We start from the raw sequence: 144,179 nt of genomic DNA on the forward strand, positions 1-144,179 counted from the left end.
CCGAATAACTCTCCCAAATATAATGAAGTTGTTGAAGGAGTATGGTGAATTATCAAATTTAAAAATTAATCCAACGAAAACAGAGATCCTGAATATTAATATACCAAAGAATGAAAAAGAAAAACTACAAAAAGAATTCCCCTTTATATGGAGAGAAAAAGAGATAAAATACCTAGGAATAAAACTCACTGCCTCATCTAAGCATTTGTATAGATTAAACTATATCTCCTTGATAAATGAGATCAGGGAAGATTTAAAAAGACTAGAAGGAGGAAATCCATCCTGGATAGGACGTATAAACCTAGTCAAAATGGTAATAATGCCTAAAATACTGTATAGATTTCAAATGGTACCAATTAAAATTCCAGAAGCCTTCTTTAAGATAATGAAAAAAATGTTAACAAGATATATTTGGAAGAATAAAAAACCTAGAATAGCATATGAAACATTGAGCAGGACTAAAGAGAAAGGGGGATTGGGCCTACCAGATGTCAAGAGATACTATAAGGCAGTGGTTTTAGCAAGAATATATGACTGGACATTTAATCATAAGGGGAAAAGTTGGGTAACAATTGAAAATGATCTTAGTGGTAAAAGATTGAGTCAGATGATATGGGTTCCACCACAGTTTAGGGGAATTAAAGAAAGCACGAGTATATACACTTTAAATGTCTTTAGGGTATGGGATAATTTACATAAGAACATGAAATGGGAATTTAATTCTATATTAATGCCTCTCACAAATACTGAGTACTTCCCCCCGGGTCAGAATAAGATATCAGGGAGATGGTTTAGAAAGGAGGATACCCAATTGAGAGATGTTTTGGTGGAGGGAGAATTGAGATCACTTAAAGAGTTAATAGAGAAGAAGGGTGATATTTTTATTAGAATAGATGAGTGGAAACACCATCAATTGAAAAGTTTCATTGGAAATTTACCGAAACCCCTAAGAATAAAACAGGAGTGGAATATGTTTGAAAGGTTGTTAGAGACAAGAAGGGATGGTAAGCACGGTATCTCAAAGGTGTATAGAATACTCACAGAATTAGACACAAACACAAATTTAATTTTTATGACAAAATGGGAAAGGGATATGGGAGTTGGGTTTGATGAAGATAGACAGAGAAAGATGTTTAGATTGATACACGATAATGTTAGTATGAGAGAGGTTGAGGTTAATTATAAGTGTGTGACACGATGGCATATTACACCGAGTGTAGAGCACAAGATAAATGGGGAAAACTCAAATAAGTGTTGGAGAGGATGTGGAGAGATAGGCACGGTGTTTCACATATGGTGGGAATGTCCGAAAATCCAGGCCTTTTGGAAGATAATAGTTAAATTAATTGAAGAAATAACTGAAATTGACATAGGATTAGACCCAACGACGTGCCTCCTACACAATGTGGAGACATCTGTAAATAAATATAAAGATTCAGGTATTTGGTACTTCTTGAATGCGGCGAAAGGGTTGATACCCAAGTTTTGGTGGAAAGCTGAAGTACCGAAGGAGATAGACTGGATTAATAGAGTAAATCAGATAGGTAAAATGGAAAGATCATACCATATGCAAGAAGATAAGATGGGAGTTTATTCCAGGAGATGGGAAAAGTGGGAAAGAGCAGGATTGAAAGAGAAATATAGAAAAATATGAACTAGGTTGTTAACAAAAAATTAATAAGCCTCAAAAGAATAGAATGGGCCAGAGTCTGCAGAGGGGGAGGAGGGGGGAAGAGGGGTGGGAGGGGGGGGGGTAGTGGGAGGGGAAAGAAAAGAATTTTTAGTAAGGGAAAGGTAGAAATGTTATAAATGTCTATTTATATGAGAATTACTTCCCTTTTTTTGGGTTTTTGTATTAACATGAAAAATTTAATAAATATTTAAATTTAAAAAAAAAAAAAAAAAAAAAAGCACTATACCAGCGGTCACATTAGTATAGCATCCCCAAAAACGCAGCGTTAGCGGGATCAGCCCCGGCACCTGCCAACACCTGCATTTAGCCCCTACGCTTACCCCCCCCTTCTCCCCCAACAAGTGCAGTATCAGTAGGTCACTGTCACTTGATACATTGCACACAAAACCGCAGTGTTCGCAGAATCAGGCCTGATCTCTGTTAGCACTTGCCGGTAAATTTTGATGACTCTCATATGCAGCAAAGTGCCAGTACTAGTGCCGCGCTACCTTTTGGTGAACTGGCGAGTACCAGCGGTCTAGTACATCTTGGTCTTTCACATACCTCCTTGATTTTTGGAGCTGTTTTTCACGGAATATCTGTATGTGTTGATTGTGGATCAAAGCAATTTATATGCAGAACAATTTATCGTCGCAAACCCAAATTCAAACCTTGCCAGACCAGTCGCATGGAAACTCATTACAGTTTTCGAATTTACATTTTTTTTGGGCATAACCCTCAACATGGGCATCACTGAAAAAAATGAATTGCGGTTGTATTGGTCCGCAGACCCGATTCATCATATGCCCGTGTTCTCTGCTGCCATGGCCAGGCATAGATATGAAAGTATAATGTGTTTTATGCATTTCAACGACAATACACTCTGTCATCCTCGGGGTGACCCTCCACAAAATTCAGCCCCTCACAAATCACCTTAACCAAAAATTTGCAGATGTCTATACTCCCCAGCAAAACATCTGCATTGATGAGTCCCTCATTAATTTTTCTGGCCGCCTTGCATTCAAACAATTTCTCCCCAGCAAGCGTGCCAGATATGGAGTCAAGATGTAGAAGACCTGTGAGAGGACAACAGGCTATACTTATAAGTTTTGGATTTACGAGGGAAAAGATAGTCACGTGGAGCCCCCCGGATGCCCAGACTACATGCGGAGCAATGGCAAGATAGTTTGGGACTTGGCGTCATCCTTTTTCTATGTGGGGTACCACTTGTATGTGGACAATTTTTATTCAAGCGTGTCACTATTTAGACATTTGTTCAATCTTGGAACTGGCACTTTTGGCAAAGTGTGACCTAATGTGTGCCCACCATTAGAAGTGGGTGGATGCAGGGCGGTATATTCTAATGGTGGGCATACCACACACTTTTTCTGGCAGAGATTTCTTCTCATTTTTGTCATTCAGTCCACAGGCTCCCTACAAAAAAAAAGAACATAGCATATATACCCAACAAGGACCAGCGACGTACTGGTACATCACTGGAATTTGAATGGTTATACCAGGATGATGCCTACAGCTGCAGGCATCATCCTGGTATCGTTTTTTCAGCCGGCGATCAGCTTTCATGTAAAAGCAATCCTAGTGGCTAATTAGCTGCAGGATTGCTTTTACAATCAGCGGGATATGATGCCCCCCTCCCTCGCTTCCTTCCACGGCCTTCTTGGGCAGTCTCGTGCCATCGGGGGAACCTGAGAATGCAGCCAGTGTTTCTGCCAGCTGACCATAGAACTGATTGGAGACCAGAGTGGTGCCAATCATCTCTATAGCCTAAGAATTCAGAAGCTACAAGCATTTCATCACTTCAGTTTCGCAGGATATAAACAGTACCATTTGTAAATTGGGAAAGCATCTGATCACACCGATTTTGGTTTGATTAGATAATGTAAGGGCAGAGGAGATATCTAGAACCTGATAGACCCCAGATTTCTCAAAAAAGAATATATGACAATGCCCATTAAAGTTATAGGGGATATTTGCATTCCCTGTTATAGCATTAAAAGTGATAAAAAAAAATGAAAGGTACAAATGTAAAAATAATAAAAAAGAATCAAAATAACTAAAAAAAAAAAAAATCGCCCCTCCCATGCGCGCACACCTGTGTGCACTTCCAGACTACCTATCACAGTTTCGGAGGCCCTGAAATGCCAGGATAGCACCTAACCCCCCAAATGACCCCTTTTTGGAAAGTAGACACCCCAAGGAATTTGATAAAAAGCACGGAAAGTATTTTGCAGATCTCATTTGTTGCCACAAGTTTTTGGAAAATAAAGAAAAAACACAAAAACATTTTTTTCTACTCTTTTTCATATTTTAAAACCTTGTGAGAAAAAATGAGATCTGCAAAATACTCACCATGCCTCTTTTTAAATTCCCTGGGGTGTCTACTTTCCAGAAAGGGGTCATTTGGGGGGGTTTTGTGCTATCCTGGCATGTCAGGGCCTTCGAAACTGTGATAGGTAGTGAGGAAGTGTAATGAGGAAGTTACGCACCTTCAGGCTTTCAAAGTGGTCATTGGATTTCAGGCTCCTGTATGTGGCTAGGCTACCAAAAAGTCCCACACACGTGGTATCCCCATACTCGGTAGAAGTAGCAGAATGTATTTTGGGGTGTAATTCCACATATACCCATGGCTTGTGCGAGAAATAAATCATTTATATGACAACTTCGTGTAAAAAAAAAATTTTTTTGTCATTTTCCAGAAACTTGTGAAAAAAAAAAAAATCTTCCATGGACTCAATATGCCTCTCAGCAGATAGCTTAGGGTGTCTACTTTCCGAAAAGGGGTCATTTGAGGGTGTTTGTACTATTCTGGTATTTTAGCACCTGAAGAAATGTGATAAGCAGTCAGAAAGTAAAAGCTATGTAAATTCCATTATCTATACAATATTTTGTAGACGCTATAACTTTCACACAAAGCAATCAATATACACTTATTGGGAATTTTTTAACCAAAAACATGTAGCAGAATACTTTTTGGCCTAAATTTATGATGACATTTTAGTTTTTTTGGATATTTTTATGACCTAATTGAGAAAAAATTGTTTTTTTCAAAAAATCTTTTTTCTTCAAAATCTTTTCTGGTTATAGCACCAAAAATAAAAAGTGCACAGGTGATCCAATACCACCAAAAGAATTCTCTATTTGTGTGAAAAAAAGGACATAACTTTCATTTTTGTACCGTATTGCATGACCGCGCAATTGTCCGTTAAACTAGCGCAGCGCTGTATAGCAAACAAATGGTGTAAATTGCAGTATCTATACCATAGTTTGTAGACGCTATAACTTTCACACAAAGCAATCAATATACACTTATTGGGATTTTTTTACCAAAAACATGGAGCAGAATACATTTTGACCTAAATTTATAACTAACTTTGAGTTTACTATATATTTTTCATAGCTGAAAGTAAAAAATATCGTTTTTCTTCAAAAATTTTTGGTCTTTTTTTGTTTATAGCATGAAAAATAAAAAGCGCACAGGTGTTCAAATACCACAGAAAGAAAGCTCTATTTGTGTGAAAAAAAGGACGTAAATTTCGTTAGGGTGCAGCATTGCATGACCGTGCAATTATCAGTTGAATTAGTGCAGCGCCAAGTAGCAAAAAGAGGCCTGGTCATTAAGGGGGGTAAATCCTCAGGAGGGCAAGTGGTTAAGTGGGGAAGATATCTGTATAGTGGATATGTCCTCACGTATTGCATCAATCATGTCTGTGAAGTGATTGGCAATCTCTTGGGCAGTGAATGAGTTAGTAGTTAAAGGAGGCAGGTGATAAAGCAGAGAATTAAAGGTAGTGAAGAGCTGACGTGGACTGGATGACAAGGTATTAACAGTTGTAGACAGAGGTGGCCAGGTTAGGACAGGAAAGGGGAGAGATTTTGTTATAGAGGTGATCTGTAGCAGAATAGAGAAGGGTTAAAGTGGCAAAGGTTTCTACAAGTAATCATTGGAGGGATAGGTGGTTGAAGACAAGGATACTGTGAAAGTGATGAGGTTGTGATCAGAGTGAGGAAAGCGGGTTTTGGCAAGGTTGCCAGGAGTACAGAGATGAGAGAATACAAGGTCAAGGGTATTACCATTGGAGTGAGTGCAAGTGTGTGTCCATTGTGTTAGGTCAAAAGATGAGGTTGAGAAGCTGAGCTGCAGCTGGGCTGTTAACATTAACAGGGATGTTAAAGTCACCAAGAATAATAGTGGGTATTTCAGTGGAGAGAAAGTAGGGTAGCCAGGCAGAGAAGTCATCAAAAAAGTGTGATACTAGTTCAGGAGGCCAATAAATCACTGCAATCCTCAGAGAAATTGGAGAAAAAAGACTAATACAGTGCATCTCCAAAGAAAGTAGGGTTAGAAAGGGAAGGGTATGAAGGACTTGGGAGGTGCTCTGTGGGGATAGAAGGAATCCAACTCCGCCTCCTTTCCATCCACTAGGCCTGGGTGAGTGAGTCCAGTAAAGGCCACCATGGGAGAGGGCAGCAGGAGAAGCTGAGTCAGAATCTGGAAGCCAGGTTTCAGTTATGGCACGTATGATAAAGCAATGGGGAAAAAAAGGTCATGCACAGATGTTAGCTTGTTACAGACTGACCTGGCATTCCAGAGGGCTAATGAGATTGGGGGGCTGCTTTTTGGGAGCAGGGTGTTAGAAATTAAACTGAGTAGATTGTGGCTATTGCCAGAGGAGGAAGGGTGCCAGACATGGGGTTTGCAGTTAGAAAATGGTGGGCCAGAATTGGTGGAAATTTCTCCAGAGATTAGGAGAAGAAGGAGAGCGGGGAAAGTAAGATGGGAGCGGGATGTATGTGAACGCACATATTTCACTGCCCTGGTGTTTGTGTCAGCATGTGGGTTCAATATTTGAATGAGGTGATGGGTGCCGTAAAATGGAGATGGCAGGAATGAGGGTGATATGTATAAGCTGTGGGGTGGAGATGAGGAGTAAAGTAATTACAATTTGAGGACAGAGAACACTAATGTGACAAGGAAGAGTAAAGGGAGCATATTAGTGGGAATCAGACGTCATAGGAAAGGAAATATCAAATGTTGATTTGTTTGTCATCCTCCCAGAGTGGAGCAGAGTTTTTATCATGCAGCTGTCGTTAAACTGCGGCGGTAAAACAGTGATGACGCTCAGGAAAGAAACATGTTGTCCACGACTAACCCCTGTCTGTGACTTCCCCATAAGCTGAACTAAATTTATAGGGAGATGGGGCTGGCGAACATTTGTCATTTGATGAGATTAGGATCTGATTACAGGGCAAGTGGTTAATATTAACAGGGATTATAAGAATACCTATTAAAGTGACAACAAAGTGCCCCCTCATTGGTATTAGTGCAGAGACTAGTGTCCGATCATTAGTATCACTGGAAGGAATAGTGCCCCCTCATTGGTATTAGTGGGAGGAATAATGTCCCATCATTGGTATTAGTGGGAGGAATAGTGCCTCATTATTGGTATTAGTGGGAGGAATAGTGCCTCATCATTGGTATTAGTGAGAGGAATAGTACCTCATCATCGGTATTAGTGAGAGGAACAGTACCCCATCATTGGTATTGGTGGGAGGAATAGTGCCCCATCATTGGTAAGAGTGTAGGGAATAGTTCCCCATCATTGGTATTAGTGGAGAGAATAGTGCCCCATCATTGGTATCAGTGGGAGGAATAGTAACCCATCATTGGTATCAGTGAGAGGAATAGTGCCCCATCATTGGTATTAGTGGGAGGTATAGTGCCCCATCATTTGTATTAGTGGAGGGAATAGTTCCCCATCATTGGTATCAGTGGGAGGAATAGTAACCCATCATTGGTATCAGTGAGAGGAATAGTGCCCCATCATTGGTATTAGTGGGAGGTATAGTGCCCAATCATTGGTATTAGTGGAGGGAATAGTTCCCCATCATTGGTATCAGTGGGAGGAATAGTGCCCCATCATTGGTGTCTGTAGGAGGAATAGTGCCCCATCATTGGTATTAGTGGAGGGAATAGTGCCTCATCATTGGTATCAGTGGGAGGAATAGTGCCCAATAATTGGTATCAGTGGGGGGAATAGTGCCCCATCATTGTTATTAGGGGGAGGTATAGTGCTTCATCATTGGTATTAGTGGAGGGAATAGTGCCCCATCATTGGTATCAGTGGGAGGAATAGTGCCCAATAATTGGTATCAGTGGGGGGAATAGTGCCCCATCATTGGTATTAGTGGAAGGAATAGTGCCCCATCATCGGTATCAGAGGGAGGCATAGTTCCCCATCATTGGTATCAGTGGGAGGAATAGTGCCCCATCATTGGTGTCTGTAGGAGGAATAGTGCCCCATCATTGGTATTAGTGGAGGGAATAGTGCCTCATCATTGGTATCAGTGGGAGGAATAGTGCCCAATAATTGGTATCAGTGGGGGGAATAGTGCCCCATCATTGTTATTAGAGGGAGGTATAGTGCTTCATCATTGGTATTAGTGGAGGGAATAGTGCCCCATCATTGGTATCAGTGGGAGGAATAGTGCCCAATAATTGGTATCAGTGGGGGGAATAGTGCCCCATCATTGGTATTAGTGGAAGGAATAGTGCCCCATCATTGGTATTAGTGGGAGGAATAGTGCCCCATCATTGATATCAGTGGGAGGAATAGTGCCCCATCATTGGTATCAGTGGGAGGAATAGTGCCCCATCATTGGTATCAGTGGGAGGAATAGTGCCCCATCATCGGTATCAGAGGGAGGAATAGTGCCCCATCATTGGTATCAGTGGGAGGACTAGTGCCCCATCATTGGTATCAGTGGGAGGAATAGTGCCCCATCATCGGTATCAGAGGGAGGGATAGTGCCCCATCATTGGTATTTGTGGGAGGAATGGTGCCCTTTCATTGGTATCAGTGGGAGGAATAGTGCCCCATCATCGGTATCAGTGGGAGGAATAGTGTTCCATTATTGGTATCAGTGGGAGGAAGAGTGTCCCATCATTACTATCAATGGGAGGAATAGTGCCCCATCATTGGTATTAGTGGGAGGAATAGTAACCCATCATTGGTATCAGTGGGAGGAATAGTGCCCCAATCTTTGATGTCAGTGAGAGGAATAGTGTCCAATAATTGGTATCAGTGGGAGGAATAGTGCCCCATCATCGGTATCAGTGGGAGGAATAGTTCCCCATCATCGGTATCAGTGGGAAGATTAGTTCCCCATCATCGGTATCAGAGGGAGGAATAGTGCCCCATCATTACTATCAATGGGAGGAATAGTATCCCATAATTGATGTCAGTGGGAGGAATAATGCCCCGTCATTGGTATTAGTGGGAGTTATAACATCTTATCCTTGGTGTCACTGGCAGAACTTAGGCCCATTGTTGGTGTCATTGGGAAGAAAAGTGAAAAGTTAGCAAAAGACCACTGAAGCTGGCCATAGATGGATTGAAAGTTGTTCGGTTCAGCAAAGGCTATCTTTGCTGGTTATGCAGGTTATCCATCAATCAACTTCGGTACAACCAGCCTGTTGGGTTTTTTTTTTTGTTCGAACACTGAAGGCGGCTATAGTGATCATTGTATTCTGATGACTGGGAAACGTCCCGCTGTCAGAATAGAAAGGCTCCATGGGAGGGATTCCCCCATTGACAAATGTGAAAGAAAATTGCTTAATGTATGTCTGGCTTTATTTAGAGCTCTGCAAAAGGAGAATTTGTAAGCTTGTCAAACATTTATTGTTTAAGTTGGTTGGTAAAGATGAGATGAATAAACCTGATGATGGGTTTGCCAGTGTATGTTATGATGAGAGTTGACATCCAAAGCTAAGTGCATTGCTGCATGCAACAACGCACATTAATGCACGCCAACACGTTAATATGTATTTTGAGTTGCTTCCATTAATTTCAATGGAAAATGCATTAAAGTGGAACTTCACTCTCTCAATCAACATGGACAATTTTTAATCCTTATGCTGCTAGCATTAGTAAATGGATAGGAAAGTATGTCATATTTACTTGCTTTAAACTTTTTTTTTTTAATTTCTTCAGTTACTTCCTAGTTTCCATGCCTATGAAATTTATGTCTTACATCCCAGGAGTCTTCATTAGGGGAGGAAGGGTTCTCAGCTCAGCCAATGCCTGAGCTAAGGGCAGATAGATTCCAGGAAGTAAATGCTGCATGTATCATCTGCCCTTACTCAAAGTGGCTAGTGCCAGAAATGCCATGCGGTGTTTTTCAAAATGATTTCTCAGCAAAATAAAGCACGGAGACATGGATGGATGGGGGAGTTTGCTTTGAATATTAACAATGAATTAACCATTTGCCCACCAGAGGATTTACCCCCCTTCCTGACCAGGCCATGTTTTGCGATAAAGCGCTGCATTACTTTAACTGACAATTGCGTGGTCATGCAACGCTGCACCCAAATGAAATTCACTTTGTTTTTTCCCCCACAAATAGAGCATTCTTTCTGTGGTATTTGTTCTCCTGTGCGTTTTTGTATTTTTCACGCTATAAAAAAAAGACTGCCAATTTTAAGAAAAAAACAATATTTTTGACTTGTTTCTATTAACCCCCCTGGCGGTTTTCCCGAGTGTAGCTCGGGGTAAAGTTTCAGTACCACAAGTGGTAACCCCGAGCTACACTCGGGCTTACCATGCGGCGCTGCTCTGCGATCCCTTCTTCACTTACCTTGTCCTGCGGTCCCGCGATGTCCCCCCTGCAGTGTCCCCGGCAATGTCCTCCAGCGGAAGCCGGCATCTGTCATCTGGGTTCCGTTCCCTGTGACGTTGGGACGTACGGGGGAAAGAACGGTGGGAAATTTGAAAGTTGTAAAAGTGACATTCACTAAATACACTGAAATCACATAGTAAAACATTACTGAATCAAACCATTTCACATACATTTTGTCCCGAGTGCTTTGTCCTGCGCCCTGCCTGCATTTTTACTGTTCTTTCTGCCTGGAAACTGGGAAACGTCCATGGCATCCAAAAAGTGTCCCTTTAGGTCAAAAGAGGTTTTAGACCGGCTAGAGAACAGCGATAGTAAATCAGAACCACTTGCAGAATTGAGTGATAATGATTCGTGGGGGAAATTCCTCATCAGACACTGAAAACGATTCTGCGACATTGCTCAGCGATGTGCGAACTTGGCGCTATATTTCAAATTTCAGTGTTTTTGGTTTGATTACATTATTAAATTAAATGTATTATTATTATATTATTTATGATTATTTAATAAATTCTAATTTATGATTTTGGGTTTCAAATTTTAACATACGCGGGATGCTTACTAGACTCTTGTTCGGACAGATTTCAGTGAGTTATTCCTAAAAATTACAGGCCTACAATAAAAAAAATACATATTTTCATGCAAAAAAATGTACCTCTTTCAGGACAAAAATATAGACATAATCAGACCGCTAGGGAGGTTAAACATGTCCAGTAGAAAAATTTTAAAAATCAAATTTCATCATAATTTTAGGCCAAAATGTATTCTGAGACATGTCTTTGCTAAAAAAAACTCCCAATACATGTAAATGAATTGGATTACTTGAAAGTTATAGTGTCTACAAATGTCGGTATATATACTGAAATTTTTATTTTTTTATACAAGTAATGGCAGCGATCAGCGACTTTTAGCGGGACTGCGTCGGGCATTCTGACACTGGGGGGGAAATGACTAACTGTCACTGACATCCCCAGTGACACCAATACAGTGATCAGTGCTAATAAAAAGCACTAACACTGTACTAATGACACTGGGCAGGAAGGGGTTAAAATCTGGGGCGATCAAAGGGTTAACTGTGTGCCGTTTTACTGTGCGCTGTGTGTGTGCTTTACACTGTAACCACACTGCTTTGTATGGCTGTGCTATGCAGAATCATACAAAGCAGTGTGCAGGAGCTGACAAGGGATAGATCTGTATTGATTACATACAGACCTCTACCCCGTCGGTGATAAACGGCGATCGCTGGGTGCCGACGGGGAAGCACCAGCGCGATGATCGACAGGTGATGCCGCCAATGGCGGTGCGGGTAGGGCGCACACAAGGCCTGCGTGTGTCCCCTACTCGGGAATGCAAAATCACACACACACACACATATATGTGTGTGTGTGTGTGTGTGTATATATGTGTGTGTGTGTGTGTGTGTGTATATATATATATGTATGTATGTGTGTATATGTGTATGTGTGTGTGTATATATATTGTGACAGTATGAACGGCAAAGTGATGGATGGACGATATGTGTCACCTCGCATGAGGTCATATTGTGAGGTGTAAGGTGGAGTCCACTCCGGGTTTTCGGGGCCACAATGGCAGAGGTGGTTCCGGACCAGAGTTTGGGCTCCACTGAGGTCCACCAACAGGTGATATAAAAAGGGCAGGGCTGGAGCAAGGAGTCGCTCGTGGCCTGGGACTCAGAGAGGTATTCTGAGAGAGCTGTGTGTATGGACTATACCTACAAGAAAAGGTTTGCTGTTATTTTGTTTTGGTGACAGGGAGAAGCCCTTCACCTATGAGAGAGGAATCATCTGCTGTTTAGTTAGTGCCTGGATGGCGAGGGTTTATTTTGATGTTTTGTTTATTTTGATATTTCTTGCAAACCTTTTTAATAAAACTGACATCCAGTCAGATTTTGACGAAAGCCTGCTGTGCGGTCTACCTTTGTCCCAGGGAAGGAGATCCCCCACCTGAGCTAACCCCCACATATGGTGGAGGATGCGGGCAACTTCCTGAGCAAGTGGGAAGATGGAGGAAGTTATAAGAGCCTTGCTGCAGGCCAACGCAGCACAACGGGAGACGAATCGCCAGTTGGCGGAAGCCCAACAGGCACAACATGAAGCCCAACAGGCACAACATGAAGCCCAACAGGCACAACATGAAGCCCAACAAGCAGACCGAGAGCTCCTTAAGCAGGTGGCCCAACACCTATTAGAATTAAAGAAGGAATCTGCAGATCCGCTGCCAGTGGAGCAGAAAATGGCGCGGGCCAGCTATGTTTTGCAGAAGATGACACCTGCGGATGATGTGGAGGCCTACCTCACCACTTTTGAAAGGGTTGCTGTTCGTGAAGGATGGAAAAAGGAGCAATGGGCAGGACTGCTTGCACCATTTTTGACAGCTGAATCCCAAAAAGCCTATTATGACCTGGAACCAGGGGATGCCCAGGACTATGAGAAACTGAAGGCTGAGGTCCTTGCACGCCTGGGTGTCACCATTGCAGTCCGGGCTCAGCGGGTGCATCAGTGGCATTTCAGGGCTGATAAACCACCCAGATCTCAGATGTTCGATTTGATACATCTCTCCAAAAAGTGGCTCCAGCCAGAGGTATTGTCAGGCCCTCAGATTGTGGAGCGTGTGGTCATGGACCAATATTTGCGTGCACTCCCTGCCACTTTGAGGAAGTGGGTCGGCCGTGGAGACCCTAAATCTGCAAACGAGCTGGTGGACCTGGTGGAGAGATATGCAGCCGCTGAGGACTTTTTTCATGCACCTGGGCCATACCCCAATGTCACTAGGGGTGGAAAACTATCCGGAGGATCCGGTAAGACTGTTCCATGGGCCAAAGGCTCAGGAAAAAACGATAAGACTATTGTGTCAGATCATGAGACTGTAGGCTTAGGACCTAGAGACTGGCCAAATAGGTCAGGAAGGTCCCCAAAGCCGTTTAGAGGTTTAGGTACTGAACATATCAAATGTTATCGGTGTCATGCGTTAGGTCATATTGCTGCAAACTGTCCTTTAAATGATGAACCTATGCAATGTGAAAATGCTTATTTAGGAAAACGCATGTCTCTTTTTGCACAGGTGGCATGTACTGCAGCATGTCAGAAACGCATGGAAAAGCAAATGTGTGTGATTGCCATTGATGAAAAGCCAGTAACTGCTCTGCTAGACTCGGGTAGTGTTGTGACCTTAGTTAAAAGTGATTTGGTAAACCCTGCAAGGTTACACCCTAGCACGATTGGGGTTATCTGTATTCATGGTGATACACGGAATTACCAGACTGCTCTGGTGGAGATTGGTACTCCCTGGGGCCCTGTGACCCATTCAGTGGGGGTGGTGCCCTCTCTGCTTCATGAAGCCATAGTGGGGAGAGATTTTCCCCATTTCTGGAGGTTATGGGACAAGGAGAGGTATCAGGAGGACCGAGCTCCCCCTGCGGGGGAAACGCCGGAAACTCCTGAACTCACTCCTGACCCCTTTGACTGCCGAGTGGAAGTGGAAACTGTGGGTGTGTCCGAGGAAGGCGTAGATCTTTTCCCTTTTTCTGTAATGGCTGGGGAGCAGGAGGAGTTGGATCCAACCCCAGACATTGAGGATATAGAACAAGAGATGATCGCTGGCTCTAGTGAGAGTGGACAGAATGTGGTGCCTGACCTAGAGGTCAGAAAAGAGGATTTTTGTACGGAACAACTGAAAGATTCCACACTTAATAGAGCCCGAGACAACATTAAAATGATTGATGGGGAACCAGTTGAAAATGATGTAGCGGTGTCTTTTCCCTACATGGCTCTCAACAATAACTTGCTGTATCAAGTGGTAAAGCAAGGGGAGGAGGTGGTAGAACAGTTAGTGGTCCCCAAACCCTTTCGCCGGATGGTACTGGATTTAGCCCATGGGCATATAATGGGTGGACACCTGGGCGTAGAGAAAACAAAGGAGAGAATAACCCAGAGATTCTTCTGGCCAGGCTTACATGGAGATGTCAAAGCGCATTGTGAGTCATGCCCGGAATGTCAATATTCTGCGCCCTCACCCCATTTTCGCAGTCCGCTGGTACCTCTACCCATAATTGAAGTACCGTTTGAAAGAGTGGGCATGGACCTAGTGGGTCCAGTAGTAAAGTCTGCCCGGGGCCATCAGCACATACTGGTTATACTTGACTATGCCACCCGGTATCCTGAAGCCATCCCCTTGCGTAATACCTCTGCTAAAAATATCGCCAAAGAGCTTGTCCGGGTGTTTAGTCGTGTAGGTATTCCAAAGGAGATATTAACGGATCAGGGCACGCCATTTATGTCTAGAGTTATGAAAGAGTTATGCAAATTGTTCAAAATCTCCCATCTCCGTACCTCGGTCTACCACCCCCAAACCGATGGGCTTGTGGAAAGGTTTAACAAGACCCTTAAGAATATGTTAAAAAAGGTGGTGGACAAAGATGGGAGAAATTGGGATTTTTTGCTACCATATCTCATGTTTGCTATACGGGAAGTACCTCAGGCATCTACAGGATATTCACCTTTTGAATTACTGTATGGTAGACATCCCAGGGGATTGCTAGATGTGGCCAAAGAAACCTGGGAGACAGAGTCCACGCCCTATAGAAGTGTCATCGAGCATATCTCACAGATGCAGGATAGAATCGCAGCTGTCATGCCACTTGTTCGGGAACACATGGAGCGAGCCCAGGAGGTCCAGAGAAGGGTTTATAACCGGGGTGCCAGGATCCGTACCTTCAACCCTGGGGATAGAGTGCTGGTGCTAGTCCCCACCGTGGAAAGTAAATTCCTGGCAAAGTGGCAAGGTCCCTTTGAAATTAGGGAGAAAGTGGGGGAAGTAAATTATAAAGTTTACCAGCCAGGAAAAAGGAAACCTGAACAAATCTATCATGTTAATCTCTTAAAACCTTGGAAAGACAGGAAAGACAGAAAGACAGAAAGAAAGTTTGTTGGCAGTACCAAGCCATCAAAAGGACGTGGTTCCCGTGGCCCCTCAGGTACCTATAACGGAAACCTTGTCAGTAGCCCAACAAAATGATGTTAAGGAGTTTGTGAGGAAAAATGGAGATTTCTTCTCCCCCCTACCTGGACTGACGACGGTCATACAGCATGACATAGTTACCCAGCCTGGGGTCTGCGTAAATGTCAAGCCCTATAGAATACCCGAGGCCAGGCGGGAGGCGGTGGCAAAGGAAATAAAGGACATGTTAGAGTTGGGAGTGATTGAGGAATCTCACAGTGAGTGGTTGAGTCCCATAGTGTTGGTCCCAAAACCAGATGGAACCATTCGTTTCTGTAATGATTTCAGAAAACTGAACAGTGTGTCTAAATTTGATGCGTACCCGATGCCTCGGGTGGATGAGCTCATTGACAGGTTGGGAACTGCTCGGTACATAACCACCTTAGATTTAACCAAAGGCTATTGGCAGATTCCTTTAACGGAAGCTGCAAAAGAAAAGACGGCATTCTCCACCCCCGAGGGGTCCTTTCAGTATAAGCGGATGCCGTTTGGTTTGCATGGGGCTCCTGCATCATTCCAAAGGATGATGGACAAGACGTTGAGACCACATCGCCAATATGCAGCTGCCTATTTGGACGATGTCGTCATCCACAGTCCAGACTGGGAATCTCATTTGTTCCACTTGCAAGCGGTCGTAGATTCGCTGCGGGAAGCAGGTCTTACCGCCAACCCCAGAAAGTGTGCCATAGGCTTAGAGGAGGCCAGATATCTTGGCTACATCATTGGTCGAGGTCTCATTAGGCCTCAGATCAATAAAATTGAGGCAATTCAAAAGTGGCCCCAACCTGTAAATAAAAAGCAAGTCCGGGCATTTCTTGGGATCACAGGATACTACAGGCGGTTTATCCCCAATTTTGCCACCATTGCAGCCCCACTGACAGACCTGACGAAAGGTAGGGGGTCGGTCATGATTAAGTGGAATCCCGAGGCGGAGACCGCATTTCAAAGGCTGAAACAAGCTCTCTGTGCCCAACCTGTGCTTGTGACTCCAGATTTCACAACAGAGTTTGTGGTACAGACTGATGCCTCTGATGTGGGACTAGGTGCGGTACTGTCCCAAATCAGAGAAGGGGAGGATCACCCTGTGGTCTACCTAAGTAGAAAACTCAACAAACATGAGAGAAACTATGCCATTGTGGAGAAGGAATGTTTGGCCATCAAATGGGCCTTGGAGGCCCTGAAATATTACCTGTTAGGAAGACCGTTCAAGTTGGTTACTGATCATGCCCCGCTCAAATGGATGTGTGATAATAAGGAGAAAAACAGTCGAGTGACAAGGTGGTTTCTCGCGCTACAAGTGTTCAAATTCACAGTGGAACACAGAGCGGGGAAACTGCAAAGTAATGTAGATGCCCTTTCCCGGGTCCATTGCCTGGTTGGGACAGTTGCTCAGCCGCAGGGGCTTGAGCAGAGGGGGGGGATATGTGACAGTATGAACGGCAAAGTGATGGATGGACGATATGTGTCACCTCGCATGAGGTCATATTGTGAGGTGTAAGGTGGAGTCCACTCCGGGTTTTCGGGGCCACAATGGCAGAGGTGGTTCCGGACCAGAGTTTGGGCTCCACTGAGGTCCACCAACAGGTGATATAAAAAGGGCAGGGCTGGAGCAAGGAGTCGCTCGTGGCCTGGGACTCAGAGAGGTATTCTGAGAGAGCTGTGTGTATGGACTATACCTACAAGAAAAGGTTTGCTGTTATTTTGTTTTGGTGACAGGGAGAAGCCCTTCACCTCTGAGAGAGGAATCATCTGCTGTTTAGTTAGTGCCTGGATGGCGAGGGTTTATTTTGATGTTTTGTTTATTTTGATATTTCTTGCAAACCTTTTTAATAAAACTGACATCCAGTCAGATTTTGACGAAAGCCTGCTGTGCGGTCTACCTTTGTCCCAGGGAAGGAGATCCCCCACCTGAGCTAACCCCCACAATATACACACACACACACACACACACACACACACATATATATATGTATGTATGTGTGTGTGTGTGTGTGTGTGTGTGTGTGTATATATACATATATATATATATATAATGTGATTTTGCACATCCCTGCTGTCCCATAGCAGTATTTCTGCTATAGGGTGGCTGGAAAGCGGTTAAATAGCATTTTGGGTTTGTGGTGCTCAGATGCAGTGCAGTTCCACTTTAAGGGGAAAAGGCATACGTATAATTCCAGCCAAAAAGTCAGTTTTGAGTGGACTGACCCTTTAATAGCTTGTTCTGCCATACTTGCACAGGTTCTTGAAGGATGTAAATACTGGCTCGTCATCTTGTGGGAACTACTGTATACACACATGGATAACTTTGTCTATGTCAGAACATTTGCGCGGGTAGGGCGCACACAAGGCCTGCGTGTGTGTCCTACTCGGGAATGCAAAATCACACACACACACACACACACACACACATATATATAATGTGTGTGTGTATATATAATATATGTGTGTGTGTGTATATGTGTGTGTGTGTGTATATATATATATATGTGATTTTGCACACCCCTGCTGTCCCATAGCAGTATTTCTGCTATAGGGTGGCTGGAAAGCGGTTAAATAGCATTTTGGGTTTGTGGTGCTCAGATGCAGTGTAGTTCCACTTTAAGGGGAAAAGGCATACGTATAATTCCAGCCAAAAAGTCCGTTTTGAGTGGACTGACCCTTTAATAGCTTGTTCTGCCATACTTGCACAGGTTCTTGAAGGATGTAAATACTGGCTCGTCATCTCGTGGGAACTACTGTATACACACATGGATAACTTTGTCTATGTCAGAACATTCTTTTGTCAGCTGTAGATAACTCTAGACAGCTGCAGGCAGATAATGTGACAAAAAAAACCAAACTTCCACCTTTCCCATTAAACACAATACATACAAATGGCTGTAGAAACCTAACAGAGAAAAACACAGTTTGCAGAAAAAAAGTTGTAGAAAAATGGAGCTCCCCTTTAAGCCCCGTGTCATAACACAATGCCCTGTTCTCTGCAGTATGACAGCAAAAAGTTGTATTTGTTGTGTTTTTCAGTCACTTAGTGTTTTTCCTCTAACCACGGCTTTTATGAGTGAATTACAGCATACGAAATCAATTGCATGCTGCAAGGACATTCTGATTGGTGTATTATTTTACCTTTCCTTGTACGGACTGGGGGCCAACCTAACCTGCTTTGATGCAGTTGCTAGTCTGCGCACAACAGATGCCCTGCGAGAGCCAATCAGTCCCAAAATATCCCAGAGCCAATGATTAGGTTGCAACGTACAGGGAGCAGTGAGAGCTGGTTAGGGTTACACACAGTGCTCGGGGATTCTGGCTGGCAGTCACACTCTCGGGGTCCTTGTTACGTTTTAACAGGGTTCTCTCGATCCTGCAGGCAAAATGGTCATCAAGGTCTTTGTCGCCACCGTGGCAGGATCCACTGCGGTAAGTCTAAGTTCAGTTTTTATATTTTTTTGTCAATTTTTTTATTATACCAAAACTTTCAAAAGATTGCAGAAAACTACTGTATGTACATCACAGCAAAATCAGAAACTTTTTAAGGTCACTCTACTGCTGAGATGGTGGATTGAACCTCATGGTAAGTTTATGGCAACTGCTGAACCAGCTATAATGTATCTTCCAGACGACATTTACTTTTTATCAGCTGCTTATTCAATGCTTAGTTGTCATTTTTTTTAAATTTGTATTTCTGCCATCTGACATTCTATGGGAATTTCTGATTTCTGAACTCGGCAAATAATTTTGTTCTCATTACGTATACAGTATATGTGTACAGGGGCGGACTGACCATTTGGAAACTCGGGCACTGCCCGAGGGCCCGGGGTCAGTAGGGGGCCCCATGAGATGCACCTGGTACCTTTTTCATAGGCTTTTTTGAGTTTGGGCAAGGACACAGGGGCCCCATGATCCCCTATTGCCCGGGGGCCCCATGAGTTGTCAGTCCGCCCCTGTATGTGTATAATGGACAAGATAGGAGAATCTTCCAGATTGTTGGTTCACTTTTGATGACATTTGTTGGACAATTAATGCCGGGAATGTTCCTGGAGCGCGCTGTCAAATGTGCTGCGAATCTGGTTGAAACCAGACTGATGAATATGGGAATATACTTTTGTAGCACACCCCCTAAAGAGCCGCTGGTGAAACTGATGGTTTACCCCCAGTTAGAGCACACACAGCCAGGCACGTGCCATTTTCTGCACTTTCACTGGTTGAATGGAACAGTCTAGGGATGTCTTTTGGAATGATGAACTCGGATGAGGTGAAGGGAGCATGGGATACCCCAAGAACAAAAATGGTGAACCATAGACTTTAAAGGGCTCCTTCTCTATTTTGCTTAGCTGTAAAAATATCCCACAGAATCTCTAATGCTGACAGGTGACTAGGACTTTTACCAAAGGACCAAAAGCTACGCACAATCACTAACTTCCAGCTCCAGGGTCATCTACTCACATGGTCACGGGATTATTGCTTGCCTCCTTCCCAAAGGACTTTTCCCAAAGGACCAAAAGCTACACACAATCATTAACTTCCAGCTCCAGGGTCATCTACTCACATGGTCACAGGATCATTGCTTGCCTCCTTCCTATCCACCAGGCTCTTCTTAGTGAGGGAAATACAGAGTCACACCACCATAGGACATCTGGACACTTTTCTCCCGACTTCCTACTGGTACTCTCCAGTGAGCTTCTCCAGACTCAAACCTACTCCAAGACAAGGCTTTGTGAACAGGTGCCCCAGCTAAAGCCTCAGCTGGGATCTCAATGTCTTCCAGATGTCATTCCAGTAATCCTGCCCCAGAGGCAGAGCCCCTGCACAGAGGTCTCCTCCAGCCAAACTGGACCCAGGAACTCTCTCTCCCTATGCTCCAGGCTCCTAACTATTTATGGACTCTCCAGCCACCTACTGGGCACACCTCCCCAAGCATTGGCTGGGTCACCATAAATATTCAGGCTGCTCTTCCATTCTTCCTCCCACTGTAACTGTAGAACCTTCTAGAATGCAGAAGGAAGCAACCAGATCAGGAGTCTGTGAAACACTGAGCAGGCTAGAACAATCAATCCCTGCTCCACTGATTACAGAGAAGCTGAAGCAAATTTACCTAGAAACCTACACTAACTGGGAGGGGGCTACACCATATTCAAAACAGTAGAGCTTGGCAACTGGATCCCAGCAAATGGTATCTTGGTCAAGAGGATTCCAGCACTGGATACGTGAGAATACAAACAAGGGATTACACTTATGTAAGGGAAAGGGGTTAGTGTAAGAGGGAGAGTAAGTATTAGTTAGGCTTAAAGGAAGGGTTAGTTGGGGGGTTAAAGGGAGGATTAGTTGGGGGGGGTTAAAGGAAGGGTTAGTTGGGGGGGTTAAAGGAAGGGTTAGTTGGGGGGTTAAAGGGAGGGTTAGTTGGGGGGTTAAAGGGAGGGTTAGTTGGGGGGTTAAAGGGAGGGTTAGTTGGGGGGGTTAAAGGGAGGGTTAGTTGGGGGGGTTAAAGGGAGGGTTAGTTGGGGAGTTAAAGGGAGGATTAGTTGGGGGGTTAAAGGGAGGGTTAGTGCTATGGACACAGAGAGGGTTAGTGTGATGGTTAGTGTTAATATTACAGGGAGGGTGCATTTCGAGGTTACAGGAAATGTTAGGGATACTGGGAATGTAAGTGTGAGGATTACAGGGAAGGTTAACGTGGTATTAAATTCAAAATCCACATATGTGATATTGCATCTTACCAATCATTAGATGTGGTGGCTGCATTAGTTTTCTATTTTTAGGCTTTTTTTCCCATATGTTTTCACCTGGTGATCTGGCCAGTAACAGACCTCCAGTATTAGAGTTCCTCCTCTCTGCATGAAGGAGCACAGGGGACACTTTTAGACAGCAGAATTGTTAGTCCGGGAAGGAGGGGGGGGGGGCTAGTGTGAATTGAACTAGCAGATTTAAATACACTAACAGATGAAAGCCAAACTCCAGCTCACACTTTATAATCAGTTGTAGCAGTTTCCTTTTGGTGTAAAGGTTTTACATAAATAAATAAAAAGTGGTTAAATGGTTTGTCTCATCCCTGCAAACTGATACATCAGGAAGAGAGCTTGTGCTTTTGAAAAACAACAGATGTACTGGCTGGACCACCACATGAAAATAGAAGAACGCCTAAAAAAGAAAACTAATGCGGCCATCACATCTAAGAATTGTTAAGCTGCAATATCATAAATGTTGGATTTTGGGTTTAATACCGCTTTAATTTGGGGCTACCTTAGTGTTAAGTAAGGTAAGGGTTAGATGAAGAGTTAAAGTGTTACTAAACTCCGGACCCTGCATTCACTATATCCGGTCTCCCCAGACCCTGCATTCACTATATCTGGTCTCCCCGGACCCTGCATTCACTATATCTGGTCTCCCCGGACCCTGCATTCACTATATCTGGTCTCCCCGGACCCTGCATTCACTATATCCGCTCTCCCCGGACCCTGCATTCACTATATCTGGTCTCCCCGGACCCTGCATTCACTATATCTGGTCTCCCCGGACCCTGCATTCACTATATCCGGTCTCCCCGGACCCTGCATTCACTATATCTGGTCTCCTCGGACCCTGCATTCACTATATCTGGTCTCCCCGAACCCTGCATTCACTATATCTGGCCTTCCCGTACCCCGCATTCACTATATCTGGTCTCCACGGACCCTGCATTCACTATATCTGGTCTCCCCGGACCCCGCATTCACTATATCTGGTCTCCCCAGACCCCGCATTCACTATATCCGGTCTCCCCGGTCTCCCCGGTCCCTGTATTCACTAGATCTGGTCTCCCAGGACCCTGCATTCACTATATCTGGTCCCCCCGGACCCTGCATTCACTATATCCGCTCTCCCCGGACCCTGCATTCACTATATCTGGTCTCCCCGGACCCCGCATTCACTAGATCTGGTCTCCCCGGACCCTGCATTCACTATATCTGGTCTCCCTGGACCCTGCATTCACTATATCTGTTCTCCCAGGACCCTGCATTCACTATATCTGGTCTCCCTGGACCCTGCATTCACTATATCTGTTCTCCCAGGACCCTGCATTCACTATATCTGGTCTCACACAGTACACAGAACATGGAAATGCAATTATTTTAGTAAATATAAGCTGCTAAATACCTTTTCTCAACAGCAGTTAGAGCAGTCTTGTGACTTCTATCAGTGTCCAGCAGAGCACTGGTTAAAGCTTGTAGGAGGAGTTTTATTTTTGTTATAGGAGGATGAAGAACCCCTGACCTCTGTCTGGACCAGGGGCGGACTGACCATTTGGAAACTCGGGCACTGCCCGAGGGCCCGGGATCAGTAGGGGGCCCCACGGGATGCCTTGGTACCTTTTTCATAGGCTTTTTTGAGTTTGGGCAAGGACACAGGGGCCCCATGATCCCCTATTTCCCGGTTGCCCCATGAGTTGTCAGTCCGCCCCTGGTCTGGACAGTGCTGATTGGCCCTGTGCTGATCGCATGCACTCTCCCAAGAAGAAAAAAAAACCCCTCTAGCAATACACAATAAACTGATCATGTGTATGTGGCTGCGGGTTCAGTCAGTCTTATCAAGAGATAAGCCATGGACATTTGAACAAGAGGAGGAACAGAAAAGACATAATTAAACAGCCTTTTTACACAATGCAGAGGATTAACCCCTTAGGTCCCACAGTGAGTATAACAAGCATGCTTTACTGCATATACAGACCAGGGGCGGACTGACAACTCATGGGGCCCCCGGGCAATAGGGGATCATGGGGTCCCTGTGTCCTTGCCCAAACTCAAGAAAGCCTATGAAAAAGGTACCAGGAGCATCTCATGGGGCCCCCTACTGACCCCGGGCCCTCGAGCAGTGCCCAAGTTTCCAAATGGTCAGTCCGCCCCTGATACAGACTGATTTTACTGTTTAAAAGAGAAGTATGGGATTGTTTTTTTTTAAATCGTACTCACCTAGGTGGATACAGCATCGCTCTGATGGCTCTAAGAGTGAGAATTGAGTGATCAGACACAGCTGATTGGTCAGTTCTCCCTGGCACTCTGAGCAGAGAGTGGTGACTGTCAGTTTTTGGCACTCTGCCCCCCCCCCAATGCTCCCTGGAGTGCTGGGCTGTGGTGGGGGCAGTAGCTGCTGGCTCAGGCTCTCAGCAAGCCAAGAAGTTGAGCCAGGTGCTGGTCCAGAATCCTGGGTGGATCCTAACCATTTGCTCGTGATCTATCCTCAGCCTTGACCGGCTCTGTGACGTCAGCTGACAGTGGGCTTTAGGCTGCTGACGGCTGAGAATGGCTCTACTGTGATTCACAGGAGAAATACAGCCAAACAAGATTCACCTGCAGTGAATGCTTGGTAAATTTACTGTTTATAAATATATCCCCCTGTGTCACGGGAAAAGGAAATGATGAAAAATGGGGTCATAGTGGGGTCTAAGTGGAGTCACAGATAATAAAAATTTATAATAAATTCTAACTCTTCCATGTGTAGCTCTTCCCACTGGAGAGCCGCTGAATTTTGGGTCCCCCTATTTTCCTGCACAGCCAGGCAGTGCGCATTTTCCACTCTTGCATCCATAGTCAGTAAACAGTCCATGAGCTTGGTTTTGTTGTTTTGTTAGGGGTTAAACAACTTAGATTGGGTCTAGGGGTATATGGGATGCCCAATGGAACTGAAATAACTTGGAGGACAAACTTCTTATGTAAAAAAAGCAGATCAGCGCACAGTCTTTTCTAGGAGCACTCAGTCCCCTTTAAATTAATTTTCTTCAGACCCCAAATGAAAATCTCCTTATCCACCTGGCTGCCGTGAAGAGTATCCAAGACACATAAGTATAAAGTCTCAGGTAGAACTAGCTGGGTGTTGCACCTAACCTCCCTCTCTCTTGTAGGCCTAGGGGGTGTAGAGGTACTCACACTGTCCTATTCCTGTAGCTTTAAAAGTTGAAACTGCTTTCAGGCCTTACGCTGAACTGGCTTCTTTCCTTGCTGACAGGCTGTCCTTCCCTGACATACTGTAGAACAGTGGAGGCCCCTCTTTCCAGTTCCCAGCCTGCAGGTAGACCCCTTCCCCCTCCTCAGGTGCCCCAGCACCAGCAGAACTTCCTCACTCCATCTTCCACCCGCCTCCCCTGCTGGCCAGGCACTCTCATATTTATGGGTTGATGTGCCACACTGCCAGGCCTCCTGCCTGGGATTGGTCATATTCCCATAAATGTGCAGATCAGACCCTCCACACCTCCGCCCACTGGCTTCTAGAAACTTCTCTAAGTCTCTAGAGCAGGAGGAGGTACCAGATGATTGACCTGTAGAGCCCTCCAGCTCTAACTTGAAGTAACCTTGCTGGCTCACACCCAGGCTTCTAGCAAGCTTCTAACTATACACAAAAAAAAGAAACTGCTCTAGGGGGCATTACCCTTGTATTTAAAACTTAAATAGTGCATTGGAGATTTAAGACCCTGTATTGTAAAAACTGAATATGAGTTTAACACTCTTTTATCATTTTTATATTATATTATTATTGTTATTATTAATATTATTATCATCATCAACTGTGTATACAGTATCATAATAATCCATAGGACATTACAGAGAAAACTGGCCGATCCTCAGCCCTCAAAATGGGTGTGCCATCTAAGATTCTTATTACTGATTATACAAAAGCAGTCACGTTCATTTAATAGTGAAAAATATGGTTTTGTATCCTATAACTAATGCTTTGCGTGGCCCTAAGTGACCCAACATTACTCACATCCCAAGGCCCAGTGTCATATTTGTAGAGGATTCATCCCTTCAGGCTAAAGATTTTGGAGTAGCTCAATCATGCTAGTGGTTATTCTGTAGGAGTAGCAACTGATCACCAGGAAGATGGAACAGATTGTTCTTTATGGAATAAGTTACACAACTCACATTCAGTAGTAGCATATAGTAATAATCAAATGCATATGATTGGGCGATCATGTGAGATTAAGGTCCCGTGCAGGGGCGGACTGACAACTCATGGGGCCCCCGGCAATAGGGGATCATGGGGCCCCTGTGTCCTTGCCCACACTCAAAAAAGCCTACAAAAAAGGTACCAGGGGCATTTCATGGGGCCCCCTACTGACCCCGGGCCCTCGGGCAATGCCCGAGTGCTCGAATGGTCAGTCCAACCCTGGTCCCATGCATATTGGGGCGTTTAGGCTAGGTTCACATCTATGCAGGCTGTGGTTGATGTATTTTGCTGTGTTTTTGATGCTCTTTTAATGGTTTTTTATCTAATAGGAAAGTATGACATTTCTGCTCATGTAGTGTGCCTTTGATCAGGGGCGGACTGACCATTCGAGCACTCTGGCACTGCCCGAGGGCCCGGGGTCAGTAGGGGGCCCCGTGAAATGCCCCTCAGACAAGCTTTATAAATTCTTGATGTTGAACAGATGTAGAGAAGACAGCAAATAAACAGGTACAACGTATGTAAGAGGATTTGATTTATCTCTGTGTATCACCTGAGGCCAGTCACTTCACTGGGTATATGTAAGGGTTTACAACCACTTTAAAAACTAAGTTGCTATAGCTAGCCATACTAGGGTTGCTGCCTCATCCTTTTAAACCCGAACACATATTGATTACACAGTTTCTGAGGCTAACTGAATGCAGATAAGTCACTAGGTGAGTTTAACTACCACCCTAATCAGCCACAGAACCTGTGTAATTAATCTGTGTTCAGTTATAAAGGGATGAGGTTTCATCCCTAAGCCCAGGGGTGGACTGACAACTCATGGGGCCCCCGGGCAATGGGGGATCATGGGGCCACTGTGTCATCACCCACACCCAAAAAAGCCTATGAAAAAGCCAATGAAAGGTACCAGGGGCATCTCATGGGGCCCCCTACTGACCCCGGGCCCTCGGTCGGTGCCCGAGTGCTCGAATGGTCAGTCCACCCCTGCCTAAGCCATACATAATTACATTTCCCTGTGTAGACTCTTCCATCCATGCTAAACAGTGTGGATGAAGGAATCTCCCTTGGCTTAGGCACCCGCAGCTGTCAGAATACTCAAACAGTGGGTGCAACTGATTTGATGCTGTCACTGTTTGGTCAACAGTTTTCCACCTGGCTCCTTCAACAGAGATCGACTGAAAAATGGACTTTTGCCAAGCCAGGTGATGCCAATTGGAGCACCCACAGCTTGAATATAGGCAGATTCTGCAGAAATCATTCTCATCTGAGCCATGCATAGCAGGCATAAGGCTTCAATTAAATCAAACGTCCCACAGTTAATGTGACAGACCAACATTGGCCTGAGATATTTTCCCTCAATACTGGACTCCAGGAAAACCGACAACTACAAGGTTGTAATACATACTGTATATGATAAAATTCCTAGTAATTAAATGATTTGTAAATTTGCTTAGTCTTGTGATCTAGGCACCCCTGACAGATAGTACAGACAGGTTGGTGACCTGATTACATTTTAGCACCACAGCTTAGTCACCAATCCATCTCCAGCATGCTGGTTGGATAATGTAGGAACATCACTTTGTGTCTTAATAAAGGGGAGGGGGGCTTGTATGCCAAGAAACACTGCATGTCTTTAATGTTCCTCCAGTGAACATTTTGGTGTGCTTGTGACATATTATCTGTTTCTGTTGGAGATGGTTCCATGTTTTTGTCACTTCAGCACCTATTTTACTACCCAAGTCAGAATACCAAATAGACTGCATCTGGAACAAATTATTTATTCTCACTTCCATTTTTCTATTGTGTTCTGTTATCCACGGCACAAAAATCTTAGGTGCTGTCTAAGGCTAGCTGTGTGGTTAGACAGGGCGCCCCTCCTCCCTCCACAGCCATCCGACAAAGGCATGGCTGCTCTGATAGATGCCACTTTTCTCCATTCCCAGGCATTTGCCTGCTTGCCTAGAGCAGGGGTCTCCAAACTTTCTAAACAAAGAGCCACTTTATTGTCCTGCAGACTTTAGATGGGCCAGACTGTAGCCAGCGGCAGTGGAACGTTTCCTGGCATCAGTGATAGTAAACATTGCCGCATTTGGTATAAGGGAGAGGAATAGTGCCCCATCATTGGTATCATTGGGACGAAGAGTGCCCCATCATTGGTGTCAGTGGGAGGAATAATGCCCCATCATTGGTATCATTGGGACGAAGAGTGCCCCATCATTGGTGTCAGTGGGAGTACTAGTGCACCATAATTGGTGACAGTGGAAAAACTAGTTCTCCATAATTGGTATCATTGAGAGGACTAGTGCCTCATCTTTGGTGTCAGTGGGAGGAATAGTGCCCCATCATTGGTGTCAGTGGGAGGAATAGTGCCCCATCATTGGTGTCAGTGGGAGGAATAGTGCCCCATCATTGGTGTCAGTGGGAGGAATAGTGCCCCATCATTGGTGTCAGTAGGACGAATAGTGCCCCATCATTGGTATCAGTGGGAGGAATAGTGCCCCATCATTGGTATCATTGAGAGGACTAGTGCCCCATCATTGGTGTCAGTGGGAGGAATAGTGCCCCATCATTGGTGTCATTGTGAGGACTAGTGCCCCATCATTGGTGTCAGTGGGAGGAATAGTGCCCCATCATTGGTGTCAGTGGGAGGAATAGTGCCCCATCATTGGTATCAGTGGTTGGACTAGTTCCCCATAATTGGTGACAGTAGAAGGACTAGTGCCCCATCATTGGTATCATTGAGAGGAATAGTGCCCCATCATTGGTATCATTGAGAGGAATAGTGCCCCATCATTAGTGTCAGTGGGAGGAATAGTGCCCCATCATTGGTGTCAGTGGGAGGAATAGTGCCCCATCATTTGTATCAGCGGTTGGACTAGTTCCCCATAATTGGTGACAGTGGAAGGAATAGTGCCCCATCATTGGTATCATTGAGAGGACTAGTGCCCCATCATTGGTATCATTGAGAGGACTAGTGCCCCATCATTGGTGTCAGTGGGAGGAATAGTACCCCATCAGTACCCCATCATTGGTGTCAGTGGGAGGAATAGTACCCCATCATTGGTGTCAGTGGGAGGAATAGTGCCCCATCATTGGAATCAGTGGTAGGAATGATGTGCTGTCGATTAAAGCAGCAATCCTTGCTAACAGCATTGTCGGACGGCTATGAAGGGAGGAGGGGTGCCCTGCGTGACAGCTAGCCTTAGACAGCACCTAGGAAGATGGGACAAAGTTCTGCATGGACTTGTCCCCTGAAGAACAGAACACAATAATAAGAGACTTCATTTTTAAAGAGAAATTTGCCCCAAGGCAAATTTGTTTCAACCTATGCAGTGATATCACTTGCCAGGAAACCATTATGCAGTCCAGTAGATATAGAAAGGCAGCTTCCATATAAGGCTTCTCACACAGCTATTTTGCCCTGAAACAAAAATTGTCTTTAGACCTTCAATGCACATTTCATGGCAACTTGTTCAGTCTGTTCCGGTGCCACTTATTTACACACACAAGCATATAATTACAATAGCTGCCAATGCACCCATCTTACAGGGCATTTAACATTTAATGTGTTGCACCGTGTATATTTTTTTTCCCATAGAGGTGAACGGGCTGCCTTAACGCAACGCATTCATGACTGCTCACATCTGAGACGCCTTAATGTGGGACTTCATTCTCTCAGTCAACAATGACTATTTTTAATTGTTATGCTGCTAGCCTTAGTAAATAGATTGGAAAGTATGTTATCATTTTTTTCTTTACATTTCTTCAGTTACTTTCTGGTTTTCTGGCCTAGGCAAATGATGTCATACATCCCAGGAGTCTTCAGGAGGGGAGGAGGGGCTTTCTCAGCTAAGCACACCTTCCTGCCTGCATGCTTGAGCTAAGGGCAGATGGACTGCAGGAATAAATGCTGCATGAATTATCTGCCTTTATTCAAGATGGCCATGGCCACAAATGCAAGGGGGTGTTTTTTAAAATGATTTCTCAACAATGTAAAGCATGGAGACATGGATGGATGGGGGCGTTTGCTTTGAATATTGAAAATGAATCAAATGGTGTTTTTGGTTTGTGGCGGTCAGTTGCAATGTAGTTTTGCTTTAAAGTGATAGTAAAGTCAACCACCTTTTTTTTTTAATTGGTCCTCTGCAATGTTTTGCCATAATATGCCATAGTTATGGCAGACGTACAATGGAGCTCTCTAGTGCTGTGCTGTCACTGCTGCTGCTCCCATCCTCACTTGGACTTCCTCCCAGGTTCAAGCTCTCCAGCCGTTTGATTTACCGGGCCATGGCGACATCATCATGACATGGTGCTCTTGACTAAAAGCACACTCACTGTGAAAATCCCCTAAACCAGTGGTCAATAAATGGCGGACCGCGGTCCGGAACCGGATCGAGGTACAGTCCCGTCTGGACCGCAGCCACGCCACCACCAATGCCACCGCCAGGTGCCCTTCCTCGGGCCCCCCACCCAGCCACCGCGAGGACCACATCAGCGGCCGGGCGGGAGCCCTGGGAGAGGACACCCAGCAGCGGTCTGGATAGGACCGCCCCTCGGTCACCGGGGTGTGAAGAGCTACAGATCGGGACCAAGGAGCAGTAGCCGGCAACCACCCAGCCAGTCAACATGCAAAGACCTCCGTTCTCTGCAGCTTGAGACAGAAAGCGGGAGCCCCCCACACCAGCAAGCCAGGCAATCGCCCAACTGCCAACACAACAACCTAGGCAGCTCCTGCACCCCACTTCCCGCTTACCATGAGGAAGACACTGGTGGCTGGCCAGAAGCCCAGGAGAGGACACCCCAGAAAGATTCGCATCTCTGCCTTGCCTAAATACCAGGGGAAGGCTTGCATTAAAAGGGGCTCTGTGTTGTGTTAAAGGGTGTTGTGTTGTTAGGGGCGCTGTGTTGTGTTAGGGGCACTGTGTGTTTTAGGGGCGCTGTGTTGTGTTAGGGGTGCTGTGTTATGTTAGGGGCCCTGTGTTGTGTTAGGGGCATTGTGCTGTGTTAGGGGCACTGTGTTTGGGGTGCTGTGTGTTTTAGGGCTGCTGTGTTATGTTAGGGGTGCTGTGTGTTATGTTAGGGGTGCTGTGTTATGTTAGGGGTGCTGTGTGTTATGTTAGGGGTGCTGTGTTATGTTAGAGGTGCTGTGTTATGTTAGAGGTGCTGTGTGTTTTAGGGGTGCTGTGTTATGTTAGGGGTGCTGTGTTATGTTAGGGGTGCTGTGTTATGTTAGAGGTGCTGTGTGTTTTAGGGGTGCTGTGTTATGTTAGGGGTGCTGTGTTAGGGGCGCTGTGTTGTGTTAGGTGTTCTGTGTGTTTTAGGGGTGCTGTGTTGTGTTAGGGGTGCTGTGTTAGGGGCGCTGTGTTGTGTTAGGTGTTCTGTGTGTTTTAGTGGTGCTGTGTTGTGTTAGGGGTGCTGTGTTATTTTAGGGGTCCTGTGTTGTGTTAGGGGCATTGTGCTGTGTTAGGGGTCCTGTGTTGTGTTAGGGCATTGTGCTGTGTTAGGGACACTGTGTTGTTTGGGGTGCTGTGTTATGTTAGGGGTGCTGTGTGTTTTAGGGATGCTGTGTTATGTTAGGGGTGCTGTGTTAGGGGCGCTGTGTTGTGTTAGGTGTTCTGTGTGTTTTAGGGGTGCTGTGTTGTGTTAGGGGTGCTGTGTTATGTTAGGGGCCCTGTGTTGTGTTAGGGGCATTGTGCTGTGTTAGGGACGCTGTGTTGTTTGGGGTTCTGTGTGTTTTAGGGGTTCTGTGGTATGTTAGAAGCCGCTGTGTTGTGTTAAAGGGCACTGTGTTGTCAGGGGTGCTGTGTGTTTTAGGGGCACTGTGTTGTATTAAGGGGCGCTGTTTGGTGTTTAGGGGTGCTGTGTTGCATTAGGACATGCTGTGTTTTGTTAAGGCGCGCTGTGATGTAAAGGGGGGCAGTGATGTGAAGGGAAATGATGACACTGTGGGACTTCTTTAAAGAGGGGACTGTGATCTATAGGGGACTACAGTGTAAAAGGTACGCTAAAGATCATAATGTACCTGGGAACTGATGTATTATATCGCTATTGAGTTTCGGACCTCTGCTGGAAGGAAATTTTGCTGACCGGACCTCCGTAAATTTTAATTCAAGACCCCTGCCCTAAATAGAGCACATTTAGGAGACACTGACTGTACCTACATGTAAGACTTACTATATGCTTAGCTCTAGGTACAAATTCTATATATACAATTTTGCTACCACTGTAAATATTTCTCTGTTTTAAAAGTCTGCTTTAACCGTCTCCCGCCCCCCATATAAGATAATGATGGACAAGCGGTTGTTCTCTCATTCTGGGAGGACGTCATATGACATCCTCCCCCTCTAACCGCACGTGCGCTCCCCCGGGTGCGAGCAGCGTGGCGATCAGTGGTGTGCTGTGTCTCTGGGACACAGTGGATCACCAATCAGCGGAAAGAGCCAATGACTTTGGCTCTATCATGTGATCAGCTGTATCCAATCACAGCTGATCATATATAAATAAGGAAATGCTGGTTATTGGCATTCCTCTCCTCACGAGCTGTCACGCTGACAGCTCGAGAGGAGAGGAGAGCCAGTAATTGGCATTACTCAGAGGGGACATCTACACTGATCATCAGGGCACTGATGATCAGTGCCCTGATGATCAGTGTAGCCCCATCAGTGCCACCTGTCAGTGCTCATCAATTCCACCTGTCAGTGCCCATCAATGCCACCTGTCAGTGCCCATCAATGCCACCTGTCAGTGCCACATCAATGCCACATATCAGTGCCTACCAGTGCACATCATTGCCACATATCAGTGCCCATCTGAGTTGCCTTTCAGTGCCAACTATCAGTGCCAGTCAGTGCCACCTATCAATGCCCGTCAGTGCCACCTAACAGTTCCAGTCAGTGCCACCTAACAGTGTCAGTCAGTGCTGCCTATCAGTACCGCCTATCAGTGCCTCGTATCAGTGCCATATGAGTACTGTCTTTCAGTGCCCATCAGTGATGTATGTTAATGTCCACCAGTGATGCCTGTCAATGCCCATCAGTGCCACCTACCAGTGCCTCCTCATCTGTGCCCATCAGTGCAGCCTATCAGTGCTCATCACTGCAGCCTCATTAGCACACATCAGTGAAGGAGAAACATAATTCATTTACAACATTTTATAACAGAAACTAAGAAAAAAACAATTTTTTTCAAAAATTTCAGTTGTTTTTAGTTTCTTTAGCAAAAAATAAAACACCCAGTGGTGATTAAATATCACCAAAATAAAGCTCTATCTGTCTCAAAAAAATGATAAAAATGTCATATGGGTACAGTGCTGCATGACAGCGCAATTGTCATTCAAAGTGCAACAGCGCTGAAAGCTGAAAATTGGCCTGGGCAGGAAGGGGGTGAAAGTGCCCGGTAGGCAAGTGGCTAAAGAGAAAATAAAGGAAGTGCATGGGGGTGCCGTATTCCAAAGGCACATTGTTCAGAGAGCAAATAATTTCCTTCATTTGTATGACATCACAGATAAAAAAGAAACACCAAAGCTTTATAGAAAAAAATACAAAATTCTTGCTTGTAGTTGGGGTAACTCTCTATAGGTGGCCATATATTTTATTACATGGTACATACGTTGTAACTCTTCTTTTGCACGGAAAAATGGAGGAAGTGATATCTTTGGATTTCAAATTGAATATTGTATTCTTTATGTTTCCTATTAGATTAGGTTGAAATATTAAATTGCTGGTTGCCCTAGACAGAGATCAGAATTATTTGCTGTATGTCTAGTAGTTGTCTGGAAGTTTCTGAGCATTCCTTGGCTATCTCTATTAGAAGAACTGTCTTTGAGTAGTTGCTGCATACTAGGCTTGAATTCATCAGAGATCAGCTGTCAAGCGGGGATATATAAGGAAACAGCGTCCCTTCCCCCCATGCTCCTAGTCCCGTCATGGATCCCTGCTCGGTCTTCCCTCAGACCACCTATCAAATATCTACTTCCAGGGTCTTTATAGTAATGATGCTTACCAATAGCCATGTCCCTTCATACGGGACAAATTCACTGGGAACAGCAAAATGGAACTGATTGCAGAGATTCACATTAAGGCTCAGTTCACACTATGAACTGCATATAAATCGTGCAGGAACCGCACCATATTCCTGTATTCCTGTGCAATTCATTGCGGTGTGATTTTAGCCCACTCATTTTGAATGGGCTCAAATTGCACTGCATTGCACCAAAAGTTGTTCATGCACCAATTTTGGAACTGCACTGTAATCGAATCGTTTTGTCGTCTTGTACCATGTGATCCGATACAGGAAAACAACCCGAGCAGGGGCGGACTGACCATTTGGAAACTCGGGCACTGCCCGAGGACCCGGGGTCAGTAGGGGGCCCCATGAGATGCCCCTAGTACCTTTTTCATAGGCTTTTTTGAGTTTGGGCAAGGACACAGGAACCCCATGATCCCCTATTGCCCGAGGGCCCCATGAGTTGTCAGTCCGCCCCTGAACCAGAGTTTGTTACCTGCAAATGGGGTGTCACTAAGATTGTACTGATACCTGCTGCAGATGGGTAGGGCAGTGCAATTTGAATGCGGTGTGGGAAATGCACATGGATCGCGGGTTTCCCGCACCACATTCTAGTGGGAACCTAGGAGCAAAATCTTGGTGCACGTGTGTTCAGATACATAGGGGAGACCACAAACAACTACCAAGTAGGGATGGAAGAGATTGAAAATTTTTCATGTAATTTCAGCAAAACACAGGAGATTTTGGCAAAATGCATTGGAGTCAAAGGGAAAAGCAGAATTAAAGAAGTATGGCCTAAAATGTTTTGGTCATACTTTTCTTGGGGGGCGATGGAGTGTACTTACTATTGTCTGCTGTCAGATCCCAAAAATATTGTCAAGATCCGCCCAGCTGCCTGACTGAAAGCATGAGGCTGTTCATAACACTGCCCCAAACTACATCACCGATCTGATATCCAAATACCACCCAAAACGTTCTCTCCGCTCATCACAAGACCCTCTACTCTCTAGTTCCCTGGTCTCCTCCTCCCATGCCTGTCTCCAGGACTTCTCCAGGGCTTCCCCCATCCTCTGGAACTCCCTACCCCAATCCATCAGACTATCACCTACTCTCCTTACCTTTAGGCGCACCCTGAAAACTCATCTCTTCAGGGAAGCCTACCCCACCCTCAGCTAATTGCCGACCTCCTCCACCCTTCCTACTACTCCATCCCCCACAGCTATTTTCTCCTGTACCACTATCCCCTCCCTCATAGATTGTAAGCTTCAAGTAGCAGGGCCCTCGAACCCCTCGTGTATCGAATTGTATTGTTACTGTACTGTCTCGTGTATTGTCTTCCATTATAATGTACAGCGCTGAGCAAACTGTTGGCGCTATATAAATACTGTATATTAATAATAATAGTGAGGCTGAGTGCTGAAGCCAGCTGTGGCCTTCCACTCTCAAAACCCAGCATTTCAGTGAGCGTTGGTGGAGCAGAGCAGAGAGCATTCTCTGACAGTCTCTTCTCTGAGCAGACCGAGAACTGAGCGATCATGTGACCGCTCAGTTCTTTTTGCTAGGCTGAAAGCCGATGTGGGATGCTGCAGCACGGTGTTGAGTATGTGTGTTTATTTTTATTATAAACCCTATACATCTCATTTAAAGTGTATCTAAACCCAAGAGCACAAATTTAATATAATGCAGCTTAACAGTCCCTAGGTGTGGTGGCTCCATTTGTTTTATTTTTTTGTAGGCTAATTACATTGCAGGTTCAATGCAAAAATGACCTGATCCTGATAAAAATCCATTGTCTTTACTAAATTTGTAAGTAGGCACTTCGAAAAGGTTCTGTGTGCTAAAAGTCTTCTTCTGCTAAGTTCATGCTCTGAGGTTAATCAGAATAATTATGTTTTTGTGTCAAAGCTATTTTTTAGAATGTAATTAACGAACAAAAGGAAGCAAATAAAGGGGACTTTAAAGGCATCAGTAGCAAAAGAGGACCAATTTTAAAATGTATTAAGGTTTTATATTATTCAATAAAAACACTGTACATACAATTACCGACATTTGGTCCATAACACAATTCCTACAACCACCAAGATGCATATGAATACATAATAATATATGAGAACCCCGACACAGTTCAATTCTTAGTATGAATCTTCCTCAGGGGGTAATAACAAGGTGGCTAGATTGGACCAACATAGGCAACATTCGACAGGGGATTAAAGATCCACACCCTATGGGTACGTTTTAGACTGCTAGATGCAAAGGACACCCTTGACTATCACATTCAGTTGCAAGGCTTTCAAGACCAGGCTGTATAGACATCCTCTACAATATTGGGAGGGATGCCACCAAATTTTTGTAATTGTATGCGCTGTGTTTTTATCGAATCATTTTGTAATAAAACCTTATTCATTTTTAAATTTGTGTCTTTTTCGCTACTGGTTCCTTTAAAATCCGTTTTATTTGTTTCCTTTTGTTTGTTAATTTTTTTTGGGGATGTGGTACCTTCTTTTGACCAGAATGGGCTTTCTTTAAAATATTGACAAAATGTAGCTGTTATGGTGATGGTCTGAAACACCCCTTGGGGGAGCCCAGTCAGGATTCCCAGTGGAGTCTGGAGCCCATTATTATTTATTTCAGGTACTTGTATAGCACCATCAATTTACACAGCACTTTACATTTATATATTCACATCAGTCGCTAACCCTCAAGGAGTGTACAATCTAAGGTCCCTAACTCACATTCATACATACACATACTAGGGCCAATTTAGACAGGAGCCAATTAACCTACCAGCATGTCTTTGGAGAGTGGGAGGAAACCCATGCAGGCACAGGGAGGACATGCAAATTCCTGGCAGGTGGTGCCGTGGTTGGGATTTGAACCAGTGACCTTAGTACTGCCAGTTGGAAGTGCTAACCATTTATCCACTGTGCTGCCCGTATGGACTTGTGCTACCTCAAGCTGGACCCTGTTAGGCATTATTGCTACCTCTTGTGGATTTACTGCCTTTTATGGACGCTTGCTTAAAGTGAAATCTCCCTATGGACTTCGCCATCTGCCTAAGGTATGACTACTTCATGGGGCACTACCTAGGGGCACTAAAGAACAGGAAAGCACTTTGTACAGGAAAGTATGTGGAAGAAGTCTTTGAGAACAGTTTGTTACCTTCAACTAAGTTAGTAAAAGATCTTTATTTTTACATTATTTTTAAATTGCCTGGTCTGAAGTCTTTCAAGGGGTGCATTTAAGGCATATCAAAAGAACAGGGCTTACAACAGGGAATTGAAAAGGTTAGAGAAGATACAGTACAGAAGTCTAATTAGTAGAAAGCTGTCCAAAGGAGGATATTGCCACTGCTAATGACTACTGTATTTGTGTCACTTGCTAAAGCAGCCAATCAGTCAGGAGATGGGTGATGTGACAGGGGTGATGGATACTCCGATAGTGAAGGGGTGGTATGCTTGGCACCTTTACTAGTGACAGGTTCCCCACGTACTGGGACTGACCTTGCAGCAAAAGAAACACATTTCCTGTGTCCAATAGCAACATACTGACATTGTCAATGGCAGCGAGGTGATGGGACCATTGAGTGGGAGGAGCCTAGTACACGCTCTGCAACACTGGCTCAGAAATACACCTGGATGAAGAGATACAGGAGTTGTGTCCGGAGTGCTTTAGTGTCAACAGTGTGAGAAGCTTGGCCACGGATTATAAAGTGTTAACTATGCAAGTTCTCTCCCTGCTTCTAAGTCTGGAGTATTGCCTTAAAGTGTTACTAAACCCACAACAGTGCAATCAGTCTGTAGATGCAGTAAAGCATGCTTGTTATACTCACTGTGGCACCTAAGGGGTTAATCCTCTGCATTGGGTAAAAAGGCTGTTTGCTCCTGACTTCTCTGATCCTCCCCTTCTTCCAGTGTCCCCCTCTTATCCCCTGATAAGACATATGGTGAGGAGACACTCTGCACATGCTCAGTTTAGTGTGTATTGCTAGAGAGATTTTTTTTTTCTTGGGAGGGTGCATGTGATAACCACATCAGCACTGTCCAGACAGAGTTCAGGGGTTTTGCATCCTGCTAGAGTAGAATGAAAACAGGGTCTTGGGTTTTGTAACATTTTAATGTTGATTTCACATGACCGTGATTCCTGCCTGTGATTCAGGCATTAGCAAATGCAGTTTCACAGTGTCTCCACTTGTTCACACCTTAAAATAGCAATAAAGTTAGAAGATGAGTTCAACTTTTAAAAAAATGCAGGTATTATTATTTTTATTAGGAGCTTGTGAAGCATTGCACCCATGATCAGCAGACTGTGGGTGCAATGCAGGACTCCTGCTGACTGTTAGTGTAAGCTGTCTGCTCGCATCTCATATGGGCAGGCAGTTACACACTGACAGGAAGCATCAATGAACTATCAGAGAATTCAACAGCACCCTGGTAGTTCATTGAGAACTACAAGCCGGCAGCCGAAAAGGCTGTTGGTACTTGTAGTTCATTCAGTCACAGAACTCTGTGAATGAATGACACAGCCATGTGGACGGAGCTCCGCACGGCTGCTCTCTTTACAAATAGTGACAGAAGGTACGGGGAGAAGATCCCTGACCTGCTGTCACAGGGAGTGCGGAGATCGGAGAGCTGCTGCAGGAAATATGGGTGTCACATGTTCCTAAGGGTGAGCTTATCCTTTAACCTCTTGGCGCCGGCCGAACGCAAATGTGCGGCCTCCCGGCATCTGGGCCTAGACGCTGAATGGCTGCACATTTGCATTCTATTAAAAAAAACATATGTGCTGAGAGCACACGCCCTGCGTGCTCCCAGCACACACGTTCGGTACTCACGGAAAGGTCCCGATCTCTTTCGATAGGGACCTTTCCCGATCATGTGACTGCTGTGACAGCGAATCACGGCGGTCACATGACCCTAAAACCCCGCCCCGCCTCCCAGCTTCTGGAACCCTTAAAGGGGCGGGAGGTGCTGGCGCCAAGGGGTTAAATGAAAAGTGTAACATGTACTGTATACATGTGTAGGTAACCAAATACACAAACATAAGTGCTGCACTTACTGATAACTCTACCAAACAATGCATTAACCACTAATCAAATTTAGTCATAAATTTCTGCCAAAATGCATTCTGCGACATGTCTTTGCTAAAAAAAAAAACCAATACGTGTAAATTAATTGGTTTACGTGAAAGTTATAGCGTTTACAAATGGCGGGAAAGATACTGGGATTTTTAGGTTTTTTTTTATACTAATAATGGCGGCGATCAGCAAATTATGGCGGCGATCAGTGACTTATGGCAGCAACCAGCAACTTATGGCAGGACTGCGGGACTGCCGCGAACATTCTGACATTGGGGGGTACTGACTTGGGGTCACTGACATCCCCAAAAACACTAATACAGTGATCAGTGCAAAAAAAAAAAACACTGACACTGTACTAATGGCACTGGGGAGGAAGGGGTTAACTTTATTTTGCAGGGAAGGGTTATCTGTGTGAGGGGGAGTGTTTTACTAGGGGGCGGGGGTGTGTGCTGCACGGGACACCGCCGATCGGGAGAGAGAAACTCTTCTTTCTCGATCAGCTCGTCCTGGAGCTGTCAGGGAAGTGACAGACAGCACAGCTACTGCAGCTGTGCTCTCTGTCACTGTTTGCCGCCGATCACCGGGAAACAGCCGGTAAGGACCGGCTGTGACCCGGAGACTGACATCCGCGGCGTTGATCGGCGGGATAGATAAGGCGGCGGCGCGCCTCGCGCGTGCCCCCTATCTGTTTACAAAACACACGTTTTAAAACGTGGTTTTGCCTGCCTGTGCCGCCCTGCCGCCGTATTTCTACAGTGGCAGGGAGGCAAGTGGTTAATTAATCAATATTTATATCAACAGTCTCTTCAATTATTCCTTGCTTCTCATGTAAAGCTTCTTTATAGTAATTCACCAATCCGCGCTGCTAAATAAACCTGTATTTTCAGTGCCACCACCGCATGTGCTCTTACCTGGAGCCCATGACCTTACATATTATGTAGGGTCATACAGCACTTGTGTCCCCTTATGTAAACTTTATACTGTTAGATATGCTCTTAACAATTGCTGGATTTTCCCTTTAAGACCCAGTTCACATATATGTGAATTGAATGCATTTTGAACTGCATCCGATTCGCATGATGTGTGAAAAAAATCCTTTTCTATGGAGCCTGTTCACATATGTGCAGGCCAGCCACAATGCGATTAAAAAAAAGAGTCCAGTACGATTTTCAGCCCCATTCAGGTGCAACTTCCAATGTCATACACTTTAACAATTCGCATTGGAATTGCACCTGAACTGCTGAAGAAAATCGCACTGGACTCTTTTACAAATCGCACTGCAAACTGGCTACGCACATATATTCCAATCCTTCTTCACTTACCTCCTTTTATGCATTAACTGGGGATGTCCCTCCTAAACCTTCATTCTGTGGTGTACTCTTTTGAACGATCTTAATATAGACTTGTTACTAAAGAATCCTGTCTCTTGCATTATTATTTCATACTGTTGAAATATGTGTGAACCCAGAGTGTCACAGGTGTTGGGAGGTCAGGGCAACCACTAGGGACAAGCAATATCAAGCGGTCCCTTCGGGGGGTAGCGATACATCCTTAAAACAATTTATTTCTTCATACAGTTGCAGAAACACACTCATTTCTAAAAGGTGCTAGACCAGATATTGCCAGCATAAATATACAATGTAGTAACATGCAACAGCGTTCTCCAATCTATCTACTGCACTTCCGCATATTCTGAGCGTCTTGATATCATCCAACAAGCCCCTTCCCTACATGTTAAGTCACAGGGACATGTGACTTTCTCAGGGGAAAAAGATAGGACTGCAGTATATTGGGATGCCTTGACATGTACCTGAAGCTTACACATATACAGCGCTGGTAATTTTGTGTTCAAAATAATAGCAGTCAGACATCACTAACCTGATCAATCACTGTTTTTGGTAGAAATGATATTTCTACATGGCAAATAATTTACTAGCAGGTGTAGTAGAGTAATAGAAATCCAACAGACCCAACAGTCATGACATGCATGCTGCTGATTCTGTGTAATTGAATCACTCATTGAAAGGGGCATGTTCAACATAATAGCAGTGTGGAATTCTATTAGTGAGGTCATTCATTCTTTGAAAAACAGGTGGCAATTATTGCCCTTATTTAAGGAAGGAAGGCAGCAAATGTTGTACATGCTGGTTACAGTGCATTTCACTCTGAAATTCTGAAGAAAGTGGGTCGTTCCAGACATTGTTCAGAAGAACAGCGTACCTTGATTAAAAAGTTGATCGGAGAGGGGAAAACATATAAAGAAGTGCAGAAAATTATAGGCTGCTCAGCTAAAATGATCGCAAATGCTTTAAAATGGCAACCAAAACCTGAAAGACGTGGAAGAAAGCGAAAAACTACCATCCGAATGGATAGAAGAATAGCCAAAATGGCGCGGACTCAGCCAACAATCAGCTCCAGGAAGATGAAAGAAGGTGTAAAGTTCCCTGTGAGTTCTGTTACAATTAGAAGACGCCTATGTGAAGCCAAGCTATCTGCAAGAAGTCCCCGCAGTCCCACTGTTGAAAAAAAGACGTGCTGAAGAGGTTACAATTTGCCAAAGAGCACATTGACTGGCCTAAAGAGAAATGGTGCAACATTTTGTGGACTGATGAAAGTAAGATTGTTCTTTTTGGGTCTAGTGGCCGAAGACAGTTTGTCAGACGACCCCCAAACACTGAATTCAAGCCACAGTACACTGTGAAGACAGTGAAGCATGGTGGTGCAAGCATCATGATATGGGGATGTTTCTCATACTACGGTGTTGGGCCTATTTATTGCATAACAGGGATCATGGATCAGTTTGAATACATCAGAATACTTGAAGATGTCATGCTGCCTTATGCTGAAGAGGAAATGCCCTTGAAATGGGTGTTCCAACAAGACAACTACCCCAAACACACCAGTAAACGTGCAACATCTTGGTTCCAGACCAACAAGATTGACGTTATGGAGTGGCCAGCCCAATCCCCAGATCTTAATCCAATAGAAAACTTGTGGGGTGACACCAAAAATGCCGTTTCTGAGGCAAAACTAAGAAATAGAGAAGAACTGTGGAATGTGGTCCAATCATCCTGGGCTGGAATACCTGATCACAGGGGCCAGAAGTTGGGTGACTCCATGCAACACAGATGTACAGCAGTTCTCAGAAACAGTGCGACTACAACCAAATATTCATGAAGTGATTCAAAGGAAAGCAAAATCTTCAAACATTTTTCAGTTTATATAGTGAATGTTTGAGTTTGTAAAGAAGAATACAAACACTGCTATTTTTTTGAACAGTCTAATATTCACTTTTCTTCCATTTTATTAGAGGAACAACACAAATTTGATCTATTTTTTCTTCATGTTTTGATTTGGAATAGAATGTGTCGTGTTCCCAATGCATTTGTGTGTATGGAAATAAAAGCTATTAGAAGGATTTTGAGCTATATTCACTTTTTTCAACACACTGCTATTATTTTGAACACAACTGTATTTGCAAATATGTGCAAACTAACTTTCTTGTTTTTAACAAACTTTTAGACAGGGTAAGTTCACTTTTGTTGCAGGCTAGTTGGTAAGTGAGCTGGGAATTTTTGTTTGTTTTTGACATGCGTTGCCCTTCCATGTGTTCCTTGCTGCAAAGGCTTGTTATAGGTTGGGGTGGTTTCCATTTGTTTTTATAGTTGATGAATTGGTGAGGGGATGCACTAGATACCTTCAGCTGCCATTGCGCCCTTGCGGGATGTCCCATGAATCCCTGTACCTTTAGGAAGGAGTGGTTTTTAACGTGAACTGTTACACTGGGTCAATTCAGTTCTGTTGCAGGCTAGCTGGTAAGTGAGCTGGGAATTTTTGTTTGTTTTTGACAAAGTGTGAACATGCCCTAAAGGAGACATAGCAATGTGAACACGAGGGGTGGTATGACCGGCATCGGAGCATCATTAGGACGAGTATTTGCCCAATATGTAGCAAGACTAGTCTTGTTCAAACCAGGAGAGGGAGTCTCCTGTGCAGAAATTCTGTCAACTCAGACTACTGTAAATATCTGGATGCCAGTATGCTGATTTGCTGTTTGAGGGAACACTGTTCACTAATCCGGTACATTTGTTCTTGGCATTGGGAGACCAGCGCTGGTAGTTTTTGGCCCAAGCTCCTTGACACAGAGAGCTAGTGTGAATACTGCAGCTGTCCTAAACTACGCTAATTAATAAAGTATCACCTATACAAAAAACACCACATAACACTAAACCATCCTCTAGGTAAAGTATATCTAAAGATTAATTCTTGTTTAGTTTTGAAGTGTAGAAATGGATGTCTGTGTGCATATATATTTATATGAGCAAAAGCAACAAGCAGTACATCTCTGCAATATTTTATTTATTTCAGGGACTTGTATAGCGCAGTCCATTTACACAGCGCTTTACATATATATTGTACATTCACATCAGTCCCTAACCCTCAAGGGGTGAACAATCTAAAGTCCCTAACTCACATTCATATACAAGGGTCAATTTAGACAGGATCCAATTAACCTACCAACATGTCTTTGGAGGGTAGAGGAAACCAGAGTACCAGGGGCAGACTGACCATTTGGAAACTCGGGCACTGCCCAAGGGCCCAGGGTCAGTAGGGGGCCCCATGAGATGCCCCTGGTACCTTTTACATAGGCTTTTTTGAGTTTGGGCAAGGACCCCATGATCCCCTATTGCCCAGTTGTCAGTCCACCCCTGCAGAGTACCCGGAGGAAACCCACGCAGCCACAGGGAGAACATGCAAACTCCAGGCAGGAGGTGCCGTGGCTGGAATTCAAACCAACAACCCTAGTACTGCTAGGCGGAAGTGCTAACCATTTAGCCACTGTGCTGCACATGCCCATGCTGCCATGCTTTATTCCTTTAAAGACCCTGCTAGTACAGAATACTACCCATTGATCTACAGAAAATGCACTCAGCTACCAAGCCCTGTTGTGGGCTAACAACACTCAACTCTTTTGTGGACTGAGTGGTGTCAGACTTACCTGGTGTCTTTTGCTAAACTACTCAATGGCTTCCACTCTCATATCTCTACATCATAAAAGCTAATTGTTGTATTGTCCAAGATAAGAACCAAGAAGTGTGCAGAGCAGGGAAAGATCTAGAGGGGTGCTGGGGTACTCTGTACCCTCCCAGATTTTAGTTGTGTCCCCATGGGTATCTGAGAGTTCATGCACTGACCTATGAGCCAGTCTGTTGCAGACAGTTGGTGTAAAGAGGCACTCTGATGGGAACACCTGATGTAAAGGGGCAATTTGAGTGGATAACTGATCATATACAGTATAAGGGGGCACTCTGATAGGGACAATTGATGTAAGGGGGGACACTATTAGGGACACTGATATAAGGGGATACTCTGATGGGGACACTGAAGATAAGGGGGCACACTGATCGAGACACCGGATGTAATGGGACACTCTGATGGGGCCAATTGATGTAAGGGTGACACTATTAAGGACGCTGATGTAAGGGGGCACAGTGATTGATGGGGACACCTGACTTAAGGGGGCACTTTGAGAGGGACCCTGATGTAAGATGGCACTATGATGTGGACCCTGATGTAAGGGAGCACTCTGATGGGGATATCTGATAAAAGGGTGCACTGATGTAAAGGGGGACTCTCATGAGTAGTCATGATGTAAAGATGGCAGCTTCCTCAGATGTAAAGCATTAGAGGGTTTAGTTCCACTTTAAAACTACCCCACTCTAACATATTTCCCCCTTACAGGCTTAACAGTAGACAGTGTGTTAGGCAAGCACCTGATACACCTGGGATGGAGCAGAAGTTATTAGCACTTAGAGCCAGGGGCGGACTGACAACTCATGGGGCCCCCGGGCAATAGGGGATCATGGGGCCCCTGTGTCCTTGCCCAAACTCAAAAAAGCCTATGAAAAAGGTACCAGGGGCATCTCATGGGACCACCTACTGACCCCGGGCCCTCGGGCAGTGCCCGAGTTTCCAAATGGTCAGTCCGCCCCTGCTTAGAGCAGTGTTACTCATAATGCTTTCCACTAAATACAGTATAACAAAATACTTAAAACAATATTTTTACCAAACCAACAATGAACAAATAAGAGCAGTTCATTAGGGATTACATACTGTATACTTTAGCCTATTATGAACCTTAGTAGGACCTAATTAACTCCTTCCACCCTTTTTCCCCATAGCTAATATTTGTTGCTTATTTTGTTTTATTTATATTTTTACCATTAATATTTAAACTTTTTTTATTTTTATTCCTTTTGTTTCTTTTTTTGTGGATTTAAAAAAGCACAAAATGCCTTTGCTTTGCAGATAAAAATCATTTTAGTGTCATTATAAAGAGGAGAATAAAGCTAGAGAATAAAATGTCAACATCTACAGGAACACTTGTAAGACTAATACCTGTCAAACCAGACACAAAGACCAATTTATTTTGTTTTGTTTTATGTTCTATGAAAAATAAAATTATTTTTGCAAGACAATCTTACCTAGAAAATAAGTCTTGTTTGTATCAAGAAAGAAACTACAGTCGACCCCCACGAAATCGCAGTTCAGAGTTCGCGGTCTCAGTTGTTCGCGGATTTTTCCTCTCCGGCAGATCAGCCCAGCATTCCCACAGCAAAACAGTTTACCGAGTGTAGCTATCTCAAGTGTTTTGCTGATTTGTTTTGTTCTTCTTAAAGCCCTAGAATGCTGCCCAAGTGCGATGCACTTTCTAAGGCTTTTGGCAATGAACCTAAGTGCCAGAAGTTTAAGACGCTCCAGGAGAAGGTTAAACTACTGGATTTGCTCTGGGAACTAAAAAGTTATCCTGCAGTAGCGTGCCATTATTGCATCAATGAAAGTACCGTACGCTACATAAAGAAGAACGAGGCAGCGATCAGGAGTACCATATAAGAAAGTCTCTGTGATAGTGCCAAAAAGGTAACGACTGTAAGAAATAAAAATATCGTCAGGATGGAATCTGCCATGGCATTGTCGATCACTGACTGCAGGAAGAAGAACTTCCCCTTGGATGGTAACATCATCCGTGAGAAAGCACGGAAATTGTACCAGCAGTTCGCTACAGGAGACAATGCAGAAGGGAGCGAAGAACCTTAACCAGCACCATCAACAGCACCGGAGCCTGAAGATTTTTAAGCCAGTAAGGGATGGTTTGATCATTTCAGATCATGGAGAGGCAGCATCTGCCGATAAAGAAGCCACGGAGAAGTACCCCGAGACTTTCAGGCACATCATAGAGGAGAAGGGATACAAGCCCGATCAAGTTTTCAACATGCGTGAGACTGGGTTATTCTGGAAGAAGATGCCATGCAGAACTTACATCATGAAGGACAAAGCCAAAGCTCCAGGGATTAAGGCTCAGAAGGACAGAGTGACACTCATTATGTGCTGCTGGTTACATGATCAAACCAGGCCTCATCTAAAATGCAGCAAACACTAGGGCCCTCAAAAACAAAAATAAAAACCTGCTGCCTCTCTACTGGATGCACAACCCTAAGGCCTGGATGACCAAAGTCCTAGCTTCAAACTGATTTCACCAGTGCTTTATCCCTGAAGCCAAGGAATACCTCCACGACTTAGGTATGAACTTCAAGCTGTTGCTCATTATGGATAATGCTTGCAGCCACCCTTTGTATTTGTATCACAAGGGAGTCCAGATTGTATTCCTCCGTGCCAACACCACTTCCCTCATCCAACCTGTGGACCAAGGTGTGATCCATGCCTTCATGGCTCTTTATACCCGGAATTCTTTCCAACATCTTGTGGATGCAATGGACATGGATGAGAATTTTACATTACATGGTTACTGGCATAACTTTAATATCGCAACGTGCCTGTCAGTCATCCAAGCTGCTCTTAAGGAGATGAAAAAGGAAACCCTAAAAGCATGCTGGAAGAAGCTGTGGCCAGAGTGTGTCCATGACTACAATGGCTTCTCACCTGAAGAAATTCAACATGAGGCTGTAGACAAGGTTGAGAGACTGGCAAAGATACTTAGTGATGAAGGTTTTGACGATATCACTCAAGATGAGGTCAACAACCTCATCAATGCCCACTCTGAACCCCTGACGGATGAGGATTTGTTGGAGTTGACAAAGTCTGCTAGCGAAGAGGAGGAGGAAGCGACAGATCAAGAGGTGGACCACATCCAAAATTTGTGATTTTTCACAATTCATGGGTGCTCTACAAACATAACCCCCGTGAATTTTGGGATTCGACTGTATATATGTATTCATTTGTTATTTTAAGTAATTACAAAGGTATTGCTGAATCATTAAAGTATTACTAAAGCCAGGACCCTGCAATCACTATATCTGGTTTCCCACAGTACACACAACATGTAAATGCAATTTTTTAGTAACGATAAACTGCTAAATATCTTTTCTCATCAGCAGTATATAGCAGTCTTGTGACTTCTATCAGTGTCCAGCTGAGCACTGGTTAAAGCTTGTAGGAGTTTCCATTCTCCTCTGACTGTCCTATGAGGCTGCATAACCCCTGACCCTCTGTCTTGTCAGTGCCGATTGGCCCTGTGCTGATCACATGCACCCTCCCAAAGAAAAAAAAAACTCTCTAGCCATACACACTAAACTGAGCATGGACAGAATGTCTTCTAGAGCTCTGTTCTATCAGCAGATGGATTGGGGACAGTAGAAGAAATGGAGAATCAGAAAAGACAGGATCAAACAGCCTTTTTACACAATGTGGAGGATTAACCCCCTAGGTTACACAGTGAGTATACCAATCATACTTTACCGCATAGGAAAATAATAGTACAAATAAATAAAAAATAGGTGCAAACAATGGTATGTTACCACATATGAGTGGTTAAAGTCAATAAATACAGATTGTAGACTCTTAAGTCCTATCAGGTCTAAGTTCGAGGACTGCAGTTCCTTCTAATCGATGGTATGATAAAATCATCAGAGATAAATGAATTGCGCACTCACTAGAAGTGCGCTATCAAAAGGTATTTGAAATCATAATCGTCTCATCGGGTCAGCCAGGAGAATCACTTCCAGGTATGGTCAGGTTCCTGCACCTTTGTCTTTGAGGACCCCTCCAATGGTATCACGATCTCAGGACACCTCTAAACTGGCCTCAGCGAGTGGTGAGACTCGCAGACAACCAAAGAATAATGCCACATAGCGTAATACTGCATTCAGTGGGGTAATTTTATTCCGACAAAGATCTTAGAGTAAGGGGTTACAGCATCCTGACGTCCCTGCTGCTGTTGGCAGCCATCTTTACACACATGGTCCGTTCTTTTATTTATTCTTTCCTTGTATGATTTGTACCTTTGTCGGAATAAAATTACCACATTTATGTGTTCTGACTCATCCTTTTACATTCTTTACAATATAAAATTAATAAATATCATTGCAAATAGGAGGCCTTTATAATGCCCACAGCAAGACAAAAGAGCCCCAAGAGATAGAAGGGACTGCCGGGTGGTTTACCTCTCCAGGACCTACCAACAAGAAAAATATCAAATTCACTATGTAGTTCACATATTCTTCTAGGAACCTTCTAAATAAGAGTTAATCTGGATTTCTTTTTGGTAACTTTTTTTTCCCTTACAGATAAAAAAGAAACAGCAAGACGTGGTCGGTTTTTTGGAGGCAAACAGGATTGCCTTTGAAGCTAAAGATATCGCATGTAATGATGACAACAGGAAGTGGATGAGAGAAAATGTGCCCGGTGAGAAAAAGCCAGAAAACGGAATCCCTCTCCCTCCCCAGATCTTCAACGAGGAGCAGTACTGTGGAGTAAGTCTGCAACTTATGTATAAAGTAGCCTTTTCACCTCCTGTCAGATTGATGGTTTGCACATTTTCACCTGGTAGATATCATGTTGAGGCACCTTTTTTTTTAACAGCCATAGTGACACTTCAGCGGAAAAGTGAGTTCTGTGGTAGGTCAGGTAACTGTGGGAAAGACAGGGGGTTAGGGGACATAAGAATACCTCATGGGCCGGGTGCTAGTGTAAGAGAAACTGAATTCCTAGCACCAGAGAACCAGTAAAAACATATGCTCCTATTTGTATGCATTGCTCACGTGCTCATATTTATGAGCGAAGAAGCAAAAGAGGTGCTGTTCCAGTTCATCGTGCGCACATTTGTGCATGCATGCACACATGCAAACGGACCCACGCGCATTCCAGTTAGCATGTCCCTGGGGTATTGCAGAGTGCCCATCGGGTAATAATCCTCAAGTCCCTGGGGTATTGCAGAGCGCCCAGCGGGTAATAATCCCCAATTCCCTGGTGGATTGCAGAGTGCTTAGCGGGCAATAAGTCTCTATTCCCGTGAGTATTGCAGAGTGGCTGCGGGGGTCTCCCCTCAACGTAGACCTCCCAGCAGCGGGGGGGCCACGTGGCGTCAAGCCGGCGACCCTGTCCTGGAACCTCCCTGCGGGAGGTCACCCCTCTCCAGGCCGTATGGCCAGGAGAGGCGTGAATCTCGCCGCAGGGGGTCATCTTCCTCCCATAGGCTCCACTGGGTGGGAGGAAGATGACCTAGGCAGGGTGAGGAAAGTAACACTTCTCATTCTGTGCGGCCTGGCTTCAAAGGGCCGTGACAGGATGAGAAGGGGGGAAGGAAGGTGCCACACAGGACACAGGCACTAGGAGGGGTGGGGGCAGCTCTGCAGGTACACTGTGACAATACGATAATGCTTGACCAGCAATGAAACCAGCCCTTTCAAGACTTGAAAGTTTGTATCAGTACCTGCACCTGAACCTGCAACCTATGCTGCGTCTGGCAGTATCACTTCTTGCTCAACCACCTGAGATGCTGGAGAGCTCCCTGGACAACTCCTTGTACAATCTTTCCTAGTACCTTGTTTCTGGTGAACCTTGAAATCTTTGCTAATCCCATGAACTTCCTATTATTCTGCTCTCTTCAGCAAATATCTGAGTCTTGTCACTCCTGCTACCATCTGTATCTTCACTACCACTCGTTACCAATCTTTGACTTGTTCCTCAGCTATACTTCCGCTTGATAGAAACCTGCAACCGCTTGCTACTCGCCTTTGGATTGTACTTCGAGTGCGCTTTAGCTTGATCCCAACCTACAACCACTTGTTACCGATCTTTGCCTTGTTTACTGACTACACTTCTGTTTGGTCCCTACCTGATATATCTGCCCCTGGATCCCAGTTTGTCACCGCCTGGTGTGGCAATCCTGAGGCCTGCGACCTGATACTAACATGCAGTTCAACCCATCCCCACCATCAGGAGCTCTGGTGAATATTGGTTAGTGCTTAGACCCTGCACCTCGGTGTGTACCTCCACATTCAGTGCCCAGACTATGGACATTAAAGTATTTATATATTCTTGAAGTGGAAATAAACCCACTGACTTCATGGTTTCCCCAAACAGTTACTTTCCATAATTTTCCTCCTCCTGTTGAAGAACTGGACATATTTTTATTCATATGAAAAAAAAACCTAGGTAAAATGACAATCACAGATGCCCACAGCCTCCTGGGATACCATGTTATGCATCCCAGGAGGCTATAGGGCAATCTACAGCATAGGCACTGCAGTACCTTCTCACATGCATGTTATCAGAAGGTCAGCTGCAAGAACCAAGTAGAGACAGCCAGTCCCCTGGTGACAAAAGAAAGGAAGATTGCTTTGTGGAATTGGGTGAGCAGCAGTGAAACAAGGGATACTACAGAGCAATGAGGTATCTTTGTTTTTACAAATAAATATTTAATACATGACTGAAGGTTCCCCAAAACACCACGGGTTAGCTAAAGAGACAAAACACAGAGATGCAGCCTACAAACACAGTAGTACAACACAGATATGCTATCTATGTGGAGGTTCCATTCAACTGAAAAACATTGGACTGAGCCTGAACCAACCAGTAAGAGATGAGCCACTGGGATGAGTCATTCACTTATGTGTATACATTTCTGTTGTAGCTGCTGAGGTCTGTAAACAGCAGGCTGTAAAGAAAGAAACAAAAAATTTACAAAAGGAGATGAAGAGTAAATGTTTTTAAATATTTTTCTTTAATACTGATTTAAGTAAGTGAAGTGGGAATATTTGTACAAAACCATTATACAATCTCTTTAACATCAACATGACAGCAGATTTTAACTCTGTTGTATGATACCGTTTCCCCGAAAATAAGACAGTGTCTTATATTAATTTTTGCTCCCAAAGATGCACTAGGTCTTATTTTCAAGGGATGTCTTATTTTTCCATGAAGAATACGGTACACATTTATTGTTAAATGAAAATAAAGGAAATGACCATTTTAGTAACCCCTTTTGATCCTCCTGTGTCATTTTGATCGCCCCCTCTGATCCTCCTGTGTCATTTTGATTGCCCCCTCTGATCCTCCTGTGTCATTTTGATCGCCCCCTCTGATCCTCCTGTGTCATTTTGATCGCCCTCTCTGATCCTCCTGTGTCATTTTGATCGCCCCCTCTGATCCTCCTGTGTCATTTTAAGTGATCCCCCTCCCCCCACCCCTGTGCCACTGGACACCTTCACCAGACATCCCCCCCACCCCTTTATCAGACATTTCCCCACTGGGGCCTGCTTGGGGACTGTCACTGGGCTGGCTGGGGCCTGGACCTGGGCTGGAGCAGGGTCTGCAGCTGACTGAGAACCTTCAGTCATCATGAGGGTGGCCGCGAGCATCAGGCAGTGTCACCAGAGACAGACCAGCACTCACCACCTTTGCCGCATCCCGTCCGCTCTGATCCTCCTGTTCTTCTACACGCATCTGCGAAAGTCTCCTCCTCTCTCCCGCCCCGCGTTCACCGCTCACTCCGACCTCCACTCCGCCTCCACACAGCAGTGACGTCAGGACTCCGCGTAACGTCACTGGTTGCTAGACCCCAGTCGGGGCAGCCCTAGCAACCAGTTTACGGTAAATTAATTTTCATTCTGAGACAGAGCCTAGGGGGGCCTTATTTTCGGGGAAATGTCTTATATTTCACCCAGAAGGAAACCTGTAAGTAGCTCTTATTTTCGGAGGATGTTTTATTTTCGGGAAACACGGTAGCAGTATTTTCTAGTAGTGTCCTGTAACTTGATGGGCATCTTTAACTTTGTCTTTTGTAACACAGCAGCATTTTCTGACACATAATAGCTATCATGTACCTGATGGAGACCAAGATGGCTTGGGCAGATTCTCTTGCACCTCTATTCCAAGTGTCCCAGGTAGTGGTGACTTGAGACAAAAGGGCAGCGGAGTGTCATGACTGCAAATTAGTTGGTAGTAGCAGCATAGTCATAGACAGGCCAGGGACATCAATGGGCAGGAAGCAGCAGTGCCAGGCAGGAGACAGGTGCAGGAACAAACCAACATTATCAGCAAATTGCAGTAGCAATACTAGGCAGGAGACAGGTGCAGGGTCAAGAACATTCCAAGGTTGTCAACTATTAATAGGTATCAAGGTACAGAGTCGGCAGGCAGACACAGTTGAGAATGTGCCAGAGCCAATAACCAAAGGACACAAGGCCAAGCAGAATAGCAGAAGGGTAAAAGTTGAACTCCATTCACCAATTAAAAAATGATATAGTTACCCTGAACTGCACAACGAGTGCCATTTACTAAAACTGATGCACTCAGAATGGTGTAGCTATGCATGGTAGCTAATCAGCTTCTAACTTCAGATTGTTCAATTAAGCTTCGGCAATAAAACCTGGAAGCTGATTTCTGTGCAGAGCTGCACGAGATTTTGCACTCTCCAGTCCCACAAAGCCACTCCTCTTCAAGATCATCTAGTGGTGAAAGGAGGACTTTCCATGTCTCTATTCCATAAAAATCCTGTTTGCAGTTTTTCAAAGTGGGACTTAAAATGGGGCTTAAATTGGACCTTCCTTCACCCTCTTCAGTCACTTTCCATAATCTTTCTCCTCCACCCCTCCTGTTACACAATTGGACATGTATTTATTTATCTATAATTTTTTTTTAAATAGCTAGGTGAAATGACAAGTAAAACAGAGTGCAGCGCTAAAAAATATATAAAGTGCAAAAGAAGATAGTCCATGGTTAATAAATTGATTCATATGAATAAGTCACAAAAAGATAGCTGATGAAACCAGGAAACAATGGAAAGAATGCACACTCACCGGACGCGCATGGAAAATGCGCATATAATGAATATCCACTGGAATCTTTATAGTAGATGAAGAGGGTAAACTTCAATCTGTAGGTCAAACAGCCTGGGAAAATATATGGGAAGTCCGGTGGTCCCCTTAAGGATGGTATGGTGCTCAGCCAGAATCCAAAGCTCCGTCCCTCTGGTGGTAGTAGGTTAAAACTACAGGGATCCTGCAAGTTGATTTAGCTCCCAATAGGAGCCAAAAAGACAGGTGTCCATAGTGTAGTATTTTAAACAAGTTTATTAGACCAAATATAGTGGTGAATACAGGGTAGTAATGGCTGTGTGAAGTATATGATATACAGCAGAGTATGCAGCGATGATACTGACCCTAAGTTAAAATGGCCGCCGGGCTATCTCGTTGCTCCGGGTGGGAAATGACGTCATGCTCTGTCGGTTCCTCCTAAGGCCTTTCGTGCCAAAGCACATCATCAGAGGGGATACCAACCCCTCTGGAGCACTTTCCATGTCTCTATTCCATAAAAATCTTGTTTGCAGTTTTTCAAAGTGGGACTTAAAATGGGGCTTAAATTGGACCTTCCTTCACCCTCTTCTGTCACTTTCCATAATTTTTCTCCTCCACCCCTCCTGTTACACAATTGGACATGTATTTATTTATCTATAATTTTTTTTTAAATAGCTAGGTGAAATGCCAGGCACAGATGCCCGCAGCCTCCTGGGATACCATGTCACACATTCCAGGAGGCTTCAGGACAATCTACAGCACATGAGCGCAGTGTCTTCTCACATGGATATCCTCAGGAGACCGGCTGTAAGAACCAGAAAGAGGCAGCCAATCCCCTGGTGACAGCAGGGAGGAAGATGGCTTTGTAGTTCTGGGAGAGGGGCAGCAAAGCAGGGAATGCTGGCTACTGGAAATGCTGGATTTGCTGGGCATAGCAGTATAATAAAGGACTATCCATCAAGCAAGCTAAAATTGGATTATAAAAAAAGGAGAAAAAGGGGAAAGTTCCTCTTTAAGTTTGTGCAGCTACCAAGGTCAATGAGAGATTGTTGTACAGTTGATTTACTGCATGCTAAAGCAGAACTAAAGTTCAGCTGTCAAAAAACATGAGCAGGCAGGCTTTTTATTGCAGAAGAGAAATAAAATGCAATAAAAGAAACGTACCTGCCTATTCACAGGTTTAAAGTGAGCTGTGCAAGCACAGCTCAGTTTCCATTCCAGCACAGCACCTGTGTGCCAGGTAGGCTGCACTCCTGCGCATGCACACAGGGCTGTGGATAAGGGGGTAATACCAGTCCTCCTGTACGGGGCCCAAGCCAGCAGGGGGGCCCAGGTAGCTGGGTGAATCAGATGTAGGCAAGGAGGGTGATTGGCACAGTGGAGGGGTAATTACTGGAACTAATCCCCTGTATGGCTCTCTCTGCAGCAGATGAGAGCTGACTTTTTCTCTTCTCCCTCCCGCTGGCTTTCAGCTGCTGCAGAGAGAGACGTACAGGGGATTGTTTCCAGTAATTGATTCCCCCCCGCCTCACCCATCACCCTCCCTGTACACCATGCATTTCGCCCTGATGCCCAGGCCTCCCTGTTTGTCCCCACCCCCGCAGTGCTGCCGGCTTCCCTCCTCTCATTTACCAGCTCCTCCCTTTCCTGAATGAACACAATGAGTGATAGGTACCAATCACTCACTGTGTTTATTCATAACTGAAACTTTGTTGTCTTTGGGGGGCCCTGCCATGTTGGCATGATGGGGCCCCATAGTTTCTAATAGCAGCCCTGCATGCACAGGAGGGATGTTATCATGAGCCAGCCAATGAAGATGCTGAAGACCAGCACCAAGCAGAAAATGCTGGTGCCAGCGAAGGGAAAGAGAGGAGTTAATTTACTAAACTTGGAGAGTGCAAAATCTGTTGTAACTTTACCTAGAAACCAATCAGTTCCCAGATCTTATTGTTAAAGCTTAATTGAAAAAGCTGAAGTGAGAAGCCGATTGGCTACCATGCACAGCGGCACCAGATTTGCACCAGTTTTAGTAAATCAGCCCCAAAGTTTAGTAAATACTTGAACTTTCATATCCTGGCCACAGGCCCATGTTAACTGCTAACCCCTACCCCCCAATTCAAGTATTATACTTCCCTGTCCTCAAAAACAGCAAGATATCACCCATGATGCCACTGAGCCAATTGTCATAATGATCAGCAGAGCCATCTTATCCTTTCTAGTGTTCCTTGTACTTGTTAATATTCCAGGACATCAACCTGAAAACCAAAACAGGGAGAAAAAAAATTGAAAGTAAAAGCAGAACATGTTACACACATTACACTTGTTAGGCACACAGGTAACCCTTTGATTGCTACTTGATGTTATCCCCTTCCCAGCCAGTGTCATTAATACAATGTACAAAACTGTCTGTTAGCGCCAGATTGCCCAGTACAATATCATAGTCCCATTATAAGTTTCTGATAACCGCCATTACCAGTATAGCGACTATAGCCGCATAATTTTCCAGTATATATACCATAGTTTGTAGGCACTATAACTTTCACACAAACCAATTAATATACACATTTTGATTTTATTAAATGGTATATGTTTTATAACAAAAAGTACAGAAAATGTTTTCAATATTTTCTTTCAATAAAATGTTTACTTTTTATGAAAATGTTTTTTCAACATTCTTTTTCAATAAAATGTCTTTTTTTTGCTTATATTGTAAAAAAATAAAAGAAAACCCCAGTGGTAATCAAATATGACCAAAAGAAAGCTCTCTTTGTGCAAAAAAAAATTATATAAATTTAATTTGGGTACAGTGTCGCATGACCGAGCAATTGCCAGATAATGTAGCATAGTGCTAAATAGTAAAAAAAAAATGCCCTGGTCGTTGAAGGGAGTATAACTTTCTGGAGGTCAAGTGGTTAAATTATCTTGGAGTTTTGGATGTTTGTTAGACACTCTAATAGGATTATAAATACTGAATGTGGCAGAACCAAAATAAACTAAATAAAAAGTTATAAAACATAGCGTCTAGATCAGCAATGGGCAAACTACGGCCCGCGGGCCGTATACGGCGAGAGGAACGCGCGGAGCAAAGGTAAGTGAATTGACACAGGGGGGACTTGGGGACTTAATATGGGGGATGAATTAATATGGGGAATGAATTACTATATGGGGGATGAATTACTATATGGGGGATGAATTACTATATGGGGGATGAATTACTATGGGGGATGAATTACTATATGGGGGATGAATTACTATGGGGGATGAATTACTATGGGGGATGAATTACTATATGGGGGATGAATTACTATATGGGGGATGAATTACTATGGGGGATGAATTACTATATGGGGGATGAATTACAATATGGGGGATGAATTACTATAGGGGGGATGAATTACTATGGGGGATGAATTACTATGGGGGATGAATTACTATAGGGGGGATGAATTACTATGGGGGATGAATTACTATGGGGGATGAATTACTATATGGGGGGTGAATTACTATATGGGGGATGAATTACTATATGGGGGATGAATTACTATGGGGGATGAATTACTATATGGGGGATGAATTACTATGCTTACTATGGGGGAATGTTACTATACTTACTATGGATGACACATACACATCATTCATCTACTCTTGGTCCGGTCCCCGGGTCCAATATATGAACCCATTGCGGCCCTCGAGTCAAAAAGTTTGCCCACCCCTGGTCTAGATCTAAAAGTTATGGCAATGTATGCTTTGACAAAAACAAAGCAAGCTGATAATTATCAAACATTACAGTCTATCATTCTGTTAGAAGCCATGTTGGCCAAATGGTTACAGAATTCCTAAATTCCACTTGGTAGTTTACTTACAGTATGTTGGATTATATTTGGGGAAATAAAACCGTTCTTCAACTTTATTTTCTTAATTTTTCTATGAAATGTTTTCATGAATTTTATTACAATAACATATATGTAATTTGTCTATTTTATACCCATTGATCTTTGATATTGTTTTTTTTTTAAGGATTTTGAGTCTTTCTTTGATGCAAAAGAAGGAAATGAAATCTACGTGTTCCTAGGCCTGGCTCCACCTAAACCTGCAAAGGTAAATAAGTGATATGCAGCTAGGTGTGTTTTGTATTAATCTGAGATATCTTTCTGCTTTTTATATTATTTATGCCAACTAATTTATACTGTACGTACGTTTCCCATCTACTTACCTCTTAACTTCTGTGATGGGAATGGGAAAGAGGGATGGGAAAAAATGTATTTAGGCAAACAACGCACTACCTCCTTATCCCTTCCCTATTTTGGGGGAAAATGACTTCATTGGGGGCACGGAGTAGCAAATGAAGTCATTTGTGACGAAACGCGGTGGGCGGAGCCGGAACACATTCCACCACGCATGCACAAATCGCTGTGGTCATCTTTGATCCTTGCATTGGGAAGTTGTTTGCTATGTTTAAGTGCTGTTTTATCTCTTTTCAACTCTAAGTTCATACACCAAATACATCTTTGTACCCTACTGATCGGCACTATGGAGAGTCTTTCCTTTCTTTTATGATGCTTGTTTACTGAACCAACTCACATTTACAAGTGGGATCTATTGTGAGAGTGACAGGTGCTGGAAAACAATGCACCTGCAAGGTTCAATAACGTCACAGTGATATGATTGCCCTGTGTGGATTATACCAAGCACAATTTGACCACTCTTGATTGAGGGTATTTCCATTCTGGTAAGGCCCCTGCTCGCTGCACTGGGTTGGCATGCTGTGCTGGTTTGCTTTGATCTGAAGCCTTTTGGGACTCACTTGCATTCTGCTATTCTTTGGGAAGATCACCTTTTCTTTCAACTCTTAATGCATAATTTATTATTAAAGGTTTAGTTTAGTTTAACATTTTTGGGAGTTACATAATGTACTTTTACAGACCATTTGAGAGCTATACCCAACCATTGGCCCTTTGGAATGGGGTCCCTGCAGGCAATAGTCTGTATTTTCCTTATCTAGGCTCTTACTAAAATATTCTCTAGACTGGATCTCACTATCTTACTTTTTTGTGTGCTGCCCATCCTTTTTCATGTTTTTTCCTTCAGAGCTTTAATGAAATGTGGCACAAGTAATTTTTTTAGGAGGGCTATAGGGTCAGGGCTTTTTTTCAGCAGGGATGTGGAGGAGCACAGTTCCAGCACCTCCAGCAATGAATATATGTAATGGCAAGGGGATCTATCGTTTATGTGTGGGGATCTATTGTTGCTAGGGAGGTCTATTGCTGCTGGTGGGGAATCTATTGTTGCTGGGAGGGATCTATTGTTGAGGGAGAGGTTTGTTGATGCGGGCAGCTGGAATATCTGTTGTTGCTGCAGGGGGTCTATTGCTGCTGGGGAAGGTCTATTGTTGTGGGGGGATCTGTTTTTGTTGGGGGGGGGGCATCTGTTGTTGTTGGCTGCTTTTCCTGTTATCATTAACAAATTACATACAAATTACTTCGCATCACAAAATGATACTTGGTTCTATATTCTCTAAGGGGCGGTACTGGGCAGTGAGTAGGGGATGGAAACAAGGGACTATGCTTGGAGGTGGGTAGGGGATGGAACCAAGGCATGGTGCTTGGAGGTGGGTAGAGATGGAACCAAGGGAAGGTGATCGGAGGTGGGTAGGGGATGGAACAAGGGACTATGCTTGGAGGCCGGTAGGGGATGGAACCAAGGGACGATGCTTGGAGGCGGGTAGGGGATGGAACCAAGGGACGATGCTTGGAGGTGGGTAGTGGATGGAACCAAGAGACGGTGCTTGGAGGTGGGTAGGGAATGGAACCAAGGGACTATGCTTGGAGGTGGGTAGGGGATGGAAACAAGGGACGGTGCTTGGAGGTGGGTAGCAGGTGCAGACAAGGGGTGACTCAGAAGGAGGGAGTTCCTGCACCTATTCTCTGAGAAAAAAGCCCCGTATTGGGTGAATAAAAAACTATTTAAAGTCGAAGATGAATTGTATTGTTGTTATCCAGTAGAAGAGTAATCCACCTGTCCTTCTGTCTTACAGCCTTTGATTTATTAAGGGGCTGTAATAGCAGTGATCACTGACAGTCTGCTGTAATGTGTCTCCAGCCTTTGACTGTCTCTTGAAAGATGTCTGCAGTCTTTGACCATCTCCTCTAGAATGCCTATAATCCTTGAACCATCTTCTGTTGCATGTCTTCAGTCTCTGACAGCTCTTTTGTAGCATTACGTTCACTGAATATTACATGTGGCCCCATAATGATGTCTGGGGCTGGTCTGATATGTCATGAAAGTTGACCTCAACTGACTTAGAGGGATAACTGAGAAGCAAAGAGAGACTGAAAGACAGTTGACATATACGCATCTGTGTTTTTTTCAATCTATACCCAATTTGTCTGACTTGTTGGCATGCTATGTATTCATTGAGCAAAATGCAGCCTTCTCACTCCTTTTTCTGTTAAATTAAACTATAGGCAAAACTTTTTTTTAATTCCACTTTGGTTAGAGTAAGTGAGGGATATAACCCTTTGTCAGGTTGATGTTTGCCCTCTTTGTCCCATTGGGGTGATAAACTTTCACTTTTTGTCCCATAACCAAAACAAGAAGTGAGAATAAATCCCTGCACATAAAGGAATCTCTTGCGGACCCCCAGGTCACCAGAGCAAATGCCCCCATTGGAAGATTTCTCCTCTATTACTTTTCGGGGGACAACCAAAAATTTGGGATTTTCTTTTACTTTCACACTCAATTATAATGGTAGCCAGAACAAATAGAGAGGGTGTATCTCCCTATTGGGGGCACAGACAGCAATAAAGACTGACAGGGTTTCTAATCTCTCTGCTCTCTATAAAAAAAAAAAATTTGCATTTAGTTATACTTTAAACCAAGGTTTCTCAACCAGGGTTCCATGGAACCCAAGGGATCCCTAAGAAGTTGCTAGGGGTTCCTTGAGCAATATCTGCCTCTCAGATAAGTTCCCACTGACACTATTGATCTTTTTATCTATCTATAAGGGAGAAATTCTTCCCAATGACCACAAGTGTAAGGAGCATTCTTCCCACTGACTATCATACAACGTATTATGAGTTATAGATATAGTAATTTTTAGCAGGGGTTCTCTGGGACCAGAAAATTATTTCAAGGATTCCTCTGTGTTGCAAAGGCTGCTTTAAACGATATCATATGTTTCTACCATGTTGGTTAAAGTGATGTAATAGTTTTGGTAATTTGGATTTATAGCACAACTCTAAGCTCCCCCCCTCCTTCTGCAAATGCTTCCCAGGCAGTATTTTATTTCTATACATTGCAGGGCACTGACAGGATTGTGGATACTGTATATGTGTAATCTAAGTTTTGTCACCTACACATGGCGAGGGTCTCAGAGGTTTGTGTCTGATATGGATAAAACACACATTTCTGCTCTGGGTCCCGGAGGCTGCAGGCTTTGGAGCTTTGGGTGGGATAAAGCCTTCATCCTTAGGTCCACATCTTAGATAGAGAGAAAACAGGTGGCGCACACACCTAGTGCATTATCCAAGGTTTATTGTAGGAATGAAATAATAAAAACATACTCACAGACAAAGCATGTATCTAAAAAGCATAGAAAAATGACAATGGCCACAACGGCGGGCAAGGTGTTCTCACTGTCAGTGCCTGAGGCATCAGCAGCGAGGCTCTTTCTGTCCATACATCATACATCAGCATCAGAGGTTGGTCATCAGCTCTGAGGAAAGGGATTCGTCCCCGAAACGCGTTAGACGAGGCGCGCGTCCGCCCTACCTGTCCCGCGGGTGTCAGCAGCGGGTGTCATCCACCGGGTCACGGACGGTTTTTACCGGCCGTTTTCCCGCGATTGACGGTGATCGCTGACACAGAACAGGGCTGCATTGTTTACACACAGCCCTGTTCTGTGTCAGTTCTCTGACAGCTTGTGAGAAGCTGCAGAGTTTCTCTCCCTCGATCAGATCCCCCCTCCCTCCCCCCCCCCCCGTCCAGTACACACCCCCGCCCCCTAGTAAAACACTCCCCTTACACAGCAAATTCTAAAAATGTTAACCCCTTCCTCCCCAGTGACATTAGTACAGTTTCAGTGGTTTTTTTTCACTGATCACTGTATTGGTGTCACTGGGGATGTCAGTGGCCCCAAGTCAGTTCCCCCTCCAGTGTCAAAATGACCGCCGCAGTCCTGCCATAAGTCGCTGGTCACCGCCATATGTCGCTGATTGCCGCCATATGTCGCTGATCGGTGCCATTATTAGTATAAATAAAAAATAAAAATCCCAGTATCTTTCCTGCCATTTGTAAACGCTATAACGTTCACGTAAACCAATTAATTTACACGTATTGGGATTTTTTTTAGCAAAGACATGTCGCAGAATGCATTTTGGCAGAAATTTATGACTAAATTTGATTTTTGCAATTTTTTTTACTGGACATGTTTTATAGCAAAAAGTCCAAAATATTGTTTTTTTTTCCTCAAAATTGTCAGCCTTTTTTTTTAAAGCGCAAAAAATAAAAACCGCACAGGTGATCAAATACCATCGAAAGAAAGCTCAATTTGTGGGGAAAAAAGGATGTAAATTTCATTTATGTACCGTATTGCATGACCGCGCAATTGTCCGTTAAACTAGCGCAGCGCTGTATAGCAGAAAAATGGCGTAAATTGCAGTATTTATACCATAGTTTGTAGACGCTATAACTTCCACACAAAGCAATCAATATACACTTATTGGGAACTTTTTTACCAAAAACATGAAGCAGAATACATTTTGGCCTAAATTTATAACCAACTTTGAGTTTACTATATATTTTTTATAGCTGAATGTAAAAAATATTGTTTTTCTTCAAAAATTTTGGCCTTTTTTTTGTTTATAGCGTGAAAAATAAAAAGCGCACAGGTGATCAAATTACACCAAAAGAAAGCTCTATTTGTGTGAAAAAAAGGACGTAAATTTCGTTTGGGTGCAGTATTGCATGACCGCGCAATTATCAGTTGAATTAGTGCAGCGCCGAGTAGCAAAAAGAGGCCTGGTCATTAAGGGGGGTAAATCCTCAGGAGCTCAAGTGGTTAATAGAGGGGAGAAAAAAAAGCTAGAAAAAAGCTGTTAGGAGCGTTTAAAGTTTTTTTTCAGCTGGAAAAACACTCCATAAAACTCTACAAAAATGTTTTTATTTCTGGTCCTCAACGCTAAAGTTCAAAAAATGATATTAGCTGAAAGAAGTGTGCATGGACACATAGGGGTGATTTACTAAAGGTGATTATACTGTGCATTGTAATTGCAGTTGCTTTATATCCGAGGAGAAGCTGTGAAATGAGGCGAAGCTCAGCTGATTTCTTTCATCCAATCATGTCTAAGCAAAAATGCTGTATTTTTATTTTCCTTGCATGTTCCCCTCAGATCTAGGACAACTGCGCTTGCAGTGCACAGCCTATTTGCTTTTAGTAAATCAACCCCATAGGATAACACTTGACTGGGGTATTGCCTATAGCTCAGCTGCTATGACACCAACCACCACTTCTAAAAACCACCCCCCACACCTACCATTAACATAATAAAACACAAAACACTAAACTTTGGAATTTATATGGCCATAGCAGCTAGTTTATTTAAATAAAATCAATACCAATAAAATAAAATCAATAAAAAAAAACTAAAATCAATAAAATCTCCTAGATTGTAAGCTCGAAAGAGCAGGGAGCTTGAACCCCTCGTGTATTGTTTTGTTGCTGTATTGTCTCATGTTCTGTCCCCCACTATAATGTACAGCGCTGAGCAGGGGCGGACTGACCATTCGAGCACTCAGGCACTGCCCGAGGGCCCGGGGTCAGTAGGGGGCCCCATGAAATGCCCCTGGTACCTTTTTATAGGCTTTTTTGAGTGTGGGCAAGGACACAGGGGCCCCATGATCCCCTATGAGTTGTCAGTCCGCCCCTGGCGCTGAGCAAACCTTTTGGCGCTATATAAATACTGTATAATAATAATACCAAATACATACATACATTTTTTATCGTATGTAAAACCATAACAAATGATAGATTTTTGAAGGCACTGAAAACTAATACCCGGCTGTATCTGACACCATCTTAGAAATGAAGGCCCCAGACGCACATACATGGGCTCGGGGACAACTCCTTCCTGAATCATCAACCGATACAGCCCCACCAATCCAAGAACCCATTCCTGCTGCGCTTAGTATGGAAGGTACACCCATACCTAAGATGGGGCCCAACCCTAATTATTTGAAACTGTTTACCATCCCCGCCTACAAAAACCTTGATACCTCTGCCCCCTGCTATGACAATACTCAAACCCCCCCCCCAAAGCAAAGCGCCCAATGTCAGCATCCTGAACTGCCGCCCCATGCTGACCCCAAAACCAACGCAACCCAAAAAAAAAAAAATACCAGAGCAGAGCAGAGCAACGAAAACCAGAAAAAAAGTAGAGGGTGGGTGGGAGAAGGTCCTCCAACGCTGCCCGTGCTGGGAATGGTGATACAAGGAAGACAACCTCCCACAAAACCCCTCTGCAGCCTAGTTTGACCCCCTCCCCACCACACCCCATGAGCCTCCAATAAGGTAAGGCTGTCAATATTTAAACACGACCCCACTTAACCCTTTCTCTCCCACAGACCTGCATTAGAAAACCCAGCCATGTAGGCCTTTCACTAATGCTGCACATAAGTTACTGGCCTGATACTATTTAGCTTCTAGGAGCAGAATAAAATATGCTGATAAAAGCTTCTAGGAGCTTAAAAAAAAGCCAGTGTGCATGGAGCTAAAGCGCATGCACAACAAGAACCTTTTCTTTTTAAGTCCCTATCCCACTTGCAATCCAGAGAAAATAAAACAAGAACACGCCGGCCTAACGCATGATTCCAGATAAACGTTTATTGAAAAATTTATAAGATTATACTGACAAACGACTGAAGACAAATTGCATAGCAAGCAACAGTCACTGAATGTACTGCATACTGCACAGAGAGCCAAAGGCCCCGACATCAAAGAAGTGCCATCCGAGGGCCAAATAGAAGCTGACATGTTTCGAGGGAAACCCTCTTCCTCAGCAATCCAGTTGGGTCTGCCTGCCTGCTTTTCAGGTGTACCTGATCGGACCCTTCATTCTCCTCTATGGGCAGTTGTATGTAAACAGACTTGTGTCCGCTTATACCTCTGATCCAATCCAGCAAAAACAAACAAAAGGGGATCCATTCCCTTCTGTCAGGCTGGATTGGATCTTATCTATTTATCCATCCATTCAGCTGTATCTGACCCTTGGCGATTGCATGGACCGTCACTTGTAAGCAACTTTTTCCATGAATTCTCTTAGCAATTATTTTACAGGGTAGGTTGCCAGGTCTTTCCCCAACCCCTACCATGCAGGATATTCTGCATGGCCAGGGATGAAACTAGGACAATTTAGACAATTAACATACCAGCATGTCTTTGGAGTGTGGAAGGAAACCAGAGTACCCAGGGAAAACCCATGCGAGCATGAAAACTCCATGTAGGAGGTGCCATGGGTGGGAATCGAACCCATGACCCAACTACTGCAAGGCAGAAGTGCTAACCACTAAGCCACTGTGCCGCCCTGGATCTTATTACAGTTGAGTGTAAATGGACACAAGTCCGTTTCATACGACTGCCCATAAGTGGAGCAGACATGGACCTTCATAAGTGCAGCATACATGGACCTGCATAAGTGCAGCAGACATGGACCAGCATAAGTGCAGCAGACATGGACCTGCATAAGTGGAGCAGACATGGACCTGCATTAGTGGAGCAGACATGGACCTGCATAAGTGGAGCAGACATGGACCTGCATAAGTGGAGCAGACATGGACCTGCATAAGTGGAGCAGACATGGACCAGCATAAGTGGAGCAGACATGGACCTGCATAAGTGGAGCAGACATGGACCTGCATAAGTGGAGCAGACATGGACCTGTCTTCCAGCCGCTCAGCTCAGCTCAGTAGGGGTTCCACGGACACATCCCCTTCTGAGCAAAACAGATCCGGCCCGTGTGAAAGGGACCTTAGTGTTGGATAGCGTACTGAGGGTATAAAACCTATGCCAGGATTTTTGCTGTCTGTGTACCATTGTGGAAATTTCCCTTCACTTTCTGTTCCGAAGATGCAGCGAGAAGTTGGTGGAAATCTTGCAAAGTGAGAGGAATTCCCCTCTAAGACAATTGTCCCGAGAATTTGTGTTCCCATTAGATTTCCTCACACCTCCTGTTCTGGAGACAACTTCCTGCTACGTGATAATGTGAGTAGGGCCTAAAACCTTAGTTTTAAGGCTTTGTGCACACAGCATGTACAGGTCATACAACATGCAGATCACTTTCCCAGGATCTGCTGCTGATGGGAATAGCTGCCCATTGAGATGAGATAGAAGATTCGGCTGTATGCAGTATGTGTTAGGGGTTGCATAAAGCACATGGGTGTATCCATGTGTGTACAGGTGCTTTACCCAACTCCCTGCGCATACCTGTGTACAGCCACATCTTCTGATTCATCTCAATGGGCAGCTGTATTCAGTAACAGCGGGTCCGGGAAAAGTGATTATGCAGGCTGTGCTCGCTGTTCGGTCTTGTGCATGAGGCCTTAGGGCAGGCTTTCTCAAACTTTTAAACATGGAAGAAACCTCACAATAAATTTCAGGTCTCAAGGAACCCCTGCCAGTAGCTACTATATCAACAGCTAATGGTACATTAAAGCGATAGAAAACCGCATCCATTGAATAAAAAAACAAATCCCCTGCAAGGTAAAGACATAAAGTGCTAGTATGCATCGCATACTAGCACCTTATGTAAAACTTACCTTAAAACGAAGCCCTCCAGCCAAGGGCGGACTGACCATTTGGAAACTCGGGCACTGCCCAAGGGCACGGGGTCAGTAGGGGGCCCCATGAGATGTCCCTGGTACCTTTTTCATAGGCTTTTTTGAGTTTGGGCAAGGACACAGGGGCCCCATGATCCCCTATTGCCCGGGGGCCCCATGAGTTGTCAGTCCGCCCCTGTCTCCAGCAGCGTGCTGTCACCACTGTAGAGGCTTCCATCTTCACCTAGCCTTCTTTCTGAGTTCGCGAGCTCCGACCATCTGACTGGCTGGGCCTCGATGACGTCACTCCCGCATATGCGAACAGGAGTCTCGAGACACGGCATAGTGCTCTGAAGGAACGGTACAGGTATGCCGTTCCTTCAAGGCACATGCGCTTGCTGCAAAAAAAGTTGAATATTTCCTAAACGGTGCACGTTTACGAGATATTCGTTTTACCTACAGGGAAGATTTATTATAAGCTGGGTTTACTACCACTCTAAAGTGGTGGTCATTGAGAAGAAGGCTTCTTACATTGCTGGTCAGTGGGAGGAATGTCCCCCATACAGATAGCTAGAAAGAAAGTGTAAGGAACATTCTTCCCACTGACCATCACATGAATGTATCATGAGCTGTAGATACAGTAATTTTTAGCAAGAGTTTCCCAAGACCAACAAGTAATTTTAAAGGGTTCCTCTGTGTTGAAAAGGTTGAGTAAGGCTGCCTTAGGGTGTCAAGTCCTGTGCTGTGCATGTCCTGTGCAGGTCACATGACAGTTGTTTACAATGGATGGTTTCATTCATGCCATCCATTGAATACTAGTGTCTAGCTGTGAATGGTCACAGCGATCACATGCACATGTCATGTGATTAGCTGTGGTCAAATCACAGCTAAGCACAAAAAAAAAAAGCCCTGAATGAATCGATGTCATTCAGGTAAATGCTTGCTTATAGCAAAGTAATTCTTTGCTATAAGCAAACTTTGTAAAAAAAAAAAAAAATACTGATTACTTTGGACATATGAAATATGAAAAAAAAATCTTAAAAAAATCTTAAAAAAAATGTAATAAAACATTAAAAATAATAATAAAAAAATATATATTTTTTTCATACTGTCACCAGTCAATGTCCCTGATCACCGCCATGCCAGTTATATGATGACGCTGTACTGCACTGGTGACAGTATGTAAAAAAAAAAATAGTGAAAATAATTTTTTTAATTTTTTAATTTTTTCCGAAAAATTATGACAAAAAAAATACAACTTCAAAAAACTCGCCATTCCTCTTATGAAGTACGTCGGACTGTCTACTTTGCAAAAAGGGGTCATTTGGTGGATATCTGTACTATTCTGACATTCTTGGACCTCAAGAAAATAGATTGGCTGTCAGTACTTCAGGATTGATCAATATTCAGATCTATACCATAGTTTGTGAACTCTATAACTTTCCTACAAACTAAATAATACATCCTAATTTGGGTTATTTTCACCAAAGACATGTAGCAGAATACATCTCGGCCTAAATTTATGAAGAACAATTATTTATTTGCAAACTTTTATAACAGAAACAAAGAAAAACTTGTTTTTTTTAGAAATTTTCGGTCTTTTTTTGTTAATTTAGCAAAAAATAAAAACCCCAGCGGTGATTAAATACCACCAAAAGAAAGCTCTAGTTGTGTGAAGAAAATGATAAAATTTTAGTTTGGGTACAATGTTGTATGACCGCGCAATTGTCATTCAAAGTGTGAGAGCGCTGAAACCTGAAAAATGGCCTGGGCAGGAAGGGGTGCCCGGTATGGAAATGGTTAATGACCAATGCTGTAGTTTGTTTTTAGGGTAGAGTTAGGAAGGGTTAAGATCTCTATCAGGCTTTTATTGCTTTTTATGTTCCTCAAAATAGCTCCTGTAGGCACACAGACAAAATATTTTTAGTAGAAAAGGGAACTGTTAGAACGTCTGACAATACTTTTATAGATGTTTGTGATTTCTATACAGATGTCGCAGAGACAGCAAAAAAGAGAAAATGCTCCCAAATCAGTCACAGACAGAAATAATAAACCAGCCATAAATTTTCATGCTAAGATTTAGGTAAAGCATTAACGCAACGCAACGAAAGTATGTACCACCTTTGAGGCTCCATTGATTTTAAAGGAGAAGTATAACCAAAGCTCTTTTGGCTGTACTTCTCCTGTGGATGACAGGAGTGCAGTTCGTCCTGCACTCCTGTGACCTGTTTTCAGCTGACAGTGTGCTGAAGCCCGCTGTCGGCTGACATCAATCAACCAGTCTAGGCTGGAGAAAGATCCCAACTTCAAAGTCGGGATCCACCCCAGAGTCTGAAGCCGCACTTGAAAGCCCGACCCAGCCACTCCCTCGCCCTCCAAAGCCCAGTGCTCCAGTGAGCGTGGGGGGCAGAGCAGACAGAAACCAGCGGTCACGTGATCACTGAGTTCCCACGTAGAGCTGGCAGGGGGGCAGATGCAGCATCGGACTAGGTAAGAATAATTGGGGGGGAGTGTAAACCATACTTCTCTTTTAAATAGCACCCAAATGCACAGTAGTTTTCCAGTCCACCGTCATGCATCGATAGCCCATATAACATTAATTTGTGGTTGTGAAATTCAGACATGGAATATGAACAAAGCATATCCCTCTACAGTGTGTACTTGTCTCAATTAAGAGCACTAAGTGGCATCCTTTAGATTGTAAACTCCATAAGCAGGGCCCTCCTATTCCTTCTGTACTGAAATGTATTGTAATTGTACTGTCTCCCTTATATTGTAAAGCGCTGTGCAACCTGTTGGCGCTATATAAATCCTGTATAATAATAATAGTAATAATAAGTTCTGTTTGCTCACTCATTCCTCTGCTATCAGCATGAATCACTTCTGACACCAAGAGGAAAATGGTGACAGGGGAGGGAGCTCATCTCTGTTCTTGTGAGCTGTGTGGAGGGGGTGTGTCTCTTCCCTCCAATCAGCTCTCAGAGCTCTCCTCACTGAGCTCTGCAGTGTATGAATTCAGCTCTGCCCTTTTTTTCCTGAACTCCCAGACACGTTTTATAAATTCACCATTTTGAACAGATGTACAGAAGAGAACACTGCAGATAAACAGGTACAACTTATGTAGGAAGATGTGTTTCATCTCTGTGTATCACTTGAGGCCTATCACTGCACTGGGTATATATAAGGTCTTACAAATGCCTTTGCTGACTTTTTTTTTAAAGTGCATGTTTTGGGGATGCCATTGGTGGAACTGCCATACTGATGCTATTTTTATTAGCATATCACTGGCCTGGAACAAGCATGCAAACAGTGAAGTTTCCATATTTGGGACCGGTAGTTTTTGGATTTCTAAAGGACCTGGAAGAGGGTGTAATGCCAATGCATGTGCTGTGTGCCTCAGCAAATTCTGAGTGCAACCAAACTATGGTCATTGTTTAACCTCCCTAACGGTATTCCCGAGTGTAGCTCGGGGTAAAATGTCAGTGCCAAAAGCGGTAACCCCGAGCTACACTCAGGCTTACCATGCGGCGCTGCATAGGGAGTCCCTGCAGAGCTTACCTTGTCCTTCGCTCCCGCAATGTGTCCCCTGCAGCGTCCCCGGCCATCTCCTCCGGATGATGCCGGCATCCGGCTCCTGTGTTCCGGTCCCTGTGACGTCGGGACGTACGGGCGCCGCCGGCAGCGGGAAATTTGAAAATTTAAAAAAAATGTCATTTTTTTCAAAACGATTATACATAGTAAAACATTGCTGTTTCAACCCATTTCACATACATATTGTCCCGAGTGCTCTGTCCTGTCCCCTGTCTGCATTTTGAATGTTCTTTCTGCCTGGAAACTGAGAAACGTCCATGGCGTCCAAAAAGCGTCCCTTTAGGTCAAAAGCGGGTTTAGATCAGCTAGAGAACAGCGATAGTAAATCAGAACCACTTGCAGAATTGAGTGATAATGATTCGTGGGGGAAATTCGTCATCAGACACTGAAAACAATTTTGCGACTTTGCTCAGCGATGTGCGAACTTGGCGCTATATTTCAAATTTCAGTGTTTTTGGTTTGATTATATTATTGAATTAAATGTATTATTATTATATTATTATTTTTTATGATTATTTATTAAATTATAATTTATGATTTTGTGTTTCAAATTTTATCATACCCGGGATGTTTAATAGACTCTTGTTCGGACAGATTTCAGTGAGTTATTCCTAAATATTACAGCCTACAATAAAAAAAATACATATTTCCATGCAAACTAATGGTACTGCTCTCAGCACCAAAAATCATACCGCTAGGGAGGTTAAAGAATGGAGTTCATAGAGTTACCATTGTAATATATCTCTAGCAGTGTTACAACATAGACTTGAGTTAATAATTATCTATCTTCTGTAGCATTATAACGTCCCACAACAATAAATTATAACCCCCCCCCCCCACAAAAAAAACTGCAGTATATAATATTAATCTCTTCCCCCCTAGGCAGAAATAAATTAGAAGCCCCTCACCTCCGAAAGCCACACAATATTACAGATTACAATCATTCTCCTTACAGCAGTAAATTATAACAAACCATTACCAGACATCATCAAATCTCTATAATCCCTGCCAAGCAGGCAGCAATGCATTATTAATGATCACCACTACAAGGAGCAATCAATGATTAAAACCTCCCCTAGACAGCAATACATTATAGTAAGCCCCTGCCTCGGGCAGCGATAATAGTAAACCCTCAAAGCAATAATATAGGGGCTGATTTACTAAAGGCAAATAGACTGTGCACTCTGCAAAGTGCAGTTGCTCCAGAGGTAAAGCATTGCTTTGCAAAGAATACCCAATCACGTGGAAGGAAAATAATAAAAACAGCATTTTTGCTTGAAAATGATTGGATGATGGAAATCAACAACACTTCTGCTAATTTACTAAGCTCTGGAGCAATTGCACTTTGCAAAGTGCACAGTCTATTTGCCTTTAGTAAATCAACCCTATAGTGTAATACTGGCCTCTGTGATATCTGCTGTTTGTGTTACTCCTTGTCCAGGGACGGACTGACCATTTAGAAACTCGGGCACTGCCCGAAGGCCCAGGGTCAGTAGAGGGCCCCATGAGATGCCCCTGGTACCTTTTTCATAGGCTTTTTTGACTTTGGGCAAGGACACAGGGTCCCCATGATCCCCTATTGCCCGGGGGCCCCATGAGTTGTCAGTCTGCCCCTGTCCTTGTCACTGGTCTTGATATAATCAGCAACATATTCTCTACTGCCTTGCTGCAAAGAATGCCACCCTCGTTCCAGTCCAGTTTAGTAATCTGAGGGTGGAAGAATGCATTGGCATAAGTGGTCAGTTGGAGGAAACGATGTCCTAAAGTTGATGTCAGCAGGACTTAAAATAAAGGGGGGTTTGGAGTGCCCAAGGATCTCTGGATAGGGCTGTGGGACTGGAAGGCATTATGGAGGGTTTGGGGTTCTGGAGCGGTTAATGGAACATTCTTTTCGCACACCATACTGGAATCAGCCATGCGTTTAAAAGGGTGCTGCAAAGACGTCCAAAACTGGTCTGAGTCTTTGGGCAGCAACAAAAACTTGACCAAAGTTCTAAGTCTTCCCCATTCTTTTCAAATTAAAAAGTTTTGGCTTGGGACACATTTCAAAGCCTTGATTGTTTGGCTAATGTGGAGAGATATGGAGGAGCAAGAAAAGTGGAAGCTGCATATGCGATACAGTACAAAGTAATGAAGCAATTGAGGGTCAGGCTCGGGGCACTTGGCAGAAGATCCAGGCTCATGCTTAGTCATGCCACTGTTTAAGACACAAAATAAACACATGCATCTTCCATGTAGTGAAGGAGAGATGAAAATGATAGCCTCAGGCCATGTTCTTCCAAAAACAGTTCAGCAATGAATGCTCTCATATTTCTGTCCTGGGAGTTTGTTATGCATGTAGCACCCCCTTAGGTGTGGGTTAAGCCAGTTCCTGCACTGGTACTTCCTGTACATAGATTCCAGTGGTGCTCTGGCTCCACACTCCTTGGCCTCAAAAGGAAGCACACATCCACTTGCTTATGAGAAACCACTCCATTTTCAGTGGTTACAGGTTCAAACTGTCGGGGATCATGTTTAACACCTGAACCCAAAAATCACCAGGGAACGTAGTCCCACAGGGGAAACCTTCTTTCCACCATCAAGTCAGCCAATCCTCCTTCACCAGGCCACCACCTGTTTCCCAACCGAGCTGGTTTCTGTTTCTGCTCCCTAGGTATAGGCTTACCCTCTGTCCAATAGAAATAAGAGATTCAGTCCATATAACTCCTATTTACAGTAGGGAAACTTGTATAACAAAGCCCATAGACAAACATTATTCCATCTTGTATGGCTGGCCAAGTACAAATTTCTTGCCCACCAACAGGGTTTTCCTTTATGTTTTAGTAGCTTTCATCCCAGCTTGGTGGTACCCGCACAGGAGAGAACAGACGGCATTCCCCTGAACAAAGCGGGAACTTTATATTGGAAGCTGAGGAACTAGCTCTAACGAGGACTTAGATTAGACCTCCTCATCTCTTTCTAACTTACCCATTATTCTCTTCTGCACTGCACTAGGCCAAAACTGTATGCACATATTCCACCCTAGCTACACACCCATTCCTCCAAACCAAGGTGGAGTCCCTGCCCTTCGTCCCTTTGTTAGCAGGACATACATGCTGATGCTCGGCTTTGAAGTACGCAGAGCAGAAAACTCAGAGCAATGTCAGAAGTTCCTGTCTGCCTCCTTTTTTTTTCCAGGTCAAAGACTCAAAGTACTCAAGCAAAAGGGTCATAATTACAGCCAGGCACAGGAGTGTTGCTAGGTCTAAGAAATTGGCCCCATGTTGCCATTCAGGTTCCCCAGGTCCCAGGTCAGATAGGCCCAAGGCAAAAAACAAATGAGCATAGGGCTACATGACTATGATAGATTAGAAAAATTGGTGATAACATAGGGAAGGTGGGTACTTACCTGATTGGCTGAAGTAGATGGAATGGGATTTGGAAGGTGACAAAGCAGTCGGAGCCATCAGATGAAAAGGACTCACCTACCAGTTTTGGATATGTTTTGTGCTGGTTTAGGGTATTTGTGGTTTGGGGTCTTTGGAGATGTTAAAACTTTCAGTAACAGTTCATAGTAGGGGCCCATCTAAGTTATGGTGTCCTCTGTTGGATCCCAGTTCATTGTGTGTTATCTGGGAGGTGGTAACAAGGACCTATCTGCGGAGTAGTGGATTTGTCCCCGAGCTAGTGTAGGGCGGCTTTGGAAAACCTGATTTTGGTTATTTGGTGCCTCTTAAGATTGGCAACCTTTTACGTCATGATTAGTTGATTATTATTGTTTCTGTTTTAAGGAATTTTTTATTTAGGACTATATTTTGGTATGTTTGTTAATAAATGGCCAATTTGTCTTCAATTTGGCGTTGGGCTCCTTATTTGAATAAAGTAAGTTGGGAATATGCCATAGGCACTTTGGTAGGATGGACTGGTGGACATCTGTTGCACCCTAGTCAAGCACAGGGGCGGACTGACCATTTGGAAACTCGGGCACTGCCCGAGGGCCCAGGGTCAGTAGGGGGCCCCATGAGATGCCCCTGGTACCTTTTTCATAGGCTTTTTTGAGTTTGGCCAAGGACACAGGGCCCCATGATCTCCTATTGCCCGGGGGCCCTTTGAGTTGTCAGTCCGCCACTGGTCAGGCATTCAATACTTCCTATAGAAGATGAGAGCATACCTCCCAACTTTTCAAAATGAAAAAGGGGGAAACCTTATACCTCCTAGTATGTAGGTAAAGGAAACACGCCTGCTGTGCACCCAGTTATGCGAATCATGAAGAATTAATATGTAAAAAAATTATTTGTTAAACCTACAAGTGCTTTTTTTTTACCACTGCTTTCCTTTACACTGACTTTTTAAATAATATTGGGGGAGAATGAAAGGTTTGTGTAGTATAAAACCTTTGGCAGTTTAATAAAGCATTATTTTAAAAAGAGGTCTTTATCTCTGATCAAATATGAGGAAGGAAGAAGGACAGTGGGATTTGGTACCAGAAGAGGGACGGTCCTTCCAAGTGAGACAGATTCTAGGGATAAGAGCATGCTAACCACTTCTGTCTAGGAGACTATCTGCAAAAGACATTCTTGAGTCCTTTTCTCTAGTGTTAAGCCTGGTATACATAATGAGAATATTGGATTAATGATCATCCGTTTTTTATTTTTTTGGCATGCCAGTCTCATATCGAAAATGAATAGGTTACTAAAGTCACAAAAATTCTCATAAAACAGAATACCACTTCCCACGATGATGTAATGTATTGTAATGTATTCTTTTGTTTCCAAGCATGCACAGTCTCGGTCTCTTGATTTTTTTGATTGTGGCACTTGTTCAAATTCTCCTGCACTGCCACTCAATTAAAAGTGAATTACTCCAAAAAATACAAACATCAATATATATATAAATCAGTGGATATCCAAACTCAATGCATTAATTAGATTGCAGCAGCTAATGTTGTGTGATCCCACACCCAAAATAGCAAATGTATTAAAAACAAACACAGCGCAATCATAAATAAATAACTTATAAATCAAATGCTAATTCGATACTTTTCAACTCAAAAACCAATAAACGAAACAGAACTTAACAAATTCCAAAAACAAATTTAATTAAACGAAATTATTTAAATAAAAAATCAAAATGAAACACATTTTTACATTCTGCACATTTAGTCAGTTCTCCAGCTGTGCTGGGAACTCAGTGGGCACTCTGCAATGATCAGACTTCTGCTCACATGCCCCTCCTTTACTGCCATTTACTAGGAAGTCCAGTGACCTGCTGTTTCTCCTCCTCCAGCTCTCTGAGTGCCTTATGCAGCTGAGAACAGAGGGTATGTGACCATTTATAAAAAAAGGAAAAAAAAAAGGTATTTACAATGTTTTTTTTTATCTATACACAAATGTTTTGTCTTTCATTTCTATTTGAAACTGGATAGTTTGTTTTACAAGGTGATGGCTTACATATACTTTAAAGTGGAGTTCCAGTGAAAATAAAAAAAAATAATAGTCAGCAGCTACAAAAACTGTAGCTGCTGACTTTTAAAAAAATGGACACTTACTTGTCCCTCGATCCTGCGCTGTCCCCCCCGCAGCCCGTTTTACCGGCCACCCTGTGTTCCCAGGGCCGGCATCTTCAGCTTGTGGCTTCACAGCCGGGTGCTCACTGCGCACACACAAGTAGCGCTGCGCTTTGTGAATGGTCCCGTGTCTCAGAAGACTATGGGGAGGGAGGACAACTTCCGCTTTGCAGAGGAAGTGGGAGTGGGTACCTGTCAGTTTCGGGTACCTGCTCCCCAAAGGTGCCAATTTTTAATGGGGAGAGGGGGAACAGTCCTTAAAATGGAACTTCCTCTTCTGGGTGGAGCTCAGATTTAATATTTGATCTATTTTCCTTTATATCGTAAAAAATTTAAATTCCAGGGGTTAGTAACTACAACCAATAGAAAGCTCTAAGCATCTCCAAAAGTATAAAATGCTTTTGGCTACAGTAAAGCATTACTAAGTAGTCCTGGTGTCAGTGGCAGTACAAAATTCCCCGTGACTGGTGGCGGTGGGAGGAATAGTGCCCTGTCATTGGTGTCAGTGGGAGGAATAGTGCCCCATCATTGGTATCAGCAGTAGAAATAGTGCCCCATCATTGGTATCAGTGGTAGAAATAGTGCCCCATCATTGGTGGCAGTGGGAGGGATAGTGCCCCATCATTGGTGGCAGTGGGAGGAATAGTGTCCCATCATTGGTATCAGTGGGAGGAATAGTGTCCCATCACTGGTATCAGTGGGAGGAATAGTGCCTATCATTGGTATCAGTGGGAGGAATAGTGCCCATCATTGGTGGCAGTGGGAGGAATAGTGACCCATCATTGGTATCAGCGGTAGGAATAGTGCCCCATCATTGGTGGCAGTGGGAGGGATAGTGCCCCATCATTGGTGTCAGTGGGAGGAATAGTGCCCCATCATTGGTATCAGTGGGAGGAATAGTGCCCCATCATTGGTATCAGTGGGAGGAATAGTGCCCCATCATTGGTATCAGTGGGAGGAATAGTGCCCCATCACTGGTATCAGTGGGAGGAATAGTGCCCCATCATTGGTATTAGTGGGAGGAATAATGCCCCATCATTGATGAGAGTGAGAGGAATAGTGCCCCATCATTGATGAGAGTGAGAGGAATAGTGCTCCATCATCGGTATCAGTGGGAGGAATAGTGCCCCATCATTGGTATCAGTGGGAGGAACAGTGACCCATCATTGGTATCAGCGGTAGGAATAGTGCCCCATCATTGGTATCAGCAGTAGGAATAGTGCCCCATCATTGGTGTCAGTGGGAGGAATAGTGCCCCATCATTGGTGTCAGTGGAAGGAATAGTGTCCCATTTTTGGTGTCAGTGGCAGGAACTATGCCCCACTGTTGCTGACAGTGAGGGAATAATTGCCCAAGGGCCGGATAAAATGAAGCAAAGTGCCACATCTGGCCCACGGTCTGCAGTTTGGAGACCACTTGTCTAGATAAAAAGAAACAAGTCTTGTGCATCTAATTCTGGTATCCTTGTATGCATTTCTGTGCTAAATTCCCCTAAAACCCCTAACTGATTAAAAAAAACCTAACATAATAATATAAAACAATAACAACCGCATGCAATGAATGGAAACACATAGGGAACACCGATCAATGCTCGCCAAAAAAAAAAAAAAAACTCCAGGGGCTATTGTTTTTTTTTTTAGAACCTTGGCCTGTCCGAGACCTCCGGGAGCTGGCGGACATGGCACTGATCTGACATACAATATGGAGGCTCCTGTCTGAGCAGATGGCCTCCATCGCCTGCTTCATTCACACAACGCAGAGGACATAAGCCGATGTACAGAGAATTGGCTGGAGGACCATTATGTCACCGTCTGGCCTGATTGCTCTGCCCGCCTCTACAGGGACAGGAAAACAAAGCTAGATCCCTTCCTGCACACTGTGACTGGCAATAAACAGCTCAGCACTGAGCCCTGTGGGCTTCATTCATATCACATTGCCTGGCTTACATTACAGGCCTGTCCAATGGAGATTATAGAGCTTGGCTCGCCATCTAGTGGCCAAATAGCAAACCGCTGCTGCAGAATACAGCAACCATCTTCCTATGTGTGTTGCTATCTTTTATGTAACAGCGTAATCCACTACTGTCTCTGCATTGATAGGTTAGGTTCCTAAGGGGCCATTCACACTTCAGGGGTTCCCTGTAGAAAACTTAACTATGGTAACAGCGGGGAAACAGATGTTCAGTGGAGAAAAGACTTTTAAGCAATTAGGATCCTGCACACCACTATGTATATTAATATCATTAGGCTTGCACTGATACCCTTTCTTTACCAGCGAGTAGGAGTACCAATACTTTCGGTCAAGTACTCACTGATACCGAGTACCGATACGTTTGTGCTGCGATTTGTGCCCCTACAAAACCATGGCTGCTTGCGGTGCTCACAGGCCAGGAGGAGATGTATCTAGGGTTGCCACCTCATCGCTTTAAAACCAAACAGGGGTGGACTGACCATTTGAAAACGTGGGCACTGTCCGAGGGCCCGGGGTCGGTAGGGGGCCCCATGAGATGCCCCTGGTACCTTTTTCATAGGCTTTTTTGAGTTTGGGCAAGGACACAGGGGCCCCATGGTCCCCTATTGCCCGGGGGCCCCATGAGATGCCCCTGGTAGCTTTTTCATAGGCTTTTTTGAGTTTGGGCAAGGACACAGGGGCCCCATGATCCCCTATTGCCCGGGGGCCCCATGAGTTGTCAGTCCGCCCCTGAAACCAAACACATATTACTGACACAGGTTCTGTGGCTGATTAAGGTGGCAATTGAACTCACTTTATCTGCATTAAATTGGCCTCAGAACCTGTGTCATTAATATGTGTTCGGTTTTAAAGCGATGAGGTGGCAACCCTAGATGTATAGGCGGTCCACTCCAAAGCTGACCTCACTTCCGCCCTATACCCACAAGGGTCCCGGATCATCCTACATCTGCAGCCCTGTGAGCACCTCAAGCAGTCGTGGGTTTGGATTTGACATGCGAGATGTATTATGTACTTTTAACATGTGAGCTGTCATAACATTAATAAACTGTTTGTTTGCCCATTGCTGCACTGCTTAGATGGTGCTTCCCTGTCTTTCTGTACAGCAATCACATACAGTAAGAGCAGTCTGGCCGCTCGGCTCTTGTTTGCAACAGAACCTTACCTGTTCCTCAGTCCAGTGGTGTCCTCACGGTCTTCTCTCCCGGCACAGGCATCTTTAGTGTGGGCACCCGGCTGTGACGGCTTCACAGCTGGGTGCCCACTGCACATGGACGTGAAGCACTGTGCTTTGTGAATGGTCTGGCAGTCTTCTGGGACCTGTCACGTGTCCCAGAAGAAACGGAGGAAGGAAGTGGGAGCAGGTACCTCTCAAATTTGGGAACCCACTCCCCCCCCTCCCCAAAGGTCTAGTTTCTGGTCATCCCCTGTACTGTGTCTGCAGTCTCTGGTCATCTGTAGTATGTCCGCAGTCTCTGGTCATCTCCTGTACTATGTCCACAGTCTTTGATCATCTCCTGTACTATGTCCGCAGTCTCTGGTCATCCCCTGTACTATGTCCGCAATCTCCAGTCATCTCCTGTACTGTGTCCGCAGTCTCTGGTCATCTCCTGTACTATGTCCACAGTCTCTGGTCATCTCCTGTACTGTGTCCGCAGTCTCTGGTCATCTCCTGTACTATCTCCGCGGTCTCTGGTCATTTCCTGTAGTGTGTCCGCAGTCTCTGGTCATCTCCTGTACTATGTCCGCAGTCTCTGGTCATCTCCTGTACTATGTCCGCAGTCTCTGGTCATCTCCTATACTGTGCCTGCAGTCTCTGGTCATCTCCTATACTGTGTCTGCAGTCTCTGGTCATCTTCTGTACTATGTCCGCAGTCTCTGGTCATCTCTTTTACTGTGTCCGCAGTCTCTGGTCATCTTGTGTACTGTGTCCGCAGTCTCTGGTCATCTCCTGTACTATGTCCGCAATGTCTGGTCATCTCCTGTACTATGTCCGCAGTCTCTGGTCATCTTGTGTACTATGTCCGCAGTCTCTGGTCATCTCCTGTACTATGTCCGCAGTCTCTGGTCATCTCCTGTACTATGTCCGCAGTCTCTGGTCATCTCCTGGACTGTGTCCGCAGTCTCTGGTCATCTCCTGGACTGTGTCCCCAGTCTCTGGTCATCTCCTGTACTATGTCCGCAGTCTCTGGTCATCTCCTGTACTATGTCCGCAGTCTCTGGTCATCTCCTGTAGTATGTCCGCAGTCTCTGGTCATCTCCTGTACTGTGTCCGCAGTCTCTGGTCATCTCCTGTACTATGTCTGCAGTCTCTGGTCATTTCCTGTACTATGTCTGCAGTCCATTGGTTCAAAATATTTTTTTCTTGTTTTCCTCCTTTAAAACCTAGGTGCGTCTTATGGTCAGGTGGGTCTTATGGAGCTAAAAATACAGTATATAGCATTAATGTACAAACGATGCGTATGTCAAAAATCCTCTTTTTTGGTGTGTCTCAGTGCTGCATGGCAATAAAGAGCAAGATGCCAAATTCAGATAATTAAGTTTTAAAGCGGACTTGTCTTTTCTGTCACGTAGCTATTCTTTTATTTCAAATGCCACTTTTTGCATTGACGTGACCCCTTAGACCCAGTCTGTCTGGACAGTATGGTCACCTACTGACTCAAAACCATTCTCAGGCAGATTAACGCTTCAAGTAAGGCACAGATGTTGAATCCAACACAATGTTAATTTAGATAATTGCTATACAGAGGCTGTTTTTCCAGTCTTCTGAAGCATAATAAGATAATGGGGTTGATTTACTAAAGGAAAACAGACTGTTCACTGTGCAAGGGAATTTTCCCCAGAGCTTGCTGAAAGAGGTGAAGCTCTGCTGACTTCCTATATCCAATCATGAGGAAGCAAAAATTATGTTTTTTTCACCTATTTTTTTAATTAAACATTTTTCATACAATACAGGAAGATACTGAATAATCACATAGTGTAACAGTTGTCTAGAAACACAATATAACTGAACGATAACCATAAATCCTTGAAAGTTTGGACAAAATGCTGTTTTTTTTATTTTCTATGATTGGGTATTCTTTGCAAAGTGATATTTCCCCACATTTGGTAAGCTCTGGGAAAATTATTTTGTACAATGCAACTTCTCTTGCAAAGTAAACAGTCGATTTACCTTTGTTAAATCAACCCCAATGACTTTTCTAAGCCCTGTCTCTGTGTAGAACTAACACTGACTGAGGGAACAAGGAAGGCAATGGGAGGGTCTAGCTAGGACCAGGGGCGGACTGACAAATCATGGGGCCCTCGGGCAGTAGGGGATCATGGGGCCTCTGTGTCCTTGCCCAAACTCAAAAAAGCCTATGAAAAAGGTACCAGGGGTATTTAATGGGGCCCCTTACTGACCCCGGCCCTCGGGCAGTGCCCGAGTTTCCAAATGGTCAGTCCACCCCTGGCTAGGACTGAACTAAGTAGCCTTAAACAGGAGGGAAGGTCAAAGGGAGGTACTAAAATCACATAAGCAAGATTTAGTGGCTCAAAAGCACCAGCAGATGTCAGCATACATCAAACAAATTTTTAAAAAGTGTGATATATGTCACATCCTTAATAATTACATTTGAAAAAATAGAGAAACGCAGACTGGGATTGTTTAGGCACCAAATAAACAAAATACCAAAGATAAAACAACCACATTTTTATTTAAAGGTTACATAAAGAAGACTTCCATAAAACAGCAAGACTGATAATATACATGGACGATATTGGCCCTATATTCTCTACTACATCATAACCACCCTACATTGCATATGTTACATAGTTTGTATTGTGATAGTCAAACTAAGACCAATTGTTACATATGATGACGAAGCGTTTTGATTCCACAGATATATATATATATATATATATATATATATACACACTATATTGCCAAAAGTATTGGGCCCCCTGTCTTTACACACACATGAACTTTAATGGCATCCCAGTCTTAGTTCGTAGGGTTCAATATTGAGTTGGCCCCGCCCTTTGCAGCTATAACAGCTTCAACTCTTCTGGGAAGGCCGTCCACAAGGTTTAGGAGGGTGTCTATGGGAATGTTTGGCCATTCTTCCAGAAGCGCATTTGTGAGGTCAGGCACTGATGTCAGATGAGAAGGCCTGGCTCGCAGTCTCTGCTCTAATTCATCCCAAAGGTGTTCTATCGGGTTGAGGTCAGGACTCTGTGCAGGCCAGTCAAGTTCCTCCACCCCAAACTCACTCATCCATGTCTTTATGGACCTTGCTTTGTGTACTGGTGTGCAGTCATGTTGGAACAGAAAGGGGCCATCCCCAAACTGTTCCCACAAAGTTGGGAGCATGAAATTGTCCAAAATGTCTTGGTATGCTGATGCCTTAAGAGTTCCCTTCACTGGAACTAAGGAGCCAAGCCCAACCCCTGAACAACAGCCCCACACCATAATCCCCCCTCCACCAAACTTTACAATTGGCACAATGCAGTCAGGCAAGTACTGTTCTCCTGGCAACCACCAAACCCAGACATGTTCATCGGATTGCCAGACAGAAAAGCGTGATTGGTCACTGCAGAGAACACATTTCCACTGCTCTAGAGTCCAGTGGCAGTGTGCTTTACGCCACTGCATCCAACGCTTTGCATTGCACTTGGTGATGTAAGTCTTGGATGCAGCTGCTGAGCCATGGAAACCCATTCCATGAAGCTCTCTACGCACTGTTGTTGTGCTAATCTGAAGGCCACACGAAGTTTGGAGGTCTTTAGCTATTGACTCTGCAGACAATTCCAACTGACCCCCGCTCTGTCATGTTATGTGGCCTACCACTTGGTGGCTGAGTTGCTGTTGTTCCCAGTTGCTTCCACTTTGTTATGATACCACTAACAGTTGAGCGTGGAATATTTAGTAGCCAGGAAATGTCACGGATGGACTTATTGCACAGGTGACAACCTATCACGGTACCACGCTTGAATTTACTGAGCTCCTGAGAGCGACCCATTCTTTCACAAATCTTTATAGAAGAAGTCTGCATGCCTAGGGGCTTGATTTTATACACCTGTGGCCATGGAGGTGATTGGAACACATGAATCCAATGATTTGGAGGGCTGGCCCAGTACTTTTGGAAATATAGTGTATATGTCAAAGGACATTCTTTTGCGTAGTATACCATACATGCGGCAGGCATGTCCTACCAGGATAATAGGGTTCCCGCTTGGCTGTCATCTTGCATAAGGCCGGGCAGGAAGGAGTTAAAGTGGTTGTAAACCTCAGATGTGAAATATGAACAAAGCATATCCCTCTATAGTGTGTACTTGTCTCAGTCCAGAGCACTAAGTGTGACTTCTGTCTTCTGTTTTGTACCTCTGTTATCAGTATGAATCATTTCTGACAAGTTTCCCTGACACCAAGAGAAAAATGATGACAGGAGAGGAACCTCTAGCAGATCAACAGCCTTATATCTGCTCCTGTGTGCTGTGTGGAGGGGGGTGTCTCTTCCCTCCAATCAGCTCTCAGAGCTCTCCAAACTGAGCTCCGCAGAATGTAACTTCAGCTCTCTGCCATCTTTTTTCTGAACTCAGAGAAGCGGTATACATTCTGCACTTTGGCTATAGAGAAGAAAATACTGCAGATAAACAGGAAAAACATATGTAGGAGGATTTGTTTCCTCTCTGTGTATCACCTGAGGCCAGTCACTTCATTGTTTTTAAGGGTCTACAAACACTTTAAGCTTTAGGGCCAGTTCACACCACAAAAACGCACTCCGGATACGTTTTTGCTTACAGTTCACACCACACTCTGTTCCGATGCAGTTTTGATGCAGTTCGCTTTATTCCAGTTTGGTTCTGTGCATGTTTTACTTTTTTCTGCACCAGAAACTGACTGGAACTGACTGCAATGGTGTGAACTAGGGCCATTGGAATACATGGAAAACACTGTGTATGCATTTTTGATTGCAGTAAAAAAAAACGCACTGGACTGCATCTAGTGTGAACTAGCCCTTAAAGTAAAAATAAAGTCACATTTTTTTGTTGAAGAGGGAATAAAACACCTGCCGGGTTAATTGCTGTCTGTGCCCTACCCTATTTCAGAGTGAAAGAAAAGCTCACATTTTGGGTTGTCACAGGAATAAACGGGAAATCTTCCAAAGTGGATACTAGTTCTGGTGACAACCACACATTTTCTTACTTTTCAGGATTTCCTCTCACTTCCTGTTTTGACTATGGGACATGAAATGAAGGAAAATCTCCCCAATGGGACACAGATGGCAAAAAAGAAACTGGCAGGGGTTATTATAGCCCCTTACTATATCCAAAAAAAGTGTTTGTTGCCTACTCAAAGTCCATCTAAAGCAACATGTCCATGTAAGAATACCCAATGCACGAGGTGACAATGCTGCAGTGATTTCACTGGAGAACAAACAGCCTTGGCACCCTTATAACAGCTTACCTGCCGCCTTTTAGCAGAAATACTGCTACAGGATGGCAGGGCTGCGCAAAATCACGTACATATATGGGCTTTTGCATTTCCGGGCAGGGGGTGTGCGCATCGCCATTGGTTGCTTCAGCTTTCGATCACCGGGTCCTGGCCAGTGATTCCCTGCCGGCACCTGGCGATTGCCGAGTATCACTGACAGGGGGAGAGGTCTGTATGTTAGCATAGCAGAGCAATACAAAGAATTGTGCTTACATTGTAAAACACAGCACACAACAAAACACCCACACAGTACACAGCAAAACACACACACAGCACACAGCAAAACACCCACACAGTACACATAGTAAAACAGCACCCAGCACACAGTTAACCCTTTGATCACCCCAGATATTAACCCCTTCCTGCCCAGTGTCATTAGTACAGTGTCAGTGCTTTTTGATAACACTGATCACTGTATTAGTGTCACTGGGGATGTCAGTGACAGTTAATTAGTTCCCCCCAGTGTCAGAATGCCGGCCGCAGTCACGCTATAAGTCGCCGATCGCCACCATTACTAGTATAAAATGAAAAAAAAAATTCCAGTATATATACCGCCATTTGTAGACGCTTTAACTTTCATGTAAACCAATTAATTTACATGTATTGGTATTTTGTTTTAGCAAAGGCATAGCAGAATACACTGTGGCCTAAATGTATTATGAAATTTGATTTTTAAAATAATTTTATTGGATATGTTTATAGCAAAAAGTCAAAAATATTGTTTTTTTTTTTTCAAAGTTGTTGGTCTTTAATTGTTTATAGGGAAAAAAAATTAAAAACGCACAGACAATCAAATACCACTGAAAGAAAGCTCCATTTGTGGGAAAAAAGGACATAAATTTCATTTGGGTGCATCGCTGTATGACCGCGCAATTGTCAGTTAGAGTAACGCTGTATCGCAAAAAATGGCCTGGTCAGGAAGGGGGTTAAATCATCACCTTCCCCCTGCCTCTGGAAGAAGTTTCCAGAACTCAGAGGGAGATGCAAATAACCAGCTTGAATATTAAAATGGTTCTAAAGGCTCAAGGTTTAGGGTAGGATATACCCAATTAAAATATTTGTAATGTACAGCGCTGAGCGAACTTTTGGCACTTTATAAATACTTTATAATAATATAATAATATTACCTCGGGACCTTAATCCCCTTTGTTTCTCTGACTAGACAATACACAGACTTTGGGGTTGATTTACTACAACTGAAAAGTGTATTATCTGGTACAGCTGTGCTTGGTAGCTGATACGCTTTAAACTTCAGCTTGTTCAGTTAAAGTGTTAGTAAACCCAGGACCCTGCATTTACTATATCCAGTCTCCCCGGACCCTACATTTACTATATCTGGTCTCCCCGGACCCTACATTTACTATATCTGGTCTCCCCGGACCCTGCATTTACTATATCTGGTCTCCCCGGACCCTGCATTCACTATATCTGGTCTCCCCGGACCCTGCATTCACTATATCTAGTCTCCCCGGACCCTGCATTCACTATATCTGGTCTCCCCGGACCCTGCATTCACTATATCTGGTCTCCCCGGACCCTGCATTCACTAGATCTGGTCTCCCCGGACCCTGCATTCACTATATCTGGTCTCCCCGGACCCTGCATTCACTATATCTGGTCTCCCCGGACCCTACATTTACTATATGTGGTCTCCCCGGACCCTGCATTCACTATATCTGTACTCCCCGGACCCTGCATTCACTATATCTGGTCTCCCCGGACCCTGCATTCACTATATCTGGTCTCCCCGGACCCTGCATTCACTATATCCGGTCTCCCACAGTACACAGAACATGGAAATGCAGTTATTTTAGTAAATATACATTGCTAAATACCTTTTCTCATCAGCAGTTAGAGCAGTCTTGTGACTTCTATCAGTGTCCAGCAGAGCACTGGATAAAGCTTGTAAGAGGAGTTTTCATTCTCCGTTGATTGTCCTATGAGGCTGCAGGACCCCTGACCCTCTTTATGCCCTCTGTCTGGACAGTCCTGATTGGCCCTGTGCTGATCACATGCACCCTCCCAAGAGAAAAAAACTCTCTAGTAATACACACCAAACCATGTGCAGCTTGCCCCCAAGGCTCTGTTCTATCAGGAGATGAGTCGGGGACAGTGGAAGAAGGGGGGATCAGCGAAAATAGGATCAAACCTCCTTTTTTACTCAATGCAGAGGATTAACCCCTTAAGTTCCACAGTGAGTAAACAAACATGCTTTACTGCATATACATTACATAATGATTTTACTGTTGTGGGATTAGTAACACTTTGAACTTTGACAATAAAACCTTGAAGCACTCTCCAATTTTAGTACATCAACCCCTTTGAGTCATTACTTAGTCCACTAGACCGGAACACCCAGTTTCCCTGATATATCAAATCTTGTTCAAATAATCCTTTCCACAACCTCCACCATTTATAGTTTAATGGGAACAGGAGTTAGCTGTTTCGCCTGATAACATAGATTAGGACAAGATACTGGCTCTCAAAATTTCAGTCTCATCACTTACTCAAGAGCATAACTACAAGATCTTGTCAAGATGATGCACTACTTCGCCCATAAAACTGTTGCAATTACAAATATTTAGGCATTCACATGTTTATTTGTTTTGTGTGCATTGGTATGACACAAAAAAGTGGAGATTTAAAAAGCCAAATCTGAAACATTCCACGCAAAACTCCAAAAATGGGCTGGACAAAATTATTGGCACCCTCTCAAAATTGTAAGAAATAATTGCATTCCAAATTTGTAATGCTCCTGTAATTTGTAATGAAACTCACTTGTATCAATTAACAGGTGCTGACAATATAGAAATCACCCCGGCAAGCAGTCAAAATGGTGAGGTTAACCTCTCTGTTGTGTGTCTCTGTGTGCCATGTGGAGCATGGAGAAGAGAAAGAGCAGCAAAGAATTGTCTGAGGATTTGAGAACAAAAATTGTGGAAAAGCAAGGACAATCTCAAGGTTGCAAGTCCATTTCCAGAGATATTACTGTTCCTGTGTCCACTGTGCGCAACATTGTCAAGAAGTTTACAGCCCATGGTACTGTAGCTAATCTCCCTGGACGTGGACGAAAGGGAAAAATTGATCTAAGATTGCAATGAAGGACTGTTCAAATGGTGGCTAAAGAACCTCGATCAACTTCCAGACAAATTCAAGCTGACCTTCAGGCACAGGGTACATCTGTGTCAGCTCGCACTATACATCGTCTTCTGAATGAAAAGGGACGCTATGGTAGGAGACCCAGGAGGACCCCACTGCTGACACAGAAAAATAAAAAAACCAGATTGGAGTTTGCCAAAACTTACCTGAGGAAGCCAAAATCCTTTTGGGAGAAAGTGCTGTGGACAGGCGAAACTAAATGACAGCTTTTTGGTAAAGCCCATCATTCTACTGTTTTCAGAAAATGCAATGAGGCCTTTAAAGAAAAGAATCCAGTCCCTACAGTCAAACATTGTGGAGAGTCACTGATGTTTTTGGGTTGCTTTGCTGTTTCAGGCACTGGATGTCTTGACCGTGTGCATTGCATTAGGAAATCTAAAGTTTACCAAATAATTCTGGGGTGCAATGTAGGGCCCGGTGTAAGAAAGTTGGGTCTCCGTCAGAGGTCATGGGTCTTCCAGCAGGACAATGACCCAAAGCACATGTCAAAAAGTATCCGGGAATGGCTTCAAAGTGCTGGAGAGTACTGAACTGGCCAGCAATGAGTCCAGATCTCAATCCCATAGAACAGCTGTGGAGAGATTTCAAAAAAGCAGTTTGGAAAAGGAACCCTTCCGATCTGAGAGACCTGGAGCAGTTGGCAAACTAAGAGTGGTCCAAAATTCCAGTAGAGAGGTGGAAGAAACTCATTGATGGTTACAGGAAGCCATTGAGTTCAGTTAGTTTTTCCAAGGGGTGTGCTACCAAATATTAAATGAATACTTTTGTTCTGTCCATTTTTGGGGTTTTGTGTAGAATGTGTCAGATTTGGCTTTTTGTTTCTCCACTTCTTTTTGTCATACCAATACAAACAAAAGAAATAAACATGAGAATGCCTAAACATTTGTAATTGCAGCTATTTTCTCTGGGCGAAGTGGTGCATTATCTGACAGAAATGCAGAGGTGCCAATATTTTTGGCCATGACTGTAGCTATTCTTCCGAGAGAGTATATCCAGTGACTCATTGGGCCTCCTCTTAGTCTTGGCCTGGGACTGACCATTTGGAAACTCGGGCACTGCCCGAGGGCCCGGGGTCAGTAGGGGGCCCCATGAGATGCCCCTGGTACCTTTTTCGTAGGCTTTTTTGAGTTTGGGCAAGGACACAGGGGCCCCATGATCCCCTTTTGCCCGGGGCACCATGAGTTGTCAGTCCACCCCTGGTCTTGGCTTAGCTTTGGCTATGTTTGGGCTATGCTCCTGTTGTTCAAGGTATTTATTTATGGTGGTTTTGTTGCAAGCATTGTTCATACGCTAGATATTATGGCTTATTCTTGACCACACACTGTATGCGACCAGTCAGTTGAATTTGCTAATTCTATCCTTGGAATGAGACACTGTATACATATTGAGCTGCTACTTATGTGTTGTGAACCATTTAAATTTTGAAAATAAAAACATATTACACAAACTCTGTGCAAACAGTAGCAAATGCCAATAAAAAATGAACCAATGTACTTATATAATAAGTCGCTATGGTGTTTCCCACAGTGATAAAAATATGTGAAAGTCAATTAGTTACAGTTCCTTAGTGCGCTATGCAACCACATCATCTCCAACCTATGTGTAAAACTTCAGCTCCTCCGTGTGCTCGCTCCCACACTCTGCGACTGTGATTTACAGATGTGATCCCAACTATACTGATAGACCTCTAAATCAATAGAAGGTCATATACAGCATGTTTAAAGCCACCAGGTTTGGCAATATACCTTCACAATGTCTCCAGTGGCCTCTACAGTTAATATATTAGAACTCAAAAAACACAGGAACTTCCATAGTGCTCACTGTTAGGCTTTTAATTGGCAAAGTGGTTTAAAAACACTCAAGTGTACAGATAGTAAAATCAGAATATGCACAAGCCTATGGGGAATCCACCAGTCCTAGCTTATTTACTTACTGAAGACAGCGGTACCCAATTATTGCGAATTGCGTGATGACGTCACCAACTTCTCCCCACCAGACATGTTGCATTCTGATTGGACTTCCTCAGGTGAGCTACCTCTGAGGAAGTCCATTTGGGATGCATTGCATCAGATGGAGAGGAGCCATCACACATTGATCGGCTACTGCTGTCTGTATTGAGTCACATTGCATGAAAGTATTCACTAAACTCCAGATCGAAGGGGATGGCTGTAGGAACCCGTCCCTGCATCAGCAGTTAGTAGCCTATATAGGGCATGATATGTGGCTTCATACTGATCTGTGTGTGTTTTTTTTTTGTTAGAGCAATGAAATTTCTGTTGAAGAGAAAGAGAAGCCAGCTGAAAACCAAGAAGTAATAACTAATGCAGAAGAGAAGCAGGTAGGTGCCTTTGTGATTGTTACTGAGTAATTCAAGAGCTCCTCCAGATCATAGTCACAAGTTTCCCAGTACACACTATAGTGGAAGTAAAGGCAGGAAGGCCACTCACCTTATTAAAAAGTGTGACTTTGCATGAATGTATCCAGACAATAAATATAAAAATAAAATACACTGCTCACAAAAATTAAAGGAACACTTTTAATCAGAGTCAATTAAACTCCAGGGATATTGATCTGATCAGTTAAGTAGCAGAGGGGGTTGTTAATCAGTTTAAGCTGCTTTGGTGTTAATGAAATTAACAACAGGTGCACTAGATGGGTAACAATGAGACGACCCCCAAAACAGGAATGGTTTTACAGGTGGAGGCCAATAAAAATGTTTTCCCTACTCATCTCTTCTGACTGTTTTTCACTAGTATTGCATTTGGCTAGGGTCAGTGTCACTACTGGTATGATGAGGCGATACCTGGACCCTACAGAAGTTGCACAGGCAGTCCAACTCCTCCAGGATGGCACATCAATATGTGCCATTGCCAGAAGGTTTGCTGTGTCTCCAGCACAGTCTCAAGAGCATGGAGGAGATTCCAGGAGACAGGAAGTTACTCTAGGAGAGCTTGACAGGGCTGTAGAAGGTCCTTAACCCTGGTCCAGATCTGGGAGGAAATACCCCAGGACAACATCCATTGTCTTATTAGGAGCATGCCCCGACGTTATCAGGCACACACACAAGCATGTGGGGGCCATACAGACTACTGAGGACCATTCTGAGTTACTGCAATGAAATTTCAACAAAATGGACTAGCCTGCTGCAACATTTTTTCACTTTGATTTTCGGGGTATCTTTAAAATCACTCCTCTGTAGGTTGATAAATTCCATTTCCATCAAACGATGCGGCATCCTTACATTCCTAACACATTACCCTGTCCATGTCAGTATGGATATCCTGCATGATATTTTTCCCTGATGTGTTTTCAAAGTGTTTCTTTATTTTTTTTAGCAGTATATACAGTGAGGAACAGACGTATTTGAACACCCTGCGATTTTGCAAGTGCTCCCACTTAGAAATCATGGAGGGGTCTGAAATTCACATTGTAGGTGCATTCCCACTCTGAGAGACAGAATTAAAAAAAAATTCAGGAAATCACATTGTATAATTTTTAAAGAATGTATTTGTCTTGCACTGCTGAACATAAGTATTTGAACATCTGAGAAAATCAGTGTTAATATTTGGTACAGAAGCCTTTGTTTGCAATTACAGAGGTCAAACGTTTCCTGAAGTTCTTGACCAGGTTTGCACTGCAACAGGGATTTTGGCCCACTCCTCCACACAGATCTCCTCTAGATCTGTCAGGTTTCGGGGCTGTCGCTGAGCAACACGGAGTTTCAGCTCCCTCCAAAGATGTTCTATTGGATTTAGGTCTGGAGACTGGCTAGGCCACTCCAGAACCTTGATATGCTTCTTACGGAGCCACTCCTTGGTTATCCTGGCTGTGTGCTTCGGGTCGTTCTCATGTTGGAAGACCCAGCCATGACCCATCTTCAATGCTCTGACTAAGATAAGGAGGTTGTTGCTCAAAATCTCACAATAAATGGCCCCATTCATCCTCTCCTTAATACAGTGCAGTCATCCTGTCCCCTTCGCAGAAAAGCACCCCCAAAGCATGATGTTACCACCCCCATGCTTCACAGTAGGGATGGTGTTCTTGGGATGCAGCTCATCCTTCTTTTTCCTCCAAACACGACGAGTGAAGTTTAGACCAAAAAGTTCTACTTTGGTCTCATCTGACCACATGACTTTCTCCCATGCCTCCTCTGGATCATCCAGATGGTCATTGGCAAACTTCAGACAGGCCTGGACATGTGATGACTTGAGCAGGGGAACCTTCCGTGCACTGCATGATTTGAAACCATGACGGCGTAGTGTTCTACCGACAGTGACCTTTGAAACTGTGGTCCCAGCTCTCTTCATGTCATTGACCAGCTCCTCCCTTGTAGTTCTGGGCTGGTTCCTCACCTTTCTTATCAGTGATACCCCACGAGGTGAGATCTTGCATGGAGCCCCAGTCCGAGGGAGACTGACAGTCATCTTTAGCCTCTTCCATTTTCTAACAATTGCTCCAACAGTTGATCTATTTTCACCAAGCTACTTGGCAATTGCCCCGTAGCCCTTTCCAGCCTTGTGGAGGTCCACAATTTTGTCTCTGGTGTCTTTTGACAGCTCTTTGGTCTTGCCCATGGTAGTAGTTGGCGTCTGACTGACTGTGGGGTGGACAGGTGTCTTTAAAGAGCTCAGAAAGGTGCTACTAAGTTAGATTAATGAGTGGAGTAGAGGTGGACTTTTTAAAGGCACAGTAACAGGTCTTTGAGAGCCAGAATTCTTGCGGTTTCTTAGGTTTTCAAATACTTATGTTCAGCAGTGCAAGACAAATACATTCTTTAAAAATCATTCAATGTGATTTCCTGAATTTATTTTTAAATTCTGTCTCTCAGAGTGGGAATGCACCTACAATGTGAATTTCAGACCCCTCCATGATTTCTAAGTGGAAGAACTTGCAAAATCGCAGGGTGTTCAAATACTTCTGTTCCTTACTGTGTATATATATATATATATAGTATATTTTGTTGCAGGCAGATTCAGCAATGCTTTTGTGCTTTTGAGTGACTGTACAGCCTCTTGTCACGAGTCCATACTGTTCAGCCTCTGCCATTGTGGACTATAGGGGCGGTGCATAGAATATACCGCTCTATGCACACAGGCATTTTTTTACTCTAAAGGCCTCCACAAATGACTTAAATTCCTCTGATTCTTTCTCAGTAAGCTGAAATGTGAGCTGCGGGTGGCTCTGCAAGCAGTCATCAGTGCAGTAAAACACAGGTCACCACACTTTGTGTGAACAGGGTCTTAGACAGTTGTCACTGTAACAGCTGTGTCTATTGGAAGACTTCCCCTCCCCACCTGTTCCTGTGACAACTGTAACATTTTGAAGTTCCTATCACTCTCTGTACCCGATAAAATGGTCAAGACAAATCAAGAAACTGAATCTTTGCAGATCGGACACAGCCAGCAATAAAAACCTGACATGGGTTTTAACATATCCCCAGTGTATCCAAAACAAAAAGTTTTGCCCTCACATACACTGTAAATATCCCTCTCTGGGTATGATTTCATTTTTGCAGTGCTCAGTTCTAGGCGTTCTCAATTTTTCTTTTACTTTTGCAGGAGGAAGCTGAAGAAGAGGCAGCAGAGGAGGTAAATTAAATTACAACCAGAGGCTCCTGTATGACAGTCTAGCCAAGTACCAAATCCAAATGCCATGTAATGCAAAAGCCCCTACTTGACCTTCATTAACTAAGCCACATCCTCCATTACTACCTCCATTACTACCATACTCCAATTATGTCTCACACGCTCCCCCTCCCAGACACTGCAGCTCACAGTGGGTGGTTTCAGCAGCAGTGCTGCCGATCAAAGCAGTGGACAGTACTAGAGTGGCCAGCTGGTTATTGACAAGCTACAGACAATGGCAATAGCCATGTCACCTTTATCAGTTTTTCATCCCTCCATAGTGCAGGCAGGCTCCACCTACATGAGACTGGCAACTCTGTTCTGAATTCAGGAGCAGTGCAGCATTGTTAATTATACATAAAATTGTGCAGCGCTGACTTAATTATAAAATAAAACTATAATTTATAAACAATAAATGTGAAAAAAACAGGAACGTGGTGATGTATTTCCGGCGTGGACGCCATCTTGCTACACCAAAACCCATGCAAGTACACCCAAAGCATGTGGTTTAAATGCCTATACATCACTGTGAAAATGTGTGGGATTTTTCTAAGATTTATAACAGATTAAAAAAGGTTTTACACTATGGAAGATCTTCTTTATGTCTTTTAACCTCCTTGGCGGTATTCCCGAGTGTAGCTCGGGGTAAAGTTTCAGTACCAAAAGCGGTAACCCAGAGCTACACTCGGGCTTACCATGCGGCGTTGCTCCGGGATTCCCTGCAGCGCTTACCTTGTCCATCGCTCCCGCGATGCGTCCCCTGCAGCGCCCCCGGCCATCTCCTCCAGCCGATGCCGGCATCTGGCTTCCGTGTTCCGGTCCCTGTGACGTCGGGACGTACGGGCGCCGGAACCGGCGGCAAATTTGAAAATTTAAAAAAAATGACATTTTTTTAAAAACGATTATTTCATAGCAAAACATTCCTATATCAAAGCATTTCACATACATTTTGTCCCGAGTGCTTTGTCCTGTGCCCTGCCTGCATTTTTACTGTTCTTTCTGCCTGGAAACTTAGAAAAGTCCACGGCGTCCAAAAAGCGTCCCTTAAGGTCAAAATCGGTTTTAGACCGGCTAGAGAACAGCGATAGTAAATCAGAACCACTTGCAGAATTGAGTGATAATGATTCGTGGGGGAAATTCCTCATCAGACACTGAAAACGATTTTGCGACTTTGCTCAGCGATGTGCGAAGTTGGCGCTCTATTTCAAATTTCAGTGTTTTTGGTTTGATTATATTATTGAATTAAATTTATTATTATATTATTATTTTTTATGAGTATTTATTAAGTAAGTGATTACTAAGAATTGCAGGCCTACAATATATAACACCAAATTTCCATGCAAAAAAATGGTACCGCTTTTGGTACAAAATTCCTGACGTAATCATACCGCCAGGGAGGTTAATGTGAGTTGGCTGTGTTACAACTATACTTACCAGGAAGAGGACCCTGCTATCGAATACGCCTATTATTGAAAAGGATACCATTGTTTTGAGTGGATATCATCCGCAGAGGAGTTTCCTGTCGCAAAGGATCTTTTTTGTGATCCTACAGGCATTTTGGCCAGTTTGGGTCGCTGCAAGGAGGTGAGGGGGCATTTCAGCCATTTTGGGATATCTGTCACATTGGTTGGCACGCACATCCACTTTATCACTTGCACGTTTGGAAAAGTCATCGGATCACTTGGCGTTTATACACCTTTGAACTTTTTACATATGTGTTTCCTATTTATTTAGTGATTTATTATATATTATTTTCTGACACTTTTATATTTATGTATGCAAAGATGAAAAAAACATTGCATAACTTTGCATATTTTGGCACATTTTTGTAGTTTGGTTTTACATTTTTTATATTTTATTTTTATGTTCTGTTTTTTTATATATATTTTATAATATTTTTTTGGGGGGGGATTATAATTATCCAAAATTATGGGATAATGATGTTTTCTATGGAGTGCTGTGTTTGAGTGGCACTTAGGGGTTTGTGACACTTCTATATTAATTGTTTCACCTTTATTCAGTCCTATTGTTTGCTATTTTTCACCTTTATCCAGTCCCATTTGGACTGTATTTATCTATAGTATTCTTTACTGTTATGGTTTTTTTCACCTTTTTGAATATCACATTGGATCCCTGAGTGGATCAGTTCACGTTACCCACTTTACTTTAGGTCTTCTTTGGACCTGGTTGATTACAGCAGTTATTGATATCACTTGGGATCCCTAGTGGATCAGTACACTTTGTACACTTGTTTCTAGTCCCATTTGGACTTGGGTGAATTTATTGGTTGAATAATATATTTCACTTTAAGATCTCACCGAGGATTAAGTTCACGTTTATTTTCACATTCATTGTTTATTGTTTATAAATTATAGTTTTATTTTATAATTAAGTCAGCGTTGCACTATTGTATATATGATTTACACTTGTCACATGGTCTATGATTAGGTGTTAGCAGATCCCAAAAGTTAGGAGGTACTTTAGTTAGGAGCGCAGGAGGATCACACCATTAGTGCAGCATTGTTGCCACACCACCACAGGAAGATTCATTAGATAGACTTCACTGGCAGGATCAACAGGTATTTGTGGGACTTGGCAGGGGGAATAAGAGATGCACATTTATTTACCTTCTGCAGTTAAATCTGCTAAAAAATGCTATTCTCCATCAGTTTGTAACTGCAGCCAGGGCTGTAATTCCTCACCTCTGGAGATCCACTCAGATACCTACTTTACCAGAATGGTCATTGGAAATGGATTCTATCGTGAACCTAGAGCACCTTTTGGTGGCAGAGTATGACAGACTGGACAAACATACTGCTATCTGGGCCTCTTGGACTGTATTTCATAAATCTCTGGAATTTCAAAATTTGATTTCTTCTTAAAAAATGAAAGAAGGAAAAAAAGTTTATATCATCTAATCTAGATGTTGTAATACAGTGTTCATGTATTTTGTGCAACAACTAGCTTAATAATGGCATGCAATGCCAAGCTGCGGTTTCTAAAGCGAGCAAAATCCTCTCTTGTATTAAAAGAGGTATAGACTCCAGAGAGAGAGATATCATTTCCCCGGTACAAATCATTAGTAAGACCTCATCTGGAATATGCAGTTCAGTTTTGGGCACCAATTCACAAAAAGAACATTGGGGAACTGGAGAAAGTACAGAGAAGGGCAACCAAACTGATAAGAGGCATGGAGGAGATCAGCTATGAGGAAAGATTAGAGGAACTGCATTTATTCTCTCTTGAGAAGAAGAGATTAAGGGGGGATATGATCACCATGTATAATACATAAGGGGGGATATGATCTCCATGTATAATACACGAGGGGGGATATGATCTCCATGTATAATACACGAGGGGGGATATGATCTCCATGTATAATACATAAGGGGGGATATGATCTCCATGTATAATACATAAGGGGGGATATGATCACCATGTATAATACATAAGGGGGGATATGATCTCCATGTATAATACATAAGGGGGGATATGATCTCCATGTATAATACATAAGGGGGGATATGATCTCCATGTATAATACATAAGGGGGATATGATCTTCATGTATAATACATAAGGGGGGATATGATCTCCATGTATAATACATAAGGGGGGATATGATCTCCATGTATAATACATAAGGGGGGATATGATCTCCATGTATAATACATAAGGGGGGATATGATCCCATGTATAATACATAAGGGGGGATATGATCACCATGTATAATACATAAGGGGGAATACAATCTCCATGTATAATACATAAGGGGGGATATGATCTCCATGTATAATACATAAGGGGGATATGACCTCCATGTATAATACATAAGGGGGATATGATCTCCATGTATAATACATAAGGGGGGGATATGATCTCCATGTATAAATACATCAGTGGTTCATATAGTGAACTCGGTGTAGAGTTATTCACCCTGAGGTCATCACAGAGGACAAGGGGGCACTCTTTACATCTGGAGGAAAAGAAATTTAATCTCCAAACATGGAAAGGTTTCATCACAGTGAGAGCTGTGAGAACGTGGAATAAACTCCCTCAAGAGTTGGTTCTGGCCAGCTCAGTCGATTGCTTTAAAAAAGTCCTGGATTATTTCCTAGATACACAGAATATAACTGGATACTAACATTTATAGATAAAGTTGATCCAGGGAATATCCGATTGCCTCTCGGGGGATCAGGAAGGAATTTTTTTTCCCCTGCAGGAGCAAATTAGATCATGCTTTGCTGGGTTTTTTGCCTTCCTCTGGATCAACTGTGGGTGTAGGAATATAACTTTTTTTTTAACGGTTGAACTGGATGGACTTTTGTCTTTTTTTCCGCCAGACTAACTATGTAACTATGTAACTACATCAGTTTTCAGTAGAGATATATTCTTCCACCAGTAGATGGCAGTGTTTATAAGTTTGTAGCTGCATCTATGGTACTGTATACTTTTCTTTGAAAACAAAGTTTCCTGGTTGCAGTGAAGCAGATAATCACATGTGGACTGTGTACTGTCTGTTCTGTAGAGCTACTGTATATACAACATTTCTAACACTAGGTTATTGCAAAGATGGGGAGATACCTTCTTAACTCTCCCCCCCCCACACACAACCTACTTCCCTATCAGCTGTTTGAATCTTCCCGAATGTTCAACTCCAAACTTATTCTTTATTTCTTTCTGCTGTATATTCCTCCACAACTTGTCGTATATTCCCTCATCCCACTGATACATGTTTCCATTCCTAGGAGGCAGGAGAGGCTGATGATGAACAAGGAGAAGAAGAGGAAGAAGAAGAATCATAGACATCAGCACTGTCAACGTATTAGTAGCCAGGTGAGGCTTTAGTTGTCACAGGAATACTGTACAGTATATCTCTGGCTGTAATATACAGTATACATTTTTTTTTACCTCCGAGGTGAAAAATGAACAAAGCATATCCCTCTATAGCAGTGGTTCTCAACCTTCCTAATGCCGCAACCCCTTAATACAGTTCCTCATGTTGTGTTGACCCCCAACCATAAAATTATTTTCGTTGCTACTTCATAACTGTAATTTTGCAGTGGGAGGAATAGTGCCACATCACTGATGTCAGTGGGAGGAATAGTGCCCCATCATTGGTATCAGTGGGAGGAATAGTGTCCCATCATTGGTATCAGTGGGAGGAATAGTGCCATATTGTTGGTGTCAGTGTGGGAGGAATAGTGCCCCATCATTGGTGTCAGTGGGGGGGGGAGGGGGGAAATAGTGCCCCATCATTGATACTAGTGTGGGGGGGGAATAGTGCCCCATCATTGGTGTCAGTGGGGAGGAATAGTGCCCCATCGATGGTGTCAGTGGGGGGAGGAATAGTGCCCCATCGTTGGTGTCAGTGGGGGGAGGAATAGTGCCCCATCGTTGGTGTCAGTGGGGGGGGGAGGAAATAGTGCCCCATCATTGGTGTCAGTGAGAGGAATAGTGCCCCATCATTGGTATTAATGACACCAATGATGGGGCACTATTCCTCCCACTGACACCAATGATACTTACCTTGCTGACTCCTGCTCCAGCCTGGGCTCGCTCCCTCCCTCTCCCATCTACAGCCAGCATACCTGGCTGCAGCAGCACCATCTGCACGCTACAGACACTTACCTGTCTTCCTTCTCCAGCCGCTCCCTAGCTCGATCTTCTTTGATCTTTTCGCTGCTGCTTGGCTCCACCTCTCCAAGCTCCACCTCCTCGCCGGTGATTGGCCGCCTGTGTGCCTCTCCTGAGCTGCAGTTCCGGCGGCCAATCACTGGCGAGGAGGCGGAGCTGTTGAGTGATCCCGGGGATGTGGCCAGATGACAGGGGCGGCATGTCATCCCGCGCACACATCGCGGTCCAGGGAAATGTGGACGTATCTGCATCTGGAGACTGATAGAGGAGCGGTGTCTAGGTTCCTAAGACCATCTGAAATATGTGTTTTCCGATGGTCTTAGAAGACCCCTGTGAAAGGGGTCGCGACCCAGAGGTTGAGAACCGCTGCTCTATAGGGTGTACTTGTCTCAATCCAAAGCACCTAGTGTGAATCCAGTCTGCTCGGCCATTCCTCTGCTATCTGCATGAGTCACTTCTGATGGTTTAGGCCAGTGATCTCCAAACTATGGTCTAGGGGCTGGATGCAGCCCTTTTCTTGCTTTTATACAGCCCTTGGAGCACTATGTCATTCGCTGACACCAACAAAGGGGCACAAATCCTCCCAATGACAGCAACGTTGGGGCACATTTCCCACCAATGACACCAATGAAGGGGCACTGTTCCTCCCAATGACACCAACAATGGTGCCCAATGACACCAATAATGGGACACAATTCCTCCCAATCACACGATCGATGGGGCACAATTCCTCTCACTGACACCTAAGATGGGACATTGTTTACTCCCACTGATGCCGGGACATTTTCTACTCCCCTAAAATCTGAATAACAGTAAACTGGCCCTCTGTTTAGTAAGTTTGGAGTCCCCTGGTATAGGCGGACACCAGGGAATCTTGTGGGATGGCCTTGCTCCCCTTCTCAACCAAAAAAACAGAGATATCAGTGCAAACCAATTCCCCAAACCATAATGCCAGAGACCATGGTAAAAGTTCATAGGAAATTTCACTATATGTGAGTCCATTGTGTGAGGGGCAAGCTCTTGAAGCTGTAGCAGGCTCTGTAAAGACACAAATGAAGGAAAAACGCATTATTGTATACTGCACTTAGAGGCGCTTTTTTCCTTCATTTGTGTCCCTTTCTCAACCAGACTGTGTAGAGGGGGTTTGCCCATTCCTCCACTCAGGTCTCAGATTACACTCAGCTCTCCTCTCTGTGCTGTGCAGTGTGTGACATATGATCCCTGCTCCCTGACTAGATGGGGCCCATGTTAGGTACGTTGGGTTGGGAGTAACCAGCCACACACTCTCTATAATGCACAGTGTAGTAATCGTGCACACAGAGCCGGACGCGGCCCTCCATTTTGTTAAGAATTCTCCATGTTGTCCCATCATCCCCCCTCCCTCTCTGTTCATCCACAGTGACATGTGGCCTGAGTGATGAGAAGGGTCACAGGCGGCCAAAGCACAGCAGGCAGCTCCGAGCTATAAAACCTCACCAGCTGGGTGCCTAGCTGTCTAAGAAACTGTGAAATCTGGCACATCGTAAAAGTATAAACCATGTCCCTCACTGAACTTCAAAAGACCTTCCAAGGGGTCGTAAAAACAGACTTACTTTAAAAACTCACTTTTCATATAAATTGGTATCTTCCCATAGGACATAATTACCTAAACATGGAGCCTATATGCAGAAGGCTTAGTTTGAGGCCATTCTCCTGGTATGTGACACCCCTTAGCTTGCATACCTAGAAAAGTATATCTCTTGAACCATTCAAGTGCATATTTCATGTTTCATCTCTAACCATTCCGCAGATGCGGCTGAGTACTAATATACTAGTGCCCAGGCCGGCAAATGTGCCTAGGTAAAGTTATGAGCCAAAATATAAGCTAGGAGAGATTCTGGTTATAACTTAGGTCTCCACCTAACACCCCTCCCCAAAAGGAGACCATTGGTTACTACTCCAAAGAGACACCCTGCTGGGATTTGCTAGAAAAAGGATGTTATGGTTGGAGTGTGAGTGAGAGAAAGCAGAGTCTCCTGCATTTAACATCGAAACTAGCAGTAGAGACAAGAAATCCCTTTTGAGCTCATAAGACATGAAACTGCTTAACCCAAGGCTGATTGGCAAGTACTTTAACCCTTTAACCTAGTTTCTGTTATCTCTTTGCTGTGCTCTTGTTCTCTGTATATTTATATATATATTGGTTACATCTTTTTTCTGTAAATATTTTTATTGCTCCCTTTTGACCTTTTACTAATAAATCTTTCCTTCTGAAAGTGTTGAACTGTTTCTAAAGCTCTTTAATGCAACTTACGATTTCCTGCTGCTGAAGAGTGCTACTATGTGTGTGTTTAACCCTCTGTATAACCTCTCTGCTGTGACAGTGGCATACAGACGATTATCCAATCATCCTAGTGGTTTTGCTGATGTTGCCGAGTTTCCTCTTTCTCTGTACAAAAAGGAGGTGGTGGCAGTGTGAAGGGTTAATTGCGTAATTAACCTGACCCAGTAACAATCGCGCTCAGGCTGCAGGTATATTGATTGTGGTCCATTAGCCGTGAAATCGCGGTTTTAGATTGCCTAGTCCATTGGTCACAAGTTTGTTGAGAAGGGCAGGGGTCTGATGCCGTGATTGTCACACACAGTGCCCATTATATTATTTATTTATTTCAGGTACTTATATAGTGCTGTCAATTTTACACAGCACTTTACATATATATTGTACATTCACATAAGTCCCTAACCCTCAAGAGGCGTACAATCTACAATAACTAACTTACATTCATACAGTGGGGTCAATTTAGAGAGGAGCCAATTAACCTACCAGCATGTCTTTGGAGTGTGAGAGGAATCCGGAGTACCCGGAGGAAACCCACGCAGGAACAGTGAGAACATGCAAACTCCAGGCAGGTGGTGCCATGTTTGGGATTTGAACCAATGACCCTAGTACTGCCAGGCAGAAGTACTAACCATTTAGCCACTATGAATCTTTGTTAAAACAGAGCTCCAGTGCCCATAACAAATTGTTTAAAAAGCTCACCTGTTATTGTTTCATCTTTCCCATTAATAATGAAATAACGGTATATGTGATATCCTGCTCGTTAGTTGATAAGAAGTAATATTTTACCCTCGATCTTGGAAGCAGGCAGAAAGAATGTGGGCACCTATTTTTGGGATTAGGTGTTGCTGGCTATCTCAGCATGATCCTCCTGAACTGGCGCCTGTGCAGTAGTGCAGAGCGCTTCAGTCCTAACTAACTAGAAGACCCGATATCCCAGGAGACCTTGCGAATCGCCTTATTACGTCATTCCCTAGGTGGCACCGACCGGGAGCTCCGCCTCCACCCACTATTTAAAGGTATTTCCAAACTATTAACAAAAAAATTATATACTACAACACTACAACAAAGGGGTATTGCTAATAGAGGAAAGAAGCAATGGGTGGAACTCCGCTTTAAGGGGAAGCAACCGACTGAAACAGATATACAGAAGTATTCAGTATAGGCACAGCAGTGCAGGATTGTACAGTACAGCATTCATCAATTGCACTACCAGAGGACGGCATTGGCTAGCAGAGGTAGCAGTCCTTCAGGCTAGCTTCATACCTATGCAGGTTGCGCTTGAGCCGTTTCTGCATTGCGTTTTGCATTGCATTTTTGCCGCGTTTTTGATGAGTTTTGTGTTTTTTTTCTTGTTGCTAGGCAGATTTAAAACGCAAAACGCATCAACAACGCGGCAACAACGCATCAAAAATGCAATACAAGCTTCTCTGCAGCATTTCCATTGAAGGCTATAGAAACAATTTCTTATTCTATTCTTTTCTATTCTATTTTGTTTTATTCTATTCTATTCTTTTCTAAATTAGAATTTTGGAAGACGGCTACAGTATATTATTTCTCTTTTATTCTATTATATTCTATTTAAATCTATTCTATTTTTTCTGTTGTATTCTTTTCTATTCTATTCCTTTGTTTTCTATTCTATTCAGTTTTATTCTATTCTGTTCTTTTCTAAATTTGACTTTCAGAAGACAGCTATATTTTAACATTAATACACATAGTCTTCGAAGGAAATCAGCAACAGTTAGCAATATGTTTTTATTTCATATTTGTTTTTTAATTTGATTCAAATTCAATTCAACTTTTGGGCTAAATTTAATTTGTTATTTTGGATTTGTTTAAATTAATTTAAACCATTGTAATTCAGAAGTTCAGATACTTCCAAATCTCCGAATAATGAAAACTTTGCCTGAATTTTGATTCGGAGCTAAATGAACCGCACATGTCTATCAGCAACAACCAAGGAGACTGTCCTGCGCTGTCCCAGCTCCACATGAATCTTTCCCTAAGCTTTTCACTCTCCCTCACAAACAGAATCCAATCCCTGTCCATACACCTGCCACTAGTGCTCCAAAGTGATGGGTTCTCTTATGTAAAATGTTACCTCTCCCAAAATGGCTATCAAAGTCTCTTGGGAGTTTGGTGTCCAATCAGACAGCTTTTCCTCTCAAGGCACTGTATGGAATCCCTAAGGGTTCAATCCCTGATAAGACTCCTCTTCCCATGTAAAGATGGCACAGAGCCACCTACAGGCGGGAAGGCTAACTGCACCTGCGTACATATGTAAGGGTTTGCAACCACTTTGGTGAAGGTCCAGGTTTTTAGCTACAGTATCTGCACTGCAAGGATGGAGAAGCAAGAATTTCAAAATCATGAACCTGCAGGTGGATGCAGGGGATAGAAAATCTGGTAGGAGTATTCAAAATGAGTTTTTCATGAAGAGAAACGTCCCCTTACTTATGTCCAAAATCTGGTCATACCAATGAGTGCCTCCCACATCAGACTACTTTTCAGTTTTACCTTGCATCCCCTGATAATATAAAGCCTATCAAAAAGTGAGCACCACCAACCCCAAATCTCAACAGGTTTCACCCAGAAAAGGGCTTCATCAGGAGTGAAAAAAGTGTAATTTTAGATAAAAAGTGTGCTCAAACACAAAACAACGGCCAGTATTTCTAACCCTTATTTATACATTTTAGTCACTACTAAGGGGCAAACAGGAGTCTAGTTCAGAAAGGAGCACCATCATACTAAGAGAGCTCACCCCCCAGTGGTTAATTGCCAACCTCCTATGGATCGTATCATTTGTACCATACATGTTTAGGTTCATACCATCAATTTTCTTTGCATGTGATTACAAAGTTTTAATTGTTTCAAGTATATAACTTTAATTATTAAGGAATCCGTAAACCAGATGCAAACAGAGAGAAAGATCAGTCTACCGCAAGCATAATCAATTTATTCATGTATAAATGGCAGATGTCTACAACCTTCATTAAGGCCTGAAGGGGCCCTAGAAGCCAATCTAAAAATCCATCTAGGTTCAGTTCTCAGCAGCATTCTATCCAAATCACACATTCTCTGTTCCAATTTAATATCCTGCGAGAGAATATCATTTGCATGTTCCAGGGCACGTCGCCTTAGTTGTCTAATCAGTTTCCCAACATAAAATAGTGGGCAAGAACATACCGTATATATGCCCACTGGAGCTACAGTGGTAATAAGACTTTGGCTGTATTGTTTTCATTGTTTTTGGGTTTGTGAATTCTTTCACTGGGGGAACAAAAAGGACATGCTTTACCATGGCGCCAATGGAAGAAGCCATTTGGTTTATTGTGGCAGCCATGTTGATAGTTGCTTGCCCTCTCTATCCTGTTCAAAATGACTATGCACCTGCATATCTCTTAACCAATAGCCGCCCGGCCTATAGCCGTTTGGCCGCCGTAAAAATGGTTTAGCTTTCCGGGGTGTACGCCATTTGGCGTCCTCCCGCACATGCGCAGTTCGCGCGGTTGCACAGCCGCGCAGCGGCGCGATCTGTCATCGGCCCTGTACCTCGGACACAGCCGATGACAGATCTGAGTACCGTCCCCCGTTGGTGGTACCATGTGACCTGCTGTGACCAATCACAGCAGGTCACATGACAGTTGTATACAATGGATGGCTTCATTCATGCCATCCATTGTATACTAGTGCCTAGCTGTGAATGGTCAAAGCAGGTCACATGCACATGTCATGTGATTAGCTGTGGCCAAATCACAGCCAAGCACAAAAAAAAAAAAACCTGAATGAATCGATGTCATTCAGGTAAATGCTTGCTTATAGCAAAGTAATTCTTTGCTATAAGCAAATTGTGTAAAAAAAAAAAAAAAAAAAAATACTGATCACTTCCCCAAAGTAGTACAATGTTACTATGGTAACATTGTACTACTTTGGTCATAGTAAAATATGAAAATAAAATCTTAAAATAAAGAAAAAAAAATGTAATAAAAAAAAATATATATATATATTTTTTTTTTCATACTGTCACCAGTCAGTGTCCCTGTTCACCACCATGCCAGTTATATGATGACGCTGTACTGCACTGGTGACAGTATGTAAAAAAAAATAGTTTTTCCGAAAAATTATGACAAAAAAAATACAACTTCAAAAAACTCGCCATGCCTCTTATGAAGTACGTCGGACTGTCTACTTTGCAAACAGGGGTCATTTGGGGGATATCTGTACTATTCTGACATTCTTGGACCTCAATAAATTAGATTGGCTGTCAGTACTTCAGGATTGATCAATATTCAGATCTATACCACAGTTTGTGAACTCTATAACTTTCCTACAAACTAAATAATACATCCTAATTTGGGTTATTTTCACCAAAGACATGTAGCAGAATACATCTCGGTGTAAATTTATGAAGAACAATTATTTATTTGTAAACTTTTATAACAGAAACAAAGAAAGTGTTTTTTTTTTCAAAATTTTTGGGTTTTTTTTTGTTAATTTAGCAAAAAATAAAAACCCCAGTGGTGATTAAATACCACCAAAAGAAAGCTCTAGTTGTGTGAAGAAAATGATAAAATTTTAGTTTGGATACAATGTTGTATGACTGTGCAATTGTCATTCAAAGTGTGAGAGCGCAGAAACGTGAACAATGGCCTGGGCAGGAAGGTGTAAAATTACCTGGTATTGAGATGGTTAAAGCAGGGCTTGAAAAAGTCACTCGCCCGCTCACCGAATGTGAGGAGAAATGCTGTGTGGTGAGCGGCGTGCACTGATGATGTGTGGTGAGCGGCGTGCACTGATGATGGTTGGAGTGGCTGCACCTGCGCTCCAAGCCTCATTTTGAAGCCAAGTTCTGGTTTCCAACTTCTGGTTTCCTGCTTCTTCGGCACCGCCATTACACTGGCAGCGCCGCTGAGGGGACAGGTGCAGGAGAGGTCCGCTCTCCTCCGCTGAGAAGAGACACCCTCTCCACAAGGGTATTACACAAGTCTTGCTCCTGCTGTACAACGAAAACCATTGCAAATCTTGATGTGAAACTGGCTTCTTACTGCTTTTTGTCATCCAAAAAGTTATTTTTTGGTGTTTTTTTATTCTTAATGGAATAGAATGCAATCCACACACAGCCATTGAAGTGGTATTTTGCATCAGATAAAGTGTATTAGACAAGTCTTGGTCCTGCTGTACAACACAAACCATGGCTGCTCTATTAGCACATCTTTGGTAAAATGTTTACTATTGTTATGCCATGTTTTTTGGCATCTATTTAAGCACTTTTTTCTTTTTTCTTAATGCACTACTTCTCTAAGCTCTCTTTTAATAAGATGCTGGAGATAAAAAATGCAAAATGTTTACTATTGTTATTTATTTTATGCAATGTTTTTTGGCCATCAAAAGCACTTTTTTCTTTATGCCACACTTATCTAAGGTCTCTGCTGGAGATAAAAAATACAACAAGTTCACCTTTTAACAAAAAATATTAAATGCGCATTTTTTTGCAGGTAAAAAAAATGTGCATTTATTATTTTATGTTTCTGGAGCCTGGAAAACATTGCACCAGTGATCAGCAGATTGCTGGTGCCATCCAGGTCTCCCTCTGACATGTCATTGTATCTGTGTACCTGTACACCTCGTATGGGCAAGAAGATACTACTGATGGCTCCACAGTGCCATGGTAGTTCATTGAGATCTATAAGCAGGCAGTTGCAAAGACTGTCAGAACTTGTAGTTTTCTCATTCATAGAATAAGTGACGTGGTTGGGTGGGTGGAGCCCCACATGGCTGAATTTAAAAAAAAAAAAAAAAAAAAAACACATTGTGAGGGAGAAGATCCCCTGCTAGCTGTTGCAATAGGGAGCGGGGGCCAGTCCATGCATAACATGTTAGTTACACCCTGAACATGTTACGAAAGGTTAAGTCATCCTTTAAACTCTTTGCTTCCCGATAGGTGCCACATGGAGTAGGTGATAAGCAATCTCTCAGATCTTTATTGTGCAGAAGCAGCTAATATTTCTGTTATAAAGTTCACCAGATTGTTGAGAGTAGGTGCCCATTGTTATTGTCTATTTTCTTTTTATTAATTAGCACTTAGGCTGCTTTCACACTGAGGAGTTTTTCAAGTGTTTTTGCTTTAAAAAAGGCGCCTGAAAAGCTCAAGAAAACTGCTTCCCTGTGTATATGAATGAATGCTTGCAGCATCTTTGGAGATGTTTGGGGAGTTAAAAAAAATGCACTAAATTAAATGGAAAACACCTGAAAAACACCTTAAAAACACCTCAAAAACGCCTCTGAGAAGCGTTTTTGGTGCCGTTTTTAATTCACGTGTCCTTTAAAAAACGCCCAGCAAGCGCAGTAGAAACGCTTGGATCAGTGTGAAAGCAGCCTAAATCTCTTGATATACTGTATCTCTGGCTTTACAAAATGATCTAAAAAGATCTCTTTTGGGGTAACCCCATTCATGAACTTTTTTTAAAAAAAGTCCTGCTTTCATCCAAAAAGGCTTCCTATGACGAACAATTACGTTGTGCTTGTAAAAATTCCCTGCTTCAAAAACAAAAACAAAAATTCCCTGTTTCTGGGATTTGGGGTGATGGCTAGACCAATGCAAAAGATTATTTGTAGCTGTTGATTTTTCAATTTGTCCACCTTCACCTCTGGATCAACTGTGGGTATAGGCTTATAATTTTTTTTTTTTTTACGGTTGAACTAGATGGACTTTTTTCAGCCAGACTAACTATGTAACTATGTAACCTCTACTTATCTTCAGACCTAAGAAATTAATGATGTCTTTTTGAATTTCGGTTGTGAATTACATGCCAATCTCATTGCCATTAAGTACTTCCACAAAGCGAATGAACAAGAAGATACTGATATCCCATAATATAAAACGTGTCATCCATGAATCTTGCCCCCAGCAAGATCATAGAGGTGTATTCATACATTTCCTCTAAGAATACAATTGTGTTTATCCACCAACCTAAGAAAAGGTTGGTGTACATTGGTGCACACGCTGTGCCAGCTGTCTGCTGGTACATGGTCCCATTGAACAGAAAGTAATTATGTGGGAGTGTAAATTGTAAGAGCTCAAGGACAAAAGAAGTATGCTGCTGAAAGTCCCTTCCCCTTGTTTGTAGAAGGTATGCACTTGGAGATATTCCAAGATGGTGTTTGATGTTACTAGATAATTTCCACGCCTATACTGGCAAGTAGTGTATCTGGCATGAGCAAGAGTCTTGGATGACGTATTCATATTATGGGATGCCAGTATCGCTCTGTGGAAGTATTTAATTCCAACGAGATTGGCATAAACTTCACAAGTGAAATTCACAGAGACACCATTAATTTTTTAGATTCAAAGATAAGTAGAGGTAAAGGTGGACAAATTAAAGGTGAAGGTGGACAAATTAAAGGTGAAGGTGGACAAATTAAGGGTGAAGGTAGACAAAGTAAGGGTGAAGGTAGACAAATGAAAGGTGAAGGTGGACAAATTAAAGGTGATGGTGGACAAATTAAAGGTGAAGGTGGACAAATTAAGGGTGAAGGTGGACAAATTAAAGGTGATGCTGAACAAATTAAAGGTGAAGGTGGGCAAATTAAAGGTGAAGGTGGACAAATTAAGGGTGAAGGTAGACAAATGAAAGGTGAAGGTGGGCAAATTAGAGGTGACGGTGGACAAATTAAAGGTGATGGTGGACAAATTAAAGGTGAAGGTGGACAAATTAAGGGTGAAGGTGGACAAATTAAAGGTGATGCTGAACAAATTAAAGGTGAAGGTGGACAAATTAAAGGTGAAGGTGGACAAATTAAGGGTGAAGGTGGACAAATTAAGGGTGAAGGTAGACAAATTAAAGGTGACGGTGGACAAATTAAGGGTGAAGGTGGACAAATTACAGGTGATGCTGAACAAATTAAAGGTGAAGGTGGACAAATTAAAGGTGAAGGTGGACAAATTAAAGGTGAAGTTGGACAAATTAAGGGTGAAGGTGGACAAATTACAGGTGATGCTGAACAAATTAAAAGTGAAGGTGGACAAATTAAAGGTGAGAGTGGACAAATTAAGGGTGAAGGTGGACAAATTAAAGGTGAAGGTGGACAAATTAAGGGTGAAGGTGGACAAATTAAGGGTGAAGATGGACAAATTAAAGGTGAAAATGGACAAATTAAAGGTGAAAGTGGACAAATGAAAGGTGAAGATGGACAAATGAAAACAATCATCTATCCTAAATGAACAGCTACAAATAATATTGGTCCGGCCATCACCCCAAATCCCGGAAACGTGGCATTCCAACTGGGCACTTTTTACAAGCACAACGTAATTGTTGCAGGGAGCTTTTTTGGATGAAAGCAGGACACTTTTTAAAAAGTTTTAGGATAGGTGTTACCCCAAAAGTGATCGTTTTAGGTCATTTTGTAAAGCCACAGATACATCAAAAGATTTACTACTAACTAATAAAAAGAAAAAAAAGATAATAATGTGGTGCGATTGACAAGCCCCTACTCTCGACAATCTGGTGAAATTTATATCTGACAAAAATATCAGCCGGTTCCCCGATTTTCCTGGACAGTAAAGATCTGAGAGACTGCTTATCACCTACTCCATCTGTCACCTATTGGCAAGCAAAACATTTAAGAGATATGCAGGTGCATTGTCATTTTGAACAGAATAGAGGGGGCAAGCAATTGTCAACATGACTGCCACATAAACCGAAGGTCTTCTTCCATTGCCACCATTTTACAGCATGTCCTTTTGTTCCCACAGTGAAGGAATTCGCAAATCCAAAAAAATGGTGAAAAAAACCCAGAAAATTATTTTTACAACTGTAGGTCCAGTGGGCTTATATATACAGTTGCAAGAAAAAGTATGTGAACCCCTTGGGATTACGTGGAGTTTTGCATGAATTGGGCATAAAATGTGCTCTGAATGTCATCTAAGTCACAACAATAGAAGAACACAGTCTGCTGAGCATAATACTACACAAACATTAGATGTTGCCATGGTTTAATTGCACATAACATGTAAACATTCACAGTGCAGGGAGGAAAAAGTATGTGAACCCCTAGCTTAATGACTTCTCCCAGAGCTATTTAGAGCCAGGAGTGAGCCAACCTTGACTCCAATCAGTGTGATGATATTGGATGTGTTGCTGACAGCTGTCCTGCCCTTAATAAACACACACCTGCTTTGGGTTTACTGGTTTCAAGAAGTACTGTCTGATGTGAGCCATGCCTTGCAGAAAAGAGCTCTCAGAAGACCTACGATCAATAATTGTTGACTTGCATGAAGCTGGAAAGGGTTACAAAAGTATCTCCAAAAGCCTTGATGTTCATGTGTCCACGGTAAGACAGACTGTCTACAAATGGAGAAAGTTTAGCACTGTTGCTACTCTCCCTAGGTGTGGTCGTCCTGTAAAAATGACTGCAAGAGCACAGCGCAGAATGCTGCATGAGGTAAAGAAGAATCCCAGAGTGTCAGCTAAAGACCTACAGAAATCTCTGGCACATGCTAACATTTTTGTTGACACATCTACAATAAGGAAAACATTAAACAAGAATGGAGTACATGGGAGGACACCACGGAGGAAGCCATTGCTGTCCAAACGGAATATTATAGCACGTTTGAAGTTTGCAAAAGAGCACCTGGATGTTCCACAGCACTACTGGCAAAATATACTGTGGACAGATGAAACCAAGATTGAGTTGTTTGGGAAGAACACACAACACTAGGTGTGGAGAAAAAAAGGCACAGCACACCAACATCAAAACCTCATCCCCGCTGTAAAACATGGCGGAGGGAGCATCATGGTTTGGGGCTGCTTTGCTGCCTCAGGGCCTGGACGGATTGTTGTCATTGATGGGAAAATGAATTCCAGAGTTTATCAAGACATTTTGCAGGAAAACGTACGACCATCTGTCTGCCAACTGAAGCTCCGTAGAGGATGGGTGATGCAACAGGACAATGACCCAAAGCATACAAGTAATTCAACAAAACAATGGCTGCAACAGCACAGAATACGCCTTCTGGAGTGGCCCAGTCAGAGTCCTGACCTCAACCCGATTGAAATGCTGTGGCATGACCTTAAGAGAGCGATTCACACCAGACATCCCAAGAATATTGCCACACTGAAACAGTTTTGTGAAGAGGAGTGGTCCAAAATTACTCCAGATCATTGTGCAGGTCTGATCTGCAACTACAGGAAACGTTTGGTTGAGGTTATTGCTGCCAAAGGAGGGTCAAACTGTTATTAAGTCCAAAGGTTCACATACTTTTTCCTCCCTGCACTGTGAATGTTTACATATTATGTGCAATTAAACCATGGCAACATCTAATGTTTGTGTAGTATTATGTTCAGCAGACTGTGTTCTTCTATGGTTGTGACTTAGATGACGTTCAGAGCACATTTTATGCCCAATTCATGCAAAACTCCACGTAATCTCAAGGGGTTCACATACTTTTTCTTGCAACTGTACATCTCTAGTTGTTCTTGCCCACTATTTTATGTTGGGAAACCAATTAGACAACTAAGGTGACATGCCCTGGAATATGTAAATGATATATACCTGAAGAAGGATAGACCAGTAGTGAGGCACATAAAACATGGGAATAAACTCGATGGTCTAAAATTTTTGGTTGTGCAGGACATTAAATTTGATCAGAGAACAGAGGGTGATTTGGACAGAATACTGCTGAGAACTGAACCTAGATGGATTTTTAGATTGGCATCTAAGATTGGCCCCTTCAGGCCTTAATAAATGTTTTACATTTACGCCATTTATAAATAAATTGATTATTATTATTTTTATTATACAGGATTTATATAGCGCCAACAGTTTGCTCAGCGCTTTACAATATAATGGGAGAAAATACAGCAACAATACAGTTCAATACAAGAGGGTTAGGAGGGCCCTGCTCCTTGGAGTTTACAATCTAAGAGATGCTTGCTGTAGTCTGATGTCTCTCCCTTTGTGCATATGGTTTGGGGATTCCCTAATAAATAAAGTTATATACGTCAAACGGTTACAAGTTGGTAATCACGTGCACAGAAAATTTGAAGTATGAATGTAAACGTGTATGGTACAATTGATACAATCAATAGCAGTTTGCCAATTGACCACAGGGGGGAGTGCTCTTAGTATGATGGTGCTCCTGTTTGCCCCCTAGTGGGGACCAAAATACAGTTGCAAGAAAAAAGTATGTGAACCCCTTGGGATTACGTGGAGTTTTGCATGAATTGGGCATAAAATGTGCTCTGAACGTCATCTAAGTCACAACAATAGAAGAACACAGTCTGCTGAACATAATACTACACAAAGATTAGATGTTGCCATGGTTTAATTGCACATAACATGTAAACATTCACAGTGCAGGGAGGAAAAAGTATGTGAACCTTTGGACTTAATAACTGGTTGACCCTCCTTTGGCAGAAATAACCTCAACCAAACGTTTCCTGTAGTTGCAGATCAGACCTGCACAACGATCTGGAGTAATTTTGGACCACTCCTCTTCACAAAACTGTTTCAGTGTAGCAATATTCTTGGAATAAACAAAAGAAATGTTTATGTATTTTGGGACTTTTATGTGTTTTCCTATATGTTCAGCTGCTTGCATTGTTTATGAGCGCTTACTATATACCATTATTTCCAATATTCTTGGAATGTCTGGTGTGAATCGCTCTCTTAAGGTCATGCCACAGCATTTCAATCGGATTGAGGTCAGGACTCTGAATGGGCCACTCCAGAAGGCATATTCTGTGCTGTTGCAGCCATTGTTTTGTTGAATTACTTGTATGCTTTGGGTCATTGTCCTGTTGCCTCACCCATCCTCTGCGGAGCTTCAGTTGGCGGACAGATGGTCGTACGTTTTCCTGCAAAATGTCTTGATAAACTCTGGAATTCATTTTCCCATCAATGACAACAATCCGTCCAGGCCCTGAGGCAGCAAAGCAGCCCCAAACCATGATGCTCCCTCCGCCATGTTTTACAGTGGGGATGAGGTTTTGATGTTGGTGTGCTGTGCCTTTTTTTCTCCACACAGTGTTGTGTGTTCTTCCCAAACAACTCAATCTTGGTTTCATCTGTCCACAGTATATTTTGCCAGTAGTGCTGTGGAACATCCAGCTGCTCTTTTGCAAACTTCAAACGTGCTGCAATATTCTTTTTGGACAGCAATGGCTTCCTCCATGGTGTCCTCCCATGTACTCCATTCTTGTTTAATGTTTTCCTTATTGTAGATGTGTCAACAAAAATGTTAGCATGTGCCAGAGATTTCTGTAGGTCTTTAGCTGACACTCTGGGAGTCTTCTTTACCTCATGCAGCATTCTGCGCTGTGCTCTTGCAGTCATTTTTACAGGACGACCATGCCTAGAGAGAGTAGCAACAGTGCTAAACTTTCTCCATTTGTAGACAGTCTGTCTTACCGTGGACACATGAACATCAAGGCTTTTGGAGATACTTTTGTAACCCTTTCCAGCTTCATGCAAGTCAACAATTCTTGATCGTAGGTCTTCTGAGAGCTCTTTTCTGCGGGGCATGGTTCACATCAGACAGTGCTTCTTGAAACCAGTAAATACAAAACAGGTGTGTGTTTTTTAAGGGCAGGACAGCTGTCAGCAACACATCCAATATCATCACACTGATTGGAGTCAAGGTTGGCTCACTCCTGGCTCCAATTAGCTCTGGGAGAAGTCATTAAGCTAGGGCCTCACATACTTTTTCCTCCCTGCACTGTGAATGTTTACATGTTATGTGCAATTAAACCATGGCAACATCTAATGTTTGTGTAGTATTATGTTCAGCAGACCGTGTTCTTCTATTGTTGTGACTTAGATGACGTTCAGAGCACATTTTATGCCCAATTCATGCAAAACTCCACGTAATCCCAAGGGGTTCACATACTTTTTCTTGCAACTGTATATTACAAAGTTACAGATGGTTGCCATCTTCATTGCACGTTGTTTTGTGTTTGAGCACACTTTTTTTTCTAAATTTACACTTTTTTCACTGTGTTTACAGCTCATCAGTTTAGAGTTAACTAGGAGCTCATGTGTTGGAATTATTGTTCTCACTCTGACGTTCACGGTGACATGTCACACGTGTGGTGCGGCTGTGGCGTACATACGCTTGCACACCCTGGGCTTGCATTTGCACATGTGTGTGGGTCAACAGGGGTTATGGCATTTAAAAAAAAACCTTTTTATTGTATATTATTAAAGTGGTTCTAAAGGCTCAAGGATTTTTACCTTCATGTATTCTATGCATGAAGGTAAAAAACCTTCTGTGTGCAGCAGCCCCCCCTAATACTCACCTAGGCCCCCTCTCAATCACGCAATGTGCACTGGAGTCTCGGCTATCCTGGGACTCCCTCTGCTGTCAATCACAGTTGGTGAGCCAATAAGTAGAAGGGGCGGGGCTGAGCCGCAGCTCCATATGTGAATGGGCACATGGAGTGCCACCATAGCAAGCTGCTTGCTGTGGGGGCACCCGACAGGAGAGAGGAGCCAGGAGAGCCTGTGGGGGACCCGAGAAGAGGAGGATCTGGGCTGCTCTGTGCAAAACCACTGCACACAGCAGGCAAATATAGACATATAAAAAAAGGCTTTTTAAATCACTTTAAATTTTAATTTTTAAATTTCTTTCTTTTTTTAAATTTATTTTTACTTGATTGCTATCATAAGGAGTTAATAAACCTAATGTGATAGCATTGGGCAGGTGACAGATACTCTTTATAGAGATATCAAGGGTCTAATAGACTCCAACGTGTCCCCTGCCCTTCACAACATCTAACCAAGCACAGATCGGTTTGGTTAAATGCAGGGGCGGACTGACAACTCATGGGGCCCCCGGGCAATAGGGGATCATGGGGCCCCTGTGTCCTTGCCCAAACTCAAAAAAGCCTATGAAAAAGGTACCAGGGGCATCTCATGGGGCCCCTTACTGAGTGCCCGAGTTTCCAAATGGTCAGTCTGCCCCTGGTTAGATGTGTCCCCTGGCTGTACTGGTCAGGAAAGGGTGCATCTGAAACCGGACGAGACATCACTTCCAGTTTCACTGTTTGCATGTGAGATCGAGGGATGGATTTGCCTCGGTCTAACAGCATTCTCTCTCTGGCTGGCAGTTATGTTCCCGGGTTCCGGTAAGAGGGGGGGGGGCTTTACCATGCTGCCGGCTCTGTGAAAGTGATCAGCAGCTATGGAGCTTATCACTTTCAATTTCAAGCCAGCAGCCGGCTGAACAAACAACATGCAAGCTGATAGCTGCTACAGTTCACTCTTTGCACGAAGGTAGTATACATGGTACTAGATAAGCTCTGCTTCCTGCTTTGTAATACTGTTCACAATGGTTGCCCTTCACCTTTCCCTTCTCAGTCTATGGGGCAAAGTTCTTACAGGGTTAGCTCATTGCTGAGGACAAGGGGGCACTCTTTATGTCTGGAGGAAAAGAAATTTAATCTCCAAATGCGGAAAGGTTTCTTCACAGTAAGAGCTGTGAAAATGTGGAATAGACTCCCTCAAGAGTTGGTTCTGGCCAGCTCAGTGGATTGCTTTAAAAAGTCCTGGATTCTTTCCTAGATACACAGAATATAACTGGATATAACATTTATAGGTAAAGTTGATCCAATTGCCTCTCGGGGGATCAGGAAGGATTTGTTCCCCTGCAGGAGCAAATTGGGTCATGCTTTGCTGGGTTTTTTGCATTTCTCTGGATCAACTGTGGGTGTAGGATTATAGATTTTTTCTTTTTTTTATGGTTCAACTGGATGGACTTTTGTCTTTTTACAGCCAGCCTAACTATGTAAATATGTTGCTGTATACTTTTATAATGTTATATTGTATCAATCATTTGTGTTCATGCAAAGTACAATTGCAACTAATTTTTTCCTCCTTTTCAGATTGTTTACCCAACTGGCATTCTGTCACTCCACACTGATTTGTTCCCATGAAGTCTGCAAGCTGGCGCTCTACAAAGAGACAAATAAAGAAGTTCTCTGAGAGACCTCCTATTTCGGCACCTTATGCTCATTTTCACTCACAAATGACTGGATGTGTTAGACTTTGCACTGGATATCCTCGGGATTTATCGCCAACAGGATATCATAATCACAGTTTGTAATAAAGTTGGAAATAAACCTTGTATATTTTTCATGGAGGCTCAGAAGTGGCTTCACTTTTTCTTTTTTGCTTCCTGGGTGCAGTAAAAAGATTTATAGGCATTATAAGCATAAACGATTGTTTGCTTTGAAGTGCAACTCCAACCAGAAATTATCAATTAAACCATTTTACCTTTGGAAGGTTTTAACCCCTTCATGACCAGGGCATTTTTTGGCTATTCAGCACTGCGCTACTTTAATTGGCAATTGCACGGTCATGCAACACTACTCAAATTAAATTTATACCATTTTTTTCACACAAATTAAACTTTCTTTTGGTAGTATTTGGTCACCACTGGGTTTTTAATTTTTTTTATTATATAAATGATAAAAGGACCAACATTTTGAAAAAAAAAAACAATATGGTTTACTTGCTCTTATAAAACATATCCAATAAAATTAAACTTATTTATAAATGTAGGCCAGCATGTATTCTGCTACATGTTTTTGGTATAAAAAAATCCCAATAAGTGTATATTAATTGGTTTCTGTGAAAGTTATAGCGTCTACAAACTATGGTATATACTGTATACTGGAATTTATGCAGCTATAGACCCTATACTAGTAATGGCGGTGATCAGCAACTTATATTGTGACTGTGATCAGGAGCGGACTGACAACTCATGGGGCCCCCGGGCAATAGGCTATCATGGGGCCCCTGTGTCCTTCCCCACACTCAAAGCACACCCAAAAAAGCCTATAAAAAGGTACCGAGGGCATTTAATGGGGCCCCCTACTGACCTGGGGCCCTCAGTTAGTGCCCGAGTGCTCGAATGGTCAGTCTGCCCCTGACTGTGATAGTGTGCTGGGCAATCTGGTTCTGACATACATTGGCTGGGAGAAACACTAAAGCAGACCATAGGTAGTGCAAATTTATTTCCTGCAACCATGGGTTGCAGAAAGGAAATGTACACTATTCCCTCATCAACACAGACTGTGCCTACAGGGAAATCCCTCCTGCCAAGCAATTGTCAGTGGAGGTGGGGAGGGCGGGAAAGCCTTCGCCAATGGGAGAAGACATTGATCATGGCTAGCAGCTACAGTGAATCCGGCAGGCTGGTTGTACCCAAGTTGATCAATCAACTTGGCATATTCAGCCTGCCCACACATGGTTCGAATCATCTATGGCCGGCCTAACTGACACTGATGTTGCTAGTGACATTAATACAGTGATCAGTGACACTGTACATTGTACACAGTACTAATGACACTGGTTGGAAAGCAGTTAACATCAAGGGGGGGTGATGTTATGCTGACTGTCCCATAGCCGGAAATTTGTCTCAGGACACAGCCCAAGAGATGATTTCAGATGATGGCTGAATGCTCTACATTAAGTTCACAAGAAGGTGAGTCAAGGGAGTCACCACAACCAGTGCTAGCCTAGACCATCTCTGTCTTTCTGGATCGTGCCTTGCCCATGTGGTGAGATCTGTCACTGGCTGTGTACCTCGGACACAGCCAATGACAGATCTTTGTACCATTGCCAATACCATGTGACCGCTGTGACCAATCACAGCAGGTCACCTGATAATTGTAAACAATGAATGGCTTCCTTTCATGCCATTCATTGTATACAATTGTGTCACTAGCTGTGATTGTTCACAGTGATCACATCTACAGACTGGGCCATCTGTGTTATGTGATAAGCTGTGGCCAATCACAGCTAATCACAACAACAAAAAACTGAATTAATCAATTTCATTCAGTTAAATGTTTGCTTATAGCAAAGAAATTCTTTGCTATAAGCAATCATAATGTGTGAAAAAAAATAAATACTGACTACCTTCCCAGAGTAATACAATGTTACTATGGTAACATTATACTACTCTGGTCAGTGTGTTATGAAAAAAAAAATCGGAAAAAAAGGAAAAAAAAGTAATAAGAAAAAAAAAACTTTAAAAAATGATTACATTATTTTTTCGTACTGTCACCAGTGAGTGTCCCTGATCACCACCACACCAGTTGTATGATGACACTGTACTGCACTGGTGACAATATGTCAAAAAAATATATTTTTTTTTAATTTCTTCATTTTCCAAAAAACAATGAGAAAAAATTACAACTTCAAAAAACTCACCATGTCTCTTACTAAATACCTTGAACTGTCTACTTTGCAAAAAGGGGTCATTTGGGAGATTTCCGTACTGTTCTGACATTTGTGGGCCTAAAGAAATTAGATTTGCTGTCAGAACTTCAGGATTGATTGATTTTCAGATATATCCCATAGTTTGTGGACAAAATTTTTAGTCTTTTTTCATTAATTTAGCAAAAAAAAAAAAACTCCCGGTGATGATTAAATACCACCAAAAGAAAGCTCTAGTTGTGTGAACAAAATGATAAAAATGTACTTTGTGTACAGCATTGCATGACCGCGCAATTGTCATTCAAAGTGTCAGAGCGCTAAAAGCTGAAAATTGGCCTGGGCAGGAAGGGGGTAAAAGTGTCCGGTATTGAAATGGTTAACATTGGAACATAAAATTGAGCATTTTTGTGTTTTGATTAGGAGTTCCAAATGTTAGTAGGACGGGTCTGTTGTACTTTTTCGTATTAATTTGTATTTTACTGTAGACCTGGACTTAGGAGCCGTGGTATCAGAGGTGCAGGAGGTGGAATCTCTGCTCTGCCTCGCTCCGACTCCCTCAGTAATTTCTATTGGCAGATAGCGAGACTGAGACCGCCACCAGGAGAGCCAGCTTGCTCAGGAGTCGAGATGTAAGCACTCAGTATGAGACTGTAGGCAGTATTCTATACAAGAAAAGACCACAACTCTTAGGCTACGTTCACACTAGCGTTGTGTGTAGGCGGCAGAGAGGCGTTTGGGAAGCGCTTTTACTGCTTCCCAAACGCCTCGGACAATTCTGCACATTGCAGCACATGGTGCTGTTCTAACTGGAGTGTTAGCGTTGCGGTAAAACGGACGCCTCTGGTTGAGTCAGGAGGCATTGAAGCCTCCTATTCTAGTCTATGGTGCCGCTCTGCAAATGCCCGGCTGGCGTTTATGGTGCGGTTGCGGAGCGGTAACACCATTTAAACTTCATTATAGGCGTTTGTGGGGCGTTTTTAACACTCGGCAAACGCCTAGCAACCGCCGCTAAATTGCGCATGCGGCGTTTGCGGAGCGTTAAAAAACGCTCCGCAAACGACAGACCAACGCTTGCCAAACGCTATAGGGGCGTTTGGCAAGCGTTGGTAAAACAGTTAGGTGTGAACGAGCCCTTAATGTTTGGTACTAACTTGGCCGTGGCCATTTATTATTGGTTTAAATATCATTCTTTATAACAACACTTTATTTTTACATATCAGCTTACTAATAATTGTAAAACATTTTTACTTAAATTAATCTTACTCAAAACCCCCAGCCTGGTCACTACAACTCAAGCTGTACTTATTAACACAACACTTATCAATCATACTCATTAATCATACAGCTTTTTGCAATTTACATACTTACTTATTCTACCATCATTTTAATATGATACTTAATAATATTGGCCACGATGAAAATGGACGGGTGGGAGGGGAACACCACAGAGATACCTCCCAGGCAGGGGCGGAATGACCATTTGGAAACTCGGGCACTGCCCGAGGGCCCGGGGTCAGTAGGGGACCCCATGAGATGCCCCTGGTACCTTTTTCATAGGCTTTTTTGAGTTTGTGCAAGGACACAGGGCCCCCATGATCCCCTATTGCCCGGGGGCCCCATGAGTTGTCAGTCCACCCCTGCTCCCAGGTTTCTGTTCTTTCTGTTAACGGACCCCCTTTTTATATCCTTCTCCTCTCTCCAGTTCTTCTCTCTATTGGTCAGTTTTTTCTTCCAGGAATGTCCAGGTGTAGTGGGGGGGGGGGGGGGGTAATAACTCTCAATTTCTAGAATCTTCCCTATTATATAATATACCCTGGGGGGGGGCTTAAAACTGTCCAGGTGTAGTGGGGGACTAAAACTCCTATTTTCTAGAAGCTTCCCCATTATCTTAGTATACCATGGGGGGACTTGAAACTTTACATTTTTTTTCTCCTCACACCACTGGGGGGGATTAAAATTCCTACTGACCTTCTAGAATGTTTCCCCACTGTATTTAGGGGGGACTTGAAACCTTATTTCCTCTGCCACAGCCCCATAAAAAAGGGGGGCCCTATTCATTCCCCCTTTTATTTTCCTATTCCGTCCTTTCACTACTGTTCTCTCAGCCCCTCCCTCACTATCACTACTCACCTATCCAATCCTACACTCCGCCTCCCGTTTGTGTCTGCCCAACCTCACCCACACTCCAACCCCCTGCATGCAATGCCTGCAATGTGCTATAAAAAAGGGGTTCTGTGAGCAGCTAGGTGGGAGATCTGAAACAATGGCTGTTATAGCTGCCTAAGATGCCGAAAAGGGGTACCAGCCTTAGTGGGGGAAGGCATAATTGGTGAGCGAGCCTTTTGCACACAGAACAACCCCCCTCCCCCCCTATCTTTTACTCTGCCCCTTCTCCCCCCTCCACCTTCTTCCTTCCTCTTTCCTTTCTCTCTCCCCTTCTTACTTCCCCACACTCTCTCTCCTCTTTCATCCCCTTTCCCTCCCACATTCCTCTTTACCTCTCTCCCCTCCTCCCTCTCTCATTCCTTTCCTCTCTTTCACCCCCTTCACTCTCTTACCTCCTCTCCCTCTCTTTCTCCCCCATCCCCCTTTCTCCCCCTCCCCTTCTCTCTCTCTTCCCCCTCTCTCTTTCCCTTTCTCTCCCCCCCATTTCCCCCTTTTTCTCCTCTCCCTCTTCTCTTTCTGTCTCTGCCCTCTCTTGCTCGCACTCTCTTCCTCCCTTTCACCCTCCTGTATCCCCACTTTAGCACCCCCCTCTTCTGCCCCTTTAATTTTTTTGTCCCCAGGTATCTTTCTCCAATTTATTTATCTTTTTCTCCTCTCTCTCGCCCTCTGGGTCCCCCCACATTTTCTCTCCTTTTCCTCAGTCCCTTTTATGCTTCCTCCCTCTCACCCTCCTTGCTCCTTTCCTTTGCCCCCCACCCCCTTATTTTCTACCTCCATCTCCTTCCTCTCTATCTTTCTCCTGCTTTCACTCTCTCTCATTTGCTCTCTCTCTCTCCACCCATATCTTTTCTCCCCCCCCATCCCTTTCTCTCTCTCTCTCCCTCCTCTCTCTTCCCCCCCCCTCTCTTTTTCTCCCCACCTCTTACTCTACTGACACCATACAGTACATTATATCCAGACTAGTGTATATAACGTACAGTACAGTGACAGGGTACAGGCTGGTCTGTACACTCACTGTCCACTTTATTATTATTATTATACAGGATTTATATGGCGCCAACAATATAACGCTCAGCGCTTTACAATATAACGGGAGACAATACAGCAACAATACAGTTCAATACAAGAGGGATAGGAGGGCCCTGATCCTTGGAGCTTACAATCTAAGAGATTAGGTACACCTGTTCAATTGCTTGGTAACACAAATTGCTAATCAGCCAATCACATGGAAGCAACTCAATGCATTTAGGCATCTGGACGTGGTAAAGTCGACTTTCTGAAATTCAAACCGACCATTAGAATGGGGTAGAAAGGGGATTGAAGTAACTTTGAACGTGGCATGGTTGTTGGTGCCAGAAGGGCTGGTCTGAGTATGTAAAAAACTGCTGATCTACTGAGATCTTTACGCACAACCATCTCTAGGGTTTACAGAGAATGGTCCGAAAAAGAGAAAATATCCAGTGAGTGGCAGTTGTGTGGATGAAAATGCCTTGTTGATGTCAGAGGAGAATGGGCATATTGGTTTGAGATAATCGAAAGGCAAGAGTAACTAAAATAACCACTTGTTACAACCAAGGTATGCAAAATACCATCTCTGAACGCACAAAACTTCAAACCTTGAAGCAGATGGGCTACAGCAGCAGAAGACCACACTGGGTAGCAAGGTGTACCTAATAAAGTGGCCGGTGAGTGCATGTTATATAAACTGGTCTTTATATGATGTACAGTACAGTGGCAGGGTACAGACTGGTCTGTATATACAGTGCAGTATGGTGTTGGGGTGACACCATGTTTTACCACACCAGGTGACACCAACTCTAGTGACACCACTGGATTCATGAAATTATATACTTGTATGTAGTAGGTGCCCTTGGGATTTTTTTTAGAGGTGCAATGGAGAAAATAAAACTAATATACGTTTTTTATGAATATTAAATAATAAAAGCTCTTTACATTGAACAGACTTCATTAAAACAACACTGTCACTTTCATAACTTAATAAACACTTGTCTTGAAATCCCATATAGTACCAACTGAATACTGGAATAAAGCACATCATAAATCTCTACGTGTTTCATGAATATTCATTCACTTTATCAGGAGCAGATTCTACTGACATTGTGTCTACAAAGAATCAGCTTGAAAAAGTAATTTAAAATTTATTATAACACTTTCAGATGGTAGCCTTTTGGCTACTAAATATTTACGAAATGCAGAGATGAATGATGCACTTTTAATCCTGTATTCAATTGGTATTTTGTGGAATTTCAAGACAAATGTTTATGGATATGATATGAAAACATGAATATGAATTGTCCACAGTATACCAATTTGTTGTTTTTAGGAAGCCTGTTCAATGTAAAGAACTTTTACTCAAATAAAGTGCAGCGCTAAAAAAGGTAATAAATAATAAAATGATAATAAGATGTATATATATCTCCAAAAGATAAATAGTTTGTATAATATATAATTATGATGATCCACTTCTATAGCAGATTTCCAAGACAGACTTGTGGCGAGAACCAATAATAGAATTGTGCACTCACCAGACGCTCATGGATAATGCGCATATAATCAATAACCACCAGGATCTCTTAGGTGGGCGGAATGAATGGGTGAGCTTCCATCTATGGGTTGGTCATCCAGTCTTGGGAGATTTGTACTGAAACTGCTAGGTCCAGAGGTCCCCTTAAGGATGGATGGGTGCTCAGCCTGGATACTGGGCTCCCTCCCTCTGGTAGTGTGGATCACAATAGGGGTATCCTGCAAGTTAGTTAGCTCCAATGGGAGCCAAAAAAACAGGTGCCCATAGTGTAGTATATTCAGGTATATTTATTCAAAAAGTTGCACATAAAAAACAGGGTAGTAAAAACTCCAATAACTGTAGTGGTAATGCAGAGTTATGTAGCAGTACTGACCCTAGTTAAGATGGCCGCCGGGCTTCCTCGTGGCTCCGGTGGCTGTGACATCACGCTCTGTTGGCTCCTCCTTAGGCCTTTCGTGCATAGCACATCAGAGGGGAGGCCAAGAACTTTTACTGTTTGATATTCTTAATTTATTAAAAAAAAAACAAAACAAAATTTTTTTCCCCTTCTAAAAAAATCTCATGGGCACTTGGAATTTGTTTGTAGAAGTAGTCTGTATCTGTGTCGGGCCCAGTCTGACCATAGCAGCAGGATGGTGGGAAGGAGCCACACCTCATTTAGCTATGTGTATAATTCACCTACTCAGATCTGTAAAAAGTTTATTTAAAAAAACCTGGTAAGCATGTAAAAAGTTATTATACCTATAAAAAGGGATAAAGATCCTCAAGGTTGCCACATTCCATAGCACACCAATCTGATACGGCACATACTTTCCATTTATTTATAGGAATAATTTAAAATTATAGCACACCCAAAATCAAACTCTTATATAATCTTTATTACCACATATCTATATTCAATGGCAAGTCAAACAAAATTATTCCAACATCCCTTCACCATAATTACAAACAGACAAGTGTTGAATTTTCCTGGAGAGAGAGAAGCCAAGACTAGTCAATGGACAACGGTAAGTGGTATAATGCTTCCATGCTTAATGTAAAAGAACCCTGGATACAATTGCAGCAGTATAACTTTACACATTCCATAAGGAAGACAAATGATACCTTAAAGAAAAAACTATCTTCTTTCTTCTCTGAACAAAGTTTCTGGACTGTGTTGTGATTTTATGTGGACATTAAAGTGGAACCAAACTAAAAAATGGCTAGGAGGTAAAGCTTGACATGCTAATTCTCTGTTAAAAAAACATCTTCCTTCTGCTCCTGACACTTTTTTAATTGTGTACCCTGTCCATGGTGCATAGGTTGTGTACAGTCCTGGCTCAATCCTGGGCCTCCACTGGGTTTACTACTGCATCTGTATCACGGTCAGGGGTCAGGCTCGGAGACCAGTAGCTATAGCAGTAGAGAGGCTCCCACCGACCAGTTGGATAAGTACATAAACAGGTCACCCTGACAGATGGAGTGGGCTCACCCAAGGTGTGGGGTCTAAGCAATAACCAGTATTCACCAGAGCTCCTGATGGTGGAGATGGGTTTTGCTGTGGTAAAGTACTAGGTCGTGGCCTCAGGATTGCTCCACCAGTAGGTGAGCAAGCCCAGACCCAGGAGCAGGTATAGCAGGTAGTGAACAAGCAGAAGTGTGGTGAGTAAACAAACCAATGGTTGGTAACAAGTGTTTGCAGGTTGAAATCAAATGGAAGCATAGTTGAGAAACAAGCCAAAGGTCGGTAACGAATGGTTGCAGGTTGGGATCAAGCAGAAGCATAATCGAGAAACAAGTCAAGGATGGTAACGAGTAGTAGTGAAGATACGGATGGCAGTAGGAGATACAAGAGCAAGATATTGGCTGGAGAAGAGCACAATTATCTGGAAAACAGGAAGCAATGGCATGGCTTATATAGGAAGTTCATGGGAGGAGCAAGGAGTGCAAGGTTCACCTGAAACAAGGCAGGATTGTCCAATCAATCAGACAAAGTACTGTCCAGCATCTCAGATGGCTCAGCAAGAAGAGCTACTTCCAGACATGGCAGTGGTCTTAGGTTCACATCCTGGTCCTGACAATTTGTTTGCCAGATTTCTACCAACTATACAGCCTGGACATTTGGCTTGTGCTGCTGCTATCTATCTGATGCCCACCTCTGGCCATGGTGTTAGCTTCCTCCAAGATTGCTCCTGCTCTATGGCTGCTCATATTCACACTGTCAGGTTTGGACAAATCCATTTATGTTCCTCACATGCAGATGGAAGAGTTCCCGATCATCATTATTAAACTGGATGAAATGCATTGGAAAGGGCCTTCATTGTGGAATCACTGCACATGTGCACTTGAATGAATGGTGTGCTTTTATTATATGCTGTGCCACCAAAGTCTCCTGTGAGTACATTTTTAACATAATAGAAACGTGGTTTTAAAGATAATACACTATAGGCTCTTTGCTCTCCTTCATGTTGAGCAGGACGTTAATTTTGGTGTGAGTTGATTAACAAACATCCAAAGGTCTATGGTTGGAGCTGGAGTGTCATGATGCTGACGATTTTCATCTTAAAAGACTACCCAGTGGTTTTAAGGCACTGTCCTGCACACAAGCATCACTGACCTCTTATTTTGGGGTCAGATCTTTTGGTACATAGGTGGTCTGTATCTGAGGTGTTGGAGCACAGGAGGTCCAAAGTCTGCACTGTGGATTGCTGGCACATGTAATTTACATATCACATTGACTGTTTATAATATTAGTTTTTCTCTATATATTGAATGCCATTTCACTATGTATTCCTTACTGGATTAGTTACATGTAGTTAGGTTGAAACACCTCCATATACACAGTCCTATACCCACAGTTGATCCAGATGAAGACAAAAAAAGACCAAGAAAGCATGATTCAATATGCTCTAGGAGGGGAAAAAAAATAGTTCCTGATCTCCCTAAAGTAGCGATGCAGAACCTTATGACACGCGTGCCACAGCTGGCATGCAGAGCCCTCTCTGTGGGCACTTGAGCAGATCGCTACCCCCAGGCAGCCATCGCCAATGAGCACGCTCGGGACCGAGTCACAGCTTGTCCAGTGACATCATCACGCCTGACACCTAGCTCCTGAGCATTCCAGCCCTTTCTTCCGGATCCTTCACACACACAGCCGGATTTCAGACTCAGCAGAGCGATGTCACCTGCGGCACAGCACTATCCATGAGGACTTCTTACCTGGGCACAGCGCGCCTTGTTGTTCTACAGGACATTGGACTATGGCAATGCCTATATCTGTCTACAAAAATGTATGTTGCTCTCGTACAGACTCGTATATAGCCATATTTTGAGAACATTTACAGATATATCTTAAGTGGGCGGGGTTAGTAAATCATTTTTGTTATTTTTGTGTTTTTCTAGACTCCAAGTGTTGAACACCAAATAAAGAGCACAGCAAAAGAAGCAAAACTGAAAAAAAGATAGTGGAAGATCATTCCAAGAGGCCTGGACAGAATCATTTGGAAAAATACATGCACGTGTAGAAATTATGTTTTTTTTCAATAAAAACTGTTTGTATCATTGAAAGCTCTGTTATTGTATTTTTCTTTCAAGACAAAAGATGTTAATTAGTTCGGACAACTGTATGAGTTGTTTTTTCTAAACTAAAACCTTAGTATTCAGGTTTAATTGCAGTGTTGGCACTTTGAAATACATAAATTGGTTTTGTGTTGCAGTTTGAGGTTAATAAATACTTTTTAAAGAAGATAAGGCACTATATTATTTTCTTTAATTACATGTCATTCATGCACATGGAGAGATAAATTGAAATGGAGTGAAGAGACCCCCTAGAGGAGAGTGGGATAAGTTCATCGATCCAAGTCCAGGAAAATAGGGCTCTGGGAAACATCAAGACTCCCTGCTGTAAAAAAGGAAATACTCCACTAAGCCATCCATCCATCTGGGACAGGGAGATATATATCCATTCATCTCAAAGTCCATTTAAAGGGACAGAGGCTGGTTTTGACCTCACTTAACGGTTTGGTCATATAAATCAGGTGAGCGCACACTGGTGAAGGAGCACATGAGAAAAAGTTTTGTGGACTTTTTTTATATAGTTCTCACTAGTGGAAGACATCACAATAGTCACGGATTAGTTTTGGAAATAAGCACGCAATTGTAGCAGGATTATATACCAAAGTTGGACTCACGAATGTCATTTAAAATGATTTAATAATTAATTTGAATTACATATTGTTTATACATATATATATATATACTATATTGCAAGTAGGTAGGTGGTCTTTTTCCTGTTCCTTGGGGGCTCCCTCAAGATAGCAATGGTCACACCTGGACACAGCTACGAGATCTCGGAAAGTGAATGCACTCAAGTCACCTCAGTTGCGATTGCAAACACTTCAGTTTTATTGGTATAACATCAGGGTTTTTATACTGTAGTCTTTGGGCAGACACACAGACCATTAAATCAAATACATGTACATTATTTTACCTTAACTCAACAATTATTTGTATGAGGTTTGCATTTTCACTCTTCTGCTTTATCTGTCATACCATATCTGGTCTAATGCCCAGACCATGGCTATAATCTGGTCCAACGCCCAAGCTGTGGTTACAACTTTTCAGAAATTAGAGTAAAGCTTATCTGCTTTTTTGTAAAGTTTGCAAAAACACTCATTTCTACATGAAGCTGGCATAGACAGTTTTGTTAGCGTGTACAAAGTTCATATATATGTATGTTAAACAAGCATCTTGTATTAGTGTATACAAAATGGATCAAGTTATATTCCATTTAATCCTTTCATATATATATATATTTTAGTATATTTCATATTCTCTATTTAGTGGAGCGCGACACGTTTTATTTGTTTTTTTATTATAGTAACACATGAGTATGAGTATGTGTATAGTGTAGGTAGCCCACTTATTTATTTGTTTTTCACATATTTATTTATTTTAAATATATTTTTTGCAGTACACACACAAGTATATTTATTTAGTACACAATTCATAGTGGTGTTTTTTATTATATTTATTGTATTCTTATTTTATTTACTCACCTTGTAAAGACATGAATGTACACTTTACACCATAATAGTTCACAAGAATCACGTTTTTGTCATTCAAATGACAACTTTGTGTAAAAAAATGTTTTTGTCATTTTCCAGAAACGTGTGGAAAAAAAATCTTCCATGGACTCAATATGCCTCTCAGCAGATAGCTTAGGGTGTCTACTTTCCGAAAAGGGGTCATGTGGGGGTGTTTGTATTATCCTGATATTTTAGCACCTCGAGAAATGTGATGAGCAGTCAGAAAGTAAAAGCTGTGTAAATTCCTTTATCTATACCATAGTTTGTAGATACTATAACTTTCACACAAAGCAATCAATATACACTTGTTGGGATTTTTTTAACCAAAAACATGTAGCAAAATACATTTTGGCCTAAATTTATGACGAAATTTTAGTTTTTTTGGATATTTTATATGACAGAAATGAGAAAATTTAATTTTTTTAAAAAAAATGTTTTTCTCAAAACTTTTTTTGTTTATAGCGCCAAAAATAAAAAGTGCACAGGTGATTAAATACCACCAAAAAAAGGCTCTATTTGTGTGAAAAAAAGAACATAAATTACATTTATGTACCATATTGCATGACCGCGCAATTGTCAGTTAAGCTAGTGCAGCTCTGTATAGCAAAAAAATGGCGTAAATTGCAGTATCTATACCAGCAATGGGCAAACTACGGCCCGCGGGCCATATACGGCCCGGCGGACCTTTTAATCCGGCCCGCGGAGAACGTGAGGGGAGCTAGGCTCCTCTCACAGTCCGCCCTGAAGACCGGTGTAGCATGAAAATCTGTCTCCTATGAGGATCTGTCCCCCTCGACGTATCTGCGCATGTGCCGGAGATCGCCGATCGGCTGCTAATGCCTGAAACTGGCACATGCGCAGATACGTCGAGGGGGACAGATCCTCATAGGAGACAGATTTTCATGCTACACCGGAATGGCGCGGGAACTCGGCGAGAGGAACGCGCGGAGCAAAGGTAAGTGAATTGACACAGGGGGGACTTGGGGACTTAATATGGGGGATATGGGGGATGAATTAATATGGGGGATGAATTACTATATGGGGGATGAATTACTATATGGGGGATGAATTACTATGGTGGATGAATTACTATGGGGGATGAATTACTATATGGGGGATGAATTACTATATGGGGGATGAATTACTATATGGGGGATGAATTACTATGGGGGATGAATTACTATGGGGGATGAATTACTATATGGGGGATGAATTACTATATGGGGGATGAATTACTATGGGGGATGAATTACTATATGGGGGATTAATTACTATGCTTACTATGGGGGAATATTACTATACTTACTATGGATGACACATACACATCATTCATCTACTCTTGGTCCGGCCCCCGGGTCCAATATATGAACCCATTGCGGCCCTCAAGTCAATAAGTTTGCCCACCCCTGATCTATACCATAGTTTGTAGACGCTATAACTTTCACACAAAGCAATCGATATACACTTATTTGGATTTTTTTTACCAAAAACATGGAGCAGAATACATTTTGGCCTAAATTTATAACTAGCTTTGAGTTTACTATATATTTTTTATAGCTGAAAGTAAAAAATATTGTTTCTCTTTAAAATTTTCAGTCTTTTTTTGTTTATAGCGTGAAAAATAAAAAGCATACAGGTGATCAAATACCACCAAAAGAAAGCTCTATTTGTGTGAAAAAAAGAACATAAATTACATTTATGTACCATATTGCATGACTGCGCAATTGTCAGATAAACTAGTGCAGCGCTGTATAGCAAAAAAATGGTGTAAATTGCAGGATCTATACCATAGTTTATAGACGCTATAACTTCCACACAAAGCAATCAATATACACTTATTTGAATGTTTTTTACCAAAAACATGGAGCAGAATACATTTTGGCCTAAACTTACAACTAACTTTGAGTTTACTATATATTTTTTATAGCCAAAAGTAAAAAATATCATTTCTCTTTAACATTTTCACTGTTTATAGCGTGAAAAATAAAAAGCGCACAGTAGCAAAGGCGCACAGGCAATAAAAAGCGCCGAGTAGCAAAAAGAGGCGTGGTCATTAAGGGGCGTAAATCCTCAGGAGGGCAAGAGGTTACCCACTTGAGCTCCTGAGGATTTACCCCCTTAATGACCAGGCCTCTTTTTGCTACTCGGCGCTGCACTAATTCAACTGATAATTGCGCGGTCATGCAATGTTGCACCCAAACGAAATTTATGTCCTTTTTTTCACACAAATAGAGCTTTCTTTCGGTGGTATTTGATCACCTGTGCGCTTTTTATTTTTCACGCTATAAACAAAAAAAGGCCAAAAATTTTGAAAAAAAACAGTATTTTTTTACTTTCAGCTATAAAAAATATATAGTAAACTCAAAGTTGGTTATAAATTTAGGCCAAAATGTATTCTGCTCCATGTTTTTGGTAAAAAAAATCCCAATAAGTGTATATTGATTGCTTTGTGTGGAAGTTATAGCATCTACAAACTATGGTATAAATACCATACTACCTCACCAACCTGATCACCAAGTACCACCCTACCCGTACCCTTCGCTCCTCACAGGACCTCCTTCTATCCTGCTCCCTGGTCTCCTCCTCCCATGCACGACTGCAGGACTTCTCCAGGTCCTCCCCCATCCTCTGGAACTCACTGCCCCAATCCATCAGACTGTCGCCTTCCCTATTCACATTCAGGCGCTCCCTCAAAACCCATCTCTTCAGGGAAGCCTACCCCACCCTCACCTAACGGCCATCCTCCCTCATTCCTCCCACCACTTCATCCCCCTCAGCCACTTCCTACTGTACCTTTACCCCCTCCCTCCAAGATTGTAAGCTCGTAAGAGTAGGGCCCTCTTACCCCTCGTACGTTGTTTGTTGTTGTTGTACTGTGCCATGTATTGTCCCCCCTATTGTACAGCGCTGAGCAAACCCTTTGGCGCTATATAAACTCGTAGTAATAATAATAATAATAATAAATACTGCAATTTACGCCATTTTTCTGCTATACAGCGCTGCGATAGTTTAACGGACAATTGCACGGTCATGCAATACGGTACATAAATGAAATTTACATCCTTTTTTTCCCCACAAATTGAGCTTTCTTTCGGTGGTATTTGATCGCCTGTGCAGTTTTTATTTTTTGCGCTATAAAAAAAAGGCTGACAATTTTGAGGAAAAAAACCAATATTTTGGACTTTTTGCTATAAAACATGTCCAGTAAAAAAAAATGCAAAAATCATATTTAGTCATAAATTTCTGCCAAAATGCATTCTGCGACATGTCTTTGCTAACAAATGGTGGGAAAGATACTGGGATTTTTAGTTTTTTTTTTATACTAATAATGGCGGCGATCAGGGACTTATGGCAGCGACCAGTGACTTATGGCGGGACTTTCTGACATTGGGGGGTACTGACTTGGGGTCACTGACATCCCCAAAAACACTAATACAGTGATCAGTGCAAAAAAAAACCCACTGACACTGTACTAATGGCAATGGGGAGGAAGGGGTTAACTTTATTTTGCAGGGAAGGGTTATAGGAGTGAGGGGAGTGTTTTACTAGGGGGCGGGGGTGTGTACTGCATGGGACAAAGCTGATCGAGACAGAGAAACTGTTCTTTCTCGATCAGCTCATCCTCGAGCTGACAGGGAAGTGACAGACAGCACAGCTACTGCAGCTGTGCTGTCTGTCACTGTTTGCCACCGATCGCCGGGAAACAGCCGCTAAGGACCGGCTGTGACCCGGCGACTCACATCTGTGGTGGTGATCGGCGGGACAGATAGGGCGGCGGCGCGCCTCGTGCGCACCCCCTATTTGTTTACAAAACGCATGTTTTAAAACGTGGTTTTGCCTGCGAGTGCCGCCCTGCCGCCGTATATCTACAGTGGCTGGGCGGCAAGTGGTTAAAGGGTCAACGCATCTATTTTTGTATTATAGTTTAGTTTGTGATTGGTATTCTGACACAGTATAGAGTGTAGTGTCCCTGTTTTAAATTACTGTATATCTGTTTGAGTTTACTTTCACATACAGTATATTCACTTAACACTGAGTGCAAGGTCATTTTGTACCTATTTGTTTTTTATATATTTGTTTTTTTACATATTTTCCTTGTTCAGCCTTGGTGCGTCAGAGGGTGAGGCATTGTCAAAGGTGTCCTTGCCAGCTGGAATCCTCCAGTTGTTCTGCGGTTAAGCGATACCTGTTACAGTTGCTTTTTCTAGCAAAAGCAAACTCACTGGACAAGTTGCACCTCTTAGCATAAAAAGTCAAACATAATTAATAATCTCCACTTGACAGTAACCGCAGCACAGTGGTATGATAATTCCTTAGCCTCCTTATTTCAATGGTCACAGGCATCTCCACAACAATACAAAGAAAACATGCTAGAGTAATACAATTTATTACAACCTATACCAGGGGCGGACTGACAACTCATGGGGCCCCCGGGCAATAGGGGATTATGGGGCCCCTGTGTCCTTGCCCAAACTCAAAAAAGCCTATGAAAAAGGTACCAGGGGCATCTCATGGGGCCCCCTACTGACCCCGGGCCCTCGGGCAGTGCCCAAGTTTCCAAATGATCAGTCCACCCCTGACCTATACATAAAAAGCACATGTGCTCCCACATTTGCAATGTGCTCCAAGTCAGTGTTTATCAACCTTTTTTCAGTCAAGACATCCTTTAATATTCTGCGCATTCCTGAGACCCCCAATTCTAAAATGTAAAGACCTAAATGAATAGTTTTACATAATGCTGCTACATCCACTTATGAAGGGCACCCAACATCAGAGGTGATTTATTCTAACAAAGCTAATCCACCTTTACATACTGGTGTAGCCAGGTGTCGGCTATATCATTATGGTTACTCCTTTTCCCCCTAGTGCCCAGACTTCTACATTATTTCATGTTAGCAGAGTGGATTCAGTTTTTCTGGCAGGAGTGGATCTTGGGACCTGTAGTCCTATAGCCAATACATCCTGTATTCCTGAGTGCTGTTTGAACTACAACTACTAGAGAGCTGGCAAATGACGATGATGCTGGGAAAGCTGATATGTTCTACAACAAGGGACTGGCTCACTCTCTTGGCGTGGGATTCCGAGCTGAATACAGGGGGGCTGCCATTCTCCTTCAGAGACAGATTCGTGGCCTGCTGCCATGGGACTCTGCACATCAATTCAGCACAGCGGTGACTCCGATCGCCACACCGGATCTCATCAGCTTCTCTGCATCGGGACTGTCACTATTCGGATCTCACACAGACACCTCTGCTCGCCACACTGATAGGCCATCAGGAGGTAACTCTGCACTTCCCTGCAAACAGCCAAAAGCCTGTGTAAGAACGTTAATTATTTAGTATCACTTCTATTCTAGTGACCACAAGCAGCGCACTAGAGTAGAAGTGATACTAAATAATTTACATCTTATATTGAAAAAAGGTGAAAGCAATATAATACATCAAATAATTTCTGAGCATCTGGCGCGATATAGTGACTTTTGTATGGTTCTTAGGTCAGTCACATATATAAAGTTGTGTAAGAATGTTGTTCCTAGTAGGCCGTGTTATCTATGGGATTGGTGAGCGGGCAGATGCCCAGCCTCTTTCTGTCATCACTCTGGAGACACTGCATGCAGACACCTTTACATCTCAGTATCAGGAGATCTTTGCTTTGAGTGGTACCACAGTCTGTTTAACTTCAATGAATTACCAGTATTCACTAATGTTTATGGGCCCTACTATTGCTAGCAGAAGACAGGGGATACCACCATATCAGGAGCTTTAAACATCACAGAACTCAAGTTACCATCTCTAGTTAACCTCCTCGGCGGTATGATTCTTTTCGATTTTTTGTGCTGAAAGCGGTACCATTTTTTTGCATGGAAATATGTAGTTTTTTTATTGTAGGCTGTAATTTTTAGGAATAACTCACTGAAATCTGTCCGAACAAGAGTCTAGTAAACATCCCGAGTATGATAAAACTTGAAACACGAAATCATAAATTATAATTTAATAAATAATCATAAAAAATAATAATATAATACTAATAAATTTAATTAAATAATATAATCAAACCAAAAACACTGAAATTTGAAATACAGAGGCAAATTCGCACATCGCTGAGCAAAGTCGCAAAATCGTTTTCAGTGTCTGATGACAAATTTCCCCACGAATCATTATCACTCAATTCTGCAAGTGGTTCTGATTTACTATCGCGGTTTTAAAACAGCTTTTGACGTAAAGGGACGCTTTTTGGACGCCATGGACTTTTCTAAGTTTCCAGGCAGAAAGAACAGTCAAAATGCAGGCAGGGTGCCGGACTTAGCAGTAGGGACAAAATGTATGTGAAATGCATTGAAACAGCAATGACAGCAAAAACGACATTTTTTAAAAATTTCAAATTTCCCGCCGGTTCCGGCGCCCGTACGTCCCGACGTCACAGGGACCGGAACATGGAAGCCGGATGCCGGCATCGGCCGGAGGAGATGGCCGGGGACGCTGCAGGGGACACATCTCAGGAGCGAAGGACAATGTAAGTGCTGCAGGGACCCCCTGAGCAACGCCGCATGGTAAGCCCGAGTGTAGCTCGGGGTTACCGCTCTTGGTATTGAAATTTTAACCCGAGCTACACTCGGGAAAACCGCTAGGGAGGTTAAAGAGACTACTTCTCTTCTAAAGCCATTGTTTTTCAAATTAGTGTCCTTATGTTTATTTATGGTGGAGTATACATTTACTTAATTCTCTGCATCCCCCATGGTGGCGCCAGTGGCCTAGAGGGAGCTGATAAGTCAACAAGTCTTTTCATCTCCCTCTTGTTGCAATTTAATAGTCTAGGTTTACTACTCATGACTGTGTAATTTGTTAAACATTGCTAATTGATTATTTCTATTTTACCAATGTGCTGTTCTTATGTGTTAACTGGGGTTGTATATCCTAAATCCATTACTCCATCGGTCTACTCTTTTGAGTGTAATATAGAGGTGTTACAAAAGAATCGTGTCTCTTGCATTATTATTCTATACTGTTGAAATATTTCTGAACCCAGAGTGTCAGAGGTGTGAGGCTTGCAAGGTCAGGGCAATCACTGGGGACAAGCATTACTAAGCAGCCCTTTGCAGAGGTAATGCTACACTAACAAAGCTAATACCAGGGGCAGACTGACCATTTGGAAACTCGGGCAGTGCCCGAGGGCCCGGGGTCAGTAGGGGGCCCCATGAGATGCCCCTGGTACCTTTTTCATAGGCTTTTTTAAGTTTGGGCAAGGACACAGGGGCCCATGATCCCCTATTGCCCGGGGGCCCCATGAGTTGTCAGTTTGCCCCTGGCTAATACACCTTTGCATACTAATACTGATTAGTATTCCCCCATTGCTCTTCTCCCTCACCCAGCTAAATGACCAAAGTGCTGATGGTGAGGGGCAAATAAAGGTGGAGGCACCTGATGTCCTTCTCAAGGTTTGGCCCTCACAATGCCCAAGGTTGTAATGCTGTGCTTACTGGCTTGTTGACAATTTTTGGGCAATTTAGGGAAATTTTTAAGCATTTTGCCAAGGTACCCCTGAAGAAACCAGAAGGCACCCCAAGTTGCATGGGTACCCTGGTTAAAAAGACTGCTCTAAGCACTATGAATGCCTGCAAATTCCATCTGCCATTGATACTATTTGGTGGAGATGATTAGGCATGTTCAGCCTTTTGTAAGAGGTTCAACTTGTCTTGTGAGTGCTTTTAAGAAGGTGGGGGTTCTATTAATATTATTTAGTGGAGATCATTTAGCATGTTTACCTTTAATGACAAGAGGTACAACTTGTCTGGTAAGTTTGTTTTTCAGAAGGTAGGGGACCACACAGTGCCAGAGAAAAAGCAAATATATGCTATATGGAGAGTTTGCAGACAGACACTGTGAAGAGGTTGTCAGGGTTGCTAATCCCCCAATGACTTTTGTTTTTTTTTACTGGCACAAAATGAATTGTTTATTGACAGAGCACATGTCTACTGAAATATGACATGAACAGTATGTACACATAACCTATCTGACTTGATAATTAACAAGTCAAACAGTGTGACAAAACGTGAGCAAGACTAGAATACTAAAAATCCTGGGGCACCTTGGATACAGCATGAAAACATGTTCTGTGGCACACGCAGAACACCACAATGAACAATGGGCTAAAACAGATTTTGACAAACATTGAGAGGGAAAAAACTAAATAAAGTGAGCGCTAAGAGAAAAATGAATGAAAAGCAGCTAGCACAAATGGTGAACCCACGCCATAACAAAATAAACATAATAATGTGCTGCGCTATATGACTAACATCTAACCATTCAATTCATATGCGATCTGGTATAGCAACCACTGTGTTAAAAACAATCTAAATGTGCAATCATGAAAAATAAATGAATAAATACACCATATTTTAAAAAGTCAAAGTGAATGTAAAAAAAAGTCCTCAATCAAATGTTCTTCATTGTAAAGAGTGCTCCATAGCATTAAAACTGCATCCACAATTAAGATGAACCGCAGTCATAGAATGCATTGAAATCCCAATGTGGAGAAGACGTCCGTGAAATCCTTTACCACTATGAACTAAAGTAAACCAGGCTTGTAGCAGAAAATCCTCCAAGGTATGCACATCTCCTCCACAGAAAGGCTGGTATGCGATCCCTCAATGATGTGTCCTATGTGCTGACGTCACGCCGCCTGGTCAACGTTGTTGGTCTGGCGGCCATCTTTGTAAGTGCGGCCACTTGTTTGCTTTGTTTCCACGTGGATATGCTTGCTGTTAACCACTTCAAGTCTGGACACTTTTACTCCCTTCCTGTCCAGGCCAATTTTCAGCTTTCAGTGCAATCACACTTTGAATGACAATTGCACGGTCATGCAACACTGTACCCTTATGAATTTTTTTAGCATTTTTTTGAGACAGATAAAACTTTATTTTGGTAGTATTTATTCACCACTGAGATTTTTATTTTTTTTGCTATATAAATGAAAAGTCCAAAAATTTTGAAAAAAAAGTGTTTTTCTTATAAAATGCACATAAATAATCTTTCTTCATAAATCTTGGCCATAATTTATTCAGTTATCTTTTTAGTAAAAAACATAAGAACCCAAATTAGTTTATATCCAAAAATGATAATTTTTGAAACAATTTTTTTACATTTTTATTTTTTTTTTATATTATTATTTATGTTTTTTTTTAACATACTATCACCTAGCAGTACAGTGTCACCATAGTGACACTGAACTACTTGTGGAGGGTGATGAAGATTTTTTTTTTACATTGATTGCTTTTACACCCATAAAGGCTGTAAAAGCAATCATTTCTCCTTCTTTCTGGCTGTATTCTTGCAGCCATTGAGAAATATTGTGCGAGCTGTAATTGGTCACAGCTTGTCACATGGTACAAGACTGTTGTGAATAGCCTTGTACCATGTGACCTCTGTGATCATTCACAGATTTCACACGTAGTAAGCAATGATGTCAGAAGTGCCCCCCCCCACCCTCTCCATCACGACCAACAACTCCACCATCAGTCCCACCCCACAAGCCAAAGTCCTATGTGTCACTCTAGACTCAAACCTGTCCTTCCAACCCCGTGTCCAATCGTTGGCAAACTCATGCAGGCTCCACCTCCGCAACATCCCCAAAATATGTTCGTTCCTAACCCCAGACACTACTAAACAACTCATTCACTCCCTTATTATCTCACGTCTGGACTACTGCAACTCCCTTCTCACCGGCCAACCTCATCGCAGACTATCCCCGCTTCAGTCTATCCTGAACTCAGCGGCCAGACTCATCCACCTTACTAACTGCTCCTCTTCTGCCACCCCCCTCTGTCATTCCCTCCACTGGCTCCCGATTGCCCAACGCATTAAATTCAAACTACTAACTCTGACATATAAAGCCATTCATAACGCTGCCCCAAACTACCTCACTGACCTGATACCCAAATACCACCCAACCCGTAATCTTCGCTCCTCACAAGACCTCCTACTTTCTAGCTCCCTAGTCTCCACCTCCCACGCCCGACTGCAGGACTTCTCCAGGACTTCCCCCATCCTCTGGAACTCACTACCCCAATCCATCAGACTGTCACCTTCCCTCCTCACCTTTAGGCACACCCTGAAAACCCATCTCTTCAGGGAAGCCTACCCCACCCTCACCTAACAGCCGATCTCCTCCACTCCTCCTACCACTCCATCCCCCACAGCTACTTCCTCCTGTACCACTATCCCCTCCCTCTTAGATCGTAAGCTCGAAAGAGCAGGGCCCTCGAACCCCTCGTGTACTGTTTTGTTACTGTATTGTCTCATGTTCTGTCCCCCACTATAATGTACAGCGCTGAGCAAACCTTTTAGCGCTATATAAATACTGTATAATAATAATAATAATAACAATACTACTATTCATGTGATCACTGATTGCCCAATCAGTGATTACATGATCGGGACCTCACACAGAGGTCCCATACAATGATCGGTGTTCCGCTGTGTCCTCCCTGGGAGCATGCACAAGCAGGGAAGCGGGGAGGACATTTATAAACGGCCACCCGCCCCTTCTCTGCTCCGGTCCGGCCGTTTATATACATAGGCCGGACGGGAAAGGGGCTAATTAAGTTAATAAAATACTACACTATATACCTTTGTTTTTGGGCTCTGTGTGGTGAACTCTCCTTTTCAGGACACATCATTGAGGGATTGCATGTCAGCCTGTCTCTGGAAGAGATGTGGATACCTTGGAGGGTTTTTCTGCTACAAGCCTGGTTTACTTCTGGTGAGTCTCCCATTCTTACATCCCCAAGAGCCACTCTTCTTACATCAGGGTCCTCAGAGGCACCTCAACATTAAATCAGGGTCTTCAAAGTTACCTTACACCCTGGCATTAGAGTCCACTGTTCTCAGTGCAGCCTGTAGCTACAGGTAAAAACTGGGAAGCGGGGCACTGGCAGCAGGTCTGGAGGAGAAAACACAGGATATTCCACCCACTGCGGTGAAAGTCAGTATTTCCCAGACAGCTCTCCCATCCACAGATTTTTACAGATGGGATAAATCAAGGTTTTTTTTTTACAAACTGTCCATGAAAATACAGATGGTTGACAACCCTCAAGGTGGTAGACATTTTATTTATTTCAGGTACTTTTATAGCACTGTCAATTTACACAGCACTTTACATATATATTGTACATTCACATCAGTCCCTAACCCTCAATGGGTGTACAATCTAAGGTCCCTAACTCACATTCATACATATATTAGGGACAATTTGGACAGGAGCCAATTAACCTACCAGCATGTCTTTGGAGTGTGGGAGGAAACTGGAGTACTTGGAGGAAACCCATGCAGGCACAGGGAGAACATGCAAACTCCAGGCAGAAGGTACCATGAATGGGATTTGAACCAACGACCCTAGTGCTGCCAGGGGGAAGTGCTAACCATTTAGCCACTGTGCAGCCTGTAGACACAGGGCATAGGGTTTGGTGATAATGACTGCATTAAAAACAAAAACTAATAGGACAGAAAGCAGATAATGAAAATTGCAGTGTCTCTTTATATTAGTGGTCAGTGTAAAGGTTACCCCTTACATTGGTGGCCTTTGGAAAACTCTCTCCTTGCACAATGTACATGAGAGATGAGTTTGCTACAGCTCAAGGAAACCTTGGCAACCTCTGGAGGAACTGTAAAGTTTCATGGAATCCTGGTTGAGAATGGCTAATATGGGATATCTAATATAATCTTGGATAATTTGGCATCCCCTTCTAAAAAGCTTAACCCCTTGGCACCGACGCCTCTTGGCCCTTTAAGGGTTTCAGAAGCCAGGAGGCGGGGCGGGGTTTAGGGTCATGTGACCATCGTGACATGCCATTGAGGCGATCACATGATCAGGAAAGGCCCCGATCGAAAGAGGAGATCGGGACCTTTCCGTGAGTACCGGACATGTGTGCTGGGGCGCGCAGGACACGGGCTCCCAGCATTTTTTTTTTTTTAATAGAACACAAATGTACGGCCACTCAGCGTCAAGGCCCAGATGCTGGGAGGCCGCACATTTGAGTTTGGCCAGCACCAAGAGGTTAAAGTGGTATTAAACCCCAAAACAAAAATGTAATATATTTCAGCTTACTATTCCTTAAAGTGGCTAAAAGGCAGAATTTTTAATGCAGAAGAAACTTACTTTGTCTTTTCTGCTTTAGGTCTCATGAACACTGACATGTTTTTAAAACTCCCGTAGAAGCTTGTTCCTGGTAGCAGCATTTTGAAAAAATTCCTGGTGCTTGTAAAAGTCTGTACTACATTAACTACATTAGTCTGTACTACATTAATTTAATGTCTAATAGCTGAAATGATGCAAATCCTTCTGTGCATAACTGTGAAAGACCAGAATCAGTTCCCAGAAATCCACAACTTAGTCTAGAGTAGGGATTGAGAACAGTTGGCCAATATGGCCACTTTGTTGGTATAACCATGATAGTGCTCATTAACGCATCAATAGATTATTGCATTCAGTTCCATATATCTCTTCACTTCTGTAGCACTTGTAAGGTTTGTGTTTTAGCATATTACAGTCATTCACTTGCATTCAGTTCAGTACTTCTTCTCTTGTCCCTCCATTTTCATGGACACAATTTTTAGCTATTTTGGGGTCCTGGCAATAGGATCCCCTCATTTCAACACCATTATAATTTTTTTTCCCATTAATTTACTAATATCCATTTTAGAATGTATCATCACTTCTGATTGAAAAGAGATACCTACTGGCATCTATGTGCTTTTACTATAAGCTCCTAATTATATTTATTGAATGATACAATATAGCTGTTTGTATATGGATTTGTTATAGATTGTTCACTGGTTATGTTTTACAGCTATCTCCTCCTGTACCACTATTCCCTCCCTCCTAGATCGTAAGCTCGAAAGAGCAGGGCCCTCGATCCCCTCATGTTTTGCATTGTATTGGTATTGTTCTGTCACATGTTCTGTCCCCCTTTGTAATGTACAGCGCTGAGCGAACTATTGGCGCTTTATAAATACTGTATAATAATAATAATAATTTTAATCTATGTTGCTAGTCTGTTTACTGTTACACGTGACATGTGAACCTAAGGATTAAGCTTTTACCAATAACAAATAGTATTTTTTTTAACCACTGTTTGGGAATATTAAAGTGTTACTAAACCCACAACAGTGCAATCAGTCTGTATATGCAGTAAAGCATGCTTGTTATACTCACCGTGGAATCTAAGGGGTTAATCCTCGGCATTTTGTAAAAATGCTGTTTGATCTGACTTCCCTGATCCTCCCCTTCTTCCAGTGCCACTCTCTTATCTCCTGATAAGACATATTATGTGGAGGCAATCTGCACATGCTCATTTTGGTGTGTATTGCTAGAGAGTTTTTCTTTTTCTTTGGAGAGTGCATTTGATCAGCACAGGGCCAATCAGCACTGCCCAGACAGAGGTCAGCTGTCCTGCATCCTCCTAGAGCTGCATGAAAACTCCTCCTACCAGCTTTAACCAGTGCTCTGCTGGACACCGATAGAACTCACAAGACTGTTATATACTGCTGATGAGAAAAAAGGTATCTGGTTTATATATACTAAAATAATTGCACTTCCATGTTTTGTGTACTGTGGGAGATCAGATATAGTGAATGCAGGGTCTGGGGTTTAGTAACACTTTAAAAACATCATTATCACACACAATAATTTGAGGAATTAATCATTTTTATAACTAATATCTGTAGGCACATAGTGTCAAGTTTGGCCTTTCTGTTCTATAAGCCACTATAGCACTAGCTGTTGCCCTCCTTTTGCAACAGGCAGTTATTGCCTTGTGTAATTTCTAATATTGGCTTCTGGTGGGCGGAGCCAACTGTCATGGACAACACTAGCTACGATGGGCAGTGCTCTTCTTGTGTGGTGCGCAATATGGTTACCATGGCAACAGGACAGGAAGTGATGGCTGGAGCGGACTAATAGTGTTCTGTCCCCAATTTTAGATTTCCATCTATCACCCTGTGATCAGTCTTTTGGGGCATAAAGGGGTCACTACCTGGCATTACTATACTGAGAATCTGTAAGTAAAACATGGTGTGCTTCTAAATATAAATATAAGTACTTGGGAAAGCATCCCTGTGACATTTCAAGCTTTAATTTACAATAATATTTTATTGTTTTTTTTTATCTTTTTGTAGTTCCACAAATGTTAATTGCAGTTGCAAAGACCTATATTTTATCATGATTGGCTGTACTTAGGTGTGGCCTTTTGACCTTATTGCAGCTTCCCGCCCCTTAGAGGTGGGAGGACCCTGTGGTTCACATGATCTTGCGAGGCTGGTATGTTTCCTTTTTGTTTGGTCTTTTTCAGTTGTTATTGGACTTCCCCAGTCATTAGAGGTCAGCAATAACTGGTACTTCCCTGGAAGTGGTTCTACAAGAGGACATGTGGACTGACTCTGGTCCATCACACTTATGCGCAAGAGGATTTGAATCATTTCAGCTAAAAGACAGTGTTGAGGAATATCAGATGGTTTCAGTTCTTCTACGTGTGATTCACATCTAGACATGGTTCTATCCATTGAAGAAAGACAGTTGAGATGGTCCTCCTTGGCTAAGGGATTTGCAAATAGTATTAATGTTTTTGAACATCAAACTCAGGCCAGTGGAGCCAGTGATATGGTTAAAGATCCAGTAATCCCCACTAGGGAAGATAAAATGGTGTCTTTGTTCTACAGACTAAAAGATCTGTTAGAAAGAGAGATGTTGCAATGGTGGGACATCCTACTTCTTCAGAAGTATCTGGAATTTAAAAGAATACCAAGAGGTTTACGTATCACAAAGTTGTGTGGCTTTTTGAATGAGGATCTAAACTTGGAATGGAATGGACATCTGTGGGACTGTAATAAGAAATGGTTACAAATTATTATATTGAGAGACCGTTTCCTTGACCCAGATACAGTCTGATATCAGCATTCTTCAGGAGGATTTGGCTACATTCACTGATTTTAGCTCTCTCAATGATTGGGATACCAGAGTCAATGAGCAAATGGTTGAATATGAAAATGACCTTATTAGCAAAAAATCTAGTAAATTTGAATGTGATAGACTAGACTATTTGAATGGGGTTGATTTTAATTGGAAGAGAAAGAGAGCTGTGGTTGAGGAACCCCAGGTTGGGGAAGGAGATGGTAATAGGAGTACATATAACCAAAATTGGGGCATGACTGAAAAAAGAAAAATGAGAAATGGTGAACACAGTAACACACGAAAGACTCAACCTACCTTTAATAGGGAAAACAATAATATAAGAAATCCCCCTAGGAGCGAAAATGGGCCCCAAAATTACAATTGCCAAAATGGGCTTATAAATTATAGGTCATTCCATCACTACCCAAAATCCAACCCTCCAGGAGCTACTAGGCATACCCCGAGGGTTGGAGTTTCTTCCTCCTCCTCCCCTAAGGGGCCGATTGTGATATCCAGTGTGGGCAGACCTCTTAATAGGATGAGGCAAAGTGGGACTCTAGAACCCCAAGAAGGCCAAACAGGTGAAAGTTCATTCAGATAATAGTTTGGGCACATCCAATGCGGGGCAGAATACGGGTCCCATACTTGTTATTAGTAAAGACCCTAGTGGGTCAGGGAACAATCCCTTTGAGACCACCACATCCTCTAATATTCATTGGGAGGAGGGAGGTAATCCATCCAACTCTCCTTTTTTTGTTGAAGGGAGCTGTGGGACCAGTGAGCCCTGCAGCAACAAAGGGATTAAAAAAGAAACTCCCCAAAACTCCCTTAAGAATGCAAGGAAGAGAGTAAATGCACCAGAAGGCGAAAAAAGAGGAGGGAAGAGATGCAAAGTTATTCTACCAAAAGAATATATAATCTCTCTAACTCAGCGTTTACCGACACTGAATTAGACCTATTATGGGAGGGATTGAACTTTGCTCCACACAATCCACCTATTCTGTTCGAACTTTTTATAGACCTAAATAGATTTACTAGAAGTCTCACAATAAAAAGATACTTTGCCTTGAAAGGAGACAACCACTTCCCAGGCGATAGCCTGAAACCTGAGAATGTCCTCTTGAGAGACAAGGATGATTCCATTTTGAAAACATTAGAAGAGCTCTATTCTGAAGGGCTGTGGGGCAACAGTGAAGCTGAAATATTGCCTGAAATTGGCCTTACGTCAGCAATGGAAAATGAGGTAATACATTCTAGTTTTAAGCCCCCTGCAACTTTCTTCCCACACTGGGCCGAAGGGAATATCATCCCTACGTTTCATGAAGTAGTCTTCAATTAGTTTTAGAAAAGTTTGTACAAGAAATGCTACTAATGACCCCATGGACGACACTAGCTGTGACAAGCAGTGCTCTCCTTGTGTGGTGCATGATGTGGTTAACATGACCACAGGACTGGAAGTGACAGCTGAAATGCAAGTCCAGTCCAATACTTCTGGGGTTCGACAGCAGCGTGCGTTCCACACACGGACTAATGGTGTTCTGTCCCCCATTTTAGATGTCAATCTATCACCCCATAATCAGTCTTTTGAGGCATAAGGGGGTCACCACCTGACATTACTATACTGAGGATCTGTAAGTAGAACACGGGAAAGCATCCCTGTGATATTTCATACTCCATTTATGTATCATCATTTATTAATATTTTATTGTGTTTTTTTATGTTTGTAATGTTTGTAGTTCCACAAGTGTTAATTGCAGTTGCAAAGACCTATATTTTATCATGGTTGGCTGTACTTAGGTGTGGGCTTTTGACCTTTTTGCAGCTGCCCACCCCTTGGAGGTGGGACGGCCTTGTTGTTCACATGATCTTGCAAGTAGTGTATTTAAGTTTGAGGGATATTTTCCACTAATTTGGCTGTGATGAAGAGGGAGTTCCCTCAAAAACTGTAAGTCACTTCTGGATCCCTGTTTTTATCTTTTTACGGAAATAAATCCCCCCGGGATAATACACTAGGCTGGTGTGCCTCCTTTTGTTTGGTCTTTTGCACTGTACAATGACCTGCGCATGTGCAGCTGTTGGCAATGCCCAGATGAGTAAACTCCAGAGCATGCATGAGACTGACTTCACCTCAGCCTGTCAATGAAAACTGCTGGGGATAGATACCCAGAAGTCGCCGGGCTGAAGATGTCAGTGGCCAGCATAGAGCGCTGGGACATTGCAACACTGGAGATCAGGTGAGTATACACTCACCAGCCACTTTATTAGGTACACCTGTTCAATTGCTTGGTAACACAAATTGTTAATCAGCCAATCACATGGCAGCACCTCAATGCATTTAAGAATGTAGACGTGCTGAAGAAGACTTGCTGAAGTTCGACCCAGGCATCGGAATAGGGAAGAAAGGGGATTTAAGTGACATTGAATGTGGCATGGTTGTTGGTGCCAGACAGGCTGGTCTGAGTATTTAAAAAACTGCTGATTTACTGGGATTTTCACGCACAACCATCGCTAGGGTTTACAGACAATTGTCCAAAAAAGAGAAAATATCCAGTGAGCGGCAGTTGGGTGGACAAAAATGCCTTGTTGATGTCAGAGGTCAGAGGAGAATGGGCAGACTGGTTGCTGAGACATTCAGAT

General features: G+C 43.1%; 1 protein-coding gene and 1 long non-coding RNA gene across 3 annotated transcripts; one reads left to right on the forward strand and one right to left on the reverse strand.

Annotated features, from left to right (window-relative positions):
- Nucleotides 1-18,639: 18,639 nt before the first annotated feature.
- On the forward strand, nt 18,640-114,739 carry SH3BGR (SH3 domain binding glutamate rich protein). 2 transcript variants are annotated; one of them, XM_089677885.1, is made up of 7 exons: nt 18,640-18,796; nt 47,963-48,148; nt 56,492-56,572; nt 88,283-88,360; nt 91,581-91,610; nt 96,394-96,481; nt 114,482-114,739. In XM_089677885.1, the coding sequence occupies exons 1-6, from the start codon at nt 18,752-18,754 to the stop codon at nt 96,448-96,450; spliced, it is 477 nt and encodes a 158-aa protein (XP_089534011.1). In that variant the 5' UTR covers nt 18,640-18,751; the 3' UTR covers nt 96,451-96,481; nt 114,482-114,739. The 2 variants fall into 2 exon arrangements, with proteins under 2 accessions (XP_089534011.1, XP_089534012.1); XM_089677886.1 differs by lacking the exon at nt 91,581-91,610.
- On the reverse strand, nt 50,075-53,877 carry LOC149461654 (uncharacterized). The gene is made up of 2 exons (XR_016312784.1): nt 51,503-53,877; nt 50,075-50,334 (listed from the first exon to the last, which is right to left on the reverse strand). It is a non-coding gene; the product is annotated as an uncharacterized LOC149461654 (long non-coding RNA).
- Nucleotides 114,740-144,179: the final 29,440 nt, after the last annotated feature.

The sequence above is a fragment of the Staurois parvus genome, unplaced genomic scaffold, assembly GCF_062004578.1.
Source record: "Staurois parvus isolate SC_StPar_1 unplaced genomic scaffold, SC_StPar_1.0 ptg000195l, whole genome shotgun sequence".
Lineage (NCBI taxonomy): Eukaryota > Metazoa > Chordata > Amphibia > Anura > Ranidae > Staurois > Staurois parvus.

What these genes read in the sequence shown, in the direction of transcription:
- SH3BGR (XM_089677885.1), top strand. Translation starts at nt 18,752, where the DNA reads ATGGTCATCAAGGTCTTTGTCGCCACCGTGGCAGGATCCACTGCG. An exon ending in CCGTGGCAGGATCCACTGCG is followed by an intron (nt 18,797 to 47,962) that starts GTAAGTCTAAGT and finishes TTTCCCTTACAG; the next exon opens with ATAAAAAAGAAACAGCAAGA. An exon ending in ACGAGGAGCAGTACTGTGGA is followed by an intron (nt 48,149 to 56,491) that starts GTAAGTCTGCAA and finishes TTTTTTTTTAAG; the next exon opens with GATTTTGAGTCTTTCTTTGA.